We start from the raw sequence: 143,232 nt of genomic DNA on the forward strand, positions 1-143,232 counted from the left end.
TATATTTCAAAATAAAAATTTTAAAGTAATGCTGTGAGACTCACAAAAGAATACACAGGGAAAGGTTAGATTTTTTACAACGTACTTATGCTCCTTTCTCTAAAAAAATTAAATCCCCAAACCAGCACTGCTTCTATCAAAGACTCAACGACACAGTACAAAGGCAACTCGGGACATGATCTTGATCTTAACGCAATGTTGTTCCAATAAAATCAACAATTATCCACATTTTAACTAACACTTTTTGGGTAAGTTCAAACAGTGGCTGTGCTGTTCAAACCCATGTTGTTCAAGAGTCAACTGTATATGAATATTGATTTGTTCATTTATTAAGTAGGCTTCACGTCCAGCATGGAGGCCAACATGGAGCTTGAACTCATGACCCTGAGATCAAGACCTGAGCTGAGATCAAGAGTCAGATGCTTAGGGGTGCCGGGGTGGCTGAGTAGGTTAAGCATCCTACTTTGGCTCAAGTCATGATCTCACAGTTCATGGGTTCAAGCCCTACATCGGGCTGATAGCACAAAGCCTGAAGCCTGCTATAGATTCTGTGTCTCCCTCTCTCTCTGCCCCTCCCCTGCTTGTGCTCTGTCTCTCTCTGTGTCTCTCAAAATAAATAAACATTTAAAGACTCAGATGCTTAACCAACTCAGCCACCCAGATATCCCTGTATATGAATTTTTAAAACATTAAAAAACTCATATACTATATACTCATATGCATATATATTCAAAGATATATATTATATAACATATGCAATCATATTTGATATACATATGTTCATATATAATTCATGTAATTTATATTCAATATATTATAATATACATATTCAAAGTATTAAAAGTGGACTGATATAAAGGGGATGCCCAGGAAGAGAAGGAAATGGGACTTGGGGAAAAAATAAATATGAAACTATTTATTCATTTTAGGTAGTAGGTACCTAAGTGTACGTTATAGTATTCTTTGTTTTTTTCCTTTTAAAACATTAAAAAACATTTATTTTTTAGTAATCTCCACCCAAGGTGGGGCTCAAACTCATGACCCAGAGATCAACAGGCACATGCTCTTTGACTGAGCCAGCCAGGCTTCCCAACATCTTTAATACATAAGAAAAAAATGCGATTAAGAAGTTTTCATCTTGTTCGGGATTCTGAGAAAGCATCATAAAATTGTATTAAGCACTGGTTATTAAAACTCTTTGATTCCGGGATTTCTTTTTAGCGCCTCGGGGAGAATAACCTGCCAAAGGCAGCCTGTCAAACTTAATGAATTAGTATCTAAGACTGGCAAATCACTGTAGTGAATATTTCCACTAGCAAAAGAGATTTATCTTTCCTATCTTTGGACATGCTGCTCCTTCTTTTCATGAAGCCCTTCCTCCCAGTGCTTGCCTGCCAGACAATCTCCAATTTATCTTCCATGAGCTAGTTCTGAGTGACTTCTCTTCATCTGGATGCTCTGCACCCCACCACCAGACTTTATCAATGGCTACTTATTCCTTTAACTCTCACTGTGCCATGGACATACTTCTCCATTACAGCACCTATCACCTGATAGCACAGTACTTTTTTAAAAAACTTTTTTTTAATGTTTATTTATTTTTGAGACAGAGAGAGACAGAGCTTGAGGTGGGGAGGGGCAGAGAGAGGGGGAGACACAGAATCCGAAGCAGGCTCCAGGCTCTGAGCTGTCAGCACAGAGCCCAATGCAGGGCTGGAAGCCACGAACCGTGAGATCATGACCTAAGCCGAAGTCGGACACTTAAGTAAGACTGAGCCACCCAGGCGCCCCAACAGCACAGTACTTTTAAATGTCAATCTTCAATACTGAACCTCTGAACTTTTTGAGGGAAAGGCCCACCTCTTATTTGCTTTTATTTTCCTAGAACCTAGCAGAATGGCTACAGAGTGGGCCCTCAAATGTTTATAAAATGAACATCAAATTCTGATGACAAACTAAATGTATGTGGGTTTGAGGAGCTCAAATCTGATTCCCACTTATTGCACCACAAATCTGGACCACTTTAAGGTGGTTCCTATTTTGGGGCATTTTAGCTGTTCCTCACTCTCTTGTCCAGATCCTTATGATAACCTTTTTTGTATCATTAATCTTCAGTCTCTTTCTACTTTGATCCATCCTGGGCGCCACCCCAGACTAATTTTTATAAAACATCTTTTTTGTCTTGTCATTCCTTTGGGGAAATGGAGCAGGAATCTCTAATCCTTTCATATCAAATCCAAATCTCTAGTCTTCACTCATAAGGCCTCCAGGAACCCAGCCTCACTTTAGTATTCCAAACATTTCTCTCAATCATTTTATTATGTGAACTATCCTAGGGCTGGAATTACCTGTCTGACCTCTGATTTATTCCAAGCAACAAGAAAAATGGCTGGCCTGGGGGAGAGACTTAGTAATTGTGAGACTAATAAGTAAATCAACTAATCCTAATATGTAACCATTTCTTTCAGCCATGCTCGTTTCCTCTTGTTCTGTATATGCACCAAGTTCATATCAGCCCATCTTTGTGTCTGCTAATACCTAATAAACACCACTTAGTAAAATGTATTGCAAATTTTAATACATGTGTCCAAATATAAGGCAGTGCCTTATTTTCCCAAAGAGAAGAACTAAAAAATATAGGTTTTGGTCAACCTCATATATATGAAACAGTCAAATGCCTACTTTAAGTAGTTACTAATCTGGTGAAAATATACTATCTAATATTATTTAGCAACACGTTTAAAATCACATATGAAATAGAGATAATGCTTTTTCCCCTCGAGCTTTATAACACAATTTCATTCAAATTATCAGTGCTTTCATCATCATTCAAGTCACTTTTATTGTCAACTGGCCCAATTTATAGATCACACCATCCTCACATATATCCAAATTGTTTGAGGAGGCTTTTTTTAGTTCATGCTATGCTTTTTTTTTTTTCAAAAAAAAATTTTTTTTTATTTCTAGGAGAGAGAGAGAGAGAGACAGCCCTGAGCAGGGGAGGGTCAGAGAGAGAGGGAGTCACAGACTGAAACAGGCTCCAGGCTCTGAGCTGGCAGTCAGCACAGAGCCCGACGCGGGGCCCGAACCCACGAACCGCGAGATCATGACCTAAGCGAAAGTCAGACGCTTAACCGACTAAGCCACCCAGGCGCCCCTAGTTCATGCTATGCTTATGTATTCCTGATATTCACAATAAAACCTCTTTCTGCCGCTTTTTAAAAGGCTTACTCCAACAAGATCTAACACCCGAAACTTTGAGGTCCTAACCCTAGAGTAATTCCTTCAATCTGCATTAAAGTTTTCTTTTTTTTTTTTTTTTTTGCCTCCCTTTTGTTTTTAACTAATTCCATCCAGTGATCTCTGTAAGCTTGGAGAACTGGCATCAACTGAACTTATTTCAGGCTGCATCTTCCCCAAACAGTATTTTGATTCAAAAAGAAATATAGAAGACAGACATTGTGGGGGAGCCTGGGTGGCTCAGTCGGTTAAGTGTCCGACTTCGGCTCAGGTTATGATCTCGCAGTTTGTGCGTTTGAGCCCTGTGTTGGGCTCTGTGCTGACGGCTCAGAGCCTGGAGCCTGAGTCAGATTCTGTGTCTCCCTCTCTCTGCCCCTCCCCTACTTGTGCTCTGTCTCTCTATCTCTCAAAATAAATAAAAACATTAAAAAAATAAAACAGACATTGTGAGCTATAATAAGAGACTTTGGAAGAACACAAAATATAAGGCAATTTCTTTTCTGAAAAATTATTTTGAGAGGAAAAAATACTACCTTATATTCATTATTCATTCAACAAATATTTAATGAGCACGTCTTGTGTCCCAGACACTGTGATAGGGACTACAAATACAGTGGCCTTTGAATTCCACGGGGAAGACAGTCATGAAATATATGATGCCACAGCTAATTAATTATGATCATTTTAAGTACTATTAAGGATAAGTATACCTAGCTACAAGATCGATAAGTAACAGAGGAACCTAAGTCGTGGGATTAAAAAATAGTGTTCTCCAACAGTGCCATTTATGTATAGTGCAGCAGTAACTCACCTGCCCAGTCTGAGTTCAAATCCTGACTCAAATCTTGAGCAGGTTACTTAACCTCACTTTCCTCATTTATAAAGTGGAGCTGGGGCGCCTGGATGGCTCAGTCAGTTGAGTGTCCAACTTAGACTCAGGTCAAGATCTCACAATTTGTGGGTTCGAGCCCCGTGTTGGGCTCTGGGCTGATAGCAGCTCAGAGTAAATAAAGTGGAGCTAACAATAGTATCTACCTCATGAAGTTATACTGAGGATTAAATGACATAATACACAGAAAGCATCAAAAACAATGATGGCACATGGTAGCTGCTGAATAAATGCCAGCTATTATTATCATTTCAGCTGAAACCTGAAAGACAAGCTGGGAGGAAGGGAAGACACTCCAAGCAAAGAGCAACATGTGCAAAAGCCTAGAGGAGAAGGCTGCTTGGCCTAAAGTAGAACTGAAAGGCCAGTGCTTCTTAGCATAGAAAGCTAAGCGGGAAATGATACCAAGCAACATGAGAGGAGCCTGGGAAGATAGGCTGAGGGCAATAATGCAAAGCCTTGTAGGCCGGGTTAAGGAGTCTGAACTTTATCCTAAGAGTCAGAGGAAACTTGAAAGGTTTTATAAAGGGGAGTGATAAGCTTAGATTTGCAATTTTCAAAGCTTTGTCTGGCTATGGAAAGGAAAACTGTTTGGAAAGGGGCCAAACTATGATGGGGAAACCAGCAAGGAAGCTGATCCGTCTTCTAGATCAAAGGCGGGTGGTGGCACAGAAGAGAGAAAACTGGGTGACTGAAGAAATAGAAGGCAGAACCAGCAAAATTTATGTGTGTATGCTGTGGTGAGGGGCATAATTTATGTGTGTATGGAGGGTGCTAAATAATAAACACGTATTTGAGGAAGGAAGGAAGGAAGGGAGGGAGGTAGGGAGGGAGGGAGGAAGGAAGGAAGGGAGGGAGGAATGGAGGGAGGGAGGAATGGAGGGAGGGAGCGAAGGAGGGAAAGAGGGAAGAAGAATGAAGGAAAGAAGAAAAGAATTCCTGTTTTCCTGCCATATTGTTTTACTGCATGAAATATCTTCTCTCTACTCCAACTTTCCAGGCACAGTACCTCCCCATTTCCTCCACAAAAGTGTCTCTGATTGATCTTGCCCCCTTCTTTCCAGGAGTGTTCTAGAATTTTAGAGCTGAATCTCCTTCTCCTACTCCTACTCCTCCTTCTTCTTCTCCTTTTTTTTTTTTTTTTTAAAGTAGGCTCCACACCTAGCGTGGAGCCCAACGGGGGCTTGAACTCACAACCCTGAGATCAAGACCTGTAGAGCTAAACATTCTTGAGATACATAACAGTTGAGAGAACTTAGACACTGCCTGAAGACTGAAATCATGTTTTAGTCAACACTGTATCCTGCCCACCTCATCTACCCAACGACGGCAGAGGTCATCACTTACAGATGACTTCTCTCTGACTTCATGAGCAGTACAATCATAAACAGTCTATGTTCATAAAAAGCTCCTTGACTCATTAAGAATTATATGGAGTTTTCACAACCATTTTCTTCTTGGCTCTTCAGAGAACTCTTATAAAATGAATACTCTTAACAGAAGAAATAGAGCTAAAGTGACTGGCCCAAGGTCACACACATGAAAGGAAATGGCAGTGCTAAGATTTAAACCTAGATCTTGTTTCTTTCTTTTTTTTTTTTTTAAATTTTTGAAAGACAGAGAGAGAGCAGGTGCAAACAGGGGAGGGGCAGAGAGAGAGGGAGACACAGAATCCAAAGCAGGTTCCAGGTTCTGAGCTGTCAGCACAGAGCTCCACGTGGGGCTTGAACCCACGAACTGTGAGATCATGACCTGAGCTGAAGTCAGATGCTTATCCGACAGAGCGATCCAGGTGCCTTTAGATCCTGATTCTTAACAGGATGCTTTTTACTACTCTCCATTTAGGGTATTCAATGTACTCAAGACAGTAAACTAACTCTCCGCGGCAGCTAAGCACCACTTCTAAGAATCCTTTCCAGTTTCAGTAATTAATTTATTCAAAAATATTTGTTGAACACCTACTACACCCCAAGCATGGCACCTAGTATTAGGGGTAGGGTACAGGAGTGAACATGGCAGGAAGGTGCTTGTCCTCAGTCTAGTTCAGGGAGCTGGTCAAACAAGGAAACAAATGTATCAACAACGTAAGTGGTGAGTCGATGATGGGATGTGGGTGCGGGGGGGGGGGGGGGAAAGGTAAGGGGTACTAAAGAGGGCACTTGTGATGAAGCACTGAGTGTTGTATATAAGGGATGAATCAGTGAATTCTACTTTTTTTTTAATGTTTTATTTATATTTGAGAGAGACAGTGTGAGCAGGGGAGGGTCAGAGAGAGAGGGAGACACAGAATCCGAAACAGGGTCCAGGCTCTGAGCTGTCAGCACAGAACCCGAAGCGGCCCGAACCCACAAACCATGAGATCATGACCTGAGCCGAAGTCGGTTGCTTAACTCACTGAGCCACCCAAGCGCCCCAGTGAATTCTACTCTTGAAACCAATATTGCACTGTATGTTAACTACAATTTAAATTTTGGAAAAAATACATAGAAGTTGATGGAGGAAAATGGGTATTTTTTTCTTGGCATTACTTTGGATAAAGTGGTCAGAGAAAGCGTCTCAGAAAAGTAACACTTCAGATTCTACCTTGGTCTTCAGGAGGCTTTTAAGGAAACACAATTTCCCACAAACCTAGTTTGGAAAAAGCTGGCTAAAGTAAAAAGGTACTTAGCGTACACAGGGGCCGCTCCCTGATCGCTTCGACTGACACCGGACAGTTCCTAGCCGCCACCACTAGAGGGCGCCTGAGTCCCCAGCCCCCAGGAGGCGCCTTGGCCCCAGGCACTGCCACTGTGACACCTGGCACCACTCCCCCGCCCCCGCCGCGCGTCAAGGCCCCCAAACCCGGGGTAAAGACAGAGGACAAGGGCGGCGCTAGGAAGCTCTAGTGAATCGCGAGGTGTCAGCGGGTCCTCAGAGAAAGGACGTCCTCAAGATCACAAACCCAACCACTGCCGTACGTCCTCATTCCCTCCGGGACAGCCCGCTTCCGGCGCTTTGAAACGAGGAAATACTGGCTGCACCCAATCCTGCTCCTTCTTTCTCCACTTTGTTAGCATCGGTCCGTTGCCAGGGGAGCACCAGACCGGCCGTCTACGGATACCAATCAGCTCTCAGGAAAGGCGCATGCGTCCTGGGACGAACGTGACGTACAGTGAACTTTGACCCAAAGGCGACCTCCTTTCTTCTCCCCCCTCCCTCGCTGTGAAGATGGCGCTCTCCAGGGTGTGCTGGGCTCGGGCTGCTCTGTGGGGTTCGGCGGTCACTCCCGGACCTTATGTCACCCGGAAGCTGCAACTTGTTCGCTTTGGCCTGGCCTGGGGGGCCCCTCGGTGAGGGACCTGGGAGAAAGGAAAGCGTTTCTGATGTTCAGGCCCTTCCAGTCTCAACCTTGTTTGCATGCCGTCTCTTAGTTCTCAGAGGCACACGCCCTAGCCCCGGGGTTTCATTCTGCCCAGAATTCGCACCCCGATCCCCATCAGAGCCATGGCTTCCTGACCCTCTTCAACTGTCAGTGCTCCATACTGTCCGAATTCCCTACGTATTCTGAACTCCTCTTTCAGCCTCCCTTTTTCTACTCGGGCTTTCCGGCTGCTTATCTGGATCTCATCCTTCTGGCCTTAGCTTGCTGTTCAAATGTCTCTCAGGCCTTGCGCTCCCTGCAGACTCATACCCACACCCGACATTCCTTCCTGTCTGATCTCTCGTCTGCCCGATCTGTTTTTCTTTTCTCCGTCTGATTGCATATCTCTCCCTGAGCCCAAGATCTTCCTTGGATTACAGAAGTTTCAGGTCTCAGCATACATTCTCTGAGACCTGGTGTTTTACATCAGCGTGAACGGGCTCCAGGACCGATTTCCAGATCGTCTCTTTGATCTTCCTTGTAGGTCTTCAAAGCTTCACCTTTCTCCAAAGGCAGATGTGAAGAGCTTGATTTCTTATGTGGTGACCAAGACAAAAGTGATTAATGGGAAATACCATCGTTTCTTGGGTCGTCATTTCCCCCGCTTCTATGTCCTGTATACAATCTTCATGAAAGGTAAAACCAAAACAAATCCCTGGAGTCAGTTCGTGAGCAGTGTCAAAGAGTTAGAATGAGTAAGAGTGTTTGCGTGTTCCGCTGTGTGATGTGAGCTGGGGGAGTGTCTGTTTCATAAATACTTGAGCATTAAATGAATTCTCTTAAGTTAGCACTTCTGGAGAATGCTTCTAGAAAAATGTTTTGACAACAACTTCTGACAGCATCTGGCGGGGGGGGGGGGGCGCGGAAGGCGCATAAAGGTAGTTTTGCACTTTCTTAACCAAACGCAGCTGACTATTGTGGAAATTCTTTGACATGCACAAGGCCAGACGTCAGTGGCTGCACAGACTTGCTCTGTGATTTATCAGTGGACTTGGCCCATAAGCAGATGTGGTCTAATGGTTGGCACAGATCTGTGCTAGGTAGCATATTGTGGAAATAGCACTACCTGTACTTGTTTTCTGGATGTTTCATTGAAAACAGAGCTGTGCTAGTTCCCGGGAGATGGTACAATGACACGTGACCAGTCTGGTGCCAGACTGCCTGGGTTCAAATCCTAGCTTGCTGGCTGTGTGATTGGACTAGTTACTTAACCTCTCCGTTCCTTGGTTTTTTCATCTGTAGAATACAGAAAATAATAGAACCTACCTCTTGACTACATGGTTGTGAAGGTTAAATACATCAATATTTGTAAAGTGCTCATGACCTGATCATAGTACGTGCTTAATAAATGTATCTCTATTATTGTACTCTGTACTTTTATCATAACAGGTATTACAATAAAGTACCATATTGTCAGCTGTGAATATTATGATTATTACTAGCTTCATGGAAAATCTAAAGTAGAAGTAGAAAGGCAACTTCGTCTGCTCCTGGGTTTATGACTAGGATTAAATGAGTAAAGGGTCTGAAAAAATATTTTGATTAGTTTGTGTTTAAGCTCTTAATTATGTAAAGTTTTACATATACACAAAAGTAGAGAGAATAATGTAATGAATTTCCATATGCTCAGTCTCACTTCAACAGTTACCAACTCATGTCTGCCAGTCTTGCTTCACTTATACACTTGCCTTCTCCTGTATGATTTTGAAGCCAACCGAGACATTATATCATTTCATTCATAGATATGAAAGCATTTTTAAGAACTAAAGCCCTAGATAAAAATGTAAGAATAATCATCGAATGAGGAAAAGAATTTAACCATAGAAATGTTGAATTGTAGTATTTCTAGAAGTGTTCTAGAGAAGAGATAAGTTAATTTCTGGTTGGGGAATACATAAGGTTCATTGAGGAAGACTTCCTGAAGTTAGGGAGCTTTTGAATTTTTAAATTTCTAAATGTTTATTTTAAGAGAGGGCCCACGCGCACACAGCAGGTGACGGGCCAAGAATCCCAAGCAGGCTCCACACTGTCAGCGTAGAGCCCAGTGCGAGGCTGGATCCCATTAGCCATGAGATCATGGCCTGAGCCAAGATCAAGAGTCAGACGCTCAATTGACCAAGCCACCCAGCACTCCTTGAATTTTCATTTTAAAGAGGAAGGGAGCAATGAACCAGAAGAGGGAGACCATTCTATAGTAGATCACAGAAGGCTAACTTGGCTGGAAGATAGGTGGTGTGTTGGGGGGCTGGATGGGGCGAAGAATGAGAAAAGAGATACAGGTTGGCCTCACAAGAGTTTTAAGTGTCCTGTTGAGAGCTCTGATTTATAGAGTAGCTTTGGGGAGGGACAAGTATGTGCGTTGTGGGTAGACGTAGGGTAGGAACCTGCAGTAAGATTCATACTGGGGTAACATCACACTCTGTCCTCTACTTTAATGAGGCAGGATTGCAGATGTTTTGGGCTGATGCCAAAAAGGCTAGAAGAATAAAGACATATATGTGGAAGCACAATGTAAAGTTTCATCAACTTTCATACCGGGAGATGGAGCATTTGAGACAGGTATGGGCCAGGGGCAGATACCCAGAAGTTCATGGTGAGGTAATTAAAGTTAACCAACATATCAAGTTTTGTTTTGTTTTTTTCCCTTCTCTTTCCTATCTTGTTCACCACTGATAAATCTTTTCCCCTCTGCTGTGAGATCAAAGTATCGGACTAAGTGAGAGCATCGGGTTGTTTGTCAGAATTGGGTTTATTCAGAGTTGTAGCCCTCTGTAACAGAGCCCCAGAGAGATTCTGGCATACTTTCTGAATAAAAGTTGTAAACACTAAAATCCAGTCCATCTCTGAATATATATAAAAACCTGCAAGGATCCAAAAGACAGCAGGAAAGTAGTATTTGGTAGTGACTTGATGGGTGTTCACTTTGGTGGTGACTTTGAAACTGAGATTGAGAACCTAGGGCCGATTTGGCATATCAGGAAGAATTTGTTGAGGGATTTGGTATAATGTCAGGCCCTGTACTACACATTATTTGCGATACCAAAATGAACAAATCAAGGCTTCTGTCCTCAAGGAACTTCCCAACTAGAGGTAGATAGAAATAACCTTGATCCTTCCCTGGGCTGGAATAGACGTTTATTGCACAGCGTTGGGGGAGGGATTGTCCATTGTATTAAGAACTTACTTGGGTTAAAACTGCATCTGTGTTTATTTCTGCTTAGTTCCGTCGAGACGTCACCAAGTGTCTTTTCCTAGGTATTATTTCCATTCCACCCTTTGCCAACTACCTGGTCTTCTTGCTAATGTGAGTACAGACTTCTATCTTCCCAGCATATTGAAGATATATAGATTTCTTAAGTTAAAAATTATTTTAAGAAGAACTTTCCATTTCAGAAATAGGCAGAGATTACTACATTTCCTGCTCTAGTCTTCTAATTAGCCGCCTGGTAACACTTGGATTACTGGGTTAGCTGTAGGTAGCTTAGGCTTTTCCTGTCTCTTAGCTTCCCCTGTGTGGTGTGAAATAAGATTATGCCCTTTTCCATCATCCTTAGAGGCAGCAACCCAACCTACTCCCTGAGAGGCTTAGCAGTTTGGGACAGGTTTTTAGGAGAGAAATGCATTTCATATTCTGATAATATAAATCTTTACTTTGTATAAGCTTATTCTGAGAGAGAGGAGAGAGAGAATTCCAAGTAGGCTCTGCGCCATCAGCACAGAGTCCAGAGCAGGGCTCGAACTCACGACCCATGAGCCATGTGATCTGAGCCGAAGTCAGGAGTTGGATGTTTAACTGACTGAGCCACCCAGGCATCCCCCAAAGATGACACTTTTAAACTTTGATCTTGTGTGTTGTTTTAGTTGTCTGTTGCTATATAACAAACAACCTCAAAGCTAAATAGCTTTCGATGGTTTTGTGGGTCAGGAAATTGGGCAGGGTTCAGGTGGGTGACTGACTTTTCTCTTCCATGTGGTGCTGACAGAAGTCTGTCAGTGATTTTTAGCTGATGAATGGACTAGTCTGCATGGTCTAAGGTCACTCGTATGTCTGGTGCCTTAACAGACATGGCTGGAAGGCTGCAGCTGTCAGAGTGCCTATATGTGGCCTCTTTAGTATGGTGGCCTCCGAGTAATAGGACTTCTGACATGGCAGTGCAAGGCTCCACGGATGAGTGTTTCAGCAGACAGGAAGCCAGGTGGCCTTTTATAACCTACCCTTGGACGTCACAAAGACTCACTTCTGCTCTGTTTTATTGGTTGAATCAGTCACCCAGATTTAAAAGAAAGGGGGACACAGACCTTACTTCTCAATAAGGGGGCGGGGAGGCGGAGAATTTGTGGCCATGCTGTAAAACCACTACATGTGCAGAAAAGTGAATTAAAAAACAAATTTGACTTTCACATTTTATATACACACATGGACTGTGCTACAGTTTGAGGTTGTCACCATCAGATGTAGTGACCAGCTCTGCATCTATCTCCCAGTCTGTCCAGAATATGTTCTTTGAATGCTTTAGTTCAAAAGGAGTCATTTTATCTAGTTGCTGCATGCGAGGCTTTTCCACCCCTGCTTCTTTTCACATAACCTCAGTAATGTTGCTTGAAATTGTGCTTCAGTGTGTCTTTAAACCTTGGTCTGAGACTCATTTACAGAAAAGAACAGTGAGGTAGGGAAGTCATGTCTCCATTTCTTCTTCCTAGTATCGTATCTGCCAAATGCTTTCTTAGATCGCTTCGAAGATGCCGGTTTCAGCAAGTGACATTGTGATTCCTTTTCCTTTCAGGTACCTGTTTCCTAGGCAGCTACTGATCCAACATTTCTGGACCCCAAAGCAACAAATTGATTTCTTAGATATCTATCATGCTCTCCGGAAGCAGTCCCACCCAGAAATCCTTGGTTATTTAGAAAGGGTTATCCCTCTCGTTTCCGATGCAGGACTCCGGTGGCATATGACAGAGCTGTGCACCAAGGTATTCCTCCAGCTAACCTTTCCTGCAAACTAGGACTCTTGTTAGATCCAGTTTGCACTAAAACTAGGAAAGAGGGCCAGTCAGGAGCTTCCTAACCTCTACCAATCTCTTGGCTCTCCCAAGATACAGCATGGTACCCACCCAGCAGTACATGACATCCTGGCTTTGAGAGCGTGTTTCTCTAACCATCCTCTGGGCATGAACCAACTCCATGCTTTGCAAATGGTGAGCACTTGGAGGCTTTCTCTGTTCCGCAGCCTCTCCTTGCCTCAGGTTTTGTGTGTGGTGATACTACATTGACTTTCTCCTCCTATGTTGTTGTGTTACAGAGAGCCTTGAGTCGAGCCATGCTTCTCACACCTTATCTGCCTTCTTTCTTGTTGAGACACCGATTAAAGACTCACACCACTGTAATTCACCAGCTGGATAAAGCTTTGGTAAAGCTGGGGATTGGCCACCTGACCCCGCAGGAAGTGAAATCGGTAAGAACTTGACAGCAATATCAACTCTGAATCCTTTGGTGGGCTTTTGAGCTACAGAACTGGGAGCTTACAGAGACCTTCAGGTTTTGCTTGTTAGAACGAAGCCCAAACTCTTTATTCTTTCACTTCATTTCTGTGTCTTTTTTCCTCAGTGAACTTAACTCTTGAGAGGGAATTGCCCAGAGTTGTTTTGGCTTATGTTTCTTTTCTTCTGGCCCTTCAAAAATCCAGGGACACTGTTCTTTAGACCTACTGTTCTTGGTTATATGGGCCTCTTTGCTGGTCTTCTTGTCTATCGTAGTTCAGATTGTCATGGAGAAAGGTTTTTTATGGGGATGAGGTTGTAACTTACTTAGAGGAGATTTTGAATTATTAGTGGGTTTACAGTGCATGGCCATACTATGCGATTATTGAGGACTGTTTCTCTTCTGGGTGATATAGGCTTGTTATCTTCGTGGCCTGAATTCTACCCATGTTGCTGAAGAGAGGTGTCGAACTTGGCTGGGAGAATGGCTACAGATTTCCTGCAGCCTGAAAGGTAAGATCTGTCCCCGTGGTTATGCCACTAAAATCCAAATAATTTTTATATTTTATTCTGAGATTATTTTGGAGTTGGTTATTAAGTACTATGAGACCCTTACCTAATGTGTGTGTGTGTGTGTGTGTGTGTGTGTGTGTGTGTTTGTGTTTGTGTATAATTGAAAGGGCATAAACTCATTTGCCTATAGGGGCTAAGCAGGTAATGAAGTAGACTGTGCAAGACAAGAGGCAGCAGTGGGGACTGGGAGCCAAGACTGCATGCATGCTGGTCTGAAGCAGTTTCTTGGCCTTAGCACTATTGATGAGTCGTGGGGGGCTATCCTGTGCATTAGAGGGTAACTAGCAGTATCCCTGCTCTCTACACATTAGATGCCAGTAGCACCGTCCACCCCAGTTCTATCAAAAATGTCTCCCGACATTGCTGGATGTCCACTGGGGGAAAGGGGAATAGAATTATCCCAGGTGAGAAGCTCCAGTCTAAAGGCATTCAAATTCAGAACAAAAACACTCAGAGTGCCTGGCTGGCTTAGTCAGTAGAGCAAACAGCTCTTGATCTCAGGGTTGTGAGTTCGAGCTCCATGTTGGGTATAGAGAGGACTTAAAAATAAATCTTGGGGCACCTGGGTGGCTCAGTCAGTTAGGTGTCCAACTTTGGCTCTGGTCATGATCTCACGGTTCATGAGTTCAAGCCCCACGTCGGGCCCTGTGCTGACAGCTCAGAGCCTGGAGCCTGCTTCGGATTCTGTGTCTCCCTCTATCTCTGCTCCTCCCCTGCTCACATTCTGTCTCTCTCTCTCAGAAATAAATGAAACATTTAAAGAAATGCTTAAAAATTTAAAAAATCTTAAAAAAAAACAAACACAGAATCAAAACCAGTTGGCTAAATAAAAAGTATCTGAGGGCAGGAGTTAGGCCTGTGGCTGGAACCTTTGGCTGGGCTTTGATGTTTTCTAAGCCTGTGAATATCAGGGTAGGCCTACTAATCTCCTTGGAGCCACGAAATGTTTCCAGAGCACCAGCTGTAGCAGAAGAATCCCAAGAGTGACAGTAGTGTTCACTGCCATTACCACCTCTGAATTTTCTCCCACCACCACATGAGGGCCAGGAAATGAGGATGCAGAGAAAGGAAAGGAAAGCTTACCTGCAGGGACTGGGGTGAAGCGGGGGACCTTTGACAACAGTAGCCTCTCTTGATGTCACACGTCCCTGCTCTTGGCATCCAGACTCCAGGATCAAGCCCTGCCCCCCCGGGGCAGTTAGAAGGCTGACTGTTCCCTGGCCAGACCATTAACAGTGGTGCTGTTTTCAGAAGCGGAGCTGTCCCTCTTGCTACACAACGTGGTCCTGCTTTCCATCAACTACACCGGCTCACGGCGCTGAGTGAACGTGGAGCGGATGGCCTCGTCCCGCAGTCACACGGCAGCGTGGTACCAACAGCACTGGCCGGCAAAGCGTCTGCGTGCCCTGGCAGGGGTGTGGGAGGCAGAGGAGTGGGTGCCACGGGCTTCCCAGCGAGGGACCCGTGAGGGAGGGAGCTGGAACTGCGACAGACCCTCCTACCAGAAGCGTCATCCCGACTTCCTCACAATCAGCCAGAGCTGGCAGCAGCCTCTGTACTGGGCTTTAATTGTGATGTTTTAAGTTCAGATCCTAGGAATTGAGCTTTGGCCCCAGGTGGGGCGAGTCCTAGCAGCCTCGGACTTAACCACTGCCACATTCTTTACAGCTGTGTTCTCCTTACAGTTTCCGGCTGGGGAGAGGGGCAGCACTGTTGAAATTGGAGCATTTGCATCTGTGCGTGCAATGCAATGCTGCCCTCAGTCCTTCTTATGACCAAAAATAGGCTTATTTTTATTTTTATTTTTATTTTTGGTCCCCTCACTGGGTTAACCACTCCCTTTGCGTTTCAAATCCTTTAAACAGCTTTTTTTTTTTTTTTTTTAAAGCCAATAGTTATTCCTATATGGGAACATTCTAATGGAAAAGATAAAAGGAAATACAAGTGGTACTTAACCCTTTCCGCGTTTATAGCCTTCACCCCACCTTGTCTTAATTTCCGGGCTGTGGTGCAGCCTCTAAGGATCTTAAAGTCCGCTACCTCCGCTGTGTTGCGGCAGTCCAGCCAGCTGTAACCAGCAGGGGCCGCCTTTGGGCCCTGGATGAAACTTCTAAGGCACTAACGACGCCCCGCTCGGGGTACAGGAGCGGCCCGCGTCGAGAGTAAGTGGGGTTTAGCTTTTGCCCATGTACAGTCCTGACCTGTAGTAACTTATTGTTAAATGCATGAGGTGCTGTTTTAAAGCCAAGTAAAGACTGCCTGAAACCAGATGCTGGAAGTGACTTACACATACTCTTATTTTGCTACAACTCCTTTGACAAGACTGACATAACCTAACCAGAGGAGAGGTAGTCGGTTGGGATAGAAACTTTTGATGGGATGGAAGTTCTGAGGGAACGGAGTTGACATGGATCCTCTTCATTCAATTTTAAGACGATAACAAGGAATAGAGAACTTTATATATTACATACACATAATAAAAGTTGCATATATATGATTATAAAGAAAATGGGATTAGCAAATGAGCCCCCAGGGTATGGACCCCAGATGGAAAAGTTTCCACAGGGGAGGATCGAGTGTGCTCCAGCGTAAGGGATGCGTAAGGGCTACGATGCAAGTCAAGCTCTTGATGCTCCAAAGAGAATGTCCTGTTTTTCTATCATAAAACATTTCTGTTGTTAACATTAATCTCTAACTGACCTAACTGGTTTTATATGCAACGCTGGAGAAGCACCCTTTCTCTAACAAGTAACTAAATTGTGGCCTGCCAAGGTAAAGAATAACACACCATTCTTTTGAATATTTCTTTAATATTACATTTAAATATTCTCTTTAAATACAGCATTATCACAATGTAAAGGACCTAAAAGGCAAAAAAAAAAATTTTTTTTTGTTTTCAGAGAACCAGACAAGCTTTGGATTCACACTGAAAATACTACCTGTATACAGTATATGAGAAAGGAAACTGCAAAATCACAAGAGTTGCAGTAATAAGAGACTTCTTTTATCTCGGCCTAGACTGAGTTGGGACTAAAGCTGTCTGGTCCTGTGATCAGAGGCCTAGGCTTAGCTTTTCTAGCAACCATGAGCTAGGATCGTGTCCAGCTCAGGTAGCACCAGAACGAGATGGACTGGGTTGTAGAAAAGGCCTTTTGCTTAAGACAATTAATGCTCAGTGTTAATATTCAGCATGTAAAAACTTGGGATCACCGGGAGTCAGAAGTGTCTGTTACTGGAGGGATAGACTTGGATTAAGAAACTAGGTTTTCAGAAAAATCAAATCTCTTGGGGGTTGGCAATGAGTTTAATAGTGAGATTCCAATTCGTGGTTTGATCTGAAAGGCTAAAGTGTCTCTAACTGAGCAGGTGGAATCCACTTCTGAAGGTGGGGCTGGAGCCTCCCTGAGGAGGGAATGTATAGCACCCACCCTCCCCTTCCAGTACAAGCTTTCAGGAAGAAAGTCGAATTTGCGATTAAGCTTCAGCCTTATTCAAGGGGGTGACCGATCGTGGGGGGAGTGTGGCTTCGCTTGGGATAGTGTATACATATCAGGTGCTTAAGACTCTCAACTCTTGTTTTGTGAGGCCAGAGGATGGGGTGAGACAAGGTCTTGTACTGAAGAACTCCCCTCCAAATGTAAAACCAGGCAACACCAGGAATCTACTGGAGAGGCAGACTGGGTTAAAAGATAGATCTGTGTAAGTACAAGGCCACATAGGCTCAGTGTAGAGACTTCCTAGGTGAAATGCTGCTGTGACGTACATAAAGGGTGCTCTAACGTCCCGCAAGAAAAGGCTCTGTGAGCAAGGTAAGTAGGAAGAGTTCTCCCCCCACCAAAAGCAAACAGTTTTCCACTTGTTCTTTCTTGGTCAGTAAACCATACCAGAAGTGAAGCCTGATCTAAGGGACGCTAAAGGAGAGTGTTTTGCTCCCTACTGACTCCATTTTAAAATGGAGGCAAAGAGAACTAATAAAAAGAATTCAGTGGTGTTCAGCGGAGCACATCCTAGAATATAAGCTGGACATAAGAGGAACAGGAACCGGGTCCCCCCACGGAGGGAAGAACCAAATTTGAGTCCCATTCTGTGGATCTCAAAAGTTACAGTCAGAACTTGAACTCTTTGGAACCTGGGAACTGTGTGTAGCAGTTAAGAATTAGTTTGGCTTCCAATTTTTATGGATCAAGATGGAGGGACCCAATAAACATTTGCAGTTGTCGGGGCGGGGGGGTAGTCTCTAACCCTGCATATCCAAGGACCACAAGGGTAGTACAGAAAGAAAAGAACAAAAACTAGTTGGTGGCTTTAGATTGCCACATCCTGCGTTCCTTTAAAGCCCAAACCTCTCAGAGCGGGGGGAAACCTGGCTGAAAAAGCAGACATGGCACAGATGAAGGCCTCTTCCTTGTGGACAGCAGCCTCCTCCTGCCGCTACTTTCGGACATAGGTAATGCTCCATCTGTGCCTCCCGTGGGACATGTGAGCCCCGGCCTGAAGCTGCCTGACGGTGCTGGCATTACAGACACAAGCCTTGCGCTCCTTAGGCCACATTCCCCGCCAATCTAGCTTTTTCTTCAAGGGAAAAAGAAAGCAGGAGGGGTGGGGGGAAGACAAATAGACAAGTTTAACCCTAGTACCTAACAGCATGTGAAAGAATTCAAGTTACAGACCAGGAATCCCCAGTGTGGGGAACAGGTTAGAGAACACCAAAATGTCAAATATCAACTTATTTACCAAATAGGGGGCCAAGGAAGGTAGGTTACGTTTTTATAAATCCTGGAGGTTTTCTACACACGCAGAGACCCTCCTGCCCATTCCTCTAGATTTGACCAGCTGACACTCCAACTGCGTTATGATACACCAAAGTGGGATAGCAGGGTGACCGATGAGAAAAACGAGCGTGTTCCCCACCTGGGGCTCAGGAGAGGAGGAGGAGGGGCTTTGCCACGCTGTTCAAATTATTGTGTTCTGGTCCCTACGTAAAGAATAGCTGCTCGAATTACCCAGCTGCTCCTGCGAGATCCTCGTTCTTTGTTCCAATGGCCCAGAAAGCTCACTATTCAGCACTGGGCAGCCTCCTCTGCCCCAAGACTCTCCCCACATCTAGCCGGGACTGGTCTCCTTGGTTCTGTTTACCCTTTAAAAAATACTTGTACAAACAATTCTTTCCCACCCATCCCCCAAAGACCCCAATAAAATAACATGGGAGTAGCAGCTGCTTCTACAGTTTTGTTTTGAAATGGTGTTAGATAAAATAAGGGAATAAATAGAGAACGGGTCAGAGGCAGAATCTCCATCCCCGAGTCACACTGCCAGAGGGAGTTCTAGCGAGGAATCTTCAGGGGGCCTGTCCTCACTCTGCTGTGAGGTTTTCTCCACCGCACAGCTCTCTTCACTGTCCGTGCGGAAGGGGAGGCTCGAGGGGGACCAAGAGGGGCGGAAGTCTTCATTCTCAGGCTCGTCGGGGTTACAATCTTCGGGCACTAGCGCTTCTAGAGTGGACGTTTTCCCCACTTCTGATTTACACAGGGCAGCTGGGTCTGTGGGGCTACAAGCCACCAGTGAGGTAACCGGGAGAGAGAAGACGTTCAGATCCTTCTCCTTGGGGAAAGAAGGTGGGACTTCTTCTGCACTAGGCTCTCCTTTCACCCCCAGGACCGGCCTCTGCTCCACCTGATAGTAGACCAGGGGCCCACTGTTCAAGTAGGATGGGCTGTTCACTGCCGACGCGGCTGGGTGGTCTGAGTTCTCCGCGAAGCACAGGACTGAGGAGCCTGGGGGCAGCTGAGCCTGGATGAGAATGGGGGCAGTGAGGCCCGGGCACAGCTCTTCGGGAACGGCCAGAGGCTCCTCCAGGATGCACACGCCCAGGCTCTCTATGCTGGAGTCCAGGCTGGCGCTAGACCCGCGGGAGTCTTCCTCTGCCTTGAGCCGCTCCAGTTCCTCCGCACTCTGCAGGTGCATTACTGCTGTCTCGTTCTCAGCAATGAACTCCTGGAAGTCCTGTGTCTCAGAGCCCTGGGCTCCTGCCAGGCTGCAACTGGCCGTGGGTGAGGGCTCCTCGTCTGGGGCTGGGGGGCGGCTCACCTGCCGCTTGCTCTCCAGCTCCAGCTTCATGATGGTGTGGAGGTAATGAGTCCGGACCCGGATTGGATTAAATTCAATGCGCCCAGCCATGTTCCCACAGCCGTCCCGGGAACAACCACATGGAAAGGACATGCGATCCACCTGAGGAGGGGACAAGGAGGTTGAGGGAAGATGAGAACCCACAGATTTAATAACGGAGACAGGAGACCTCAGCTGGCAAACACAGGCAGCTGGGATTTGAGGTCTCCTTACAAGAGGAACAACCAATTCAAAGTGTAACGTGCAACGTGGTGACCTAAGAGCACGAGGGGGTAGTTATCAGACCACTCGCGTTCTCATTCCAGCACAGCCATGAATTAGCAGTTATGACCTCGAGAAGGTCCTCGGTCTCTCCAAGGCTTGGTTTCCTCTTCTGAGTAAAATGCGGCCAAAAATCTTGTCAAAGGGCCTTTCCAGTCGGAAAGTCCAGAGATGACCTCTCTGCATGCTGACAGTCCTCAAGGAAGGAATTCTTGTGCCTCAGACTTTTCCAGAACTTACCTGGTATACTGAGAAAACAAAGACTGGGGCCCAAGCCTAGTGCCTTCTGCAATGACAGGCTTGGGAATGTTCGTAGAAGGTCTAGCTGCTCCAAAGCAATACATTCTAGGGAAAGTGTCTCAGTTTGCTAAGGTGCTATAATGACAAAGTAATGGCCAGCTTTTCACTGACTGCTTCATTCTCCCCAGATGTTGACCAGTTTAGTTCTGAAACAGTTACGGACCAGGAATATCTGGAAAGGGGATCCACTCTACCTCCTTATTTCCCTTTTGGATCCCAATAAAGAAAAAAGCCCCCACACCAAACATAAAATAAAAAACATAAACAAATGTGTGTGTACAAATACACCAGGTCTTCCTAAGCTACCAACTTCTAGAACTCTCCATTCCAGTTCTTAGGAACAGTCCAATTCTTAGGACTATTCTCAGGACTCTAAAACAGAATGATATATCACGGGACTTCAGTCTGAAAAGCAGTATTTGGCCAGAGCAGCTACAGCTATTACCTACCTAAAAATACGAAAGAAAAGGTTGTTTAGGCGACATTCAACCACAAGGGTTCAGCACCCACAGCCTACACGTTCCAGATAGATTTCATCCTTCGGGATGGTATTGCTCTTTTCAGTTGAGTTATGCCTTCTAAACAGTCCCTTGTCGGAAGGCCAGCAAGGGGATGAGGTCTTCTATCTTTTAAGATCCTAGACAAGGGGTACCTGGGTGGCTCAGGTGGCTAAGCATCTGACTTCATGATCTCACAGTTCTTGAGTTCAAGCCCCATGTTGGGCTCTTAGCTGTCAGCACAGCCTGCTCTGGATCCTGTCCCCCTCTCTCTCTGCCCCTATCTCACTTGTTCTCTCTCATACTCTCTCAAAATAAATTAATTTAAAAAAAATTTTTAACTGAAAAAAAAAAAAAAATCCTGAACTTAAGATCCTTGACTTAAGCTCTGCCGGGCCAAGTTTGATCCTAAATTATAGGATCTGAGAATTACTTTGAGTTTCACAAAATTGGAGTAGAGGTCCTATGAGTGTTTGAAGATACAATCCAAAGGCCTAACTCCTCTCTCTGCTTCCTTTTATCTTACACAATCAATATTTAAGAAACAGGTACTAATGTTAAACCTACTAACCCCTGTTCCCCCATTTGCTGACAGCTGCTCCTTATCACCCCTGAGGCGAGAAACACAGAAAAGGCCATTGCTATCGCCACAGCCTAGGAATCCTGCCATGCCTGGTATTCTCCCTGGTGGAGGAGGGCTATGAACTATGCAGGCTCACACTCATGCGGAATCCACCCACGGATGACGGGCAGCCTCCCATGTTCACTGGTACCCACATCATGTCCCCCAGACTCCGGAGTACATACATTATCTCAGGCCAACTTGGACTCACCTGGCATTTAATCCCAGCCTGACTACAGGCACATGCTTCTGGGTCACAGTACAGGCGACAGTCACAACCACATTCTTCCCGTGACAGGCGGATGGCTCTCAGCTCTTGCTTCTCTTCAGCATCAATGCGGTGGACCCCCGAAGCCCTCAGCAGGGCCCGGCGCCGCTTGGTGGGCAGGGGCTGCAGGAAAAAGTAATCATCCACCTCCACGTTTTCCACATCAATATCTTCATCTGAAACGTCATCCAGGGTCAGGCCATCGGCCTCCACTGACTCCACCGTCCCATTCTTGGTCAGCTGCCAGGAGACAGGAAGGAAAGGTCAGCCTCGAGTATTATCCACAGCCACCTCCTCACAGTGGCTGTCTAGAGCAGTCCAACGGAGTCCAACTGAACCTTGTGCGATGATAGAAATATCCTTGCTGCCCGCAGCACAGGTGGCTACTGGGCACTGGAAATGTGGCTAGAGCAAATGAGAAGCGAACGTTTTCATTTTATTTAACTGTAATTAAGTATATAGCCACACGGGGCACATGGGTGGTGCAGTCCATTAAGCGGCGGACTCTTGGTTTCGGCTCAGGTCATGATCTCATAGTTTGTGAGTTCAAGCCCCACATTGGGCTCTGCGCCGGTGGTGGGGCACTTGCTTGGGATTTTGTCTCTCCTTGTCTCTGCCCCACCCCCACTTGTGCTCCTTATCTCTCTCTCAAAAATAAACAAACTTAAAAAATAAAAATAGCCACATGTGGTTAGTGGCTACCATATTGGATAGCTTAAGAGAAGACATCTAGAGCAGGAAAGCAGGAAGCCTTACGTAGCTCTGTAGTTCTAACGCCTTCCTGTTGACTCAGGGGATATCACCTTTGTAGATCAAAGTTTCTCAAAACCTGTGTCTCATCCTCCCTCCTACAAGATAATATACACCCTCCTCCATTCCCAGATGCGTGTCCCATTACTTCAGCTAACTTGCCTTCCAACACAGAGAGGAGAAGGTTTATCAAAGGCTGGATGTTCCTTGGATGGAGAGAGAATGTTGTAAACACCCTTCAGTCTGCACCCCCAAGGGACCCAAAACCACATTCTGGGAAGCAGAGTACACTAAAGTGTAGTACAAGACCACCAGGTCTTTGTCAATGAGCCTACATCTTCACAGTGTCAACAATAGTCTGCATACACAGAAGAGCTTCGTTTCATTGGGAGGAGGGAAAACATGAGCAAGTTGTTAACGGCTACCCAAGAAAGCTCTCACTTCCAACCCACGGCCTAGAACATATTCTTTCTCCTAATACTTTTTTATTTGACTTCAAAGAAAAGCTGTCTGTGAGGTAGGGTGCTTTCTATAGCACTAAGGTACTATCTGCAGGCAGAAATCTGGGTCCTCCGGGCTCCGGAGGATAGAGAGCCAGGAAAGGGAGTCTTAGTGGAAGGACAGTTTGAAGACAATCTGGCTGAATGAGGTTTGAAAACTCCCTAGAGAATTCAAGTGAAGAAAATGAGACCTCATAATTCCCAGAGCTCTGGAAGCTACGAGCAGGATGAGCCAGGCTGCTGGAGGGGCTGGCTTATTTCATCAGACGGCTACAGATTGGTGCTAGTAAAGGAACAACTCCTGGGAGACGTGATGCAACAGGCTGGCTAATAAGCTCCACACCTGTTGTGTGTGTTTGTGGGAAGGTGGGGGAGAGGAGACAGATACAGTGGTGCTTCTGGGGGTTTCCTGGTCTGCTGTTTGTGTACCAGGCAGACCAATGACGAGGGGCCTTTCTGCAGACCTCAGGATTGCTTCTGCCTATTTCCCTGGGGATGGCTTCCCCCTAATCACCCTCCCTCTTACTGTCCTCTCAAGGGAAAGAGGCTAGAGACGCAATAGAAGGAAACCCACACAAATATAAGAATATAACACGATAGAGTGGCATTTCAAATCCAGCGAGAAGAGTCCTCTGGCATTAAATGGTTTGGGACAACTGGATATTCTTGGGGAAAAAAACCCAAAAAACAGATTTCCAATTCATACTTCCCATAACATGGATTCCATATGAATAAAAGGCCAAAATTACAAAGAAAAATAACTGGGGCGCCTGGGTGGTTGGGCGCTCAGTTGGCTGAGTGTCCCACTTCGGCTCAGATCATGATCTGATGGTTTCGTGGGTTCCAGCTCCATGTCAGGGTCTGTGCACCGACTGCGCGGAGCCTGCCTGGGCCACTCCGCCCCTCCCCTGCTCGCGCATGCGCTCTCTTTCAAAACAAATAATGAAAAAAGCGGTTTTTAAATGAAAGTATTAGAAAAATTATAGGTAATTAAGGCTATAAAATGCCAGCCGTTTTTTTGGTTTGGTTTTGTCGGCAGCCTAAAAGGAAAATAAATATTAGATGGCACATGGACCATGCAAAAGATGTATTGAGGTCAGCAGTCTCCCCTGCAGAGTGCTAAAGACAGGAAAACTTTCTAAGAGAGTAAACTGGACCTGGGGAGGGCAGAGGAAGGGTTTTCTCTTGACGACGAAAGGCGTATTGGCTGCCACTAGTGCCGCTGTTCCTGAAGTCGGCTACTTAGCAGGAATCCCGTGCCAGCCTGGAGTCTGCTGAGCTTTGTCCCCAGACCTCCTACAAGGGAGGCCACAGAACAGGACGGAATCCCGCTGTGTCAGGTTATTCCTCTACCAGATGCAGGAGACAGGTTTCTTCTACGGAAAGGGAAGAAAGCCCTCACTGCAAACGATGAGAACAGTGTTTATTTCCCCAGCTGTCGCTATAGCAGCAGGAAGGTGATAGGGTCAGTGACGGAATTCCTCAGACTCAAGAATGGGATGCCTCCATGTCATTCCAGATAGAAAAACAGGTGTAAGGCTTTGGGAGTAGGCTGAGGGAAGGAGGCACAGCTCTCACAGGGAGCAAGGGACGTGCTATCGTTACCCACACCCCCTGCCATCAGTTCTCCAACCACACCACAGTCGGCTGTGGCTCCTTAGGGGGTCACCCACCACCCTGGAAATAATGCAGCCTCCTCTTTCAATATGGGTCAGCAGGCTTTGGGCCCACCAGAAACGTGGCCAGGCCCAAAGTGGTGTTCTCCAAATCTGGAACCAGGAACTCAGGGGGAAATTGTGGCCTGATGGAAACTGTGGCTCTGGAGTGCCAGGCAGTGCTGACAGCAAATGGGTGGCTGTGAAGAGCCATCCAGTGGGAGAGGGGCAACAGACGGCAGGCCCAGGACCTTACAAAGTGAAATAACTATTTGCTGACACTGTCAGTTACACATAAGAGTCTAACACGTAGAGGTGATGGGGGTTATGGAAATGGCAGGGTCCTATCAGAGAACGTAAAGGATCTAAAGCCTGTTCTGTGCATTGGGATGACAGACGATCAGTTGACAAGAAATTGAAACACTGTGCGCCCTCATATTCCAAGGGTGGCAGCCTTGAATGTTTGTAGATATTCACATTTTAAACTTTTTAAAAACTCTGCTGAGGGTAGGGAATTCTAGGGAAGCCATTTTGCTGTCCCGTGTAGACTCCCCGCCAGAGACAAAAACAATGGTGTCTCAGACGGAGATCTGATTCCAAATCTGAGACTTCTCCTTAGAAAGATCTGGAATCCCTACATGCCAAGGGCAACACATTCAAAATAAATAAATAAATAAATAAATAAATAATCCAGAGACCTAGACAGTTTTCCATTTTATCTTGGTACGTGGTTAAATACCAGACCCCAGACCCCTTAGGCACCTTCATCTTCTTGGCATGGAGCTTTTCCTCCTTCAGGTGTTCACGAAGAATCTCCCGATGGTTCACCTCCTGCTCCTGGGCAAACTCACAAAGCGTGTAGCTGCGCACGGAGTTATGGCGCTGGGCCATGCCCAGAGAGCTCCCGCCCTGGCTGGGCACACTGGTAAAACCTTGGCGCCGTGCAAAGTAGTAAACGGTCACCTGGTCAAAGCGCACATTCTTCCTCCGCAGCTGCTTCTGCCGCTTGAGGATGGATGTGGCTGAGAAGGGAGCACAAAGCAGTGTTACTAACCAGGAATGGCCTGCCTGGGGGTCTCGTTCTTTCTCACTCATCTGGGTGCTCAACTGTTGTCCAAAGTGCTCTCTGTACCTTAGGAAACTTCAAACTGTCACATCATAAATGCACAGCTGGGAAGGACCTTGAACATCAGCTGGTCCAAACCACTGCCTCCAGGCGGACTTCACCCAGACAGAGGAACACAACATCTGATTTTGGACATCAGCTGGGAAGAGGATCTCTAGACAATCTTTTCAGGATATAACTATCTATACAGCTTCACTGTCCAGTACAGCAACTACTAACCACATGTGGCGATTTCAATTTAAGTTGCGCAGAATAAAATTCAAAATTCACCTCTTCAGTTACACTAATCACATTTAAAAAAATTTTTTTTAAATGTTTTTATTTTATTTCTAGGAGAGAGAGAGACAGTGTGAGCAGGGGAGGGTCAGAGAGAGAGGGAGTCACAGACTCTTGAAACAGGCTCCAGGCTCTGAGCTGGCAGTCAGCACAGAGCTCGACGCGGGGCTCAAACCCATGAACCGCGAGATCATGACCTAAGCGAAAGTCGGATGCTTAACCGACTAAGCCACCCAGGCGCCCCTACACTAATCACATTTCAAGTGCTCAGAGCTACATATGGCTAATGGCTATTATACTGGACAGTGAGGATATAGAACCTTTTTTTTTTTTTTTTTTTTAAGAAAGAGAGAGTGTAAGTGGGTAAGAAGGGCAGAGGGGGAGAGAGAGAATCTCAAGCAGGCTCCATGTTCAACAAGGAGCCCAACATGGGGCTTGATCCTACAGTGCTGGGATCATGACCTGAGCTGAAATCTAGAGTCAGATACTCAACTGACTGAGACACCTAGGAGCCCCTAAACCATTTCCATCATGACAGAAAATTCTATTGGACAGTGTGTATAATCTATAGCAGGGGATGCCATACTTCTTTAAAGGGCCAGATAGTAAATAATTTAGGCTTTGCAACTCTGTTGCAACTACTAAACTTTGCCACTGTAGCATGAAATCAATCACAATGTGTGTGGCTGTGTTCCAATAAAACTTTATTTACAAAAACAGGCAGTGGGCCAGATTTGGTACATATGCAACCTCTGATCTATAGAATCAGTTCTGGGACACCTGAGTGGCCCAGTCAGTTAAGTGTTGGACTCTTGATTTCTGCTCCCATCATGACCAGACGGTTGTGAGATCGAGCCCAGCGTGGGGCTATGCACTAGGCTTGGGGCCTGCTTAGGATTCTCTCTCCCTCTTCCTCTGTCTCTTCCCCATTCTGTGTGCTTGGGCACCATCTCTAAAAAAAAAATAAAATAAAAAATCAGAAGTTCTTTCCAGGAAATTAATTGAGCTATAAGAATTAAGAAATGTGGGGACGCCTGGGTGGCTCAGTTGATTAAGCATCTGACTTCGGCTCAGATCATCTCACGGTTCATTGGGTTCAAGTCCCACATCAGGCTCTATGCTGTAGCTCAGAGCCTGGAGCCTTCTTCGGATTCTGTCTCCCTCTCTCTCTGCACCCCCCCAACTCACACTCTGTTTCTCTGTCTCTGTCTCTCTCACAAAAATAAACAAACATTAAAAAAAAACTTTTTTTTTAAAAAGATGAAGAAATCTGGCATTGCCTCAGTTGTGCAGGCAGTAAGCACTTATGTCCTACTAGCGCTACAACTATGTGGGACTCAGGTGGGTAAGGGGTAGAAACCTGGCCTTCTTCAATTTAATTCAGCCCATTCTGGGAACCTATAAAACATGGCATAAGAACAATCAGCAAGACTAAGTCAGACCTAAGTCTGTGATATCAGAGCAATGAAGTCCTCCAAAGAGCAAGGCTGGGCCAAGAGTAGGAAAGATTATGATTCAGGAAAATCCCCACGCGGGATGTAAGAAGCTGTCGCAAGGACTGCAGTGGGCTCTGATGCTGGGGGCATGTGGGTGCAGGTGGGGGGTGGAGGGGCTCACTCACGTGTGAAGCTGGCGGTTGTAGGAGCATTGAGACTGTCACAGCTGTCAGCACTGTCACTGCTGGAGATCTCATCATCTGAGTTGGAAACGGATGAGCCCACATCCACATCATCAAACTTCCTCTTGAGACTCGAGCCCATGAATGCATCCATTGGTTTCAAAGGGGTTTCCTCGGGGAGCCCACTGCGTTGGCCCCAAAGCCCCTGCTCACCACCAATTAGCCAGGCGCATTAGGATTCTGCCCAGGGGAAAAGAGCAATCAGCATTCCTACCCTGAGACAGACCCCTCCCAAGTCCATACATACAGCTCTCCAAGTGAAGACAGAAAAGTCCCTGAGCTCACACTGATGTCTGGTCTCTCGTGACTAGGTCATTTCTCTCCTTATTCTGGCCAACATTCTACTTCTGTTCCCCTTCAGTCCCAGTCACTCTTAGAATCTTGAGAGGAGTTAACAGCCGCACCCTTCCCAGCACAGTGAAGGTCTTCGGTTCCACCAGCCTGGGGATAATGGTAGCTGCCCTTGTGTTCACACAGGAGAGCTCCCCAAGGGGCCGGGAGGAGGGGCTGGGGATCAAAGGCAGAATTCGGCTGTGCCTAACTCTGACTAGATCCAATTATTTTTCCTGGTGAAAATTTAGCCTGGCTTTTCCCAAAGTGTATATATTAAATAAACTAGTTCCATGGATATTAACAGCTTCACATGGAAATAGGGCTGCTGTGTCCAAACAGTTTAGGAAAGTGCTATGAGAGGAGAGCTTGAAGGCCTTGAATATGCTAACAAGCACGGTGAAGGGTGAGGGCACACAGCGAGTGCAGTGTTCCCCACATCTGACTATGGAAGAATCTCGGGGTAGGGGGTGGGAGCAAATGAGCCTTGGAATGCATGCTGGGAGACATTGCTCTAGGCCCTAAATTTCAGAGAGTATCAGAGGCCAAAGAAACACTTTACCCAGATCTTCACAAGGGTGAAGATTCTCACCAGGCTGCTACAGAGATCAAATTTGGTTCTAAAGAATGGACTGAAGATTAATTAGAATCTGCACTGCCTTCGAAACCCAGAAGCTTTTCTGATCTCATACAGCTCCACAAAATAGGGCTCAGCGGGTCTATCATCATCCCCTGTGCGAGGAAAACTTAGCTTTACAACCTTAGGCCTCTGTAAAGAAACCAGCAAGGGGGAAACAAACAGCAAAGGAAGAGACAACGGACTCTGGTTACGTCAATATGGCAGGCAGTGTTTTCAACGTCACACTAGGGACAGTCCATTTCCCAGGTACAGATCTTTCTCCTTCGCCATCTTTGGACGTAAGTGCCCAAGAATATGAATCTGCTCGAAACAGAAACGCTGTCAGAGCTGGAGCCACATGTGATGATACGAAGCCTCCCTGCATTGCCTCAGTAATGCCAGAATCTCCCCAGACTATGATCTCACTAGTTGCTAATTATGCAGCAGCAATAACAACACTGCCCAGAAAGACAGGGCTGCATTACTGCAGAGCAGCTACCCAGAATATACTGACTGTGGTGTCAAGAGCTCCCGGCTACAGAGCTGTTTTTCTGGACTGAGTCAGAAGCAATTTGCCTGCTCCTGGATCAGCTCTACTTAGTCAACCAGACCTAATAGTACTTCAGTGAAGAGATGTCCTGATCTATCTATCCAGATCTCATCAAAATTCTGCATTCAAGTCACAAGAAGTACCTAGGAAACCTCAGCCATCATAGGTCTAGACAAGCATATTGCTGAAATAAAGTTGGCCAGGGAGGGGGGAAAAAAATAACCAAGTACTCGATGAGAATTGTAATGAAATTTAAAAAGGAACCCAAAGTATCAATTCTGTTCTTCGGGTAACTGATATTATCATCAGAGGTCACATTCCTCGGACATATTAAGAATGGTGAGAGCCAAGGACGTTTTAATGGGTTTATTGGAACGATTTTAGGTTTAAAGATACCTATTAACTAACAAATTTATTTCTTCCATCCTATTATGGAAGGAGGTAATCTTCCCAATTGAGAACTTATGTGGGTGCAATTAAAAAAAAAAAAGAGGGGAGCCTTGGTGGCTCAGTCGGTTAAGCATCCAACTTCAGCTCAGGTCATGATCTCACAGTTCGTGGGTTCGAGCCCCGTGTAGAGCTCTGTGCTGACAGCCAGCTCAGAGCCTGGAGCCTGTTTCAGCTGTGTCTCCCTCTCTCTCTGACCCTCCCTTGCTCACGCTGGCTGGCTGTCTCCCTCTCTCTCAGAAATAAATAAAAGATTTTAAAAAATGTTTAAAAAAAGAATATTGACCACTGAACTGAATTTTTCTTTCCCACTTAAAAATCTTATCAACCACAGAAAAACTTAGACTAAGATGAAAATCTGCTTTCTTAGAAAGGGCCTCCGTCCAGCTTCAGTTTTAACAGAGATCTTTAGTGTTGCTACCGGGAAGGTGGCTTTTTCCTTAGCTGGAAGCACGCGGGTCTCCGACCGGAAGCACGTGGGTCTCCCACCGGAAGCAAACCCTGCGCTCCTGATCTTTACTTGTGTCCCTTTGCTTCCAGTATTGCGGGCTCCCTTTGAGTACTTGTCTTTATGCCATGCATTAGGTTCGGTTTGGTCCCAAATCATCTTTATTATTAAAATTCTCACTGTCTTAACCCAGCTGCCCTCAGGGGTATCACTTCCTCTGGTGCAAGGACTGCTGGCTGCTCGCTCCTTTCTCCTTCGCCCCTTTTTCTAGGTCTTCCCCACTTCCACTTCTGGAATAGTGCCTTCTGGGCAGTGATAAGTGGCAGATAAGAAAAGGGGGGGGGGGAGAAAGAAAAGATGTGAAAACTAGGAGAGAGATATTTTCCTTATGCTGGAGAATAATCTGAGCCTGTGGCTCTATGTGTAAATACTGCGCATACTGGTTTAGCTCTCCTAACCCTGCCCGCGATCTGTTTGCATCACTTTTTCACTCCATTTTATACATATATGTATGTATATATATATGTGTATATATACATGTATATATACATACATATATGTGTGTATATATACATACATACACATACACACACACACACACACACACACACACAATCCATCGATTCTGTGCTGACAACCAATATAAGTTTAAATTTCAACCCAGCCTTCCTTATCCAACTCTGGGGTGAACTTGACTTGTCAGACAAAGATACTCACTGGGCATCAAGAACAAACCTCCCATCCATTTCCCACAGTGGCCTGAAGAGACCTTTCTTTGCAACAGAAACAACTAGAATAGGTTCCACACTTTCCAGTCCATCAAATCAACCTCTCTTCACACCACAATTAGCAATCAGTCATTCCCACCTCTCTCAACCATTCATTGGCAAAGGATCAATGCCTGTGTTCAAGAGAAACACTTGTAAGTTATACTCCAAGCACTTAAACCCAGACAGAAATAATGAAGGTGAGACTGGACGTGCAGGTCATAACTGACAGTTAACTGTCAAAATGACCAATTCAAACAACAAATGCTTTTGGAGAAAACAACGCAAACCTCTATAAAAGCTTTTTAATGACAGTTAAATGAAAGACCAGTTGATACTTTCTTGGCTACATGCCTTACGGTCTTTTCTCAAGTGTTTCTAGCTGAATATTTCCCAATGGTATATGGAATAACTCATATCCACAGTATATAGAAGATATTAGGCTAGCACCAAATAAAGATCTATAGCATGTGTGCATCTTAGTACTAGATCTAAGACTTTCCAGTACTGTAGGATTCCTGTAACAACTCCCCAAATAACAAAACAGTTTATGTGAGACTACCAAAAGAGGGACTGTCCAGAAATAATTTTGTGAGTTCAGAATGTATTTGCAAAGTTTAGGTAACAAAGGCCTCTCTCTTAAATGAGTATAAAACGACAAGACAAGGTGTATCTCATAGGAGAAAGCCTCTCCAGTCCACTGGAGCCCAACCTTCTGCTAAAGGTCAAGAGACCAAAATCTCTGGTAAGATCGTCAGGGTTATCTTCCGTAGCTGGGTTAGAGGAAGGAAGGCTTGCTGCTGCTAATTGTTAGGATAAATGTGAATAAGACGACCGGCCCTATTTCTCCTTTTACAAGATATTGTAGCTGATTCTCAAATACTATCAATTTCTTGGATCCATGTGTCCTTGTGATTACCACGATGACGAACATATAAGGTGCTTAAGTGCAAACGTACTGTTTAACCTAGGTATTTTAGGGAAGCCCCCCCCCCCCCAGCGCTCCCCTTTTCTTTCTTTTCTTTTTTAACCCATTCACTGACACAAGTTTAGAATTTGGCTTTCCATGTCTAAACTACCAGCCTATGAAGGACACCAGATCTTCGTGGGAGATGAGGAACATGATGCCGCAGGAACCATTAACTCTCAAGGATACCCAGTCATTTATAACTCTGGCACACACCAATGGCGTCCTGGCTTTGGAAATTAGCAAGATGTAAAGTCAGAAAAGAACATGAAAATGTGAATCAACTATGGATTTACCTTAAACTGAAAACTGCAGGACAAGAGGACACTGGGTCTCTTGGGGATAACTTCTAACATTTCATATTGAAGAACGGTTTGTGTGTCACACTGCCACTCTAACCCCTTTAAAAAAATAAATCAAGACCATGGCACTTAAAGGAATGGATGGCAGTCAGCTGCGTGTTTGGGCCTGTGAAAAGCGATCAAGCTAGCAACCAGGGCAAGCGATGCTTTCGTTTTTCCCCACAACGCCAGAAAAATGGGAGACATCAGGAACCTGGGCTGGAAGGACATGTCAAGGCATCAGTTCCCTTTAATGGACACCCCCTGCTGAACCCTTCAGCTCCCGACCCATTTCTCTGATTCCTAACCTTCCCGCTTACTCCAATCGTCTGCAGCCCCTGCCCAGCCTTCCTCATCCCTTCCTGCCTGCTACTCACAAATTCCCAACCACTCCTCCCACATTTTCCTCTATTCGCCCTCCCCTTCCTTTACTTCCCTCCATCCTACATCATCTCCACTCCATTCCGAACTCAACCCTCATCCGCAATCCTGCCAGCTTCCAAGCAGCCCATCGGTCTTCCCTGAGTTGCCCCCGCAGTCTGGGCCCGCGTCCTCCGTGCCCCTAGCTCCCACGCCTCTCCCGACTCTTTCCCTTCTCAGCGGCGCCCTGGCTCCCCGCCCCCCGACCGCTCCCGTCCGAGCCTCCCTCATTTCTGACCCCTCCATCCGCGTAGCTCTGGGTTGACCACTCCTCCACAGCCGCCCGAGGGCCGATCCCGAGAAAGGACGAGGCGGCACCCTCCGCCCCGCACCCCCAGGCCCATTACCGGCCCCGCCGCAGCTGCCTCCTCCCGTGATGGTCTCTGCCGCCCCCGCTGCCGCCGCCGCCGCCGCCCTAGCCCGGGTGGGAAGGAGAGAGGAGAGAGCGAGTCCCGGGCCCGCGGCGACGGTCGGGGAGTTCCCAGGGCGGCAGGGCTGGGAGGGAGGGCGGGTGGGCAGGTCGGCCGGCAGGCGGCGGAGGGCGGGCGGCTCCAGCAAACTCAGGCGCCCCCGGTAGCAGACGCCCAGAACCGCCCCGGCTCCGGCTAACAATAGGCTCCGGCCGCAGCGCTCTGGCTCTTATAGGCGCCGGCACGTCCTGACCGAACCCCGGAGCATGCTGGGAAATGGAGTCTACGTGTCGGCCCTACGCCCGCGGCATGCCGGGAGTTGAAGGCGGCGACAGGCACAGAGCCGAAAGTCGCCGGCAGACAGGCTTTGGAGGCGGTGTCTCTGCTGCAGTGGACCCTGGGAAAGCGAGTTGGGCGCCGCTGCAGCCTTTTGAAGAGGAAGAGGGAGAGCCTCAGCTACAGATCTTCAATGACTAAACGAATCTGCATCTAAAGCTCCCCTTTTTCTTTCGCCAGACCACACTCCTATGCATAAAGAACATAATCCCTCTTATGCTCGCTCATGGAAGCTTAGCCTTCAACAGCATGGCATGCTGCAGCCTGCCCAAGGTATAGGGAAGAAGATACAACGTATTGAGTTCCTGCAATACGTATTGACTGGTTGATGTGTTTTCTGTCAAAAATATTCCTACATGATCTCTGATCTTCACAACTTTGCAACTCATTTGGGGAAAACGAAAACCCAGAAGTCAAGTTATATATGTCATTTGCCAAGGACACCCCAGCATTGGTTTCTGATCTCACTCAGAATAGACGTGTATGTCTCTTTCCTTGACTTATAAGGCCGTACAAGATATTGATATATCCTCTCTCCCTACCATCCTGTCATCTTGTTTCCTTCTACTTTCCCCCTCCTGTACTCTGCTTCAACTACACTGGACCACTGGCCTCCTTGCAGTTCCTTCAACAATCATGCTCTCACCTCAGGGCTTTTTCCTTAAAACACATTCGTTCCCTAGCAAGCCACATATATATTCCTCCACTTAATATTTGCACAAATGTCCCCATATCAGACTTCCTTAACCATTAAAAAAAAAAAATGGTGCTTAGTCTCTATCCCCTTGGCTTATATTTCTTCGTAGCATTTACCACCTAATGTATATTTTTCAGTCTTCTCTCACTTGACTAAATTCCATGAGAGCAAGGAATTGCTTTGTTTACTGTATTGTGAGCACTGAGTACAAAGCCTGGTATTTGACACTTAGGAACTCACTAGATATTTACTGCATATTTATTGGATGGATGGCAGGACTTAAACTCAGGTTAGACTGGTTCCATAGGCTAGAGCGGCCTTCACTGCAACCAAGAACTATGGAGCCAGATGGTGGCCAAACCATCTCAGTTTTAGAACTGACAAGTTGGCTGGTTTGGACAAAAGGCCAAAAATTCCAGTCCTCTCACCCTAGTGACAGCAGAGGCTCCATTAGGTTAGGAAACAACAGAGCAAGTTGGAAAGGGAGATCACAAAAAAGCAGTCCTCAGTGTACCATGCACTGACCATCTTCGTATCTGCTGAAATTTAGGTATGATTTAACATGTGCTCTGGAGCCAGGCTGCCTAGGTACAAACCCAACTTCTCCACTCCGTGGTATGACCCTCGGCGAGGTACAGTAACTTCTCTTGCCTTCACTTCCTTATCTGCAAGAGCAGTATGTATCTTATAGGATTTTATGGAGATTAAATAGTTAATATAGTATAAATGTTTACAATGTAGTCAGTGACATGTAAATGTTCATGATCCTATCTTTCCTGGACACACAGGTAACAAAAAGAGAAAGCCCCAGACCACTCTGTAGTATTAGTGAATACAGAGTTACAAAACAACACCAAAAGGCCATGTTGGATAGGCTGTAAAAGTGTCTCAGATGCCTACACATCTACAGTTTGAGTTATGGAAATTCATCAGGGTCCCATCAGCCTCAATGCCCATGATTTGTAGATTTATGAAAGCAAATTAGAAGATAGCCAAACCAAAGTTAGCAGAGCCTTTGAAAAGGTAGCAGAATTCGATTTGGCAATAAGCTCCATATCAGTCAGAAGATCATCTGGACCTGTAACAAATATCACAACTCTATAGAGTCACTTATTTACCATATTTCATTGTCTTGATAAAATCACTAGAGAAATTATTACAACGGTGCCAGTTCACCCAGAATTGTAATTCTGGCAAATGAAGACCAGGATGCTCAAATGCAGAATAGAAACTACCAAGAAAAGTGAAAAGAAATGCTAATAGCATTCCATGTCTAATTCTAAATGTTACTGCTTTCTTTGAAACCACGCTGCAACATAGTATGAACCAGCTCAGAAGGCACAAATCAGGAATGGTGGTTTGTTTTGGGGGCAAAAATGTCAAAGCAACACAGGAAGACACACAACCAGGAACAGCAGCTGTAGATGAAAACCAAAGGTCAGATTTCATGTCCTGGGCAGTGTTTACATATCTGTCTTGAATTTATGTCTACATGTAGAGGTGATCTTGTAATCAGTAGTATCCTAAGTCTACTGAGCAATTGGATAAGTGTACTAAACACAAAATAAAACTGTTGTATACTCATTATTCCTTTTTAATCTTCCCAACAATCCTATGAATTAAGTATTATATCCTTTTTAAGATGAGAAAGCGGAGGTTTAAGAGAATATTTTGTTCAAGGTCACATCCAGGAAAAGCAAGATCTGAGATTTGAAAGTCAGGCTTATCTGACACCAAAGTATATATATTGTATCAACTATTCTTTACCACCAAAACAAAGTATATATATTGTATCAACCAATCTATATCACCAAAGTATATATATTGTATCAACTATTCTTTACCACCAATACACTCTCCAGGGGGGTTGAATGTTAATAGGTCAGAGGATACTAAGTGCTAATCTTCTTAGAGAAAAAGAGTTAACCTGCAGATTTAGCCCTGATGTTGCCATTATTTTACTAATTTACAGTTAATTGTAATCCAGATCTAAACAGGCAGGCACTTCTTTGTGACTCACTGCACAAAGAGATCAGTATAATAAGTAAATCAGTAAACATTAAACAATCAGCATAATAACAAAAAGAGATCGGAATGCACAAATCTGGGGGAAAGTGCCATAGCAATTTAAAACAACAAAACAACAAAAAAGCTGTATGATTCAGAAGATTTAAAAATGGACACACAGAAAATGATCTCTGTGTGTGCACAACACACACCCTCTTTTAAAAAGCAAACAATTAGTGGGTAGAGTGCAGAAGTGGGTTTAGGGAGGGCCTGCTTATCAAACCTAAAGGAAGTGAATTAAAGTCTGAAGCAAAATTATAAAGATGTGTAGTGAGAGGTAAATGAAAAATCAGGCATTAGAATTCACGAAGAAAACAGGCATCTAGCGATTAAGATGAGGAATGTATACCTCATATTATGCAAACATATGAAAATGCAGATTCCATGATAGATAACTGGTTATTACTCATGCCCTTAATGACCCTATACAGTACAAAATAGTGCAATTATATGAATACAATAGTATTTTTTAAATAACAAAAAATTTTTAATGTTTTTTTTTCTGTTTATTTCTGAGAGAGAGAGAGACAGCGTGAGCAAGGGAGGGTCAGAGAGAGAGGGAGATACAGAATCTGAAGCAGGCCCCAGGTTCTGAGCTAGCTGTCAGCACAGAGCCCGATGTGGGGCTCAAACCCATGAGTCATGAGATAATGACCTGGGCCAAAGTCAGACACTTAACCAACTGAGCCACCCAGGTGTCCCTAGCAAGTCTCCTTCCAAATCGCATTAATCCAACTGAAAAATGTAATTTCTATAGAACTTTAGAACCTCTGAATTTGATAATGTAAATGCTAGACTTAGGTGCAATTTGTTCAGTAGACCCCTGTTCATAAGGAACAACACAGAGGAGATCTAGAAGTAAAAAAGGAAAGATAAAGAAAAAGAGGAAGTGGAAATAGATGGACATTTAAAGTCAAAGTAAAATACAAGCTCATTAAATGAAGCAATAAGGAGAAATAAAATATTAACGGTACAGAAAAAAACAGATGCTGATGGCATTGTTCGTATGTCACATAGGGCATCTTTTCTCCAGTTCACTCCATTTTACAGTGATAGTAAATTCTTCCTCATTTAAGCCTTGAAGCTTGTATAATGAAACAGATTTAATCACAAACTAAAAATAAATATTCTAGCTTTAGTAAAAGTGCAACTGAGAAAAGAGATCATTTTTTAGAAGTAGAATGATGGAGGATACTGTGTGAATTAGTATCTAAATGATGCAGCTAGGTGGGGCATTTGTGCCATTCCTGTTGAGACTGGACTTCTCATAACAGACCAGTAGAGGCAACAACAGATCAGATTCCTATAGAGGAACCACCCATGACCAAGGAAGTCGAAGAACAATTCAGTTAAATGATTAAACTTCTCAACTTCAGCTCCCTGATCATGCTATCTGAAATTGTTAGGTATTGGCCAGAGGAAAAAAGCGACAGTGAACAAGAGATAAGCTTAGTCTTGAGTTCAAATTATTTGCACCCCAAATTTGTATTACTTTCAAAACTCAATGCTGAACCTTCATTCACTTTATAGTAGTTTGTGAGACAGCCCAAATCTCTTCAGCAACCCTACACAAAAGACTTGCTGAGAATAAATACTTGGGGATACAAAGGGTTTTCAGAACACTCCTCCATTAGGCATAAATTCGAAAGGACAGGTGGCTCAGCACAGTTAAGTGTCTGACTCTTGATTTCAACCCAGGTCAAGATCTCACAGTTCATGAGATCAAGCCCCACATTGGGCTCTGAGCTGACAGCACAGAGCCTGCTTGGGATTCTCCCTTCCTCCTTCTGCCCCTCCCCCACTCACATGCACACTCTCTCAAAAGAAACATTTAAAAAGTATATTAAGACAAGAAAATAAAAGAAATGACAAGTTCTATTTTGCCAGGCCTTCTTTACTCACCAAGCTTCCCCATGCTCAAGTGGTGAGATCACGTTCTATCCTTGACAACACCCCCAGGGCCTACCTGTGCCTGATGTCCAGGAATCAGAATGTCTGCCCCCTTGTATGGACCGCACTGTCTCACATCTCTCAGACTCTGGTTGTCTTGTATTGGGTGCAGTGTAATCTCTCTCCAGGTACTATGACCATCTCCATTTCCCCTCCCCATTTAGATAGTTTCCTGAACAAATAATTTATGTAAATAAACATTCTTATTAGACCAGAATATTGGGCACTCTTATTTAGTGGCTGTGTTTATATAATGACTAGTACTTAATCCTTGGAGAATGGCAATGGCTCCCCCCACCTTTTATTTCCCCATAACTCCATTTTAACTATCGAGCCTTTATACAGCTGCTCCTTGTGAACAGACCCTATTATGCTTCAAGGGAACAGTTCCCACAATGCTAAATCAAGTAAGATGCTACTCCACTTCTCGGGAGGGCCTAAAATCTGTTTTCTTCAAATACCCTCACTTTAATAAAAACATTAAACCATCTACTGCAGCTCATGTATTAACTGTCCCATTGTTCAAAAGATAAAATTAGGGGGGCGCCTGGGTGGCTTAGTCGGTTAAGCGTCCGACTTTCGCTTAGGTCATGATCTCGCGGTTTGTGGGTTCGAGCCCCGCGTCGGGCTCTGTGCTGACTGCCAGCTCAGAGCCTGGAGCCTGTTTCAGTCTGTGACTCCCTCTCTCTCTGACCCTCCCCTGCTCACGCTGTCTCTCTCTCTCCTAGAAATAAATAAAACATTAAAAAAAAAAAAAAGATAAAATTAGGTAATTTTTACTTCTGGGAATATATCATAGAGGTACATGCAGAAAACTTATGAAGATGCATGTTCAAATGGACTTATCCTAAACAACGTCCATAGGAAAGGCCATTTTTAAAAAAGAATGATGTAGAATTATACATTCTAATGAAAGATGTTCAAGATATGTTAAATACAAAAAGCAAATTGCATACCATTCGTGTAACTTGAGCCCGAGGAGGCTGTGTATTTGTGTGGAGAGTGGGGGAGGGAGAATGAGAGGGAGAAAGCGAGTAAGGGGTGGGGGTGAGGGGCACTTTTTATAAGGATTACCTCTTTAGAGTGGGACTTAGGAGGTAAGCAGAAAAAGTTATATCCTTCTTCACTGTTTGAATTTATCATTTTGTGTATTATTTTCATAATAAAAGCTAGTTTGAAATTTTCATTTAATTGAAAGGATCAGTAGTAAACAGATCTGAATTCTTATAAGCAAGTTGAATAATCACAACATTATCTCACTATACCATGTCTTACCAATTGTATAGCATTGTCACTATAAATGCTTTTTGGAGCTAAAGCAATTTTCTGGTTAACTTAAGGATCTCTGATTGTAAACCAGAATAATTTAAACCTGTATAAATTCATTTCTAAAAAAGAAAAATTCATTTCTATAATAAATATGAAGACTGCTCTAAAAAACCCTAACCCTAAGTAAATCAGTAACTATAATTTGTAGCAAATACATTAAAAGAATCCTATCTATCATTTACAGTAAAGACTCACAGATTCAGAAGAGACCTTAAAGGTCATCTAGTCCAACTCTCCCAGCCTAATATTCAGACAGAATAAAAACAAAAACAAAAACAAAAACACTGGGGCGCCTGGGTGACTCATACAGTTGAGCATCTGACTCTTGACTTCTTTTGGCTCAGGTCATGATCTCAGGGTTCACAGGTTCGAGCCCCGTGTCGGGCTCTGCGCTGACACTGTGGCTCCTGCTTGAGATTCTCTCTCTGCCCCTCCCCCACTTGTGTGCATGCGCGCGCGTGCACGCGCACACACACACACACTCTCTCTCTCTCTCTCTCAAAAACAACAACAGAAAACAACCAAAAAACAGAACAAAACAAAAATACTAGCACCTGCTGAGGAGAGTACGGATTTGTCTGAAACAGAACAGTCCCAGGAAGTAACACAACCAGAAATGTCCCCCTGAAACACGGACATCTGGTAACTCCACTAAAAAACTATTTTGGTCCAATGTCAAGTTGCACAGGCCAGTTTTAAAAAGTCACTTGACTTCATTTTCCAGTTTCAAAGCTTTCAATTTGTTACAAACCAAAAGAAATCAGACCATATTGTGGGTTGATTTTAATGAACAAAATTCTCTGTATAAAAACATTTAAACTTTATCAAATGCTTTAAAAACACACACGCACAGATCCAAATCCATTACAGAATCTTTGAACATTATCTTTTTTCACCTCAACATAACGTGTAATGGGATAAAACTCTACATGTGAAAAAATTAAGACCCACAGTCTTACACACGTATGTACATACACACACACACACACACACACACACACTTTAAGAAGAACAAAAATATATGGGATGGGATTCGGAATGAATTTCTTATAAAGCTTATATAAAAGAACACTACAGGAGTAAAAGAACTGCCTATACCAAGAGAAGATGCAGAGAGGGGAAAACAGAAAGCAGGGTTAGCCAAACTCATTAATAAATACTTTGAGAAGTTCATTCAAGAACAGTGAATTTGGGGAGTTACAGATGATCCCTACTTTTCACCACCTCAAAGTCTGTGAATCTGAGAAGTGATGGTGCTGAAAAAGCATCTACGGTCTCGTTTTTTGTAGGCCTTGATTTGTTCAGCATTATTCAGGTGTGGTTCGTCCCCTTCAGTGGCTGATTCCTCAGTTCTCAGTCGGTGTTATATCCTATCCAGCAGGAGAGCCACAGTCAGAAACGGTGGCAAACACAGGGTGGGGCAAGGGCGGCAGGAAGGGCTGGTGGTTAAAAGGAGCCGGGCTGCCTGGGCTTGGATTGCAGCCACACTACCTGCAAGCCGCCCGCCCCTCAGCAAGCTCTTTAACCACTCTCCTGTGTCCAGGTCCTCGCCTTCAATTAGGGATCCCTATTATTTACGTCAGGTAGGACTATTAAAGAGGATTTAAACAAGGTAATCCCCTTAAAGATTTTTATCACACTACCAGTCACAATGCTCAGTAAATGTTAGCTAAAATTACTATTAGTCTTGGCAGTATAGAGCAACCAGAAGGAAAATTCTATTCTATCTCCGTATTTCTCCTCTTTGGTGAGGTTTCCAGGGGCCAACTGTGCCAAAAGCCAGTATGTACGATGCAAAGAGACTGAGGATCTAGTCTTAGGAATACAGATGTTCGCTTTTATATTAGAAAAAAATTACATGGCTCCATATCACAAAATTTAACATCTTTCCATTAAACGTCACACAATTCTCATCATCATTATGCCCTACAGACACCCTAAATGGTGTGGGGTTTCTAATGATATTCAACAACAACAGGGTCCATAAATTTAAACTAAGAGACAGCTGCAGAAGTGGGTGTTGGGCAAGAATCTGTGTGTGCCACAAGAGCTTGGGCCGACAGATGGCTGGATTCTGCCTCCACGGCCTGGACTCCCCCCCACAGTCAGACGGGTCAGGCTTCTGCAGGCCTCCAGATCTCCATTAGCGAGTGCCGCCCTGCAAGCGGGAAGCTTCCAAGAGGTGAAGGAAGCCGCAGCCACTGAGGATGGAACGCCCCACACCTACTTCAGTATGATATGATAACTATCATTGGTTTCTGCTGTAAAAAAAAAAAAAAAAAAAAGAGAGAGAGAGAGAGACAAGGAGAGAAAATAATCTTTAGTCACCTTTAAAACACAGGAGAAAAAAAATAAATACTAAGGTTCTTTTGAGAAGAGGGAAAAAAAAAAAACCAGCAGGACAAAGGGCAGCATACTCATTATCACAATATATTTACAATAAATACGCATTATGAGAGCAGCATGCCTCAATCTCATTTGCCACAGAAGGTGGAAGAGAACGGCACAGTCATCAGCTAATTTTGTCTACTCTCATAATGGCAAGAGGCCAATGCAACAAAAGGAACCATCTCTAAGGACGTCACTTTCTCTACCTCAGATATGGTGGTTGATACTTTCCCTCTCTCCTCAGAGGAGTAAACCATGAAAAAAGCTCTTAGACACCTTAGAGAGAGGCATCTGCTTACTATTCTATTACCTTTCATGGTGTCCAGAATAAAACAGGCTTCTTCCTGAAAGTTCTGTATCATCTGAGGAAAGCAAGAAAACTTGTTAGTTCTTAAAAACTTGGGTTTGCTGCATTTATTTGGACTAGGCAGCTTTTTATGAGATTAGATTTAGGGGAAAATAACCCTTTGTTTTGCTTTCTCACATTCAGTTCTTACATTTTTAAATGCTAAGCAGTCTAAAACAGTGATCTTAAAATTACAGTATGCATTTTCCTGGGTTAACCCGACGTTCCATGGGGTGCACCAACACAGACAGGCCCATTTGGGGGACTGACTTTCTGGGCCTCGGCTTCCATATGTACTCTTTCCCAAAACCGCCTGAGCGCCTCTTCGGCTTTCTCTCCCTACTTCCCCTTGTCAAACTCCCTTCTCCCGTTTTTGAAAATAAAGGCATAACTTTCAACATCCTGGAATCCCACAAGATACATTATTGCCCCAGGGTACAAAAGCCTCCAGGTTGCCAAAGTGTGACTGTTAACGTGAACTTTAATGATGGGGTAACAGACTCCTATGTAAGTCACATGGTTTCTAATTCTTTCCTTTCACCAGAACTGAAGACTGACCTAATCACAAGCTGACAAATGATAGGTGATTCAAAATAATTCTCTGTAACATCACTATATAATTTTTGGCACCCAACTCAGAAGTTAAATAAAAAAAAATCCAGTGACGCTGTTATAAAAAAAAAATCCAGTGACGCTGTTATAAAAAAAAAAACCTCCATCCATTCCTGTCTGACAATTTGTGTGAATCAGATTCCACAGCACTTATATCTACAGAATGAAACAGAATGGAAGTGATGTTGACCTCCATTTCATTCCAGAAATCAGGAGAGAGTATTCATTGGTACATGAATTAATGTGGGCGGGGGTGGGAGTCAGACAATCCCATTTCTCACTGATAGATATACTTCTACTACATTTTTTTGTTGTTTCAAGTTTTTGTCTAATACATATTTCTTAGTGTTTAATAATTTCTTATCGAGGCATAATACATTTATGTTAATTGTATAATTATGATAATTAATTTCAGAAGAAATAATTTTTAAATTTTACTGCAACATTCTCTTGTTGAAACAGATTTGTTTCAAAGAAATATGGTAGGATAATTAGTAAAAAATATTTGAGCATAAAAATGGGTTATGATTAAGATAAGGTACTATGGGGGAAGTAAATGGAAATAGGAATTTAAGAAAATAAAAAAATGATGTGAAACTCTGTTAAAGAAAAGCATATTCATGTATTTTTTAAGACAATGGTGCTGGTATTAAATCACTCTTCTATTTAGGTCACATGGAATATAGTTAGAATAGTGATGCAACCACTTCATTTTTAAAGTTTATATAATATGCCCAGGAATGACATATTCTGCAACTACTTAAACTGAAAACAAAAAGTTTTAAGTCAACCTAAAAATGTGCAAGGGGATACATGGTATTTAAAATATTTTAGAGAGTAAGCAAGTAAAACGGTTTGCAAAGCCCTGGTCTGGAACACAGAGCGCTGCGCCTTAGCAGAATTACCCTTGCTCCTATCACATGCCCTGACAACTGTCATGTGGTGACTCGGCTCTACTGAAACTCCACCTCATCACTAATGAGCACATGGATTCCTGTTGGCCCCTGCTTGTATATCTGGCTGATCTGGCGAGGGGAGATGCTGAAAAGCTGAGCAATTTTTTCTGTCAGTTCAACAGCGGTCAGTTCTTCGAGATAGATGGCGTGGTACACTGCAAAAGGGAGAGAGCAATGGCAGTCAGTACAGGTCTCTCTGCTGTGAAAGGTAGTCTGATCACTAGGAATGCCCACTTTTCTGAAGGACTCAGAGTCAGACTGCCTGAGTTCAAATCTTAGCTCAGCCACTCGCTGGCTGTGCGACTGGAGCGAGTTACTTGACGTCCCTGAGCCTCATTTTCCTCATCCAAATGTTAGCAGTAACAGTAAATCTATTGCAAAGAGGAGATACTAGCTGTAAAAATTAAGGCATGTAAAAGGGCCGAGAAAAGTGCCTGGTGTGTATTAGGAACTCAACACACGTTTAGCAAGTACCATTACTTCTAGAAAATGCTGACTCTGCTGTTTGAGGAATTCCCATCACACACGCTCATAAGTCATCTCTCCCCCCTTTCTTCATATGTGTCCCGGCCTGTCCAGAACCACCTACCGAAGAAAGTCCCATTTGAGTCTCCATCCTCACGCTTCTGCTGCTGCTGCTGCTGCTGCTGCTGTTGCTCCCTCAACTGCAGGGATTCCTGACAAACATAAATGGTTAGCCTTGGGCGCACCATCCTAAGGAGGAAAACAAGGCTGTTAGTCTTACAGTTTTCATGGGAAGCACATTTTAAGGGAGAGCTTGTGTATCTATGTTAACACTACAGAGAGGGGTTGAGAACTGGCAGCCCATGGGCCAAGGGAGCTCATTTGCTGTTTTATTAGCTCCCCACCGGTCTGTGTGCATGTATGTGCACATGTGTGTGCATTTTAAATGAATTCGTTCCAGCATAATATAAACCTCTGACATTTTGACTTTTCTTGAAAAACCAGATCTAGCCAACTGAGACCCTGACACTTTAAACAGTCAGCTGTTCTTCTTGCGTGACGCATGCATTCTTCGGTACACCCCAGATCTGACTGTCACTCCGTTTACATCTGGCCTTTGTAGTCATTTGAGTTTATGACCTTTGAGGTGAAGTTTAGAAATATTCAAAATGTGTCTTGTGAGCTGTTGTTTCATGAGTCCCGTTCAACATATACCTTCTTCTTAGAGGCACCACACTCATGAACTGGAGAATCTTATTTTCCTCATTACCTTCTCCTAAGTAGCCTAGGCCTCCTTTTTGTTCTTACTTCTTAGACAACAGCATTCAATTACCCCTTGATCTGATCATCTCATTCCTTCCTATTTTTAAATGCTCTTTAAATAATATGTTAAAAAATAAAAGATCTATTCTTTCTTCTCCAAGTTATCAACCTCTGGATTTTTCCTCTTTCTTTAAAATTTTCCAAGATTAGAGCCCACCTGATTCAACAGTTCCTGTGATGTACCCCAACAAAATACCTTACAATCTGTTTCATTATGTAGTCACTGATTTGATTCTGTGGCATTAATCTGTATGCTTTTTCCACTCATACTACTACCTATTTGAAATTGTAAATCCCAAATAGGGACTACAGATTTACTCTGTATTACAATTTATAAGTAGACACTTAAGTAGCTCCTATCCAAGAATGACCTCTTTAGTTAAAACAGACTCAGAGGCTTCGCATCTATTGTTCCTCCTGCCCAGAGTGTTCTTCCCTCATATGACCCTGCAGCTTCCATCCTTCTCACAATTCAGTTTAAATGCCCCCACCTCAGAGAGGTCTTTCCTGACCAGATTCTGGGTACTCTATAGGTGATAACCTTGTTTTTGTTTATTTGTTTGATTTTCCCTTAAAGCACTAATCACTATCCAGAATATTGTTTATATTTTTACCTCTCTCCCCATTGGAAAGTAAACTCATGATAATGGGTACCTTTGTGTGTTTTGCTCACCAACATACCCTTGGAGCCTACAATAGTACGTGGCTCAGAACAGGGACAATGAATATTTATCGAATGAAAAAACTACCTGGAAATGAAAAATGGGATATCACGGGGAATTCTTTGAAACAACTGTAGGAAAGGATATTTTCATCTTTGTTTATCTGGTACAGAGCTGGCATTTGCAAAGAATGCTTTGACAAGATGCAGTTAACTGCATACAAACAGTACTGTGAAGAGTCCCTGAGTCCAAATCCATCTGAAATCCAATCTCACTGATAGTTTAATGCTAATTACATACCGGCCTTTTAATGCATTAAAAAGTCTGATTCCATCTGCAGGGCCACAGATTTGGATCACATCATCTCTAGTTAGTTTCAATAAATCTGCCCCTGGAATAAATATAAGAAAATGGGTGATAAAGACAAAGACTGTCTTTGTTAATGACCATTAAAATGGTCACCGTTATGTTATACTCCACAATCTTCTGCATGGTACGTAAGCCTCTCCATGACCTGGCCTGTTTCCTCTCCCACCTTAACTGTCACCCAATGAACTGGTCCATTTAACCCTATGTTTTCATCATACTGATGAAGTCTAACGAGCAAGTTGTTCCCCTTCCCTGAAATATCCTTCCACTGTCTGACCAACAGAGTCCTCAACATCCCCCAAGATATACCTCACACATTACACATGTTCCCTAACTCCAGAAATGACCCCCATCCCGTGCTTTGTACCACTCATCACTGCACCGCAACTAATTTTTTTTTTCAGGGTTTTATTTTGATTTGGGGGGGGGTTGATACTAGATGATGACAGATCAGAAAGTATGCCTTATCCATGTGTGTATCCCTACCATACCTGGTATACAGAAAGTGCTAAATAAGTGGAATAAGCAAATGAAATACAATATAGTGATATCAAGGGGGAAATTTCAGACTACCTACAAATGCCCTTGATAAAATAGTGTATGGAATATACCTTTTTAAAAGCACTGTATAGAATAAATATTTTTAAACTGAAGTGAATTTAAACTAAGAAGTCTTTCTTTTTTAAGTATTTCACAGCACAGATGCAGCTGGTGAGAAAGTCTGAGGGTTCTATGAAATTTACTTCATCAGAAAAAGTCACAAAGACCCCTCACTCTCACACACGCACATGCATGCGCACACACACCCTTACGTGGATGCCAGGAGGCCCTAGAATATAAAGGAATATTTTGTGCTGGGGAAAACAAAAGGACACATAAATTTAACCTGAGAAGTTTGTAAAAAGCCTTGTGAAAGTAGAAAAACGATTTCGATGCAACCACTGCTGAGCTTCCTGAGGTGTGGTTGTTGGCAAGAGGTTCTGAAAGAAAAACAAAGCAAGCATTTTTTTTTTGGGGGGGGGGTAACTATACAGATTTATCTCTTACATCATTAGGTAACACAGAGCCAAATACACCCACACTCAAATGGGCTGCCTAAGTTTGCTTGGAAGTTGTTTATACCTCATCAATGTTCTTTCTCTAACCACACAAGATGCCCATGGAATTCCATGCCTACCTTCCTTACTAGACTGTATGCTCTTTACATTTTTTTTTTTTTTAACATTTATTTATTTTTGAGAGACTAAGAAAGACAGAACGTGAGCAGGGAGGGGCAAACAGAGAGGGAGACACAGAATCCAAAGCAGTATCCAGGATCTGAGCTGTCAGCACAGAGCCTGATGCAGGGCTGGAACCCACGAACGGTGAGATCATGACCTGAGCCAAAGTAGGATGCTTAACCGACTGAGCCACCCAGGCGCTCCTAGACTGTAAGCTCTTTAAATGCAAGGGTCCTGCATTAACTTGTTCACATCTCAGTTCCCTAGCATAGCCAAAATTTATAGTCAAAATTCAATGAATGTCTATTTAATGAACGAATAAATAGTAGTCCTTAAAAGGTGGCCATTTCTACGGAACTGCACAGTCATCATAGTATTAGTAGACATAGCAAATAACTTACATTTAACTTTAGACTTACATCTGTGACTGGAGGGGGTGGCTCTGGCTGGTGGTTTGGTGAACCATTTCTGAAGAAACATGTAAAATGAAAAGGCTGAGTCTATGACACATACTAGGGTTCATCATCTCATTCCTCACCCTCAAAGTAAGTCTCAAACTAGACATTTTTTCTTTTAAAATTTTATTTTTAAGTAATCTCCACACCAACCTGCACCCGAACCCATAACCCCCAAGATTAAGAGATGAATGCTCCACCGACTGAGTCAGCCAGGGACCCCGCAAGCTAGATATTTAAAGGACTCTGTGCTCTTTCATAAAGCAGTTTTAGTCTATAGTCAATACTTCTATTATCTGTTAATGTAACATTAAGATTATAGGGAGAGGGCAAGAAACTGTCATTTGCAACATTTTTTATTATTGGGCAAATTGAAAAACAATCACAATTTCAGTAAATGAGGATTCATTAGATAAATTACGGCATAAAGAATATTTAACATAAGCAATTTACAAGAAGAGAAACTAAAAATAACAGAATAGCATTCAATAGATTATCTTAATAAATATATAAATATACACACAAACATATAGCTAGAAAAAAAATACCAGAAGAAACTTTATGCAATGCAATGTGATCCCATACTTTTTTTTTTTTTTGAGAGAGCAAGCGAGCGAGAATGAGCATGTGTGTAAGCAAGGCTGAGCAAGAAAGAGGCAGAGACAGAGGGAGAGATAATCCCAAGCAGGCTCTGTGCTGTCAGTGCAGAGTCTGACATGGGGCTCAAACTCACAAACTGTGAGACCATGACCTGAACCGAAATCAAGAGTCGGAGCCACCCAGGTAACCCCACATACTTTTATAATAATGAAAGATAAAACAATTATTTTTAAAAATGAGTGCTGCCTAATTTGCAATCCACAGGCTATCTCCATACTCTGTCTTTCCTTATACCTCCTGTTACTCTAAGGATTGTCCCTATTCCCTAATACTTCTTTTTTTTTTTTTTAATAGTTTTATTTATTTCTAGGAGAGAGAGAGAGACAGCGTGAGCAGGGGAGGGTCAGAGAGAGAGGGAGTCACAGACTGAAACAGGCTCCAGGCTCTGAGCTGGCAGTCAGCACAGAGCCCGACGCGGGGCTCGAACCCACGAACCGCGAGATCATGACCTAAGCGAAAGTCGGACGCTTAACCGACTAAGCCACCCAGGCGCCCCAATACTTCTTTTATCAGAGAAAAATTTGAGCCTAATAATAAAGTAATGACAAAGAGAAGAGAAAAAGTTTTAAAACATAACTCTTTAATCCTACATATTTATAAATGCCTACAGGTGCATGGCTGGCTCAGTTGGAAGAGTGTGTGGCTCGGGGTTGTAAGGTCCAGCCCCACATTGGGTGTGGAGATTACTAAAAAAAAAAAACTTTAAAAAACATAAAAAATAAAAATAAAATTGCCTATAAGTAGCCTGCATAATCCATACGGATGGTAAGAGATTTGTCTTTCAAAACAGGCTTTGTTCTTCTTTTTTTGCCTTAGCCGCAAAATTCAAATTCAGTATTCAAACTTAGTAATTAAATTATCACCAGGCCTTAATTATCTATTCCCTCTACAACTTCTACCTAGTTTTATTTCTTAATTGTTATGTTTTGAATACTGAAGCTACTTTAATTACCTGTAGATGCAGACAGAACATAAAGCCTACATAAATTCACAAAGCAACATTACAACCAAAAACATCACACATTTAGTAGCCTAACTATATCAAATTTCAATATGGCCTATGTGGAGTATGTGTTAAGTGCCAGGACTAATAAGACAACTTATTTTAACTGGCATAGGCATCTGTAGCAACTTTCAATGATCTCTGATGATAAAAAACAATAAAAAGACATTAAATGCATCCCACGGATCATTCTAAAACTTCATTTTGGCTTTCGTCTTCAACCTTCTTCCCCAATTATCAAAGGTCCATAATAATTAGGTATTAGGGTCTTTCTTTTCTTTTTTTTTAAATTTTAATGTTTTATTTATTTGTGAGAGAGGGAGAGACAGCGTGAGCAGGGGAGGGTCAGAGAGAGAGGGAGATACAGAATCTGAAGCAGGCTCCAGGCTCTGAGCTAGCTGTCAGCACAGAGCCCGACATGGGGCTCGAACCCACGAACCGTGAGATCATGACCTGAGCCGAAGTCGGACGCTTAACTGACTGAACCATCCAGGTGCCCCTATTAGGGTCATTCTTAATTAGTAACAAAACAGATTTCAGTGTTTGTACAACTGTGTTTCAATTCCTAACGACCACTCTGGTGAAAGTATGAGCAGGAAGTGAAAAAAAAAACGCAAGATAATCAGTGACAGAAGTGAAAAGCCCAGAAAATCAGTCTCGGAATCACTAAAAACTGACCATGATGCTGTTTTCTTTTTTTCTTAAATGCCGTTTTTTAATAGAAAGAAAAAAGAGGAGGAGAAAGGACTTTTGGTCACTTTTGAAGATAATCCAAACCTCAGTTAATCCATGAATCCATCAGGGACTGACCAAATAGAAGGACTTACTGATTTATAAAGAGCTTGCATAAGGGAAGATAATGAAAGAAGACATATTTAGGACAAACACAACCTAATTGCATTTCCCAGACTTACCCTTCCCCAAGAGAAAAACTGCTGTGGGAACTGTTGAAGCCAGGTGATGGGGAATTATTGACATATGTGATCTCAGGCCATGGAGAACACTAAAAACAAAAAGCAACTGAAATACTGAAAAAGTACATTTGACCCTAGTGTCCCACTAAAATACTATTACCTGAATAGCATATCTTGATTAAAAAAGTCTTAACTGTAATGAAGAGAAAATATACCCAGGACAATTAAATCTTGACCAGACAAGAAATTGTGGGGGGTTGTTTTATTTTTTAAAAACTCATATAACTGATATACAGTATTATATTAGTTCTAGGTGCACAACATAACGATTTGATACGTGTATATATTGAGAAATGGTGGGATCTTATTTTCAGAATAAAAAGTATTGATTGAAATGGTCACAAAAGAAATCCTTTTACCTCCGTGAGTATTGTTGTCTCATAAGAAGGCTGGTATTTTTCCTTTTCATGAGGTGTTCGTTTCTCCATTTTCTCCCTATCTGTTTTTTGCTTTCTGTCTGCACCTTTGGGCTGAAATGAGAAATGTTTTGTTTTGACTCACTGACTGAATTTTGAGCCAATAATATTATTTCTAAAAGCTGAAACAGTCACATGTGAAACAAGGATTATGCACAATAACGTAAACACAAGATGCAACCTTGCATCTAAGTCTGAAAATAGGAAACATAACTTTGATGCAGTTAAAAAAGAATAAGTGATGTATAGTTATGGACATGGAAAGATCTCTAAAGCACAGAGGTAACTGAAGAAAGCAAGCCTCAAAACAATTCATATAGTGCAATCCTATTTATGCTTCAAAGAAAAGATGCGTATACCTATGTACATGTGTATATAAAAGCACAGAAGGGACTAAAACGATGATGCTAAATTAGGACAGTGGCGACCTCTGAGAAAGGTTGGGGAGTCGAGGTAAAAGTGAGGCTTTTAAAAAAGAGGGACTTCAGTCTGAATACTTCTGTATTAATGAATCTTTTGCAATGAGAACAGATTTATCCGTGTGATAAAAATAAAGACCAAAAGAACAAAAGAAAGTCAAATACCAATGTAACCAAACCTATCAACTTTTCAGAATTTTGTGAGCTTTTATAAGAGCTTATAATCTCAACAGACTTTAAGAGCTTTCAGTGAAAATCCATGTGTTTGCCTCTATCTCCCTTTCCAAGTTCCCCTCCTCCCATGCCCATCCCCATATAAATCCATGACCAGACATCTCAGTAAGTACCTCAAGGACTCCAGCTTAGACTGAGTTTTAACAGTTGTTGAAAAACAGACAAGTGGACTTTCTGACTTGGTAACTAATGTTAAAATTGAAAGATGAGGGGCAAAGGATACAGGGACAGCAAGTTGCCCAGGAATACCTTGAAGACTTTAATCTGGCAGCTGGCTGAGTGTAAGTGCTCAGTATATTCCCCGTTTTCATTTTCCTTGAAGGTATCAATTTGTACTCGGAATGGCACTCCCTTTTCTCCACCGTGCTTCCTCATAGTGAACTCTGTGCTGATGCAGTGCACCTGCAAAGAATAGAGCGTCCAGGTTTCAGTACTGCTAGCCAGCCAAACCAGTCAGCAGTATTTTTTGAGCCACTACTAAGAGCAAAACCTTAAAAAACAAAAACAAAAAAAACACTATGAACACCTATAAAAAACTTTTACCCCAGGGACCCCTGGCTGGCGCCATCAGTAGAACATGCAACTCTTGATCTCAGGGTCCTGAGTTTGAGTCCCATATTGGGCATAGAGCTTACTTAAAGCCATATATATAAAATCTTCAAAACAAAACAAACAAAAAAACCTTCTACCCTCTTTTTGATCTTGAAGAATGTATATTCTAAAGGGAGAAATAAAAATAACTTATTTACAAATGAAACAAAGTAAATGTACAGATCCAGTGCTAACAAAAGCTACCTGGAGGAACTAAATTCATTAACTGTTTCAAAGAATACAGAGTTAATATAAAAGAGAAATGATTTCTATTAGTAAAAGTCTCCTAGACTTTAAGGTAGAGTTTAGAAAGCAGAGGCACCATCCATGCTAGGAAAATAGCATCCATGCTAGAAAGCTCACAGGCAGTAGTGGAGAAAAAAAGGTTTGCAAGGCTTGCTTGGCTATGGCATCAAGTGACAACCTTGGTGAATCTTAACCTTGAAACCTTGACTGACCACTTATTAGCTTAGATAAATTGTTAATTTCTCTAAGCCTCAAAGACTATTCCTAGTCCACAGGATTACTGCTGAAAGTTTTAAATAAGATCATATATACAAACTGTTTACTTAACATAGTGACTAATGGGAAGTACTCAATAAACCCTAGCTTTCTTTATCACAGATAAGAATTTTAAAGGATCTACTCCACACAAATAATTGAATATGTAAATCAAACTTTAAGCATAAAGATGTTCAAAATAACTTTATGGAACAACCTAAATGCTAAGTAACAAGGAAGTTATAGTACATCCAGAGACTGGAACATTATGTAGCCATCAGCAAGCATGTTTCTGTTTGCTTTTGTTTTGTCATACAAATAAATAAATTGGGGAAATTAGAATGGCAATTCAGACACTCCTCATTGCTCTCAGGCAAGTGTTGAGGAGTCTGGACTTGACAGGTTGGAGCCCTGTAAAAATCTCAAATGCAACATGTTTTATCCTTTAAGAAGCAAACTGGTAGTAAGGACGCTCTTCACGACTGAGCCCATGTGCAAGGCCCTACCTGAATGAACACAGATGTCCGCTTGGCCGGGTCCCACAGGAACTCCACTGTATTCAGCTGGGTGGGGTTAGCCCTAGGATCGATTATACCCACAGACATTGGGATATCTGAGAAACAAAACGGTAACCATTGAACAATTCTGAGGACTACTGGGTTTAAATAAGAAAGCACCGATTGTTTTATTATTGGTCCTCGTTACCAAGATTTTTATGTATCACAACCTAAACCTCTTTTTGCCAATGAAAAGGGTTTGATTAGAGCTAAAACTAACCTAAGTACTTTCCTTCTGAGTATCTTTTTTCCACTTTAAAAGGTTTTTTTAAATAAGACAATTTAAACGCAGTTTCCTTTCAATTTGCCAAAATTCTACTTAAAGACAGATTTAGTCAACACACTGGCTCTAAAAATGTAATATAATCTGCTTCACTTACAGTTTTAAGATTAGTGTTACTGAGAGAAGAACACTAACAAGATCGCTATAGAAAGAGAAAGCAGAATGTCTGAAAAAAGGCAGAAGCATTGTATTACAGAAAGAAGTGGGAAAAATTTAACACAGAGATCGATGCTGGCTTTGAAGTCATCGAATAATCCCGTAACAGAGCAACAAATCTGATACTCAAGAGGGAATGAGCCTTAGTAGAACTGTTCTATTCCACATAACATATACTCACTCAACTATCATTTCCTGACTTCTATTAATATTCAAACTGGGGAGACAAAGCCAGGCTGATATTATCAGCTACAGTACTAACTAACTATGCTACAATTTTTTTTTAATATTTTATTTCTTTCGGAGAGAGACACAGAATGAGCAGGGGAGGGTCAGAGAGAGAGGGAGACACAGACTCTGAAGCAGGCTCCAGGCTCTGAGCTGTCAGCACAGAGCCCTATGTGGGGCTCGAACTCATGAACCGTGAGATCATGACCTGAGGCAAAGTCGGAGGCTTAACTGACTGAGCCACCCAGGCACCCCACTATACTACAATTTTACTGTTGATTCAAACAACAAAACATTAAGTGGGTCCCACAATGTTAGTTGTGTTGTATTCATCCTAAAATCAATTTATCAAATTTATCTCAAACAGATATCAGGATATCCCACATGCGAATCGGTGTTTCTTAGATAAAGCTAGTAGGTACTTAGATTTGTTTAACAATTATGTTTACTAGTAGGAGATTATGACCAGCAGGAGATCAAAGACACAGATGCCAGGATTAAACATACATTCATGAAGAGAGACTGCCTGCATGTTTGTAAAACAACTTCCCTTAAGCCTTATGATTTTTTTTATGTTTTATTTTTTATTTATTTCTGAGAGAGAGAGAGAGAGAGAGAGAGAGAGCATGAGCAGGGGAGGGTCAGAGAGAGAGGGAGACACAGAATCTGAAACAGGCTCCAGGCTCTGAGCTGGCTGTCAGCACAGAGCCCGATGTGGGGCTCGAACCCACGAACCGTGAGAGCATGACCTGAGCCGAAGTCGGATGCTTAGGTGCCCCTTAAGCCTTATGATTTAAGAAAAATCAATGCTAGGGGCACCTGGGTGGCTCAGTTGGTTAAACGTCCAACTTCAGCTCGGTCAGGTCGTGATCTTGAGGCTCGAGAGTTCAAGCCCCACATCAGGCTCTGTGCTGACAGTTCAGAGCTTGCAGCCTGCTTCTGATTCTGTGTCCACCTCTCTCTCTGCCCTTCCCCTCCCTGCCTCCCTCTCTCTCAAAAATAAACAAACATTAAATTTTTTTTTTAAAAACCAAGAAAAAGAAATTCTACTCTGTATAGCAAAGTAGTAGGGTGAAAAATATAAACTGCAAATCAAGAGACATAGATTCTAATCTCAGGTCTCTTACTATAGGTAAAACAAACCCTATCTGGCTCTCAGGTATTAGTAAAATTAAAAAAAAAATTGCAGCATTTGGGGGAAAAAAAACCTGGCTCCTTTTATAAACACTCAAAACATCAGACCCTGAAGAGCCAAAACAATCTTGAAAAATAAAGTTGGAGGTCTCACATTTCCAGATTTCTTTTTTTTTTAATTTTTTTTAAATGTTTTTTATTTATTTTTTAGGAGAGAGAGAAAGACAGCGTGAGCAGGGGAGGGTCAGAGAGAGAGGAAGTCACAGGCTGAAACAGGCTCCAGGCTCTGAGCTGGCAGTCAGCACAGAGCCCGACGCGGGGCTCGAACCCACGAACCGCGAGATCATGACCTAAGCGAAAGTCGGACGCTTAACCGACTAAGCCACCCAGGCACATTTCCAGATTTCAAAACTTAGTACAAAGTTGCAGTTACCAAAGTCAGGCCAGTGTGGTCCTGGCATAAAGATGGAGACATAGACAAATGAATACAAGAGAGAGCCCAGAAATGAATCCTCACATATGTGGTCAAATGATATTTGACATAGGTGCCTAGACCAATCAGCAGGAAAAGAATAGTTGTTTCAACAGATAGTTTTGGGAAAACTGAATATCCACATACAAAGAACGAAGGCGAACTCTTGCTTTATACCATATACACAAATGAACTGAAAAATGTATCAAACACCGAGATGTAAGACCTAAAACTATAAAACATATCAGGAAAAGCTTCATTTGGGTTTTGCAACAATTTCTTAGATGTGACACCAAAAGCACAGGCAAGACAATAAAATTAAACACATGAACTGGACAACATCAACATTTAAGACTTTTATACATCAAAGGACATTATCAACACAGTGAAAAGACAACCCACACAGAATGGAAGAAAACATTGCAAAGCTTATATCTGATAGGTGGTTAATATCCAGAATATATAAAGAACTCCTATAACTCAATGACCAACAGCAAGAAAACAAACAACTGGGTTCAAAAGTGAGGAAAGGACCTGAATATACATTTCTTCATAGAAGATACACATATGGTCAATAAGCACACAAAAAGACATCAAACATCACTAATCATTGGAAAAACGTAAAATGGAAAACCATAATGAGATACCAATTCACATCCATTAGGATGGCTACTATTTAAAAAAAGGAAAATAGGGGCACCTGAGTGGCTCAGTCAGTTGAGCCTCTGACTTCGGCTCAGGTCATGATCTTGCAGTTTAGGAGTTTGAGCCCCACACCAGGCTCTATGCTGACATCTCAGAGCCTAGAGCCTCCTTTGGCTTCTGTCTCCTTCTCTGTCCCTCCTCTGCTTGCATTCTGTCTCTCTCAAAAATAAAAAACATTAGGGAACCTTAAGAGTCTGACTTTGGCTCAGGTCATGATGTCACACACGGTTCATGAGTTTGAGCCTCGCATCGGGCTCTGTGCTGACAGCTTGGAGTCTGGAGCCTGCTTCAAATTCTGTGTGTCTCTCTCTCTGCCTCTCCCCTGCTTGCTCTCTCTCTCTCTCTCTTAAAAATAAGTAAACATTAAAAAAATTATTAAAAATAAAACAAAATAAAAAAAGGAAAATAGTACATGCTGGCAAGGAGGTGGAGTAATTAGAACCCTTGTTCACTTCTGATGGAAATGTAAAATGTCCAGCTGCTATGGAAACAGTATGGTGGTTCCTCAAAAAAATCAAAAATAGAATTATCACATATGATATAGCAATTCTGCTTCTGGGTTTATACCCAAAAGAAGTGAAACTAGAGACTGAAATAAATATCTGTATTCCTTCCCATGGTCATAAGCTGCATTACTCACAATCACCAAAAGGTAGAATCAGCCCCAGTGTCTATTAAAGGATGAATGGATAAACAAAATTAGGTATTTATATACAATGGAATGATATTCAGCCTTAAAAAGGAGGAAAATTCTGATGCATACCACTAGATGAATGAAGCCTAAGGATTATGTTCAGTGAAACAAGTCAATCCCAAAGAGACAAACGCTGAATGATTTCATTTATCCGAGGTACCTAGGCCTAGAGTAGTCAAATTTACTCAGACAAAAAGTAGAAATGGTAGTTGCCAGGGGCTGGGATTGGGGCGTTACTGTTTAATGGTTACAGAGTTTCAGTTTTGTAGATGAAAATAGTTCTGGACATGGATGGTAGTGACAGTTGCACAATGTGAATGCGCACTGAATAATTTACTTTAAAATGTTTTAAAATACTTTTATGTTCTATATATCTTACCACAACTAAATTAAAAAAAACAAAAACAAAAATAAAATCACCCTAAAGTAATGACTGTTATGGAACTGAAGTGTTCCAACTTCAATTTTGGTGTTGTCATCGCAGTAATTTTTTATGCTTACAGTCAATAACCCCTTCGGGGTTTATGCTAATTGAGCCCCTGAAGCATCTTGAATCACGGTAAACATCAAGTAAAGAAAACCGATTCTCAGAGCATACTTGTAAGCATTTCCTGGGCAAGAGCTTCCCTGAACTCACCAATGTCAAGAATTCTATCTCCAGGTCGGTTCCACCTCCAGCCCTCCAGCTGCTGATGTTCAGTGTACTGTAGTCGTCTGTCATGGAACACCACACGGAATATACTCTAAAAGGAAGCAACACAATCAAATGATAGTAGGATCCTTTAAAAATCAGTCTGACCTGCCCAAAACAATGAGATCTTGCCATGTGCAACAACATGGATGGAGCCAGGGTGTATTACATTAATTGAAACAAGTCAGAGAAAGACAAATACCATATGATTATACTGATATTTGGAGTTTAAGAAACAAAGCAGATGAACATATGGGAAAGGGGGAAGAAAAAGAGAGAGAGGGAAGCAAACCATAAGAGATCCTTAAAGATAGAAAACAAACTGAGGGTTGATGGGGGGGGTGGGGGATGGGCTAAATGAGTGATAGGTTAAGGTGGGCACTTGTGATGAGCACTGGGTATAATATGTAGGTGATGAATCACTAAATTCTACTCCCGAAACCAATATTACACTGATGTGTTAACTAATTACAATTTAAATAAAAATTTGAAAAAATAAAATACATAAAAATAAAAATCAGTGCTAACCCAAGAAAACTAGCATAAGTTACCTCCAGTTGTTTTTCTAGATATCATCTAAAATTATTTTTCCTAACACCTGTTTCACCCTAGGGGCGCCTGGGTGGCTCAGTCAGTTAAGCAACTGACTCTTGGTTCGGGCTCACATCATGATCTCACAGCCTGTGGGTTCGAGCCCCACGCTGGGCTCTGCGCTGATGGTGCGGAGCCTGCTTGGGATTCTCTGTTTCCTTCTCTCTCTCTGCCCTTCCCAGGTGCTCTCACTCTCTCTCTCAAAAAATAAATAATAATAAATAAACTTTAAAAAAAAAAAGACCTGTTTCACCCTAAAACCCATCATACCATACCAAATTCTACTTCGGGGGAAAATCTGTAAGTGCTCAAATATAATCTTTATAGTTACTGGTACCATATTTAAAACTTGGCTGTTTTATCAGTCCTCATGGACTGGGCATAAGGGATTCCTATTAGAAGCATTTCTACAAGTCTCTACTCTTACCATGTAATATCCAGCTCAGCTCTTCAGATGTGTATGAAAAACTCACCAAGTTCCCTGCTTGCTAACCCATGGCACAACACTGAGGGGAAGCAGGGGGCTGTATCTATCAGCTTTCCTTGTGTTACTTGTGTTACTCTTGCTTTGTGGAGGTGCTCATTTATATACCCCCACCAACTTTTACAGCTGCTGAGCAAACCCCTCAGTCCCAAATGTGTACTCCTCTAAGTCTAGACTAAAATAACTGCTATTCATCAACAGTAATTTCTGTTTTTCTTGTTACTGGACCAAGTATCCAAAGACATGTTGGAGCTTTTCTAAAAATTTCAAGGCGGTTACTCTATTCCACCCAACACAACCTCACTGAGCCAGGAGACTACTTTAACATGGAGCGGTAAGCCTGTTTCTGCAGCTGTGAAAAATCTATGTGAATAAGGAGGGCTCACTCTCACTCCAAAGGAATTACAGCTTACCACTCCAGCAAACTGTAGTAGGTAAGAGATACCACCAAGCCCTTAATGGAAGCAAAACAACATTACCCAAATAGAGTCAGTAAAAGAATGTTGTGCAGAGAAATGATTTATTCATTTTCTTTTACCTTCACCAACTTGCCATTAATTTCTGGAAGTTCTCCAAGTTTCCTATTGTCTAGCATACGAATTTCATAAGACTGTCCTAGAAGAAAAAGTAACTACATATTATATTAATCATAAATTAACTTTGCAGGATGCACAAAGAATAAAATTCAGCTGAATATGCAAGAGTATAATATTATTAGTATTATTAACAAAACTATAATCCTTTACCATGTGTTAGGCACAGTGCTAAGTGTTTTCATACATTCTATAATTAACTGATACAATTCTCAAAATTCTTATCAACCCCATTTTTACAGATAAAGGAATTGAAACACAAAGGATTTAAGCAACTTGTCCAAGGCCACACAACTGATAAATAGAGCTGGGTAAGGTAATACTTCTCAGTCGGTAACCAATGAATAGGGATGTCCAGGGACCAGGGATTAGAAAGCAAGAGGGAGACAGTAACTAAAAATGGGCAAGTACACAAAAGAAGCCAGTAATATACAATAAATATGACATTGAAGTGAAAATCTCTGAAATAAGGCTTCAATCTGACAAGTCACACTAGAAAGATGTACTTTTCACATATACGTATACCTAATAAAATATCAGCAATCCAGCACATCTTCAATAATACTAACAAATAAGGAAGCATCTAACCTTGATTGAGATATGTCAGGGTTTCATCATGGAGCTTCACTGCTGGAGAGGTGGCAGCACAAAGCACATATTGAAAAGGTAGGATTTTATTCTCATTATCAGGGGGTAAACTTGACTCTTCTTGCTTAAAAATGGGCAATGCAAGGACATCACTGAAATAAAACAAATAACTTACATTAATATCTGACAGTGCTGCAAGAGTAGATTTACGGTGAAACAATTTAACTGCAATTTGCTTTGGAAAACTATAAACATTATTCACTCTGATGAAGTTTCTTCCCAACCATTCAGTTCAGATTACCTGCTGTGATATCCCCCACACCACAACAACGTGGGCAATGACAGATAGATACTCCCTGCTAAAACCATCTAGTCGGGGGTTCCTAAAAGGGCTCTGAAAATTATATGCAGAGTTCCGAAATGTCAATTCAGGACACTCAGTGATGTGTTTGTTCTTAGAAAGGTACCAATTGCAGTTACCTTTACAACCACCTCAGTTGATCCACTTTAAGGACTAAAACAAGACTCAGAATTCCTAGAAGCCACTTGAAAAGGACAAATCAATGACCAGTGTATATTTCAAGGTCAGCTTACATTCTGTGGAATACAACCAACTAAAAATGTTGTGTTTCCATTCCTAAAAGCTTACACAAATCTTGACAAGCTCTCTAGTCTTCGTTCCTTCATCTATAAAATGGGAACCACATCTGCTATCTAGAGTAAATATGTGAGAAAATATTTTGGAATTCATAAGGGACTAAAATTGATGTAAAGGATTAACAGTAATTTTCCCTCATAAACTCTAGCCATGGATTAGTGGGAGAGAACACCCTGGGCCCTATCCTGGAGACCGACTGTTATGATCAACATTCGCCCCAGACAAAACTTTAAGAAAATCTCAAGAGATGTACTGAATTAAAGGAGTGTTTCCAATGATCTCAAGACATGCCATAAAATTCTCAAAATAAAATGTATTTTATTTTAAAGAATTTATACATGTGTTCACTAGAACAGCTAAAATTAAAAAAAGATGACAACCCAAATGTTGGCAAGGATAGGGAGCAACCAGAACTCGTATTCTTTGCCAGCAGGAGTGCACACTAACACAACCACCTTAGCAATAGGTTTGGCTGGTTCTTATAAAAATAAACAGCTATCTGCCCTTTGATCCAGCAATTCTACTCAGAGGTATTTATCCAAGAGAAATGAAAATTTAAGTCCACTTAAGGCTTGAACATAAATGCTTATTAAAGCAAAAATTGGAAAGAATCCAAATGTTTATAATTAACAGAACTGGATGCACAAACTGTGGTGTATTCCATACAATGGAATACTACTCAGCAAAACAAAGGAATGTGACAACACGGATGAATCTCACAGACATAATACTGAACAAAAGAAGCTCAACAAGAAGAGTATATAATGTATGATTCCATTTATATGGTGTTCTAAAACAGGCCAAACCAAGGGGAACAGTAGTTGCCTGGCAGGCCAGAGACTGATTTGGAAGACATACAAGAGAACTTTCTGGGGAGATAAAAATATTCTATACAATGTTAAGTGTGTGGGTTTCATGGAAATTCTTTAAATGCACCCTCAGCAGTGTACAAACATCCTCCCCAAACATTACAGAATCATTACATCCAGGCAAAAACAACCATTGACAGAAAAATGGCTGAACTCATGTAAATCTTAGAGACAACATTAGAAATTCTTATTGGAAAGCAAAACAAGCAGAAAATGTTCTGATTATTGTCCTAATGATCCACATAGGAGTAATAAAAATTTAATGGTATATATGCTAAAACAAAACAAAACAAAGGGAAGGGAAGAGAAAAGAAAGAAATTTCTCTTTTCTGCTGCTGTCATTAATAGCAAGATTATGTGTTATTAGTTGCATCCAGGCACTCGAGATGCAAACCAGTTTTTATGGAACACAAGTTTCTTGGTGCTAAAAAGTATCTCAAGGGCTAGAAAAACAAAAGGTGCTTTTGTCTCCTGAGGTCTGGAGGTGTGTGTGGTGCTCAAATGCATGGGGTTGAGTGGCGATGGCGAGGAGTCCTTTCTGTCCGTAATAGTTTGTCAGGTGAAACATACTACTGGTTCCCTGAGACTATATAAAACTGTCGAAACATGGGTTTTCTAGAAAAGTACTCCATCCCAGTTCCTCCACTTCTAAAGTCAGGAAGCTAGCTACCCATGCTCCCACAACAAATAGTACAGAACATGAAGCAATACACTACAAAACGGCAGAAACACAATGTTAGGCTCTGGGAGATTTTATTGCCATAACCATTCTCAATACATATCGTCTCAAAAACATCACATCTGATGATTCCTTGAAAGATTAGTGAAGATTATCAGGAATCAAGGCAAATCGGATTTGCAGCATAGCAACAGCTCAACCTTTAGTAATGTAGATTATTTTTTTCCTTCTCAATGTTACTGCCTAGCAAGGTTAATCTATAGCAACAGTTCCTAGTCACCTCAATATAGTATGACTTTACACCTAATCCCTTATGACTAAGCAAAGGACTGTCATTTGATGCCTAAATTTTAAAACATTCTAAAAGTCACCCCTAAAATTAAATAACTCAAAACAGCCAAACCAAATACACATAGCTATATTTTCTCAGAGATTTTAAGATCCAAAAACCTCAAACATATTTGAACTATTCATGTTCTTCCATTTCTTTTATTCTGCTGTGGGATCAAGAATACCATTCCATTTCACATTCCTAGAGGTGGAGGCTAAGGGTCATTGGTGAACACAGTTCTAGGCCCGTTTATAGCAAAACAGTAACAGATTAAGTAAGAAATAGTAACAGATTTGGAAATCCACAAGTTTCCTCCTCCTTTTCAGGGGTAAATGGAGCATGGATTAGGGAAACCCACTCTGGTAGAGTTGAAGTAATTGGTACCAATGTATAATTTAGCATTTTATTACGTTCTCTCACTGCTTTGTGTACTTGTATTTATTATGATTAAAAAATTTTTTTAATATTTATTTCTGAGAGAAAGAGAGAGAGAGAGAGAGAGAGAGAGAGGCAGGCAGCAGGGGAGGGTCAGAGAGAGAGGGAGACACAGAATCCAAAGGAGGCTCCAGGCTCTGAGCTAGCTGTCAGCACAGAGCCTGATGCGGGGCTCAAACCACGAACCGTGAGGTCATGACCTGAGCCGAAGTCGTTCGCCCGACTGACTGAGCCATCCAGGCGCCCCCAGATTTTTTTTGTTGTTAAGTAATCTCTACGCTCAGTGTGGGGCTTGAACTTATGATCCAGATCAAGAGTCCCATGTTCCATCGACTGAGCCAGCCAGGTGCTGCTGCTTCATGTATTTATTAATTCCAATGAAACATAGCTACCTGAAGGAGTAACTTCTGTTTTCTGTGCTTAGTAAATATTTGACGTGATTTACATTTTTGTTCGCATTCTCAGGAATATTCAGCACTAGTACATTGTGATCATTTTGGGTTTTTAAATTTTTTTTAACATTTATTATTTTTGAGAGAGACAGAGACAGAGAGCAAGCAGGGGAGGGCCACAGAGAGAGGGAGACATGGAATCAGAAGCAGGCTCCAGGCTCTGAGCTGTTACCACAGAGCCTATGCAGGGCTTGAACTCTCAGACCTCTAGATCATGACCTGAGCTGAAATCAGCCACTTAACTGACTGAGCCCCCCAGGCACCCCTCATCGTGATAATTTTAGAGTTTGACTTCTTACTCTATATGTGATCAAATGTAAGGATATAGAACTTTCACCTCCTAGAAAGATGAGTATATGTTAAATATGTGCATCGCTAAGTGGAAATTCACACCAGAGAGTGAAAACATAGCATAAAGCATCTGAATGGAAGCAACATAGGAAGAGAAGCATGATTCACAGTGATCTTTGATGTATGTAGCCAGGATTCCATGAAGAGCTGCTTCATGGTCTTTTGAGGCCTAAACAAGTCTTTCGAGATAAGAAGTCTCTGAATGGACTGTATGAATTCACAGCTATGGTTTACTTAACCTTCTCCCTCAGGCCTACTAGCTGCTGAATGCCCTCTTCTAGAGAGAGCCTAGGGAAGAGAGAGAGAAAGGTTTGATGAGCTTTCCTTGAGTAAGAGAGGTAAGTAGACAGGTTGTCCATAGCATCAAGGAAAGTCATAAAAAAGGATGCAATCTTCCCATCTGTGACAACATGGATGGATCTGGAGGGTATTATGCTATGTGAAATAAATCAGACTGAGAAAGACTAATACCATATGATTTCACTTCTGTCTGGAATCTAAAAAACAAATGAATAAATGAGCAAAAAGCAGACCTAGAAAGAACAAATTGATGGTTGTAAGAGGGAAAGGGGTGAGGTGAAAGGCAAAATAGGTAGGTAAAGGGGAGCAGGAGATACAAACTTCCAGTTATGGAATGAACAAGTCAGAGGAATAAAAGGCACAGCACAGGGAATAGTGTTTATGATATTGTATTCATTGTCTGGTGACAGATGGTAGCTACACTTGTGGTGAGCACAACATAACATAGAGAAGTTGAATTATTGTGTTGTACACCTGAAACTAATGTAATACCGTATGTCAACTATACTCAAATTTTAAAAATCTAAATAATAAACAAAATAATGCTATAAAAACTACACTGCCAACAAAACACACTTGTCTTCACTCTTCTGATAAAGAAACAGTAGTAAAGAATGGTGGTTTGAGGCAAACCATGAGAGACTCCTGAATACTGAGAACAAACGGAGGGCTGAAGGGGTGGGGGAGAGGGGAAAGGGGGGTGATGGGCATGGAGGAGGGCACTTGTTGGGATGAGCACTGGGTATTATATGGAAACCAACTTGACAATAAACTATAAAAGAAAAAAAATACACCTACTCCCTCAAAACAGAATTTGAACAATATGGTCAGATCCAAAGAATAAGCAAGTGGGTCAAACAAACAAACAAACAAAAGAAAGTGTGAGAGATAGAGAAAAAAAAAAAAAAAGAGAGGAGTCTGGCCCCATTAAGAGAATGATAAATGGCACAAAAACAGACATTCAGATTAATGGAACAGCATAGAGAACCCAGAAATGGACCCACAAACATAGGGCCAACTAATCTTTGACAAAAAAGGAAAGAATAGCCAATGGAATAAAGACAGTCTCTTCAGCAAGTGGTGCTGAGAAAAGTGGACAGCAACACGCAGAAAAACGAACCTGGACCACTTTCTTATACCATACACAAAAATAACCTCAAAATGGATGAACGACCTAAGCGTAAGACAGGAAGCCATCAAAATCCTTGAAGGTAAAGCAGCAATTTCTTACTCAACATGTCTCTGGAGGCAAGGGAAACAAAAGCCAAAATGAACAATGGGACCTCATCAAAATAAAAAGCTTCTTTCTGCACAGCAAAGGAAACAATCAGCAGAACTAAAAGGCAACTGAGACAGAATGAGAGAAGGTATTTGCAAATGACATATCAGATAAAGGGTTAGTATCCAATATCTATAAAGAACTTATCAACTCAACACCCAAAAAACAAATAGTCCAGTGAAGAAAGGGGCAGAAGACATGAAATCTAAGACATCCAGATGGCCAACCGACACATGAAAAAATGCTCAACATCACTCATCCATCAGGGAAATACAAATCAAAACCACAATGAGATACCACCTCACACCTGTCAGAATGGCTAACATGAACAACTCAGGCAATAACAGATGTTGGCAAGGATGCAGAGAAAGAGGATCTCTTTTGCACTGCTGGTGGGAATGCAAACTGGTGCCACCACTCTGGAAAACAGTATGGAGGTTCCTCAAAAAATTAAAAGTACAACTACCCTATGACCCAGCAATTGCTCTACTAGGTATTTATCCAAGGGATACAGGTGTGCTGTTTCAAAGGGGCACATGCACCCCAATGTTTACAGCAGCACTATCAACAACAGCCAAAGTATAGAGAAAGCCCAAACGTCCATCGATGGATGAATGGATAAAGAAGATGTGGTATATATGTACAATGGAGTATTACTTGGCAATCAAAAAGAATGAAATCTTGCCATTTGGAGCAATGTGGATAGAACTGAAGGGTATTATGCTAAGTGAAATTAGAGAAAAACAAATATCATATGACTTCATTCATATGAGGACTTTAAGATACAAAACAGATGAGGGGTGCCTGGGTGGCTTAGTTGGTTAAGCGTCCGACTTTCGCTTAGGTCATGATCTCACGGTTCGTGGGTTCGAGCCCCGTGTCGGGCTCTGTGCTGACTGCCAGCTCAGAGCCTGGAGCCTGTTTCAGTCTGTGACCCCCTCTCTCTCTGACCCTCCCCTGCACACTGTTTCTCTCTCTCTCTCCTAAGAATAAAAAAAAAAAAAAAAAAAAAAAAATAAAAAATAAATAAAAAAAAAAGATACAAAACAGATGAACATAAGGGAAGGGAAGCAAAAATAACATAAAATGGAGGGAAACGAAACATAAGAGACTCTTAAATATGGAGAATAGCAGACGATTACTGGAGGCGTTGTGGGAGGAGGGAGGGGCTACATGGGGAAGGGGCATTAAGGAATCTACTCCTGAAATCATTGTTGCACTATATGCTAACTTGGGTGTAAATTTAAAAAATTAAAAATTAAAAAACAAAGAAAAAAATTAAAAAACAATGATCACAGTGATAATAATTAAAAAAAAAATAGAGGGAATGATAGGATGACCACTTCTTTTCCTCCATCTTTTAACATGCTCTTGTCCTATGACTTTCAAATTTTTCTGAATACCACTTACATTAAGTAAGTAATTCTTGGAAATTTTTAAAAAAGTTTATTTATTTTGAGAGAGAGAGCATAATCAGGGGAGAGGCAGAGAGAGGGAGACAGAATCCCAAGCAGGCTCCATACTGTCAGTGCAGAGCCTGATACAGGGCTCAATCTCACATGCATGAGATCATGAACTGACCCAAATCAAGAGTCAGATGCTCAACTGACTGAGTCACCCAGGAGCCCCTAAGTAAGTCATTTTTATATTAAGACACAGTGGATGTGTCTCCAGAACTGAAACAAGTTTCACAAAACAATACTTATTAATTTTGGTATTTTTTTTATTTGACTTCATTTTTGAAAACATTAACCACAACCTGCAGTTTGAAGAACACTGCTCCTCTTTCCCTTAGAACTTTGTACTAAATTAAATCAAGTTTATTTACAATCCCTTTATTAGAATTCAAAAAACAACACAATAAAAGACAAGTCTTCTAGATCAGACTGTCATTCAGTTACTTAAGAACAGGGAATATTTTCTACTTTAACAGACAATTAAAGAAATAGAGACTCACACAGAGATTAAACACACACAGTACTCACTAGAAAAGTGACTTCCTCAACTCATTCTTACTAGTTCCCTTTTGGCTCTCTTATACTTTTTTTTTTTTTTTAATTTCTGAGAGAGAGAGAGAGACAGCATGAGCAGGGGAGGGTCAGAGAGAGAAGGAGACACAGAATATGAAACAGGCTTCAGGCTCTGAGCTAGCCGTCAGCACAGAGCCCAACACGGGGCTCAAACCCACGAACCGTGAGATCATGACCTGAGCTGAAGTCGGACACTTAACCGACTGAGCCACCCAGGCGCCCCTTGGCTCTCTCATTCTTAAACTCATACAGCACATAACTCTCTGTTGCAAAGGAACAAAGAATGCTGCAAAATATAATGGCCAGCATATTCCCACTGAAGACTGTCTTAAAAACTGTGATCCAAATCCTGCTTTTTAAGTCAGAAAATATTTGGAAGTAAAATAGTTTTCAAGACATCTTCTGCTGTAACTTGTAGACTCTCCTTCCTCCCCACCCACCCCGGCCATTTATTCAGCAAATAGTCTTTGAGCACCTACTATTTTCTGGGCCCTACTTTAGGTGGCAAGGTTAGAACAATAACCTAGTTATAGGTAAGGTCCCCTTAAAAGTATAGCATCATTGTCTAAATTCCTATCTGTGAACAGCAACAAATCATACTACATTATTCTACAAATACTTATTTGTTTTCCTACTTCTGGCTCATTGTCCTTACAGTATTACAGATATTCAAGTAAGCATAAATGAATTATTTTAGAATACAGAGCAAAAATGATGCAACTCAAAAAGGCTCAGTATATCTCTGTTTTCTATAACTGACCTGAATATCTTAACTTCATTACTCCCAACTGCAAACCTGAAATGCAGACTGTTCAATGAGCAGGACATCAGAATGAAAAGTGAGCAGAAGATTAAAAACACCGTATCTGGATTTTATGCTGATGCTGCCCCTGATAGAGATATTGGTCATGTGACAAGTCTTTCTGGTCAGAAAGTATTTCTGGAACATTTTTTCCAGATCTTAATACCAGGTTTAATGCTCTTCAAGCATTTTAAGAAGCACTTCTAGGGGTGTCTGGATGGCTCAGTTGGTTAACCGTCCGACTTTGGCTCAGGTCATCATCTCGCGGTTTGTGGGTTAGAGCCCCACATCAGGTTCTGTGCTGACAGCTCAGAGTCTGGAGCCTGTTTTAGATTCTGTGTCTTCCTCTCTCATTGCCCCTCCCCCACTCATGCTCCATCTCAAAAATAAATAAACATTGGGGCTCCTGGGTGGCTCAGTGGGTTAAGTGTCTGACCAGCTCAGGTCACGATCCCACGATCAGTTCGTGGGTTCGAGCCCTGCATCAGGCTCTGTGCTGACAGCTCGGAGCCTGAGGCCTGTTTCGGATTCTGTGTCTCCCTCTCTCTCTGACCCTCCCCTGCTCACGCTGTGTCTCTCTTTCTCAGAAATAAATAAAACATTAAAAAATTTTTAAAAAAATATTAAAAAATAAACACTAAAAATTTTTTTAAGGTACTTCTAGATGTAAGCCATTCTATTTAAGTACAGTTATGAGAGACCAGCAGTTTGAATAGTTGTCATTCATTATGTACATCTCAAAGGTTATCCAAAAATGAAGCTAATTCCTCTCCCCCTACTCCAGTTTCTGAGTCTTCCTCATTTCTATTCTGTTGAATTATCTGTCAATGACCACTTATTTACTGCTATAAGCAACGTACTTTTTATTTTCCTTTAGCTTAGAAAGTCACTAAAAACTTCTCCCTTCAAACCTGTCTGCATGCCTTATTGATTTTGGAAGCTGAAAAGTATCTGACCAATTTCAGATACAAATTTACTTCCAGAAAACTTGTGTAAGATATTAAAAGTTTAATCAAAGAAATCTGAATCAGCAAAGCCCTGCCTCAGGAGATTTGCCAGGTATAGGCCTGCTTTCTCAGTTTTTTTCCTACATTACAGGATTAACTCGGGCCAGCCAAAAAATCTCATTAAAACACTGCTAATTGAAAATATCACCTGTGGCATCATTAGTACCAGACTCTTCTATTAAATTTGAAATTACTCTCTCTTCCCATTTAGGTGATAAATGGCAAACTGCAACAATATTTGTGTGTTATATATTCCAGGAATCTAACAATTTTGATAAAGGAAGTGGAACTCCCATTTCAGTATTCAAAATCTGATTATCTACCATCATAGTGGGACCTAAATGGGAAAACAAGATTTTTGTTTTTATTTTCCTGTGACTAAGGGAAACCACACTGAGGTCCTTATATGGTGCTGAGCCTCAAATCTTTTCAGGTCCAAAATGTCTACCATTTCTCTTCTTTTCTTTTTTTATGCAGTTTAACTTCCTTCCTCCTTCATGGACAAGCATCAATCACCACATATCCGTCGGGGTTCTTCTGCTTTGCTCATCCCATCCCCACTACCAAGGCTATCCTCAAAGCCCCAAAATCTCCCTGGTCCCCCAATCCTCCCCAAGTGAAAGACAAGTATAGATTTTTTTTTTTTTAACGCTTTGATTGCTAATGACTTTTGGGGAAATCCTGAAAGTACCAGAACATTAGTCCTATGAAATGGTAAAAAGGCCTTAGCTACCTCTCTACCCTTTGTGCTCACAGTGGTAAGTAAGCCTTATGAAAACTGCTCCTTTAGACCATACCTTTGATGAAACCCTAGTCTTCTAAAATGGCCAACACACTCCCTGGAGAGATCTCAAATTAGGCCTGATGGTGTAATCAGAGCAAAAGTGTTATTTGCTCCCTTTCTTTTACAGTAGGTAGACAGATGGAAGCCATTTCTAAGGATATGCAGAGGAGAAGATACCTAGTTCACTAAACTTCAACTCTTCTCAGGAATGATAACCATCTTTTTATCATTATCCACCAATCTGCAGCCAGAGTAACCTTTAAAAATGTAAACGTGGTGGCCCTGGGTGGCTCAGTCAGTTAAGGTTCAAGTCAAGATCTCACGGTTCATGGGTTCGAGCCTCGAGCTGGGCTCTGTGCCCAGCTCTGTGCCGACAGCCCAGAGCTTAGAACTGCTTCAGATTCTTTCTCTCCTTCTATCTTTTTTAAATAAAAAAATATTTTTAATGTAAATTTAAGGGGCACCTGGGTGGCTCAGTTGATTAAGCATCTGAATCTTGATTTCAGCTTAGGTCATGATCTCAGGGTTTCCTGGGTTTGAGCCCTGCATCAGGCTCTGTGCACCGTGAGGAGCCTGCTTGGGCTTCTCCCTCTCTCTCTGTCCCTCCCTACTCACACTCTGTCTCCCTAAAAATAAATAAACTTAAAAAAATAAAAGAAAAAAATCCTGTAAATTAATATGAAAAAGGCCAACCCTTTACCCCCAAAGAAAAACTTGAATGCTTACCTCTCAGGAGAAAACAAGAATGGCTAGTAAACATACTGAACAGGTGCTCAGACTGGTAAAAAATCAGGAAAATGCAAATAAAACCACAATGAAATCCACACCCACTAAATGACAAAAATTAAGACACTGACTAAATAAAGTATTGGTTAGGATGTAGAAGAACCAAAACATTTAAGATCCTAAATATACTGGGAAAAACAAGTTAGCATTATTTTGAACAAAGATACACAAATTTTGAGCTGCCTTGGCGGCTCAGTCGGTTAAGCGTTGGACTTCAGCTCAGTCCATGAGCTCAGGTCATGATCTTGTGGTTCGTGGGTTCGAGCTCCACATCAGGCTCTGTGTTGACAACTTGGAGCCTGGAGCCTGCTTCAGATTCTGCGTCTCCCTGAGTCTCTGCCTCTCCCTGCTCTGTGTGTGTGTCTCTCTCTCTCAAAAATAAATGTTAACAAGTTAAAAAAAAAAAGATACACAAATTTCACAATCCAGCAATTACATTAATCCTACAATCCCTCTGGCTGGAGTATCTTCTTTCTCCATCTTTGCGTGCCCAAATCTTACTCTTCTTTCAGATACTCCTTCAAGAGGGAGAATTTAGTATTTCTATGCTCTAACCTCCTATAGCACTTTATCTCTAAGTGCTTTGACATATCAGTTTTTAGCCTGTATCATACCTATTTAAATACATGTCTTATCTTCTCTAGCAAATTGTAAGCAAGTAGAGAACAAAACGTTATTTGATTTGTCTTTTAATCACTATGGCACTAGACACAGCACTGCATATAGAAGCGTATGGCAAAGACTCAAAGCAACACAATCAAACTGGAACACAAAACCTAGCATTTAGGAGGCCCTCAAATTTTGTAGAATGAATAAAAATCTGCTGAGTGACTGAATCGACCAGGACTTGATGTGCACACAAAGTGTGAACTAGCAGGGAAAGAAAATCATAGCATCAACCTGTATATCCAAAGTCTCGAATCTATTTTTCTCCCAGATTCTGGTTTGATGTTGCATCATGAGAGCCAGCTATCAGCTACAAATGCAAATTAATACCAACAAAACAGACAAAGAATGAGGGCAGAGCAGGAAGAGGTGGAAAAAAGAAAGAGAAGGTAACAAAGTAGGAGAAGGAAGGAATGGCAACGCCGGAGGTCATCTTCCACAAGTATTCTGAGAGAGCAAGAAATCAGAAGGAAGCAAAGAAGTTACAGTTCTTCGGCAAAAAAAGACAAGGAATGATAGGACAACTTAAAAAGACGAGGAAAGCTAGCCAGAAATTGATGAAGTGCTAGACACTTTTTTACTTATACAGTATTTCAGACTTTATAAAAAGGTAAAAACAAAACAAACAAAACAAACAAAAAAACCGTAGCAGATACCTGTGCACGCTCCACTCAGCTAAAGAAATAGAGCACTAACAGGGGTACCTGGGTGGCTCAGTCAGTTAAGCATCTGACTTCGGTTCAGGTCATCATCTCACAGTTTGTGAGATCAAGCCCTGAGTGGGGCTCTGTGCTGACAGCTCAGAGCCTGGAGCCTGCTTCAGATTCTATCTCTGTCTCACTCTGGCCCTTCTCCACTCACTCAAATATATTTCCTTCAAATATAAATAAACATTAAAAAAAAAAAAAAAGACATAGAGCACTAACAGTTGAAGCCCTCAGTATCGTTTCTCTATATCCCCCTTTAACTTCCAGAGGCAACAGTAACATGAATTTGGAGTTAGACGTTCTTATTCATTTCTTTGTATTTTTACAGTGATGCCATCTTTTTAAAAAGTAGTGGTAAGGGGCGCCTGGGTGGCTTAGTCTAGTCGGTTAAGCGTCCGACTTTCGCTTAGGTCATGATCTCACGGTTCGTGGGTTCGAGCCCCGCGTCGGGCTCTGTGCTGACTGACAGCTCAGAGCCTGGAGCCTGTTTCAGAGTCTGTGGCTGCCTCTCTCTGACCCTCCCCTGATCACGCTGTCTCTCTCTCTCCTAGAAATAAATAAAAATTATAAAAATAAATAAATAAATAAAAAGTAGTGGTAAATTTTGTGGCAAAGGGAGGAATCTCACCTAAATAAGAGACTCAGAATAAAAGAGAAAGTAAAGGAACAGTCAGTAACAACTGACCAACTCTTAAGACCAAAAAAAAAAAAAAGGAAGATTTGGAAGATGGATAGGTAATAGTTGAAGGGGGAGAAGTGAAGGCAAACAGTACTGAAAAAGAAGCACAGCAAAATAGAAGAAAATTCAGGTTTTTAAAATAATTTGTTAATATTTATTTATTTTTCAGAGAGAGAGACAGCATGAGCAGGAGAGGGGAAGACTGAGAGGGAGACTCCGAATCTGAAGCAGGCTCTAGGCTCTGAGCTGTCAGCACAGAGCCCAATGCAGGGCTCGAACTCATGAACCGTAAGATCATGACCTGAGCCAAAGTCGGATGCTTAACCAACTGAGCCACCCGAAATTTCCAGCACTCCGAAACTTCAGTTTTGAAGATAAAGAGTTGCCTCGGAAACTGCTACAGTAGTTGCCTTTGAAACAAAATAGAGAGTAAATTCAGTTCACACACCAAACAAATCAGCACAAACTATCTGTTAGACACCCTTCTAAGGCACTGCCTTCCTGGAACAATTATTCTAATTGGGGATAGAGGCAAACAAATGAATAGGACATCAGATGTTCGGAAAAAGATAAAGCAGAGTAGAGTTGGCAGAGTACTGGTGAGGAGAAGGAGGTGCTTGCTATCTTATGTGAAAGTGGTTACAGAACCTCTCTCTGATAAAGTGACGTTTGGGCAGAAACCTAAAGGAAGTGGGGTATGCAGAAGACTGTTTCAGGAAAAGGGGACCCTGGGTGGCTTAGTCCGTGAAGCGACTGACTTTTTTTTTTTTTTAATCTTTGTTTATTTCTGAGAAAGAGACATACAGAGTGCAAGCGGGGGAGGGGCAGAGAGAGAGGGAGACACAGAAATGAAGCAGGCTCAAGGCTGTGAGGGGTCAGCACACAGCCCGACATAGGGCTCGAACTCATGAACAAGATCATGACTGAGCCAAAGTCAAATGCTCAACCCACTGAGCTACCCAGGCGCTGCAAGCACCCCCTCTTTATTTCGGCTCGGGTCCTGATCTCACAAACTGTGCACTAACAGCATGGAGCCTGCTTAGGATTCTCTCTGCCTGTTTCTGCCCACCCCACTGGAGTGCATGCATGTGCATATGTGCTCTCTCAAAATAAATAAAAAATTTAAAAAACAAATACACTGTTTCAGTAAGGGTAAGAGCAAATGCAAAAGCCCTGAGGCAGAAAGGTGCAGAGGATTTGAGGAACTGTAAGACCACCAGATGTGGCTGGGGCAGAGCATGCCATGAGATGAGTCTAGACAGGATGATCAGAAGGGCACCCCATGTACATCAATGCCAGAACTGAGGCTTTAATTCAAAGCCTCAAAATGCAAAATGATTGGAGAGTTTTCAGGAGAAAACTAAAATGATCTGCTCTACATTTTAAATAACGTGATCATATAATTTATCATTTAAACAAGGACACTTTGTGAGTGAACAAGAGTGCTATTAGTAGTCACTTCAGGACAACAGACATTAATAAGGCCTTAATTTTAAAAGGCTTCTGTGCAGGGGCGCTTGGGTGGCTCAGTCAGTTAAGCGTCTGACTTCAGCTCAGGTCGTGATCTCATAGTGAGTTCAAGCCCCATGCTGAACTCTGAGCTGACAGCTCGGAGACTGGAACCTTCTTCTGATTCTGCGTCCCTCTCTTTCTCTCTGTCCCTCCCATGCTTGTGCATGTGCGTTCTCTCTCTCTCTTCCCTCTCTCACTCAAAAATAAACATTTAACAATAAATAAATAAAAGGCTTCTGTGCAGAGCCAGTTTGAAGAGGTTCTTCTAGCCAAATCTGGTACAATTTAATCAAAATATATAATTGTAGTAAAAGATTATAACATTGAATACAGTAAAAATCTCTGAGGCTACATTGTTAAAAATAAATCAATAAGAAAGGAAAGTTCCTTCTTACAGTAAACAGCCAACTAAAAAATGTAGAAGGAAAGACATAATTAGAAAGTCATCATTTGGGCCGCCTAGGTGGCTTAGTCGGTTAAGCGTCTTGACTTCAGCTCAGGTTGTGATCTCAAGGTTCATGGGTTCGAGCCCCACATCCGGCTCTGTGCTGACAGAGAGGAGCCTGCTTGGAATTCTCTCCCTCTTTCTTTCTCTCTGCCCCTCCCCTGTCACATGGTCTCTGTCTTAAGTTAAAAATTAAAACCATCATTTAGCAATCATCATAAAGAAAACTGATAAGGGCAAAAATCATCAATAAATACTAAAATTGGCTGGTGAAAGTTTGAAAGTAATAGGATATTTACATAGTGTCAAAATATCTCCCCTACAAGATACTAATTACAAAAGGCAAAGTGATAAATTTATAATGTTGAAAACTGACATACACCACCTTAACAAAGTGGTCAAAATTAACACTGCCTGTAATAGGACCAAATCAATGGCATGTGCATCCTAATGTGATACACAGAGAACTCAGCATCCCGCTTAGGCAGTACCACCCAAAGCACATAACCTGCATCTACCTTGAGCAAGTATGAATCAGACAAACCCAAAATGAGGGACAGTCTACAAAATAACTGACCAGTACCTATCAAACTGTTAAGGTCATAAAAATACAAAGACTCAGGAACTGTTCTAGATTAAAGGAGATAAAAGATATGACAACTGAATCTATACATGATCTTGGATATTTTTCTGCTATAAAGGACACTATTAGGACAACCGGCAAAATCTGAATAAAGACCACAGATTAGATCATACATGGTGTTGTGTGCTGAGTTCCTAATTTTGATCACTACACCATAGTATATAAGAGAATTTCATGTTTTTCTTTCCTACACCTCCCCCAGAAGTCCATGTTTTAAAAAAAAAAAAATACACACTGAAGTATTTAGGTGTTAAGGGACACTGCAGCTGCAACTTAAGTAGTTCAAATAAAAAAAGTAATTCTAGGTGTTGGAGAGGAGAGGGAGGGAGGAAGAGAAAACAAATACAGCAAAATGTTAGCATTTGCGTAATCTTGGTGAAGGCTATTTACAAATTCTTTGCACTGTTTTGGCAAATCTTCTGCCAAGTCTGAAATTATTATTATTTTTTATGAACAGACTACACAAAGACTTCTAAGTTTCTGTGTGGAGAACAGGCTATGGGGGTGATGAGTGCAGAGTTGGAAGCAGGGCTGGACCAATTAAAAGGCTACTATAGATTAAGGGCAGAGGTCATGAAAGACAGCACAGTAGGAAGATCCAGGAATTGGGCCCTCCACCGAAATAACTATTGAGTCGGCACAAAATGCTTGAAGCAACTATTTTGGAACTCTGGAATCTAGTCAAACACTTGCAGCAAACAAGGGAATGCTTGATGAAGAAAGAGGCTGGTACATTTTAGTGAATTTCAGCATTTGGCACACCCTCTATCTTCCCCTAGCTCCCAGTCCCATGGCAGGCAGCTGTGGGGACAGTAGCCTGGGATCCTGTCGCAGGCTGCTGGTGTCAGGGTAGGCAATAGGGATCTTGTCCTCCAAAAATCAGTATTACATGTTCTGATTACTGCTTTTGATTGCTGAAGAGCTGGCACACAGGCTGGCCGTTGTTTCAACCACCATGGCTGAGGTGGCGTCCTTAGCTGTGTCAGACAAGGGGATTTAAAGAAACAGAATATTCTTTTTTCCTCCTTTATTCTTATTAGATCCAAACATTTAAGAAAATTTGTGTCAAGTTACTGGCTGACCATGGAGATCATAGAAGAGACTTCACTGCCCATACAAAATAAGGAATGTACTCTTTACAAAAACACTTTGGGAAAGTCACTGAACAAACAGACAACTTCAGCTTTAATCAAGTAACAACAGCAATCTCTAGGGAGGGAGCAGAATCTGATTTCCAGAGCTACCATATTACAATACTCAAAATGTCCAGTTCTAAACAAAAAATTACAGCCACCCAGGGGTGACTCAGTTAAGCATCCAACTTCGGCTCAGGTCATGATCTCACACACAGTTCGTGGGTTTGAGCCCCGCGTCAGGCTCTGTGCTGACAGCTAGCTCAGAGCCTGGAGCCTATTTCAGATTCTGTATCTCCCTCTCTCTCTGACCCTCCCCTGCTCATGCTGTCTCTCTCTTTCTCTCTCTCAGAAATAAATAAAAATTTAAAAAATTTTTTAAACTTTCCAAATCGATGATACACATGAATCTAGACATTCAAGGAGCTCAACAAACTTCAAAAGGATAAATTCAAAGACAGCCACAGCGAGGTACATGATATTCAGACTGTTAAAAAACAGAATCTTCAAAGCACCAGAAAGCAACTCATCACATTATGAGGAAAACGCAATGAAATTAATAGCCAATATCTCATCAGAAACCATGGAGGCCAGAGGCAGTGGGATGATATATGTAAAGTGCTAAAAGTAAAAACTATCAACCGAGAATTCTAAGATGAAGGAAAAATTAAAAATGTTTCTCAAAAGAAGCTAAGGAAGTTCCTTGCTAATAAACCCACCCTACAAGAAATGCTAAAGGGAATCCGTCAGCCTGGAATGAAAGAACACTAGATGGCAACTCACAGTCATATGAAGAAATAAAGATCCTTACACAGATCACACAGGTAAATATAAAAGCTAGTATACTATATTTTTGGTATGTAACCTCTTCTTTTTGTTTCCTAGGTGATTTAAAAGATGAAAGCATAGGGGCGCCTGGATGGCTCAGTAGGTAGAGCATGCAACTCTTGATCTTGGGGTTGTAAGTTTGAGACCCACATTGAGTGGAGAGCTTACCTTAAAATATTTTTAAGAAAGACAAATGCATAAAATAATTATAAAGCTATGGTAACAAGAACACAATGCCTAAGTATGTAATTTGTGACAATAACAACATAAAGAATGGAAAGAGAACTGGACAGGAACAGAGTTCATGTGTGCTCTTTTAAAATCGTGATATAACTGACGTATAACATTACACTGGTTTCAGGTGTACAACATAATGATTTGATATAGATACTGCAAAACAATCATAAGGAGTCTAGTGAAATGTATGCTCTTGAGGCTAAGTTGGTATCAATTCAAATTAGATTGTTATATACTTAGGATATTAACTGTAATCCCCGTGGTAACCAGTAAGAAAATAACTTGTAAAATATACCCAAAATAAAGGAAATAAAGAAGGAATTAAAATGGTACATTAGAAAAAATAAAACACAAACAAGAAGACATATTGGAGTAACTGGGGAACAAAAGAATATGACATATAGAAAACAAATAGCACAATGGCAGAAATTAGTTCTTCACTATCAGTAAACACTTCAAGTACAAATGTATTAACTCACCAATTAAAGACACAGATGGGCAGAAAAGATTTTTTTTTCTTGTGGTCAACATGTGACCAACCACATGTTGCTTATAGAAGACTCATTTCAGATACAACACACAAATAGGTTAAAAGTGAAAGAATGAAAGAGGATATTCCATGCAACTAGTAACCAAAAGAGGGCTGAAGTGACTAGTCAAATATCAAACCAGGGGCACATGGGTGGCTCAGTTGGTTCAGTGTCCAACTCTTGATTTCTGCTTGGTCATGGTCTCACAGTTCATAAGATCGAGCCCCACATTGGGCCCTGTGCTGACAGCAGGGAGCCTGCTTGGGATTCTCTCTCTCCTCTCTGGCCCTCCCCATCTCTCCCTCTCGAAATAAATGGATAAACATTTTTTAAAAAATATATCAAACAGGGGCACCTGGGTGGCTCAGCTGGTTAAACATCTGACTTTGGCTCGGGTCACGTTCTCATAGCTCATGAGTTTGAGCCCTGCGATGAGCCCTGTGCTGACAGCTCAGAGCCTGGAGCCTGCTTGAGATGCTGTGTCTTCCTCTCTCTCTGCCTTTCCTGGGCTCATATTCTGTCTCTCTCTCTCTCAAAAATAAACATGAATAATTTTTTTAAATTATATTTTTATAATATATATCTAATTTTATAATATATCTAATAATATATATATAATATATATAACAAGATAGATCCTAAGTCAAAAGTTGTTACAAGAGGGGTGTCTGGGTGGCTCATTCAGTTAACCAACCCACTCATGCTTTCGGCTCAGGTCATTATCTCAGGGTCATGAGATGGAGCCCCACATCAGGCTCCACACTGGGCATGGAGTCTGCTTAAGATTCTCTCTCTCCCTCTCCATCCGCCTCTCCCTAACTTGTGCGTGCTCCTTCACTTGTGTGCTCTCTCTCTCTCAAAATAAGTAATAAATATATAAACTGTCCATTAAAAAAAAGTTGTGGAGCGCCTGATGGCTCAGTCAGTTAAGCATCCAACTTCAGCTCAGGTCATGATCTTGTGGTTCTTGAGTTCAAGCTCCCCTTTAGGTTCTGTGCTGACAGCTAGAAGCCTAGAGCCTAGAGCCTGATTCAGATTCTGTGTCTCCCTCTCTCTCTGACTCTCCCTGCCCTCAAAAATAAACATTAAAATAAAGTTTAAGTTCTTACAAGAGACAAAGGACTTTAATATTGATTAAAAAGAAAACTTATCAAGAAAGCAGAATTATAAACATGTACTCACCACCAAATAACAAAGCCCTCAAATAACAAGAAGCAAACATGTACTCACCACCATGTACTCACCACCAAATAACAAAGCCCTCAAATACAAGAAGCAAACGCTGACAGAACTGGGTAGAACTTGACACTTCCACCACAATGGTTAGAGACTACAATATCCCCACTCTAAGTAATGAGTAGGACATCTGACAGAAGATCAATAAGGAAACAGAGAACTTGAACATTATAAACTAGACCTAACAGACATACACAGAACACTTCACCCAACAACAGGAGAATATATATTCTTCTCAAGTACACATAAAACATTCTCCAGGATAGACCACATGTTTGGCCATAAACCAATTCTCAATAACCTTTTAAAAAATCAAAATCATACCAGCTATTTTCTCTGACCACAGTGGAATGAATCTAGGGATCAATAAAAGGAAAATTGTAAAATGCGCAAATATGTGCAAATTAAGCAACACACTCTCAAACAATCAATGAGTGAAAGAAAAAAAAATCACTAGGGAAATCAGAAAATACTGATGAACTACAAATTAAAACACTATATATCCGAACTTACAGGACACAGTGAAAGTAGTACTCGGGGAAATTCATGGCTGTAAATGCCTATATAAAAAGGAAGAAAGACTTCAATCAGATAATCTAACTTACATCTTAAGGAACTCAAAAAATTAAAAAATAAAGAAGCAAACTAAATCCAAAACCAGCAGAAATAAGGAAATAATAAAGATGATTATGGGAAAATGAAGTAGAGGATGAAAAAATAGTAGCAAAGCCACAAAACCAAAAGTCAGTTCTTTTAAAAAGATCAACAAAACTGATAAACTTTTAGCTAGACTGTCCAGGAAAAAAGAGAAGACACAAATAAATACATCAGAAATAAAAAATGGGCTATTACAACCAACTTTATAGAAATAAAAGAATTATAAGAGAACACTATGAACAATTTTACACCAAAAATTAAGATAATTTAGATACCAAAAAAAAAAAAAAAAGTTCTAGAAACAAAGCATCAAAATTGACTCAAGAACAAATAACAAATTTCAAAAGACCTATAACAAGAGACTGGATCAGTAATCAGAATTCTTTCAACAAAGAAAACCCTAGAACCAGATGCCTTCATTGGCGAGTTCTAGTAAACATTTAAAAAATTAACACCAATCTTGCTCAAACTCTTCCAAAAACAGAGGAGAGAACCCTTTCTAATACTCTACAAGGCCAGCATTAACCTGACACCATGGCCGGACAAAAGTCCTACATAGAGCTCCTGGGTGGCTCAGTTGGTTAAGCACCTGACTTCTGCTCAGGTCATGATCTTGCAGTCTGTGAGTCTGAGCCCCACATGGGGCTCTGTGCTGACAGCTCAGAGTCTGGAGACTGCTTCAGATTCTGTGTCTCCCTCTCTCTCTGCCCCTATCCCGCTCACACTCTGTCTCTCTCAAAAATAATAAATAAGCATTTTAAAAATGTTAAAAACAAATACCCCAGGAAAAGAACACTACCCCTTATGAATAAAGACACAAAAATCTTCAACAAAATACTGTACTAGCAAACTGAACCCAACAGCACATTAAAATGATTATACACTATAAGCAAGTAGGATTCTTCCCAGAAATACAAGAGTATTTTACCTTTGTAATCAATATAACATACCACATGATCATCTCAACAGACACAGAAAAGGCAATGGACAAAATTTAGCACCCTGTCAAAATAAAAACACTCAGCAAAACCTTGAAGACATTATGCTAAGTGAAAGAAGGCAGTCACATAAGGACAAATTTTTATGATTCGACTTACGTGAAATTCCTAGAGTAGTCAAATTCATAGAGACAGAAAGTAAAATGGTGGTTGCCAGGAACTAGACGGGTTAGTGACTAATGGGTAGAGTTTCTGTTTGGGAAAATAAAAATATTCTGGAGAGGGATGGTGGTATATATTTGCACAACAATGTGAATGTACCTAATGCCACTAAACTGTACACTTAAAAATAGCTAAAATGTTGGGGCACCTGGGTGGCTCAGTCAATTAAACGTCTAACTTCAGCTCAGGTCATGATCTCACAGTTCGTGGATTCGAGCCCCGACTGGGTTCTGTGCTGACAGCTAAGGGCCTGGAGCCTGCTTTGGATTGTGTGTCTCCCTTTCTCTCTGTCCCTCCCCCACTTATGCTCTGTCTCTCAAAAATAAATGTTAAAAATTTTTTTAGAAATAGCTAAAATGATACATTTTATGTGTATTTTATGACAATAATACACACAGATACACACATGGACATATTCAGACAGCAAACTAGGGATAGAAATAAACTTCCTCAACATTAAAAAGGCATTTATGAAAAATTCAAAGCTCAATGATGAAAAACTGAAAACTTTCCCTCTAAAATCAGGAATAAGATAAGGATGCCCACTTTCACTGCTATTCAACATTATACTGGAAGTCCTCGCAAGAACAATGAAGCAAAAAAAAGAAATAAAAGGCATATGAATAGGAAAATAAAAAGTGAAGCTATATCTATTTGCAGATGACATGATTCTACATATAGAAAATTCCATAGGATCCAGGAAATACTACCAAAGCTAAAAAATGAGTTCAACAAAGTTCAGGATAGGAGATCAATATAAAAAAATCAGTTGTTTCTACATACCAGCAATAAACTATCCAAAGAGGAAATTAAGAAAACAATTTCACGTATAATAGTATCCAAAAGAATAAAATACATAGGAATAAATTTAACCAATGATATGAAAGAATTGTACAGATCTTCCTAGACTTACAATGGGGTAACATCCCAATAAACCCACCCTAAGTTGAAAACAATGTCAGTCAAAAATGTATTTACTACATCTAACCCAACAAACATCAAAGCTTAGCCCGGCCTACTAACTTAAATGTACTCAGAACACTTACATTAACCTACAGATGGGTAAAATCATCTAACACAAAGCATATTTTATACTATAGTGCTGAATGTCATGTAGTTTACTGAATGCTGTACTGAAAGTAAAAAATGGAATGGCTGTATGGATATTGTACAGTTATGAGCATACCTTCTGCAACCCTCATGATCACCTGGCTGACTGGGAGCTGTGGCTCACAGCCACTGCCCAGCACCATGAAAAAGTATTGGACTTCATATAACCAGCTTCATATAACCATATAATGAAGTATTGGACTTCATATAACCATATAATAAGTTCAAAATTATAAGTACAGTCTCTACTGAATGTGTGTCACTTTTGCACCATAGTAAAGTTAAAAAATCTTAAGTTGAACCATCATAAATTGGGGACCGTATGTCTGCTGATGGGGTGTCTGGCTGGCTCAATTGGTGAAGCATATAACTCTTGATCTTGGGGTTGTAAGTTTGAGCCCCACACTGGGTGTAAAGATTATTTAAAAATAAAATCTTTAAAAAAGAAAAAAAAAAGGACTTGAATAGACACTTCACCAAAGAAGATGGACAAATGGCCAGCAAGTACATGAAAAGACGTTCAACTTCCTGGTCATTAAGGAATAGCAAAACACGATCACAATGACATATTACTTTACACTCATCAGGATGGGTTTAATTAAAATAACAACAAAAAAACAGGGCACCTGGGTGGCTCAGTCAGCTGACCATCCGACTTCGGCTCATGATCTCACAGCTCGTGAGTTCAAGCCCCATGAAGCCCCACATCAGGCTCTCTGCTGACAACTCAGAGCCTGGAGTTTGCTTTGAATTCTGTAGCTCCTTTCTCTCTCTGCCCCTCCCCCATCTCTCTTTCTTAAAAATAAATAAAAACACTTAAAAAGTAACAACGAAAAGAAAACAAAAAGTAAGAAGTACTAATAAGAGTGTAAAGAAATAGGAACCCTCATACATTGCTGCTAGAACATAAAGCGGGTCAGCTGTTGTATAAAACAGTTTGACAGTTGTTGAAAAAGTTTCGTACATACTATACACTTACCAGAATGGCCAAAATCTGAAACACGGACAACACCAAAAACTGACGAGGATGTGGAGCAAAAGGAAATCTCACTAATTTCTAGTGAGAATGCAAAATGGTACAGCCACTTTGGAAGACAGTTTGGCAGTTTCTTAACAAAACTAAATATATTCATACCATATAATCCCAAATTGCATTCCCTGTATTTACCCAAAGGTGTTGAAAACTAGCTCTACACCAAAACCTACACATGGATGCTTACAATAGCTTTATTCATAATTGTCAAAACTTGGAAGGACTCAAGATGTCCTCCAGCAGGTGAATGAATAAACCGTGGTATATCCAGACAATACAATATTATTGAGCATTAAAAAGAAATGAGCTATCAAGCTATGAAAAGATATAGAGGAATATGAAATGCATATTTCTAAGTGAAAGAAGCCTACTCTGAAAAAACAACATATTGTACGATTCCAATTTTATGACATTCTAGAAAGGCAAGACTGGAAACAGTAAAAAAAAAATCAGTGGTTGTCAGGGTTGGGGTGGAGGAAGGAATAGGCAGAACACGGAGAACTTTCAAACCAGTGAAAATCATCTGTATGATACTCTATGATGGATATGTGTTGTTCTATATTGGTTCAAAATCACAGAATGTGTACCAGCAAGAGTGACTTCTAAGGTAAACTATGGACTTTGGGTGATTATGATGTGTCAATGTGGGTTCATCAATGTAGGTACAGAGTGTGTACCACTCTGATAAATGATGTAGATAAAAGGGGAGGCTTGCATGTATGGAGGCAAGGGGATATATGGGAAATTTCTGTACCTTCCTCTCAGTATTTTTTTTAATGTTTTTTATTTATTTTTGAGAGTCAGAGAGAGACAGTGCGAGCAGGGGAGGGTCAGAGAGAGAGGGAGACACAGAATCCAAAACAGGCTCCAGGCTCCGAGCTAGCTGTCAGCCCAGAGCCTGACACAGGGCTCAAACCCACGGATCGTGAGATCATGACCTGAGCCAAAATTGAACGCTTAACCGACTGAACCACCCAGGCGCCCCTCCTCTCAGTATTCTGTGAGCCTAAATTGCTCTAAAAAATCTTTAGATAGATAGATAGATAGATAGATAGAAAGAAAGAAAGAAAGAAAGAAAGAAAGAAAGAAAGAAAGAAAGAAAGAAAGAAAGAAAGAAAGAAAGGAAAGCTAAGCATAGAATTACCATATGAGCCAGCAATTCCAGGCCTAGATATATATACCCAAGAGAAATAGAAACATATGTCTAGTACAGCATGGGCACTATAGTTAATAATACTGTAATGCTGATTTGAAAACTGCTAAGAGAGTAGCTCTTAAAAGCTCTCATAAGAAAAAGAAAATGTTTGGGGCGCCTGGGTGGCTCAGTCAGTTAAGTGTCTGGCTTCGGCTCGGGTCATGATCTCACAGTTGGTGAGTTCAAGCCCCACGCTGGGCTCTGTGCTGACAGCTCAGAGCCTGGAGTCAGCTTGAAATTCTGTGTCTTCCTCTCTCTGCTCCTCCCACTACTAGTGCTCTGTCTCTGTCTCTCAAAAATAAACTGTTCAAAAAAGAAAAAAAAGAATAAGTTTTGTAACTGCACGGTGAATGATGTTAACTAGACATCATAGTGATCATTTTGCAATATATACAAATATCTGACCATTAAGTTGTACACCTTAAACTAACAAAATGTTACATAGCAATTATACCTCAATTAAAAGAAATCTACACAGAAAAAATAGAAATCTACACAGAAACTTGTATACAAATGTTTATAAACATTTCAGGTCGGGGCGCCCAGATGGCTCAGTCAGTTAAGTGTCTAACTTCGGCTCACGTCATGATCTCACAGCTTGGGTCATGAGTTCAAGCCATGTCAGGCTCGTGCTGACAGCTCAGAGCCTAGAGCATGCTTCAGATTCTTTGTCTCCCTCTCTCTGCCCCTACCCTGCTCACTCGCTGTCTCGGTCTCTCAAAAATAAATAAACATTAAAAAAAAAAAAACATTTTGGAGCACCTGGGTGGCTCAGTCAGTTAAGCATCTGACTTTGGCTCAGGTCATGATCTCAGGTTCGTTGGGTTCAAGCCCTGCATCTGGCTCTGTGCTGACAGCTCAGAGCCTGGAGCCTGCTTCAGATCTGTGTCTCCCTCTCTCTCTGCTCCTTCCCTACTTGCTCTCTCAAAAATGAATTTTAAAAAATTAAATACATAAAGAAAAAATTTTTTAAAAACATTTCATGGTCATCTCCTTCATAAACATAATGATGCATGAGCATTATTCATAATAGTCCAAGGTGGAAACAACCCTTATGGTCTACCAATTGATGAATGGATAAACAAGCTGTGTTATACACATAGAAAGGGTTATTCAGCCACAAAAAGGAATGAAATACTGAAGTACTGATACATGCTACAATGTGAATGGACCCTGAAAACATGATGCTAAGTGAAAGAAGCCAGACACAAAAGGACACGTTATACATTTCCATTTATATGAAATATCCAGAATAGGTAAATCCATAGACTGCAGACAGGGAGAGGAAAATGGGGAGCAATTCTTTTGGACTGATGAAGTGGTGATCGCACAACACTGTGAATATACTAAATAACACTGAATTGTTCACTTTAAAATGGTTAATTTTATAGGATGTGAATTCTACCTCAACTTAAAAAAAATGAAAGACATAACATTCTTTTCAATCTACAAAATTTAATCCTCTTTCCTTTTTTTTTTTATAACAGCACTATTGTGACACAATTCCTATACCATACAGTTCACCCATCTAGAGTATACAGTTCAGTTGTCTTTAGTCACAGAATTGGGCAACTACCACAATTTATTTGTATGTATGTATGTATGTATGTATGATTTATGTACTTAAAGTAATCTCCACACCCAACACGGGGCTCAAACCCCAAGAATGAATTACATGCTTTACCGACTGAACCAGGCAGACGGCCCTGACCGCAATTTTAGAACACTTTTATCAATTCCCACCCCCCCCTCCAAAAAAAACCCAGTACCATTAGCAGTCACTCTCCCTGACTCCTTTCCCCAAGCTCTAGCCAACCACTACTCTACCTTCTGTCTCTATAGATTTGCCAATTCTGGACATTTCATAGATGTGGAATCATATATTGTGTGCTTTTGTGACTAGCTCCTTTCACTTATCATTTTTTCAGGGAATTTCCTTTATTTTAACAATAAAGTCTGTGCCAAGTATTAAAATGTAAGGGAAAAAATAAGAATACTATTTAGAAAGAGAACATTACTGAAAACAATGGCAGATCAAGTCCAAAACAGAAATCCAGTTAAGATGAATCTTTATAAAATATAAATCAATAGACTTGAAGTGAAACCATTATAAAAATGCAGCAGAAAATAAGCAAATTAGGGTAAAATGAATACACTAGAAAATATATTTTACAAAACAAATAGCTTGTCAAAGAGAACATTTTCCCTAATAAAGGTGTTGGAAAACTGATTAGGAGGATTAATTATAGGGAAAAACACAAAGAGCAAAGAACATGATCTTTGTATATAAAGACTCCTCCAGTCAGTGTTTCTCAAAAATGTGGTGACTACCTGCATCAAAATCATCTAAGAACTTGTTTAAAGAATCAGAGTTCGGGCCTGTGCCCCAGAAAAAAATCACTGAAGGTGAGGCCCTGAGAACTATTTTTAAATAAGTACTCCAGAGGACTCTCATAAACACCAAAGTCTGAGAACTGATATCTAATTAACACAAACTAATGCAAATGATTAAATGTGTATCAGAGTCCAGAGAAAAGTGACAAGAGCAAAATGCAGGAAAAAGAGGAAGGTGGGGGAAAAAAATACTTGAAATTTTGGCACACTGTGCTCTATGGAAAACAGAAAGTGATGTTTGAAAATTCTTGTAGAATTGATGTTAGAAAAAAATTCTAAATGTGTGAATTTGCAAACCATTCTACAACTACCACTGTAGACCACTCAGGGTACAACACAGGAAAGTGGTTCTAGTAGTTCTAAATGCAAGGTTATGTGCTACAGAAAACACGTAACAGATGCACAGAATGTTTGCTGATGATGTTAACTATTCTTACAACAAGAACAGTCATACTTAATCATCTCTATCTTCTGACCATCTAGACAAAACCAAACATTTTGCTGTGGTAGTCTTTACGTGAATAACAGCATGAATTGTCAAATAGGATGTCAGATGCTGTCATGTAAGCTCAGGGTTGGGGAATTTACTTTCAGACCAAGTTAATCTCTATTTTTAAGGCCAGACTTATGTAAACAAGGACAGACAAAACTAGAGTTAAATTTCGTCACACCTAAGACCATTGCATGATAACACTTAAATTTCCCTGAAAATCACTAAAGTGTGTATACAGGATAGCCTTTATTATTCTAACTGTAAGCTACGATTCCCGAAGATGAAGTACTAAGTTCTAACTCATTATTTTACTTCATTGAGAAAAATCCATTTTGGGTTAGCAGAGATAAAGACAAGAAGTTTATATTATGTAACTCTTAAAGGATCTCACGATCAGAACACAAAATATGTCCACTTTCCCCATAAAAAACAATTCTCCTATAAGCTCAAACTGTGAAGTTCTGAGGTCTCTTCTGACTCACTTGTTTAGACTGAGCCTTAGAATGCATTTGGAAACACAATTACATTCTATCTAACCCTAAAGTGCACATGTTTCAGTATTTCCAGACCTGATTCTTGTACATCTCATAAATGAAAGAAACAAACTATACTGGGGGAATGAAGTAACTAATGCATGCAAATAAATTACATGGGAGGTTTTGCTACTTTCATAGCAGATTTTTACTTATGATCAATATTTGACTTGATACACTAAGATCTAGAAGTATCTAAAAGTTCTCTGATATTTTTTCTTTTCATGGCTTATATTTCAAAAGGCAGACATTCTAGAATTAATCCTTAAAGCAAGCTAAGGTACAGATGTGTGGGCTCCTTCACCAAGGTCTCACTTTTCCTTCCAAGAAGCAGTCAACCAATATTCATCGATAAGCCCCAGCTCCCAATTCCCCAGATGTGACCCCTTCACAAACCTCCAGCCCAACCTAACCACATACACGCTATAGGTCCCCAATCTCTCCCACTGGCACGACGGCCTCTCAACATTCATTTGGTTCCTGGCCAAGGGCCATTCTTGCTTCTTCCACTGATCCTGCACAGATCTGACACTGCCTACGATCTCTTCTTCTATTCCTTCCCCAGTAGTCACGACTCAAAGCGACAAAGAAAAAAGTCAATTTTCCCTAACAGCAGACAGCTTTTTTTAACTCTAAATACCTGCCCCCTCCCCCCTCCAACCTTATTCCCTCCCCTGCTTTTGTTATTCAAAAGGTGCAGGGTCTGGGAAAAATCTCACTCACCTCATGCTATAGGCACCAGCACCCAGTTCCTGGCCGATCCCGGACAGACTAGCATCAAAGTCCTGCACCAGCCCAGATTCAATCACTTCATCGGCCAGAGGCAGCTTCAGAGCCCAGGCCATGCTGGCTCCTTCCTTGCCCCGGGAGACACCGTTTCTTGTACAAAGGCAAGTAGTGGGATTCTACCCAATGGGGGCAAGACTGTGGAAAACTCCAAACCAGGACCTCCCACGCTGTCCCCACCGGCCACCCGCAAGCCCGAACCGCACTGCCCGCACAACTAATCTGCCGTTCCCTCGGCTCCTAGCTCCTGCCTCGACTTTCAAAATCCCTCCCACCCAGCTCTTCGGAGCCGTGCGAGGCCCCCTGTGCTTTAGCTATTACAGATTCTCCCGAGGCAGCTCTAGACTCCCGCACTCCCACTGCTTGGGCTCTCCCCTTGAGCTCGTGGTGGTCACTCGCTGACCCTCAAACAGGCCAGCAGCAGCGACCCACTGCCTGCCCGACGCTCCCACGGCGCTCTCGCACCTTTCTCCCCCGTCCCCTCCTCCTGGAAGCCCCCCTCCCTCCCGGGACCCGCTCTCCCTTTCCCCTCCAGGCCTCGCTTCCGGTCAGTCCCAAGATCACTTCCGGTCACCCCTTCTCAACCCCGCAGCTCTTGGAACCAAATCCAGGCCTCCGCCGAGCCGACCTCCCGCCCTCTGCAGTCCCACACAGCCCCGGAACATGGACAGGAAAGTCCAGCACCGGCTGGAAACCTAGACTCGCCAGGGTCCTCCACCGCCCGCCGCCCCAGCGCCAGCCAATCATGGCGCCCTCTTCCTTTGTGGGTCCGCCGAACGTGACGTCACCCTGCCGGCCGCCAATGAGAAAGAGAGTTCGCGGGCTTCGGCAGTGATGATAGGCTGGCTGCGAGGCGGCCCCCCGCCCCCAGAAATGGGCTGGGCGGTCTGGGAGAGGACCCCGCGTGCGTCAGGTGTCTACTGTTTAAATGGCTCTTTCTGAGGCTACCTGAATCCTTCCTAGCGCGGTGTACCCAGTCGACACTCTAAGGCGTGGGTGAAGTCTTCCCTCTAGACTTAGTGAACTCACTCCTACCCCTGGGGGACACTGGACCGTTTTCCCAGAGCTCCCTGTAGGGGCTTCTTTGCTCCTGGAATGCTCTCTCTCCTTAAACTCACCTCTCCGAAGGTCAAGAAGCGGCTTATGCTCATCTTCCGCATTCTCCCTGATGCGCTTGAACAGGAAAGCGTGAGATAGGTGAAAGTTGTAGTTTTTAAAAGGTCGTGATCTGAAGATCACGATTTGGGTTGGCGTTTTCACTTAATAGTTTGGTGACTTTCCCAATAATCACTTACCTCGCTGAGATTTAGTTTACTCGTTTGAAAAGCAAGGATATCCATCCCTGCTCCATCTTCCTCCTATGAGGATCAAATAATAATGCCCATTGTTTATCAAGCATCACCTATATACCAGGAACTTTATTACATTATTAGTAATCCTCAAAACAATCTTACAATTAGAAGTATAATTCTAAAGCTAAGTATTTATGACCCTCATTTCACTAGTAAGGGAAGAAGGCTATGGGGCTAAATTGTCCACAGCTGAATTACCATGACAACTTCAGAGCTGATTCCAAAGTCCGATGATAATTTTCACTATAAAACATTGCCTATATGTGAAAGTATTGGTTCTGTTGTTGGATTCCATTATTCAACTTTTTACAGTTTGTCCTCAGTTGCCTATATTTGCCTTTTTCACTAGACTGTGATTTCCTAAATAATAGAAATCTTTCTCAGGCTCGTGTTCTACATATCTCCTAGTATAGTTTCTGCATTCAATAGGACTTTTTAAAAATGCTTATTGAGGGGTGGCTAGCTGGCTCAGTCATGATCTCATGCTTCGTGAGTTTGAGCCCCACATGTGGCTAGCACCAACCGTGCAGAGCCTGCTTGAGATTCTCTCTTTCTCCCTCTCTTTGACCCTCCTACTCCCTCACTCTCTCTCAAAATAAAAAAAACTTTAAAAATAAATAAATAGGGGCACCTGGGTGGCTCAGTTGGTTAAGCGTCCAACTTTGGCTCAGGTCATGATCTCACGGTTCGTGGGTTTGAGCCTTGCATCTGAGCTGTGCTGACAGCTCAGAGCCTGGAGCCTGCTTTGGATTCTGTGTCTCCCTCTCTCTCTGCCCCTTCCCTGCTCATTCTCTCTCTCTCTCTGTCTCTCAAATAAACATTAATTTTAAAAAATAAATTTAAATAAATTAACATTAATTTTAAAATTAAAATTAAAAATGCTTATTGAATTAAGAAAGGAATAAAATAAAGGAAAGAGGTTGACATGAAGTTGAAAAGATGCCCCCAGTTTCAATCACAAGATCCTCTCTTTGAGGGCTCTAGGCTTACCCATCTTCCTACCTTGGTTCATCCCTGGGATATTCAATATCTCTTCAAGGCATCTCTTCTTCCCTTGATCTAGTTGTATCTCAAAACATGTGCCTGTGAGTAAAGCAACTGGTCCTGGGCTCAGAAACCAAAGAGATGCCATAATCAAAATCCTTTGTAAACAAACATTAGATTCATCGTATTTTTACATGCCTTTTAGGTGGAATCATGCCTCCTTGAATAACAGCTCCATCACTACATGCATAATCTGGGCAAGTAACTTCAAATCTCTGATGTAATAATGAGAGGCTCATATTTAGTGAGCCTTTCCTAAATGCCAACGCCGACTAGGTGCTTTATGTATATAATCTCATTTAATTCTCACATCACTCCTGTAAGAAAGGTACCATTATTAGATTCATTTCATAGCTAAAGAAGCTGAGGCTCAGAAAAATTGACTTGTCCGGGGTCACTCAGCTTGTGAGTGGTAAAGCCAGACTGATCTGACAGCCTGAACATGTAATCATCACGCCAATCTGCCCCTGTGGGTGGTTTTAACCTAAAAAAAAAGATCTACTTCCTACCTAGTCTTCTTTTCAGAGATAAATTGTGAAGCTTGTGGAGGTGAGAATATAAATTTTCAAAAATTGCACACATGAAGATATCTTGGATGAAGCATTTTTAAAATTCAATTTATTTATCTTGAGAGAGAGAGGAGGAAGAGGGGCAGAGAGAGAGAGAGAGAATTCCAAGTAGACTCTGCACTGCCAGCACAGAGCCTGGTGTGGGACTCAAACTCACAAACTATGAGATCATGACCTGAGCTGAAATCAAGAGTCAGACACTTAACTGACTAAGCCAACAAGGTACCCTGAGGCACTTTTTAATAGGCAGAAAAAAAGGAGCACCTGGCTGGGCTCAGTTGGTAGAGCATGTGACTCTTGATCTCGGGGTTGTGGGTTCAAGCCCTACATTGGGTGTGGAGAGTACTTAAAAATAAAATCTTAGAGGTGCCTGGGTGGCTCAGTCAGTTGAATGGCAACTCTTGATTTCTACCCGGGTCACCATCTCACAGTTCGTGAGTTCAAGCCCCATGTCTGGCTCTGTGCTGACCACTCGAAGCCTGCTTGGGATTCTCTGTCTCCCTTTCTCTCTGCCCCTCTCTTGCTCATGCTCTGTCTCTCTCTTCCAAAACTAAAAAATAAACATTTTTAAAAATAAAATCTTAAAAACATGCATAAAAATTGCGCAAAGTGAAAAAATTTAAAATAAAACAAGGAACATTCATATTAAATATTTGGAAGAGATCATTGCCATATCCAGGAATCTCATAAAGCCATGTCCTCTGGAAAATATTTAGAAAAAGACAGACATGTCCTCAGAAATGTTTAAGCTTAAGTTTAAATTCCGAACCAAAATAAAGATTTCATAAAGTTCCTCCTTGCCATTAATTAATTCTAAAATAAACTGGGTAAGATGAAAAGTAATTCCTAAGCCTTGGCCCCTCCCAGTTGGAACGCAAATCAGCCTTGAGATTTATGTCTGTGAGTCCAGATCCCTCTGTTGGGGAAAAGATTTTACTGACGGTTTACCCCTGGAATTCTGTGCCTGGGGGAAATGGACTTTTTCATTCCTCTCCCTTTCCCAATGTAATGAGGAGTGAAACTGGAGTGCCAGGACTAGAAACAGGGATTCCGGGAACAGCTCTGGAAACTCTGCTTCCAAGAACAGATCACCAGGGGTTCCCCCTAGAAATCCAGCCTTGCCTATCAGTAAACCAGAGTTTGTATGCATAAATTCATCCCACAACACAAATCACGGCTCTTATTAGAAATAATAAATATGACTAACTAGAAATACCTGGGGCACAGAGTTCCAAATTCAGTATGCTGGACCATTTGGGTGGAGTTAAGGCTTATCTGCAAAGGGTTCATTTTTCTAGATTAGCTCCTGAAACAGACACTGTTTAGATGGAACTGAAGAGGTTCAGAACGAGCCTCCCTAAAATGTGCTGCTTTGGCATCTGGATTGCTTTAAGCTGAAGTCAATTGAGGCCCGAAAGACTCAGGAAGAGCTTTTATTTTGCTTTGAACTGCCTAGAGTAATTTAGACAGAGTGCCTAGTCCAGGAAGAGAACTATCATCAGAGATAACTGCAGAGACTATGAGCTAGGTATGGTAGCCATGGGAAGCTCAACAGGGCCTGTTCGTTCAGATTCCTTTTTGGCTCCACCGTCCCTGCATGTGATGGCAAACACTTAACCAATCACTTGCTTTTCCCAGCTTCCTGTAAATCATCTTCCTCTGCTTTGAAGTCTCAGACCTCTACCCCCATCCTCATAGCTCTGGAGACCATATAAGCCTCAATTGCCTGACCACCTGTGGGTCTCATATTCTTATGGGCCTTCTGTACGTATGTAATTAGATTTCTTTTTCTCCTATTAGTGTATTTTATGTCAACTTAATTAATAGACCCAGCAAAAGAACCTAAAAGGGTAAAGGAAAAGTTCTTTCTCCTCTATAGAACACAGCAGAGCTTACCCTGGATGGTAAAAATATGCAGAAATCCTACTAAAATGATCAGGACAGAAAAGCAATTCCCAAGTCCCATCCTGTATAGCATAAGGTTAAGCACACAGGCATTAGAGACAGCCTATCTGGGTTCAAGACTTGGTTCTGCAGTTCACAAACAAAGCCACCCCAAGTAGATTCCTCATCTTTGCACTTCAATTCCTTACCTATAAAATGGGTAGAGGGGCACCTGGGTGGCTCAGTTGGTTAAGCCTCCAACTTTGGTTCAGGTCGTGACCTCACAGTTTGTAAGTTTGAGTCCTGCATTAGGCTCTGCGCTGATAGCTCAGAGTCTGGAGCCTGCTTTGGCTTCTGTGTCTCCCTCTCCCTCTCTGCCCCTCCCCTGCTTGTGCGTGCGTGTGTGCGTGTATGTATGTGTGTGTGCAAGCACGCGTACTCTCCTTTTCAAAAATAAATAAATATCTTAAAAATTAAGTAAAATTGGTATAATAGTAGTTACTACTTTACAGAATTATGGTGAGAATTAACTGACATAATGCATGTTAAGTACTTAGAAGAGTACCTAGCACATAGTGATCAGTAAGGGTTAAATATTATCATCACTGATAGAAAGGGGCCTGTAGCACCTGTCCTGTGTCTCAAGACAGTCAATTCTCTCAGAGGCTTGAGGGCTCAAGCTTCTGGATCAGCACTTATCCATCCCCTAGTCTGCCTTTCTCATTCATTTACTGAAGTCAGAGTAACTATTGCTGGGTTCCCCAGTCAATTGTTGGGCATCTTCCTTTAGATAAGAAACCATTATTCAGGCAGGCTTTTTGGGGGGACTGGCCACCTAGGTTTAACTCTTCACATCTTCTGACATCCACCCAGACAAGCCTGTGAGCTCCAGTCTGGCTTCTTTGAAGGACTCAGTAGTTGAGAGAAAAAGAAATCAAAAGCTTTCACAACTATGCAGTTCCAAACAACTTCAGGTTGCCTTTACCTCTAATCTGTAATCCAGAAACAGGCTCATGTCTCTCCAGTCCATAAAAGACCAGTTCTCCCTTCCCAGCAGTCCTCAGCACAGTGGACATCTGCAATATGATGATTTGTAAGAAATGTATATGTACACATATATATAAATGACCAAAATATATTTCTCATATATATTTAGTTTTCACCCACAGTTCCTGGCTCACAGCTTCTAAAACCCTTGGAATTTCCTGAGCAATAGGGCTATGGAAGCATCTTTTGTGATGTTTGGTCTGTCTTCAGTTCCTGAAAATGCTTCAGAGCCATGAAGGTAAAATGGGTGTCATGTTGTTCATAACAACCTCCTTTCCACCACAACTGGGTTTGTTAACAAAGGTGGCTTGGGGCGCCGGGGTGGCTCAGTCGGTTAGGTGTCTGACTTCAGCTCAGGTCATGATCTTGCAGTTCATAAGTTCGAGCCCTGTGTCCGCATCTGTGTTGACAGCTCAGAGCCTGGAGCTCGCTTCGGATTCTGTGTATCCCTCCTTCTCTCGGCCCCTCTCCTGCTCACACACTGTCTCTTTCTCTTTTGAAAATAAATAAACATTAAAAAAGTAAAAAATAACAAAGCTGGCTTTGGGCAAGCACTTAAGGATGGGGGCTGGTTTCCAGGGTAACTAACCATGAATAGTGGGTTGGAACTTTCAGTCCCACTTCCTGATTTCAGGGAAAGGGAGAGGGGCTACAGTTTGAATCAATCACCAATGGCCAATGAGTTCATCAACCATGTCTATGTAATGAAGCCTCCATAAAAACCCCAAAGGAGGGAGTTCAGAGCTTCCAGGTTGGGGAACAGAACTGTCCCATGTGCCACCGTGCCAGGGTCCCAAGCTCCATGAACACAGAAGCTCCTTTGTTCAGGGCATCATCATGTGTATCTCTTCACAGGGCTGTTGATCTGTATCCTTTAATAACCTTTGTAATAAATCCTATTCTAGTGATAAATGGGTTTCCCTGAGTTCTGTGAGCCATTCTAGTAAATTAATTGAACTCAAAGAGAGGGTCAAGGGAACCTCTAATTTATAGCCAGTTGGTCAGAAGTGTAGGTAACAACCTATACTCAGCAGTTGGCATCCTGAGTTGGAAGGGGGTTGTTGGAGCCTCCAGATTATAGCTGGTCAATCAGAAGCACAGGTAACAGCCTGGGCTTCTGATGGTGTCTGAAGTGGACGGTGGTCTTGTGGGACAGAGCCTTTTACCTGTGGAATCTGATGCTATCTTCAGGTTGATGAATTCTTGAGTTGAATTCTTGGCTACCTTGTTGGTGTCCGAGATTGCTTGTTGGTGTGGGGAAGCCTCTACACACACATCAGAACTGAGTCCAGGAATCTCAAAGAACATCCCGGGAATAGAAACTGCGGTCCCTCTGCAAACCCACCCCTCTTCCTTTCAGGCTGTCCTGGGCCAGCTGTCAGGAACCACATTCAACTGGTCTAAGCCAGAGATATCAGCTTCCACTGACTGTTCTGGAGGTAGCTGGTAGGAGCTGCCTTTCCCCAGTCAAGGCCAGTTGCTGGCTAGATTCCATTCACTCCCCCATATCACAGTCTAAACCCTGCATGGCTAAGCAGAATCCTCTGTACCTGCTTGCTCCCAGTTGCGTGAAGTCAGGGACTTATTATTTTCTTGAAGGAGAGGACAGGAAATGCATTCAGTCGTCTATCTGACATTTATCAAGCACCTCTTGTGTGCCCCTGACCCGGATACTGAGGAATCCCAGCCTAATGTGGACAGCTAATATTAGGGTTAGGAGATCTATGCAGAGGTAGGTGCTGGCTTCTATGTGACTTTCCTGCCGCATCATTTCAGAAGTGTTGTAAAGCTTCTCCAATCCCTAAGCCTCACATCAGATTATTGGACACCTATTGTCCCTTGGGTGGAGGTGGGTGGTAGAGCAGGATCTAGTATCCTGCACAGTGCCTGGCTCTGGGGTGTTAACTGGGTGGAATGAAAGGTGATGCCTTGCTGTCACCAGTTTAGATTATGGCGCCCAGACCCTATTAATACCAGGTAGGTGGGAGGGCTGCAGGGGTGCATGGCATGAAGCCAGCTCCTAGGAGGTAGACAGGTAGAGAGAGAGGCCCTTATTGCAGCCATCCTCTCCCTGCTCTAAGCTCAAGTGGCAGGCCTGCCCCTAACATTTGCAGGCCCAGAGAACAGCACAAATGAAGATCCACTTACCATGTAGCTAAATTTGTATAAAGTACAAGCTAATTGTGGATGATCTAGCCTTCTATCACGATAAGCCTGGAAGGCCAGGTTTGAATTTAGACTTGTAGCACTCCTTGAAGTTCTGTACCAGAATGTTCCCCAGTCTTGGTCCCCAGCCTACTGCCTGCCTTCTCTCCCCCCAGGGCAGATCCACCTCACACTGCAAAAGGGCTTTGTAGGTACTTATAAACACTCCCGCTTGCATATCCAGGCTCCAGCCCCCCAGCTCTCCAACAAACAGCTGTCCGTTGGTCGTCTCTCAGGCCTAGGAATGTGCAGTCTGTTGGGACCCAGAAAAGAAGGGAGGGAAAGTGGGCTTTGCAGGGAATTCTGGGGTCCTACAAGGAGAAAGGGCATACATCCCCTTGACCTTGCATTCCGTGGGGAGGGTCATGGCAGGGCCTTCTGAAGGGAGAGTCCAGAGAACTGACCCTCGCCCTCTTGCAGTGGGATTTTCCAGGCTATAAGCTCTGATAGCGAAGGCAGCCCCCCGATGCTTCTCTGGTTTGTCTCCCTGTCAGCCCCACCCTGAGAGGCAAAGGATAAACAAGCAGACAAGTACAAAAGAAAAATACTGTTTATTCCACACAACTACATCCCAGTTTCCCCCTCCCCACCCCGCGCTCCAGCTCTCAGCAGGCTTTGCCCCATGTCAGGGAAGAGTCAGGACCTCAGTGTCAGAGCCTGGCTTATGAGACAGGAAGGGAGTCTAGGCAGAGGAAGGTGACTGGAGGGTGACTGGGTCTCCAAGGACACAAAAACGTCAGGGACTCTCATTCCAAATTCAAGTGCGGTCCTCAATCCATTTGGCCAAATTCTTTCCCGGTTGCCCCCGTAGATAAAATGCTATGGATGGTGCAGGGCCAAAGACCCCAGCTGATTCACCAGCCTGTAGGAAGTTTTCATGTTTCTTTCATTTAAAACAAAAACCAACAAACAAGACCACACACAAACAGTTAAACCATTTCTGCCCTCTCTCCTGCCTTTTCATGGCAAAGGAGCCACTAAGCTCTGGCTTCCGTCCAGAAAGGTGCTTTCAAAACAAAATTCATGGGGGTATGGCTCAGTGGTAGAGCATTTGACTGCAAAACAAAATTCATATCGACACCCCTCAGAACCAGATGCTACCAGAAACAAAACAGAAAACCCACCTCTGGTACGGATAGCTGTTCCCCGAGGGCTCTACACTGGGGGGAGCTTCTGGGACACTCTGCACCCCCTACCTGGGGAATTCAGCCTGCAAAAATTCTGCCCGTTTCATTCCTCTGAATGACCTACTCATCCTTCCTTCAGAGGAGAAAATGGTGTCGTTCTAACCCAGCCTTGGGAAGACAGATTTAGACAAGGGAGGAGCTGAGAGAGCGTGGCCAGGCCTAATTTAGACCAGGACTTCATTATCTTCTTTTCACAGACCAGGACAGATGGTATCGTCCTGCATATACACTCGGACACACCCTGGATTATATGCTCCTCGCAGGGCTCCAGCTGTGACCCACTTGCCTCTCCCCAAAAAAGAAAGCATATCTGAACACAAGTGTTTGTGGGTGAAAGCCTGTGTCTCCCAAATTTATGGAAGTGTAAGTCCCTGAATCCTTCAAACCCCAGTACTCCAACTCTTCTTGCTGAAAACTTGTTTACAATGCCCTTCCCAAGTGAGCCCCTCATCTCACTGACACAGGTGGATAAGCCTGAACTTGAGCATGAAGCCTCCCCCTTGGAGATGTATTCTCTCCCGGGAGCCTTGGGGCAGGCAGGGTGCCCGCCTGCTTCCTCATTCCCACCACACTCTGGAAAGTTTGGCCGGTCCAAATGCAGTGGGGCAGGAGTGTGTGTGTGCATAGGAGAGTTGGGGGAAATTTGACACACAATTGTCCTCTCGCTGGCAGGGCTACCAAGAGAGTGGCCTCTCTGGTGTTGTAGGGCCAGACAGGAACCAGCTGTAGGCAAGAAACAAGCCAGAGGAAGCCAGATGAGGAGGCGACTCTGTGCCAGTGACCAGTGGAGGCAGGATGTGCCCTGGCCTGGCAGCCACTTTGTCAGGGCATATCGTGTGAGGTGCCATGGAGGGCAGTTGCTGGAGACCTGGCTCTGTGATTTGTGGTCCTTGGGGACGGTCTACACAGTGAGCCTAGCTTCATCTAAGCAAGCCTCTTAGTGCTCTCCCCACCTCCCGGGGTAATATACTGAGTGCCAGAGGTTGTCCAGCCACAGCGAGGCTGGGAAACTCACTTAGCAGCTTGGATGGGCTGCCCCCTCCAGTGGGCCACCACTGTCCTCTCTACAGGTAAAACCCACCCTGCTTCGGGGTGTATTCTTGACTCAGAGGAGCTCTGGCGGGCGGGGACAGTTGGCGGGGGGGTTGTTTGCACAAACACATGGTCTAAGACTCCAGACAAAACAAGATTTCTCCTCCAGTATCCAAGGCTCGAAGTCACCAAGAAAATTAGAGTTAAGTCACCTTCCACAAGAGACTTTCCTGGGCTGCCATCCATTCTTTCTGGATGTTGGCCTTTTCCCCAGGGCCTTGCTGTCTGGTTTAGGGTTTCACATGGCCCTCTGAGAAGGCCCAGCACTGGGTTGGGGGTGAATGGGAGGACAAGAGAGAGTCAGCATTCCTTTCCTCATTTCTCTCCGGGGTGCTGTGAGCTTGGGCAGTGGGATTTTCCAGGCTGCCGGTTCTTTCCCCCTCACTGTCTAGTGGGGGAGACAGCCACAGGCAGGGTTTAGATTAAAATCGGAAAGGATGGGTTTATCTATTAAGTTCCCAACCTGCCGTAGACCCAGGTCCACTCCAGGACGGCCAGAGTTCAAAGCTGCTTCCTTCCACCTGGATTACAAATGAATGGGTTCTGCTTTAGTGCAATTTCCCCCCAAAGGAAGCAGGGAGAAGTGGGAAAGGAGATCACACGTTCTGGCCCCGGGGGCTGCGGGAACCTTCTGACCTTGAGGGCAAGGCAGAAATTGAGCCTCACCTTCTGAGCAGCTCATCACACTTTTTGGAACTGTGCCTCTTGGGTCCTTTCAAGGACAGGGTACCTGCAGGCAAAGGGTGGGAGTCGAGGCTGTGGTTCCGCTGGACAAGCTGCTGGTACCTGTGACACTTCCACAGAGGAGCAGAGGGGAAGAGAGGGTGGAGAAAGAATGCCATCAAAGACAAGAGCTAAGGGCCAGTGGTACACAGGGGCTGTCGCAGCCCTGCCCCAGACATGGGGAGTTTCTGGTTCCCAACCAGAATTCACCCTTCAAAAACCACATAAGCAAAGTGCTTCTTTAAGTGACACCACTTAAGGGAGGGATCCCTTGACGTGACCAGCCCCGAGCCTGGAGCTCGCAGGTGGGCCCCTCTGCCCTCCCCGTGATGTGAGCTGCATGGAGGAGAGAAGGGAGGCAGTGAACGCACATGCACACAGTGGAGTCTCACGACCCAGGACCAGCGCAGCTGCACGTGGCGGAATGACAGGTGCCGTCACAGCAGTGGCCGCAGCCAGGGGCCAAGGGAAATGTACAAAGTGCTGGAACACAGGGCTGGGGGCCGAGCCCTAGGGGATCTGAAAGACATTCAGCTTGCTGGTGTTCTTGAGCGTCTGGCGCCGATTGCAGAACCAGACCCGCACGACCTCGCGGTCATAGTTGAGCTCCTTAGCAATCTCGGTGATCTCCTGGCCCGTGGGCAGCGGGTTCTTCTCGAAGTAGGCGTTCAGAGCCTCTATGGCCTGGGGGGTGAAGGAGGTGCGGCGTTTGCGTTTCTTGGAGGGCTCACCTCCCACGAACTCCATCAGGTTCTGCTGCCCTTCCTGGTTCCGGAGTTCGGCTTCGTTCAGCCACTTTTCCAGCACTGGCTTTAGCTTCTGGGCACTCTTGGGCGTGATATCCAGCTTCTCAAACCTGTGGGTGACCCAAGCCCCGGGAAAGGACAGTGAGAATGCCTCACCCCCCCACACTGGGGTGTGAGTACTCTCCACAAGAGGTCGCTCCTCTGAGGACTGGTCGGGCCCCGTTCTAAAGGTTCCCCTCAACACCCCCATCAAGCCCACCCCGGCTCAGCCAAGCCCAGACTCTGCAGACTATCCCATAACGTAGCTCATAAAAGGGGAACCATTCCCATGGCCTCAGTTCAGCGGTGCGACGATAACAGTCCAACTGCTGTCTGAACAACCCTTCCAGAACGTTCACACCCAAATGAGGGAGGTCCTTTGAGGAGTTATCTCGAGAGGACTTCAGAGGTGGCACATGGATATCGTGAGTGCTGTCCTCCCCGATTCAGACTCACAGCAGCGACACTGAGTCAGACTGCTCTTCCTGGCCGAGCCAGGATGTGACTACAGAACTGACAATGTGACACCTGGTCTCGCAGTCACTCTTGTCTAATCTGGGAGCTGGCGGGCACCTTTCAGCCATCCCTCAGCCATGCACTCATTCCTGTGTGCAACCCTCTGCCCTCCTTCGATGCTGGCATCAGAACTAGTCTGAATGCTGCACACAGAAAAATCAGCTTCATTCCTTTACAGTCATGCCTTGCGAGTCGGGGAGGGGAGCATAGCAGTGGGGAGGGAGCGTCGTGGTGAACAGCTAAGTCAGAACTGAAGTTCCCACGTATGTGACCAACCGCCTAGGCTAGACTCTTTCCCTGTAGGGTTCCTGAGTGGACTAGGGTCTTGGGTTCCCCCCAACGGAAGACCACATACATGCTCAGCCCTCAGACAGACTGGACCAGCCTTTGGCTACTGTAGGTGCTCCCATCTCCCCTTAGAACAGCCTTCCTGGTCTAGGAGGAGGTGGGAACAAGGGAGAATATGGGAAGGAGCCATGCCCCTGGGTCCCAGTAAGTACTTAGTGGCATCAGTGCATGAGCAGGCCTTGCTCATGCCTTGTCCAGAGCACCCTTACTCACCGGCAGATAGCTGACTGGCTGTAGGCTGGGCCTTCCGTTGCAGTCAGAGCCTGACCCACCTGAGTCTGCGTGAGGCCCAGGGACAGCCGCCGGATCTTAAAGTTCTTGGCAAACTCCCGGATCTCTTCCAAGTTGATTCCGTCCTCATCCAGACTCGGGGTATGTGGCTCTAGGTCAGAGGAAGGCACCAGGGGTGAGTGTGTAAGACGGGTGATGGCCCTGCCTATCAGGCCTATTGGCCTGGCCTGGCGAAGTAATGAGGGAGGAGGACATTTGACAAAAGGCCCGTGCCACCCTTAACACCCTCATCACCCCTGTTCCCAAAGCAAACAACACTTGAAGGACTGGGGCCTGGACTAGCCTGTCTGGAAGCAGGGGTCTCTTTTCCAGTTCTTCCAGCTCTAGGGGCTGACCCTCCCCCACTCACCCTCCTCCCGGCCCCAAGCACACCTTAGCCATCCTCCCTCCTCACATATTGGGTGAGAGACCAAATGAGAGGACAGCCAATGGATCAGCTTCTTGAAGAAGCGGCCCCCACTCTCATCGTGCCTCGCATGCAGCTCAGCAGCAATGGGAATAAGGAGGCCCATCCCTGCTGTCAGGCCTCTGCCCTTCCCCTTTGGACGCTAGAATGTTTATCAAGGAGGGCAGCATCTAAAGGGGCTGCGGCATCCAAATAAATGCCTCTCCTCTTCTCTACAACCTCTTTCAGGAGTCACTTACTGGATACCAACTGGCTGACCGTGGGGGTCTCGGAGCAGGTGATGGGAACGGGAGCAGAGGCAGACGGCTTGGCGGCCGGGGCCGGGCTGGCGATGACCACGGCGGGCGGCGGCACGGCCGGCGTGGGCTGGATGGGCTGCGCCTGGGAGAAGAGCGCCAATGAGGCCTGCCGGCCCGGCTCAGGGGGGCGCGGTCCCCACACGGGCCACAGGCAGGGCAACACGGGCATGAACTCCTCACTGACCCAGCACACTCCGACCTGTGCCCCATCACAAAGCAAGACTAGAAGCTACTTAGCACCCGCCCAATGACAGTGACCTCTGAAGTGAGGATAGCCACATGCCCCCCCAAGTCGGAGCCTCGCAGCCACCTGTGACAAAGGCAGGTCAGAGGCTCAGAAGGGTTCGGGACACTTGTTCAAAGCCCCCAGTGTCCACCCCTGAGATAGATGCTCTCGAATCTCTTCCCTCAGAATGGAAACCTACACCTGATCCTAGAGCCTCCCAGGCCCCAAATGTCCCTTAACTGGCCAATGCCTTGGGGGACCTCTTTACAATGAGATTCTGTGCAGCTATTAAAAAGAATACAGTGGGGCGCCTGGGTGGCTCCGTCGATTGAGCGTCTGACTTCATCTCAGGTCATGATCTCCTGGTTTGTGGGTTCAAGCCGGTGTTGGGCTCTGTGCTGACAGCTCAGAGCCTGGAGCCTGCTTCAGATTCTGTCTCCCTCTCTCTCTGCCCATCCCCCACTCCCTCTCTGACTCGCCCTCAAAAATAAATAAACATTAAAAAAATACAGTAAATCTCTTAATTAACCAACATGGAAAGAGCTCTGGGTCACAGTGCTAAGCAAAAGAAAAGATAAGGTGAAAACAGTTTTTATAGAATAATTCCTATAAAAAATACATATGAATTTCCAGGAAAAAAAAATCTTGAGGGATATAAAGCAAATTGTCAACAACATTTATCTCTGGAGGTGGACTTGTAAGGGATTTTTGCTTTTTTCCATTACACATAATATTGGAATTTTTATAAAAAGTGTATATCACGGGCGCCTGCGTGGTTCAGTCAGTTAAGTGTCCAACTTTGGCTCAGGTTGTGATCTCACAGCCCACGAGTTCAAGCCCTGCGTCAGGCTCTGTGCTGACAGCTCAGAGCCTGGAGCCTGCTTCAGATTCTGTGTCTCTCTCTCTCTGCCCCTAGGGCTCCTGCTCATGATCTGTCTTTCAGTCTTTCAAAAATAAATAAATGTTAAAAAAATTTTTAAAAAGTGTGTGTATAATATTTATCATCAGGAGAAACTATAAATATATGAAATCAGTATTTTTAGTATGATTTTTTAAAAGTAAACACTACCCTCAATGTGGGGCTAGAACTCAAAACCCCAAGACCAAGAGTCTCATGCTCTACTTACTGACAGAGCCAGCCAGGTGTCCCAGGATGATTTTTTAAAAAAAGCTTCCTGAGGGGCGCCTGGGTGACTCAGTCAGTGGAGTGTCCGACTTTGGCTCAGGTCGTGATCTCACAGCTCATGAGTTCAAGCCCCGCGTCAGGCTCTGTGCTGACAGCTCAGAGCCTGGAGCCTGCTTCAGATTCTGTGTCTCCCTCTCTCTGCCCCTAGGGCTCCTGCTCATGGTCTGTCTTTCAGTCTCTCAAAAATAAATAAATGTTAAAAAAATTTTTAAAAAGTGTGTGTATAATATTTACCATCAGGAGAAACTATAAATATATGAAATCAGTATTTTTAGTATGATTTTTTAAAAGTAAACAGTTTTGGCTCAGGTCATGGTCTTGCAGTTTCGTGAGTTTGAGCCCCACATCCAGCTCCATGCTGGCAGTGCGGATTCTGTGTCTCCCTCTCTCTGACCCTCCCCCACTCACACCGTCTCCATCTCTCTCAAAATAAATAAATAAACATTAAATAATAAAAATAAATAAAACAGCTTTCTGGAAACTGCACATTTCTCTAGGGTGGGTCCTATTCCTTGGATTCTACCCTTTGGTAGCTCTCAAGTCTAGTCCCTCTTCCTCCCCAAGGACTTAGCCTTAGTTCACGGCTCCTGGTTTCTTGCTAGAACTGTTTCAGCTGCCTCCTAATGGGTGACAAGGACTCAAGTCTGGCCACAGTTCAGTTCTTAGCTCCACCTGGAGAAAAGGTAATTTTTTTTAATAAACATCTAAATAGCCACTTCCCTGCGAAAAACCCTTCCATGACTCCCCGCTACGTAATAACAGTGATAAATAGAAGCACCATTTTTCCCAGTGCTTCCTGTGTACCAGAGTGTTAACTGTTTTATATGTAATATATACGTTAACATTCATAACCTTCTAAACTTGGTACTCGGATAATCTCCATTTTATGAATGAAGCTAGGAGGTTATTCCCAAAGCTTGGAAGCAGCATGCCACATTTGAAAGCCAAGGCCTCAACATCACCTGAGAATTTGCTAGAAATGCAAAATCTTGAGCCCCACTCCAGAACTACTGAATAAGAAACTCCAAGGGTGGGGGGATGTGTGTGTGCTGGGATACATTCCAACAAGTCTTCCAGGTGCTTCTGACACACACGTGTGGCAACCCCTGCTCTGGCACATTCTAATTCCTGCAATTCCAGTAAAGGAAGACCCACTTTCCCATCCACCTCATCCCTTTAGATTAGGTCAATGTCCCTTCTCTATGAAGCCTGGCTGAACTCCCCAGTTTGTCAAGAACTCCCTTCTCTGGGTCCCTACAGGGGCTTATCATGTCCCCATCATAGTCTTTGTCATACTGGCTTGCAATTGTCTCTAGAGGTGGGCTAGGAAAGGCATCTTACTCATCTCTAGATCTTCAGCCCCTGGAATATAGGAGGCACTCAAAAACTGCTCCTGGAATGAACAAATAAAGGAATCATCAAATTTGCAATGCGGAGTAAAGGGGTGAAGCGGAGGGGGTGCCGCATCACTTCCCGGGGCTTTCCCGGCAATCTGTTCACCCTGAAACTAATCAAGGCCCAGTTTGCTTTGACTACCTCCCTGGCCTTTTCAGAGTGGCACTGACCTCTGAGAGCACATACAGTTGTTTGTGGTGTGTGTGGGTAGGTGCAGGGGAGTGCTCTTTCCCTGAACAGAGTATGTGGGGACTCATTCGGGTCTTCTACTCTGGGATTTCCCCTCACTTTGGGGAGGCACCCTGTTTCCCAGGGGCTTCAGAAAATAATCTCGTCCTGCCCTGCAGTCTTGAGGGATGTAGTCCACACCAGCCGGCACTGCCTGTACCCTTCCTCCCCACCCCCCCACCCCCCGGCCCTGCCCTCGTCCCAACCCAGCCCTTGTACCTCACTCTTAGCAGGGGACTCAGGCGTGCTTGCCTTCCTGACAGCCACGGGCGGAGGCAGGGGGCTGCTGGCCAGGGTCGCAATCACCTGGCCCTGGGCATTCAACAGCAGTTGGGGTGTCACAGCCTGGACCTGCAGGCTTTGGGCTGGTGCCGGGGCTGCCACGCTAGCCGAGTTCACTACCCACGGAAGTGCTCCAATAACCTGAGAGGAAACAAGGCAGGGACCCCAGGGGTGAGGCCAGTGTCCGGGTCTATCCCCAACCCCAATCCCCACACGGGCAGGGGAAGGGACTTCAATAAATCATTTAAGCCTTCTGGACCTCAATTCCCTCATCAATAAAGCTGTTTCCTTTTTTCTATCTCTGGAGCAAGAATAGGTCTGCATGTGATTCACACAGCCCTGGATGTGAATCCCTGACCTGCCACATTTCATTGGGTGGCTTAATTTCTCAGAACCTCAGCCTTCTCCCCTGTAAAATGGGAATGCAAATCTCAACCTAATAGCCCCGTACTTACAATGAGGTGAGATAACGTATCAGAAAGCACCTGACACAGAGCCTGGCCTCAAAGTGGGTGCTCCACAAAGGAAAACCCCCAACTAGAGTGAGCACCACTATAGAGCAGGATGGAGGCGAGGCCCCTGTCTGGGCTCAGCATCAGCAGAGAGCTGCCACAGGACAGATGAACAGCACAGTGACACTTTGTCCGAGGGTCTATGACCCTCAGCCCAAGTCCTAGGCCCCCACCCCGGCAGCTTCTCCACAGCCCCCAACCCTCAGCCCTGGCTTTGACCACTTGCCTGTCCCTGAGCGTTGGTGAGGATCTGACTGCTGATCCCTGGCATGCTGGGAATGGCGTTGGCAATGACCGGAGTGGTAGTGAGGGAGCCTAGGATCTGGGTCTGTCCCCCAAGGGAAGCGGCACTGATCTGTGGTTGGAGAAAGAGCCTTGCTCAGAGCCCACAAGGTGAGAAAGAGCCCAAGGCAGGGAGGAGAAGGCTGAGGGCACTAGGGGGTGGGGGGAGATACAGATGCTGGGCAGATGTGAACGTGGGCTGCAGGCCCAGGTCCACCAGCTGAATAGCATCTAGGGCCAGGGGCTGCAGGGGGGTGGCAGGGAAGGTGGGGGGCACCGCCATGGAAGAGTAACTCTGGCTAATCTTTCAGGCCAGGCCAGGGGGAGGACAGGAAGGCCAGACTGGAGTGGCCGATGTGCATCTAGTCACATCTAGCAGTCCACTGCCAGGCCGGAGCCACAGGGGACAGACACGGGCATGGGGCTGTGAGCCTCTAGCTCCGCCTTAGTTCCAGCTCACAAGTTTGCAACCCCCAGACATCCTCCCACCCTCCAAGGCCGGTCCAGTGCTTCCGGTTCTGGAGAATTTGCCCAGGACTCTTGGCGGAGGTTGTCTGCTCTCGTCTGGGGCGGCCGAGTTGGCAGATGCAAGGAGAAGGCCTCACAGAGAGCCATCCCCGCTGATGTGTTGGAAAGGAGCCGTTTTCAGGGGGCTGGTCCTCCACCTCCTTCCTCCCCTGTGGGAAGGGCCAGTGCCACCCTTGGCCCAAGATTCGGTCCATCCCTGGTCAGCCCTGGGTGAGGGCAGCAGCTTACAATTCCTGGGCTCAGCGCAAAGCCTGCAGGCTGGACGGTGATCTGTGGGGGGGTGTCCACTGGCTTGGGGGCGGGGGCGGTAGCGGTGGCAGCTGTCGGCTGCGGTAGGATGGCCGGCGTGGTCTGCAGCAGCGGCTGGGTCTGGAACAGCGTCTGGGGCTGGGCCGCTGGCCGAGGCTGGGTGGGCGAGGAGGCCTGGACCGGCGGGACAGCTTGTACGGGTGTCGGGAGGGCGGCGTTCAGCACGGCGGCTGCTACGGAGCAAGGTAGAGACAGAGGCGCTCAAATGCCTAGCCGCAGCCCAGCGCGGCTCCAATCCCAAGGGATCTGGCACCAGAATGAGAGGGGGGTTGGGACGGCGGGGCAGAGGGGACAGGCAGCCGTGATTCCCTTGATCCTTGCAGGGGCAGCTCATGGAGGCATCTCTCTCATCCCCCCCTCCCTCGGGCCTCCTGGAGATGCGCAGGTTCAAAAAGCAGGTGGATCTTCTTGCGGTCCTTCTTAGGTGGCTGGTCGCTAGGTGAACTCTGGCCCGGTGGGGGGAGGGGGGCAGTCTCAGTTGGCTGGAGTGAGAGAGGTCTGCCTGGCGGGCCTGGTGTCACGGCCTAGAGTCCCGAGGTGGTGCAGCAGCTCTGTGGCTGGGTGCCTAGGACACCGGATCCGGACTCCAGAGCTGTCACCCTGGTGGGCCGCGCGTTCTGAGTCCCACATGGCAAGCACGCGTGCAGGGACAGTATGTAGGGCGGTGGGGGCCTGGTGCAGTCCTGGGGAGAGCTGCCGTTACCTTGCAGACCGGCTAAAGGTGGCTTGAAAATTCCCCCCGTGGGAGAAGCAGCTGTCAGTCCCGGGAGGGCAGCCACGGTTGCTGTAGGAATTGTCCACACGGCCAGCCCCTGCTGACCAGCCACTTGACCTGCAATACTGATGGGGATAAGAAGAGGTTGAGTAACCGCCCCTGCTGGAACCATAACTCCTGTCAGAACTGTGGCTAAGTTTTCCTGAGTCAAGACCTGCAAAAGCAAACAAGATTTCAAAAAGAAAAGAAAAAATAAAAAATCAACATTGACGGCGCAAACACCAGGTCTCTCAGACCCAGTTGAGCACAAACAAAGCATTCTGAGGGTGGTGGGGGAAAGGCCAGTGGCGGTGGGGAAGGGACCAGCTCTAGCCGGAGGCCCGACCCTGAGGGGGTGCGTGGACTGGACTATTGTGCCTTCAAAGAAGCTGCCCGAATGGGAGACGGGGCCTGGCCCTGTTTGCAGGACAGCAGAGGGTGTGCAGGCCTCTTCCGCCACATTCTGCTGCCTTCCAGGCCTTCCCTGGGCCCCAGCCCACAGGACCCATGCTTTGTGGCCAGGAAGCAGGCGGCAGGGGCTGGTGGAACCAGGTTGTCAAGGGCCTACAGAGACCTCTGGGAAGCTCTGACGTTGGATACCCCCCGCTGAATGTCTTGCAGATCTGTGCTAGTAGCGAAAGGTAGCAGGGAGCTCAGCACAGCCAGGGGGGACCCAGGAAGCAGCATCTCACGGAGCTGGGGCAGCCCCCTGGCTCTAAATGAGGACTCTGAACAATCCATTAACTCTTCTAGGCATCCACCTGAGGGGCTAACAAGGCCATTTACTCATTTAGTTGTTAGATAAACAGAGATGCCCGAGGCATGAGTTAATGTTATCTCTACAATCCTTGCTGGACCCAAGGATTTTAGTTGGCAAACACACATATAATCTTCCCAGTGGGCCTGATCTGGGGTAGGGGAGAGGTCAGGGGTGTCCAGGAAGGGATTTCCTCCTTCAAGCCACAGCCCCTTCCCTGTTGTGCGCCAAGGAACCCCCAGCTCCCATGGCCACCCCACATTGGCTGTCCCATGCTTTGCTCCTGCCCAGGGCAGCTCCCGGGGTGGCCCTTACCTGGGGGGCAGCTTGTACAGCCAGTGGCGTCAGGGTCTGCGATGCCTGAGGCTGGCTTGGGGCCTGGCTGAAGGTGGCACCAGCAGGGGCAGGGCTCGGAGGGATCCCCGGGAGAGACTTCACTTCACGTGGCATTGAGAGAAAGGACAAGGAGTGAGCCCGGTGTGAGTGGAGGGGTCACCGGAGTAGAACATCTTGTTGTAACTTGAAGTGCTAAACTCTCAGCCCTACCTTGTATTTTTGCATAACCCAAGGCCAATCACCGGCCTTCCCTGACCCAGAGGCAGCTTCCCAAATGCTACCGGTAGTGAGAACGGAAGGCTGGAGGGCCCCCATGCCTCACCTGAAGGTTGGTTACCCTCTCTTCACACATCTAGTTGAGGAAAATGCAGGGCTATGCACAGTTGCCTATCAAGTCGCCCATTTCCTGGCTCCATGGGACATGGTGACCTACTGCATAATCAGTAAAGGGGCCCGAAGTGAACGTGTGTCAGGTGGGAAGAAGCTAGAATTGATGGGAGCAACTTCCCTTGGCCCATCCAGCAATCGAATCATTGTTCACGCCGCCTGCAGGCAACTTTTTGGATGTAGGTGCTGGCTCGGGGAAGGGGCGAGGATCCCTGTAGGGTGAGGTCCTTGAAGCGACAGACCCTGAAAATGAGACAGGCCTTTGCCACTGCCCAGAACACAGGAGCATTCCAGGCCAGGTAGCTCTTCTCTGCCAGCTCCTGAGGTCTGAAGTCCGGCTGAGAAGCTTCACTGAGCTTCTAAAGGAACTTCCTTCCCGTTGAAGGGAGTTTTTCACCCAGCTGATGGCTTCCTCTTGCTACCTTTAGTCCAGTATTGGAGAACGCCACCAAGAAACATCTTCAAAGCCACACAACAATGAGGAGAGGAGTTATTTTTTACTACACAGTACAACTTGAAAAGAAATCTACATATTGGGTAGTGGATGTTAGACCAGATTGGTGGCCTCTTAATAATGGCTGGGCGTAGATTTCCAGGCCCTAATCTGAGCCTACCGAATCAGATGTCCAGGAGTGGAGGTCAGTAACCTCTCCTCTCCCTCTTTTTCCTTTTAAGCCCACTTGTGACACATCATGCAACCAGAGGAGGAATCACTGAATTAGACAGCCTTCCAACCCTGCGTTCCTGGCCCACATTTTCATCTGGAAAGGCAGTAACCTAACTCAGGACTATAATGTTCACAGTCTATAATGAAAAAAAAATCCAGTTGTTTAAGGAATCAAAGAGAAAACAGGCAACAACAAAAGTCTTGTAAAATACAAAAAGAAAACAAAATGGTGGGTTTGTCTCCACCATGAAAGGGAAATAGAGTTCTAGCTACTGAAAAAAATCTCAGTATCAGGATACTCTGAACTCATAAAAATTTTAAAAATCTTTTGCTTGACAAAATGTTATGAAATATAAAAAAAAGGAAAGTGGGAAAAACATGAATGAGAAAAGCTTACCATCTAAAGAAACAGAATGCTCATTTTATTAGGATTTATTTCCAAAGTAGGACCAAGGGTCCAAGGGTTTGCCTATATTTAGGGCTTTTATCACTTCTTACTAGACTGCTTTTCAGAGAACCCATTCAGAGAACCTTCAATAAAGTGCCTGTTTCTCCACAGTGCCACCCAATGTAGGTTTTATCACTGTTTATTTATTTTTCTGGCTTAACAGGCAAGTGGTACCTTGTAGCCAATTACTAATCCTCTCATTGATAAATTTTGTATTTTTCCATGTGATGGCTTCCTCTTATGGACACAATTGATTTCTTTTTGAAAGGAATTTGAGGGGCACCTGGGTGGCTCAGTCAGTTAAGCATCCGACTCTTGACTTCGGTTCAGGTCATGATCTCACGTTATGTGGGTTTGAGCCCCACAGCCGGCTCTGCACTGATAGCATGGAGCCTACCTGGCCTTCTCTCTCTCTCTCTCTCCCTCTCTCTCTCTGCCCCTTCCCCGCTCTCTCAAAAAAAATAATTTTTTAAAAAAGAGTTTGAGTGGATTATACCTCAAAGAGAAAACATTTCAAAGGACCAGTACAAAGACACTCAAAACATCACTGGTTATGGCAGTAAAAAACCAGACAGTTTGACAGTAGTCAAAAGCAGAATCAGGTGTGTGAAATCGATGTCAATAAAGGAAATGGGCATATGAATAATATGGTGATAATTGACCTACTACAGTCTACCCTTGGTGGCCACAACTATAAAAATACACACAGGGACAAGGACTGGGTAATAGTTTAGAGTGATATAAATCACTAGATTTTTTCATCCTGAAAAAGTTTCCCATTACGTAGTTTTAAGAGGAACCTTCTTTTCTTTTTCAATTTTTTAATGTTTATTCATTTTTGAAAGAGAGAGAGAGAGAGAGGGAGATGCAGAATCCAAAGCAGCCTCCAGGCTCTGAGCTGTCAGCACAGAGCCTGATGTGGGGCTCGAACTCACATCCAGTGAGATGATGACCTGAGCCAAAGACAGACACTTAACTGACTGAGCCATCCAGGTCCCCAAGAGGAAACTCTTCTCAGGACTGCATATCTAGAAAGGTTCCATCAAGGCCACACTCTAAGATGGCGGTTTCTTGGGAGGTACCATCAAAATACCTCCCTTACTTTCCTGACAATCACTAAAATTCCTTTACAGAGAACAGGACTTTAGTGAAGAGGCTTAAATGTACAAACCTCTGGAAGAAGATGCACACTACCGTAACCGTTCATGCTAAGGTGTGGATAGTTGATTTAGGATCCATTTCCGAGAGCAGGTTTGAACAAGAAACAGAATTAAGGCACCCGATGAAATGAGATATGGAAGATGGTTGAAAAAGTAAAAAGGGAAGCTGGGGACCCTGTGGGCAAACCTGGGAAAACTGAAATTTCTGAAAAGGGGCCCCATCCCACCATGGAAAGGAGTGAGAAGAGCTGCCAGGTGTAGAATCCTTGTCTTTGCTGGCGGCTCTCTAGGGCACTGCCCTGCTGAAGCATATGATGCCCCACCCTGGCCTTGACGTGGAGCAGAGCATTTCCAGGCTAGGGGAAAACGGTCAGGCCTCTTGCCATTCCTTTATTCAAAAGGGGAAACATAACCTAGGTTACCAGGGTGCCAAATGAATCTGTGTAGTGATTTGCAGGCAGAGTGAGGGATGTGAGTTCTTACAGTTTTCTTACTCAGGAGTTGCTCTTTCCCTAAAGCCTGTCCGTTCTCATTTGCTCTCTTCTCGGCAACTCTTCTTGGCCCACCTCCCCCCCCCCCCCCAGCCCAGATCTCCAATCTGGGGAAGGGAAGAGGAAGGCTAGGGGAGATGAACTGTGGAGTTCTGGGGGCAGGGACTAACTAGGGGGCCCCAGGTTTCCAGCAAAAGATGTCTACTCTGAAAGGTGTCAATGAGGAAAGTCAATGAAAGGGGGCCCCGTGGCCAGAGAGCCGTGCCTGGTACCGGTCCCAGCCTCTAGAACAGCCCTGGCTATCATGCACCTATACTGCAGGGTAGTTAGGAGAGACGGTGTGGGTGGATTATCCCTATCCATTCCCCCTACAGGAGAATCAAGTTCTTGCCTAAAAGTCATCTTTGGTAGACAGCACGATTATAAAACACCAGGCTTGACTCACGCCAGTCCAGCTGGGAGGAAGGAGCTGGGATTCTGCAAGGTCCTACCTAACCTAAACCCTTAGTGCGGGGCAGGTAACATACCCTCCTATCCCCAGCAGCTGGAACCTCCCAGATCCACCCACAGAAGGTACTGGGTTGGAAAGGTTGTCAGGGTCCTGAAGGTCTAGTCCTTTCTGCACTGCGCCTTTCTGGCTTGGGTGCGGAGCCCTCTCTAAGGTTAATTCAGTCCCCTCAACTGGGCTCTCCTCCCACCTCACCCTGACCCAGCCCAGCTGAGATACGGAAGTGAATGACCAGAACTAAAGTTCCAGGGACACAGAAGGCAGGGCAGTCCTAGAAGCTGGGCAGAAGGACAGCTGTGGCCATAAGTTGTCCAGTGGACAAGAAGACAAGACCCTGAGGCCACCCTGGCCCTAGGGACTCACGCTGGCTCTCTGAGGAGGCAGAGAAAAGGACTCAGGTGGACCAACGCCAGATGGGAGCAATGGCCTCGTACCAGTTGCCTCTGCAGAGGAGTCTGGGTTGTCTGGCCCGGCGTCACCGGCCGGCTCACTGGCTTCAGCAGGGCCTCTGCTCTGGGAGCTCTCGGCAGCGACGCCCTCCAGTCCTTTGCCCTCCTCCTCAGCAGAGATCTGGGCATCCACCCCAACTTCCAGCACGCGGATGGTCTCATGGCCTGACATCACAATGACCTGAAACCAGAAGACAGAGGACATTCCGGCTGGGGGAGAGAGGAGAGGGCACCTGGAGATGAAGACCTGAGGGCTGAGTGCTGTGACAATTCCACAGGCTGCGACTCCCTGATCCTAGGAAAGGAGCTTCTGTAAGAAACTGGGGCCTCATGACACGAGGAGGGCTTGACACAGCTAAAAAAAGCCCCACAGAGCCAAACCACTTGGGGATATTGCTATTTGCTCCCTGTTCCGGACTCGGTTCAGGGAGTGGTAAGTGGCCATTCCCGCAGCCTTGCAAGGATATCCTCTTAGCTGCTGGGATATTGGACTGCGGTTATGAAGGCTCCTAACTGGCACAGTACCCAGAACTTGGGCTGGGCCAAGAAGCAGATCCCTCTTCACTTCTCTTGAAACCTTACAGAAGTTCCCTCCAAGATAAAGGGGTGGAAGTGAATGCTCCACAATGTTGAGTAACTTTTTAGGCTCATGATTCCAAAACTCTGGGGTAAAGGCCAAGGTTTCCCAGGCCAGTGAACTTCCTGAAACCAGGGTCAGGAATACTGTAGATGCAGCCGCTGGCCCCACCTCCCCGGCCTGGAGCCACACCTCCCCGGCCTGGAGCCACACCTCCCAGGCCTGGAATCCCACCTCCCAGGCTTGGAGCCTTGCACCCAATGGACCTTCCATGTTGCAGCGGTGGGGGCAGCCTGTGGGCCTTCTCAGAACGCTTGGTCTTCTTCCCCTGCTCAAAGAGCCAACACTCAGCTCTTTACCTCCAGCACTGGCATGCTTTGAATTGGACCATTCAAGAATCAGGGACATTCTGTATGTTCAAAATCTCCGTGTCAGGCCTCCCCAGCACCTGGCCTGCACCTGAAGGGACTCCCACAACACCGCCCTCAAAATTGAATCCAGCCAGAGATTGCTGGAAAAAGTGACAATGTGACCTGTCAGGGCAGTAGGAGTGAAAAAACCACCAAAAGCAGTTCTTTTTCTGGTTTAAACTTGATATGAGGGACTTCAGTCCAGTTACATTTTAAGAGATGTTAATTTTCTATTTCCTTTAAAAAAATTATGTAATATCAGCATTTATCAAAAAATTATGTAATGAATATACACTACAAAAAATTATGAAATATGTATAGGAAAAAATAGAGTAAATTACCTGATGTTCAAATCTTTTCCTTATGTAAACTTAAACATATTTGTACATATATTTAAATTTTTAACTTATTTTTTTAAGTAAACTCTATCCCCAGGGTGGGGCTTGAACTCATGACCCTGTAATCAAGTGCCACATGCTCTCCTAAGTCAGACAGTAATCCCATACAAGTTTTTATATTTTAATTTCACTTTTTTTAAGTTTGTTTATTTTGAGAGAGAAAGAGAGCATGAACAGGGTAGTGGTAGGGAGAGAGAGAATCCTAAGCAGGCTCTACACTCTCAGCACACAGCCCAATAAGGGGCTCGAACTCATGAACTGTGAGATCATGACCTAAGCCAAAACCACTCAAGTGCCCCTAGGCTGTGACTTTAAAAAGTTAAATTAAGGGATTCCTGGGTGGCTCAGTCGGTTAAGTGTCTGCCTCTTGATTTCGGCTCAGGTCACGATCTCGTGGTTTGTGAGTCTGAGCCCCGAGTTGGGCTCTGCAATGACAGCATGGAGCCTGCTTAGGATTCTCTCTCTGCCCCTCCCCTGCTCCTGCATGCATATACATGCACCTCTGCTCTCTCTCTCTCTCAAAATGGATAAAATAAACAAACAAACAAATAAATACTAAGGTCACAGCTTAAATCCCCAAGCTCAGGGGCGCCTGGGTGGCTCACTTGGTTAAGCATCCAACTTTGGCTCAGGTCATGATCTCATGGTTCGTGGGTTCAAGCCCCACATTGGGTTCTGTGCTGACAGCTAACTCAGAGCCTGGAGCCTGCTTCAGATTTTGTGTCTCCCTCTCTCTGTGGCCCTCCCCTGCTCATGCTGTCTCTCCCTCAGAAATAAACAAAACATTAAAAAAAAATTTTTTTTTAAATCCCCAAGCTCAGTCCTTGAGAAATACTACTGGTGACTACACTGGATGGGTGAAGTCAGCCCAGGTTTTGGTAAGAAACAGATACTGACAGGCTCTATGGAGTGTTCCTCCTGGCCACACCCCAGAGTCTATCACCCTCACTCCCCCGCCTCTTCCTGCCCCAGAACATACCTGCTCATTGACAGTCAGGGATGACTCTGGTCCAGCTCCAGGATCCATGATCACTTAGGGTGGTGTGGGGGGCGGCCCACACCTAGCACAGCTCCTGTGGGATGACATAGGATGAGAAAAGCAAAGGCTGATGTACATAGTAACACAATTTCTATACCATCTCGCAAAGTCAGGAGTAGAATGGAAGGAAGGGAGAAAAATCTAAACTCTCCAAAGCATCTGTAGAAGTAAAGAAAAACAGGATTCTAAGGACCTTAAAACTCAAGTGTCTTGCTTCCTACAGCAACCCAAGAGATCCTCCGCTCAGGAGGACCCAGGGTGACAAGAGGAAAGTGGGGGCCAGGCATCTGTCCCTGGGAGTTCCCCAGTCTACAGGGAGAGAGCAGACCCAGCAGAACCCAAGCTGACTTTGACCCAGACGTTCAGAACCTCAGACACAGGAAAGGAGCACTCTGGCTATCATAGGGCTTCTCCGGGGAGGAGTCTGAGCAGACTTCCTGGAAGAGACAGTAAAGACCTGAATCAATTGAAACAGTAGTCCCAAACCTGAATGTGCATGATCACCACCTGGAGCACTTATTAAAGATGCAGACCCCAGCTTCCCCTGGGAGTCTGATTCAGCAGGTAGGTCCCACAGAATCAGCTCTTTAGTGATTTGGTGGCAGTGGCCTAAGGACCATACTGGCCTTTAACACCGGCACCAGGACAATGGCCCAGATGGTGAGCGAAGCAGCCTGCCAGATGCAGCGAGAGGGAGTGGGGGGACCTCTTGTGAAGAACAGATTCACAGACCATACAGTCATAAGAAATAAAGGTATAAAGCAGACAAATAGGTTTAGATACTTGTACAGAAAAGAAGGCAAGTAGCATTTACGCTGAGTACGTATAATGCTAGGTGTTTATATAACACTTACTCATGCTCATTACTTGTGCCAGCTGGGGGATGGGAGCGTCATTACCACCATGGTACAGATGAGGGCCCTAAGCTCAGAGAGATGTGCTCGCTTCCACCTCTTTCCCTTCCTCGTCCTCTATTCAACCCTGGGTTGGCTGACAGGTTTTCCTTGTTTGGTTATTTTCTCGATTGAGGTAAAATCCACATCACATAAAATTCACCATTTTAAAGCATAAAACTCCGTGGTATTTAACACATCTATAATGTCGTGCAACCATCACCACTATTTAGTTCCAGAACATTTTTGTCATCCCCAAAGGGCACCCCATACCCATTAGCAATGACTCCCTTTCTCTGCCCCCACCAGCCCCTGGCAGCCGCTAGTCTGCTGCTTCTCTGCGGATTTGTCTCTTCTCCATATTTCATATGAATGGGTTCATACAATAAGTGGCCTTCGTGTCTGGCTTCTTTTACTTAGCAAAATGTTTTCGAGGTTTATCCACATTGTAGCACGTATCAGGACTTTAATCCTTTTTATAGCTATGGAATAATGGATTATATGGGGTGGGCTTTCTCTCTGATGATGGCTGAGAGAGAAGCAAACCGAGATTTCATTTCCAAGATGGAAAGCACATCACACTCAGCTGTGACTTGACCAGCACACCACATGTGTGTGCCAACCCACCACCTCCCCATATAAGCGGTTCAAGAAAAAAACCCCTGGAGCGCCTGGGTGGCTCAGTCAGTTAAGCATCTGACTTCGGCTCAGGTCATGATCTCACGGTCCATGGGTTCGAGCCCCACGTCAGGCTCTGTGCTGACAGCTAGCTCAGAGCCTGGAGCCTGCTTCAGATTCTGTGTTTCCCCCCTCTCTCTCTGTTCCTCTCCCACTCATGCTCTGTCTCTTTCTCTCTCAAAAATAAATAAAAGCATTAAAAAAAAAAGAAAAAAAAACCCTGTAAGTATAACAATTAGATAATGATTAAAGAACAGAAGATCTTCATTGAATCCCTGTTACAGCATGGTAAAATATCTTAAAATAGAGAATGAAGAAAACTATCAGAACTTTTCAATGAAACCAGTATCTTCTCCAGGAGGAATCTCAGGAACATTTTTTGTTAAGTTTATTTTTTTTTTTAGTAATCTCTATACTCAACACAGGGCATAACCTCATGACCCCATGATTAAGAGTCACACACTCTACTGACTGAGCCAGCCAGGTGCCCCTGGAATTTCAAGAACATTTTGAACACATAGATAGGAAATCTGAAGGAAATACATATTTGGAAAATACCTTCAAGAATATCATTGTGTGTGAATCTAACCACTTGATACTGGGTCATGCAATGGTCTCCAAAACAATTTTGTGAATGAGAATTCCCAAACGAAGATTTGGGAGATTAAACTAGCTTAATGGATAGATCAAAGACTGATTTGTGTTAGTTACAGTTGTTTGAAAAGGAGGTGGAGAAGCTGTAGTCAGCTGTTGCTTTACAAGGTGCTGTCAGCTACATCTGAACAAGACTTGACCTTGCTCAGTTGATAGACCACCATGGGTTAGATGACCAATTGTTACACTATAACAGAAATGAAGAAGAACTGGGGCACCTGGCTGGCTCAGTCGGTTAAGCTTCTGACTCTTGATTTTGGCTCAGGTCATGATCTCACGGTTTGTGAATTTGAGCCCCCCATCAGCGGGCAGTGGGCAGTGTGGCGCCTGCTTGGGATTCTTTCTCTCTCTCACTCTGCCCCTCCCCTGCTTGTGCTCTCTCTCTCTGTCTTTCTCTCAAAATAAATAAACTTAAAAAAAATGAAGAACTTACAGGTGTTTAATTCAAATTTTTTCTCTAGAATATCTTTGAAAATGATAATATAATTAAAAGATACACACTTTTTTGGATACTTACACAAATTAAAGGAAGATCTAAATCATTAGGGCTTAGAGAATAGTGCCCTGATGACCATCAATTTAGGGCACCCCGTTATATAAATATAAACTAAATTATAAAATGAAAACTTAGTATTTTGGATAAATTTGGCAAAGAAGATTTGACATTTAAAGAAATGTGAAAAAAATATGATTAAAAACTAATTTGGACAATTCTGGAAGTCAGTTTTGATATATTGTTTTTTTACTGTGGTAAAAATTTTTATTTTAAGGGGCACCCTGCTGGCATAGTTGGGAAAGCATGCAACTTTTGATCTCAGGGTTGTGAGTCCAAGTCCCACATTGGGTGTAGAGATTACTTAAAAATAAAATCTTTTAAAAAATTTATTTTAAATGTTTTTTTAAAAAGTCCAATCTGGTGAACATCTAAGCCTAAACAGCTCTAAAAATGCCTGCCTGTCACCTAATTTTATGACCCTTGTTTCCATTCATTTACCACATATATTTTTTTTAACTAAAAAACATTTTTTTTTTGAGACAGAGACAGAGCATGAGTGGGGGAGGGGCAGAGAGAGAGGGAGACCCAGAATCTGAAGCAGGCTCCAGGCTCCGAGCTGTCAGCACAGAACCCGATGCAGGACTCGAACCCACAAACCGTGTGATCATGAAGCCAAAGTCAGACGATTAACCAACTGAACCACCCAGATGCCCCTATTTACCACATATTTCTATCTGGATGGTCTAGTAGGTAATTAAACTCGTATGTCCTGAAAAAAAAAATCCATTGCATGGATATACCATGTTTTGCTTATCCATTCCTCGGCTGATGGATGTTTGGGTTGTTTCTACCTTTTGACCAGGTGAATAGTGCTTCAATGAATTTTTGTGTACAAGTTTCTGTTTGAATACTTGTTTTCAGTTCTTGGTGTATATGCCTAAGAGTGTCACTCCTAGCTCACCTAAGAGATTTTAGGGTCTTCACCCTTTACTAGAATGTTCCCTGTCCAAAAAGGCAAGGAGAACCATGAGATTCCTTGTCTCCCTTTCCTTCCCTAACTATCTAGAGCAGGGATGAAAGTAAGGGTAAGAAATTTAAGACACTTAGCAATTTGAGAAAAGAAGAAACAAGGCCTCCCTCTTTAGGTATAACAGGGGGTATAGGAGGAGCAAAGGAATTTGCTGGAAGAGCTAGTAGGCATCTTCCAACATCACTGGGACTCTAGCCTCATTCCTGGGTCATGTCCTCCTCCAGATTTTGTACATGGGAGTCTTCTATGAGTTTTGCCAATAACTTGACAATTTATTACCTCTTCTGAATGGGAACTGGCGTGAGCCATGAGCTTTGTTACATAAAGAAGTCAGGGGCACTTAGGTGGCTCAGTTGGTTAAGTGTCCAACTCTTTTTTTTTTTAATGTTTTATTTATTTCTGAGGGAGAGAGACAGCATGAGCAGGGGAGGGTCAGAGAGAGAGGGAGACACAGAATCAGAAGCAGGCTCCAGGCTCTGAGCTACCTGTCAGCACAGAGCCCCACACGGGGCTCGAACCCACGAACTGTGAGATCATGACCTGAGCCGAAGTCGGACGCTTAACCGACTGAGCCACCCAGGCACACCAAGTGTCCAACTCTTGACTTCAGCTTAGGTCAAGGTCTCAGGGTTCATGGGTTCGAGCCCTGAGTTGGGTTCTACATTGATAATGCTGAGCCTGCTTGGGATTTGCGCTCTCTCCCAAAATAAATAAATAAACTAAAAAGCAAACAAAGAAATTCAATTAGTAAGTCATTTGCAAATTCAAATAAAAGGCAGACACCAAACTGAGAGGAAAGATATGCAAGATAAATTTGGGTCCATTATGGCTTGATATGTACATTTCACGGAGAAAGAATTTTCCAATCCCAAAGGCCTTTAGGCAGGACGCACTGGTAACCAGTCATCGTGCGGTAAGGAGCATCTGTTCAAGAGGGGCTTAAAGCCTGCTCATAGTCTTGTTGTGGCCCCTGGCTCCTTACTGCCAACCACAGCCACTCATGGGAAGTTGTTAAGTAACTGTCCACTTTGTGGCTGTGTTATTAGGGAGATCAAGTAGTAGAGAAGGCTCAGGTAATTCTAAATTCCCTTCTGCCCTTGAGATTCTATGAGCTTATGTGGACCTGGCTTCTCAATGTCTAGCCCTTGCTGTCAAGGGCAAAGTCAGTCCTGGCTCAGAGCCTCTGGCCACACACAGCCCACTCTAACCCACCAACCAGGCTTTAGCACACCAGAAAAGCAGGCAGAACAGAGACAAAGGCCTCCCTCATTTCAGACCCTAGAGCTTAATTACCTCCCTTAGTCTTGGCTTTAGATGGCTCCTATCAAAGATATGCATGAGACACAGACACCTCTCTGATAAGTAGACACTCAGCATTGTGACTCTGAGCTGTGTCCGGGATGTTCCCCCAGTTCAGTATCTGTGCAGACTTACTCCTGGACCTAGCCCCACACTCTTGCCAGGAACTTTCCACATTTTTCAAGCCTTAGGCTGTGGCTTGGTCTCACCAACGAGGCAGCCATCTTTAGTTTGCTTTTTGACCAGTTCCCTAATGACTGGGGCAAATACCACATTTGAATGGCCTCCTTTGAGCTCATGATGCCACGCAGTGCCCACAGCCTGACAGCCAGTGAGGAGAATGATCTGCAGTCTCATTTTTTTTCATGTTTTATTTATTTTTGAGACAGAGAGAGAGAGAGAGAGACAGACAGCATGAGCAGGGGAGGGTCAGAGAGAGAGAGAGGGAGATACAGAATCCAAAGAAAGCTCTAGCTGTCAGCACAGAGCCCAACGCAGGGCTCAAACCCACGAACCGTGAGATCATGACCTGAGCCGAAGTCGGACACTTAACTGACTGAGCCACCCAGGCGCCCCAATCTGCAGTCTGTTTTAAGAGCAGGGACTCCTGTGATCTCCCTGGCAGTAGAGCACTCTACTACATACACAGATCACAGCGGAGCTGCTCTGGGTAAAGCTGGCATGAGAGCCAGAGCCCACCCAGAGCCTCCTCCTTTGTCTTCTTTCTCCAGTGAGTGGAGTGAAAAACACCTGAATCAAACCTGGCAAAGCACCACGGCTGGTTACCAGATGGTTCATTTATCCCTCGCTTTCCTGTGCTAACATCTAAAAACACAGGCAGCCTTGGCGAGAGGACGAACTGTGTGTGCTGAAGCATTTGCTCACAATCCAGAGCTCCAGGACCATCAAGGAGTTCCTGTGGAGGGAATGAGATAGGGGCCCTGGTTCTGTGTATCATTCTCCTCTAGCAACTGCTTTGGGCTTGCTTAGGGCAACATCCTAAGACACCAGGGACGAGCATCAGGAAATCTCAAACAAATCCGAACCCCCTAGAGTAGCCGGAGATCCTCCTAGGAAAAATTCTGTAATGTTTCATCCCTTATTTATTCAACAAATATTCCAGTGGCTACTGTGTGCTGGGCGCTGGGGATACAACGAGGAGGGGAAACATTTGCCAGCTTTGTCAAGAAGCCTTCAGTCTGACGTGGGAGTCAAGGAAATAAACTACATAACTACAATGCAGTATGTTTCAATGTCATGTTAGATAAAGAGGAGGCGGTAGAGGAGCCACAGAAGGGACAGCTAATACAATCTGGTGTGGTCCTTTTCCCCTTGTTCCACAACAATGTGTGTTTCAGACATGAAATTTTATGTATGAAGATGGGGTGCCTGGGTGGCTCAGTGTGCTGAGTGGCTGACCCTTGATATTGGCTGAGGTCATGATCTTGTGGTTGTGGAATCGAGCCCCATATCAGGGACCCCTCCACCTCTCCTGCACCCCCTCCTCCACTGAGCATGGAGCCTGCTTAAGATTCTCTCTCTCTCCCTCTGCCCCTTCTCCCACTAGTGTGCGCGCTCTCTCTCTCTCTCAAAAATAAATAAACTTGAAAAAAAATCTTACACCATATAGAGGAAAATGGAAGTTCTTGTATGGGATTCAGACTTTTAACTCAGACTCATTTCTGTGTTTTTTGTCATTGCTGTTGTCGTCGTCACTGTTGTTTTAGAGACAGGGTGTGCGTGCACATGAATCTTAAGCAGGCTCCCCGCTTGGTGGGAGGCTGACATGGGGCTTGATCCCATGACCCTCAGATCATTATCTGAGCTGAAATCAAGAGTCAGATATCTAACTGACTGAGCCACCCAGGTGCCCCTTCATTTCTGTGGTGTTAATCCCTCCCTTAACGCTTAATGTGGTTGAGGTTTTCAAGGTGTGAAATGCCTTCTCATTATGCAGTCATGTGGCGAGGTGGAGGGTACTCTGCGTGAAGTTAGTGGACTCTAAGGAATGGTTGATTAAGCTGAAATCAGTTTTACCTGTATTCACTTGAAAGAAAGTCACGTTTGTTGTGACATAGGGTGCCTAGGTGGCTCAATTGGTTAAGCATCCAGCTCTTGATTTCGGCTCAAGTCATGATCTCATGGTTCATGGGATTGAGCCTTGAGTCCAGCCCTGTGCTGACAGCACAGAGCCTGCTTGGGATTCTGTCTCTCCTCCTCTCTCTGCCTCTCTCCCGCTCACTCTCACTCTCTCTCTCTCAAAATAAATAAACTTAAATTTTTTTGACATAATTCTCTCAAGTTAGGTTGTCTGTTGGCATTAGAATCTCCAGCTCTACACTATTTTTACTTTTATGTTTAAGTTGTGTCCCCACTTACCTCTTGCAGAGCTGCCGTTCAAAAAGGCCACAAAGACAGGAAGCAAGAGACTGGCAGATTCACACAGATTGGTAACTGGGGCTGAGCTTAACGGTGCCATCACCTCCTCACTTCCTCCCTAGGTGGCTCACTCCGTTGCACAAGGACAAATCTAAATCTCTGGCCGGGCCCTCCTCCGGGAACTTCGGCCTCCAGGAACTTCGGCCTCATGTATCCAAATGCCTACTAACTGTTCATATCATCTCATACTCCACCTGTTCAAAAGCAAACTCTAGATTCCTAGCTCAAACCTGTTCCACCTGCACGTAGCCTTTGCCATCTCAGCCAACGGGCAACTGCATCCTCCCATAGATGCTCAGGCCAAAATCCTTGCCATCGCCCTTGCCTGCTCCCTTCCTGCTCACATTTACTCCTTCACCAAATCCCATCGGCTCTCCCTTCCAATATGTCCAGAATCCCCCCGCTTATCACTGCCATATTGGTCCACACAGCTTTAGTATGTGGTGTGAAGTAGGTACCCTCCTGCACACAAGGATCATCTGTCCCTTTCTTAAATCGCCAGACTCCAGACAGGCCACCACCTCTTTTGAGTTATTATCACCTGATGGATATTCTGCATGTCCTCCTACCCTTCGCCATTTCTGGTCCCAGAACCCAGATATCCCTGCTCACACCTGCTGAAGAATAATAATCATTTATAGTTTATTGAGACACATGCCCTTTGCACATAGTATTACAGGGAGCACCCTCTGGAGATAGACTGTTGGGTTCATAATCTCAGCTTTGATAAAAATTACTAGCTGTAGGCCTCAGGACAAATGATTTAACTTTTGTGCCTCAGTTTCTTCATCTGAAAAAAAAATGAGAGAAACAGCACCTACTTCATAGGGTTATAGTGAGGACTGAATAAATTAATGCATGTAAAAAGTTTAGACCGATGCCTGGCACATAGGAAGGGCTCAGAAAATGGTAGTTATTATAAAAATTTACATAGATGATCTCATTTCAATTTAGTGTAGCAGTTAAGAACCGATTCACCTCTCAGTTTTAAGATTTCTTCACTGTGACGGGGCACCTGGGTGGCTCAATCGGTTCAGTGTCCGACTCTTAGTTTCAGCTCAGGTCATGATCTCATGGTTTCATGGGTTCAAGCCCCACATTGGGCTCTGCACTGACAGTGTGGAGCCTGCTTGGGATTCTCTCTCTTCCTCTCTCTGCCCCTCCCCCACTGTGCTGTTTCTGTCTCTCTCAAAATAAATTAGAAAAAAAATTATAAAGGATTTCTTCATCATGAGACCTTGGATAAGGACCTAACCTCTCTATGCCTCAGTTACCATGTTTGAAATGGGGCTAGTGTTGTAGTAAATTGCATAAGGGTTCAATATATATTAACTATTATTATTCAATTCTGACACCAGCCCCCCAAGCCATTGAGCAAATACACACAGAAGCTTGACCAATTGTGTGACTTTCCACAGAGGGGCACGTTACTTCTCTGTTTTCTCAGGGATAAATAATACAAGAGCTTACCTTGGAATTATTGTATAAAACACTAAGAACAATTATTATTACTCCCACTTTTATAGATAGAAAGTTGGGGGTTAACGAGAGGTAAGGGTATAGGCTTACCTATAGACTACCTAGACTGAAATCCCAGCTTGGCCATGAAATAGCTGTGTGACCTTGGACAACTGACTTACTCTCTCGGCAGCTCAATTATCTTTAACATGGTGATTAAATGGAAAGACCTTATGGGGTTGTTATAATGGTGACATGAGATCATATCAGTAAAATGCTTAGCATGGTGGTCTTATTATGATTCCCAGTTTTATCGACAGGGAAATGGAGGTAGAGAAAGGTCAGGTGATTTGCCCAAGGGCACAGGAAAGTCCGTGGCAGTTTCAAAATTTAAGTCAGGGTCCACCTGCCCCAGATCCCTATCCTACTAACACAAAACCAACCCTCCTCTCCGGAAATGGAAGGGGCCTATTCTGGCCCCAAAGGATCAGGACACATTGGAAAATGGAAGCTCTCAGTTCTCCTCCAGCGCTGCCCCCCTACCCCATCCGTGAGCAGAGATAAAAGGCTTGGTAAGCCCTTGGTAGGTCCAAGAACAGCTAGGTATATACATGGGCCAGAAGAAAGCAAAAGGGGGAAAAGATAGGAAAGTAGTGAATGACTTTAATTCCCATTTTCTAAACTACCATTTATAATCTTAGACACATATAGGAGCACCTGGGTAGCTCAGTCAGTTGGGCACCCGACTTTGGCTTAGGTCATGTCCTCACGGTTCGTGGGTTCGAGCCCCACATTGGGCTCTGTGCTGACAGCTCAGAGCCTGGAGCCTGTTTTGGATTCTATGTCTCCCTCTCTCTCTGACCCTCCCCTGCTCACACTGTCTGTCTCTCTCTCTCTCTCAGAAATAAATAAAACATTAAAAAATTTTTTAAAATTTAAAAGAAATATAACCTTGGACACATATAGGTGAACAGTAAAGCTAGCTTAATAAGGACACATTTAGATTTCATCTCTCCTCCTGTACCTTTTCCTTTGTGCCCAAACATGATCCATCAGAGGCAGGGTGTAAGGAGGGGGCAAATGAAATGTGAAAAATAAAAAGTAGTTCAATTCCCAGAGCAGATTGTAAGCTCCAAGATACATCCACTTATTAACATACCCCAGTGCCTAGTACAATACTTTGTACATAATAGGGGTTGATGACTATGAGCCAAAAACATAAACTAAGGAATCAGGTGATATCACTTGGCTTCCTCATATTTCCTTCTCCCTCAAAACACAGATCCTATTTCAATTTTTTTTTGCCCCCATTTTCAGTGCTAGGACTACTTAAAAATTATTTCAAAGAAGTAGCAATAGGGGCACCTGGGTGGCTCAGTCAGTTAAACAGCAGCCTTCGGCTCAGGTCATGAATCCCTGGTTCATGGGTTCGAGCCCCACATCAGGCTCTTTGCTGTCTGTGAGGAGCCCGCTTCAGATCCTCTGTGCCCCATTCTCTCTGCTCCTTCCCCAATTGCTCTCTCTCTCTCTTTCAAAAATAAATAAATAAAAATTAAAAAAAAAGAAGTAACAATAAGTTCTGGAGAACCCTGACCACACTTACCCCTTTCTACTATGGCGACCCAGCTTCCCTCCCATTCCCTCTGTGGGCTCACTGACCCACATTTTGACACAGAAAGAGCTTGGGGCTTAAAGGCAGAAGACCCAGGTTGAGTACTGCTTCTCCTCAAGTAAGCTCTCTAAGCCTCAGTTTTCTTCTCTGTAAAACAGGGCTAAATTACGGTATCCACCTCATGGGTCATTGTAAGGATTAAACTGGTAAGATTGATGTTAGGCATTTAGAACAGGGCCTGGCACACAGCACACACTATGTAACTGTTGCTATCATTGTTTTTTATTTTCAATTGAAGTAAGGCATGATATAAAAACGTTTTCAATTGCAAAGTGTTAAAAAATATGAAAGAATAGTATTATGATTTTATAGCCAGTAAATCTTGCGGAGAGTGAAGTGATCTCATCTCCCTCTGCCTCTCTCTCACACACACACACACACACACACACACACACACACACACCATCATCATCATCATCATCACCACTCTATGATACTACCTTGTATGCTTTCATGTTTATATATATATATGTATATATATATATATATTTTTTTTTGCTTTCATGTTTATAATCTACGTTCCTGCTGTGCCCGCAGGACTAACCACCACCCAACTACCACCCCCATCTAAACAGAAATGAAAACTCCGTGACAGGGTAAGTTCTGTCTGTATTATTCAGAACATGGCATATACTGCGTATTTTTGTTGGACCAATACACAAAATGAATGAAGTTCTACCGCACAGATGCAAAACAACAAAAAACCAGGTCGCAGAAATATCCCCCTGAGAGCACCAGGACTTCCATCAAAAGGAAATATATGGAATTATTCCTCATTAGACCCTGCTTGTCAAAGTTGGCTGCCTTAAAATACCAAGATATATGTCTAAGAACAATTGAAGACCAACCTCTACTTTTGGAACGAGGAATCGGGAAGAGCAGATGAGGCTAAAAATCTTTGCAAAGAACTTCTTTTCGTTTGCCCAGAAAGGCTTCCTGACAGTGTTTTATTTCTCCCTGCCCTGCAGCCAAGGCTATTCTGTGGTTTCAGGCTTCCAATCACAGCTGAGCGGGGGATCCCAACGCTAAAGTGGGGATTAGAAGACACTCTGGGGCTCCCTTGGCCTTGCCCGGTGAGAACGGCCAGGAAGCACCTAACGGGCCCATTATTATGACTATTAATAATAATATCGTTATTAAATATTTATGAAGCGCTCATGCTCTGCTCCATGGTGACCCTCCCACCATTCCCCCACCCATCCAGCAACGCCTGGGTTCCTAACCCTGAGTCCCACCAGTACTGTGGCTGGGGAGAATTATGACCGGTCGCCCAGGCCGCCTCAGTTGACCTTAACCGCCAGGAACCCAGGCGTCCAGGTTCTCCTGCGGGGCAAAAATCAAGCTTCTGGTCGCCACCGAGTCTGTGTACGTAACGTCCGCTCTGGTCTGTACCCCACCAGGGCTCCAGGGGCAGAAACGGGGAGGGGCCAGGTCCAAGCACCCCAAGGGGTCCACCTGGCGGCAGCCCCCTCCCCTCCGCGGGTCCCCGCCGGCCTGCGGGCGGACGAGGGCGCGGCCCCTGGGGTCTCTGGTCCCAGGCGGGCGGCCGCGCTCTGTCCCACTCCCGGAGCTCCCCGCCGCCCCGGCCCGGCATCCCGGCATCCCGGCACCCCGGCCCCGCGGCATTTTTTCTCTTTATCATAAATATATAAATTATGCTAATTACGGGCATTGCATATTAACCAAACCCGAAACCTCCCCTGCCCGGCCCCCTCCCCGTCCGTGCAAACCCCTCCCCGCCCCGGACCCCGCTACTTACCGGAGCCCGAGCCCGAGCCGCCTCCGCCCCGGGTGCCCGGCGGCCACCGATTACAGATTCATCTCACAGCCCGGGCCAGGGGGCCGGGGCCGGGGCCAGGCGGCCGCCGCCCGCAGACAAAGAAGCCAGTGCGGCTTGGCTGGGCTCGGCTCGGCCCGGGAGCCGGTCGGGACCCGCTGCCGCCCCCGGGCCCCCAGGCCGGGCTGGGCAGAGCCGAAGGGGACTCCGCGGGCTGCGCCGGGCAGAGGGGGGCGGGGGGCGGCCGGGAAGCGGTGTGGGGGAGCTGGGGGGGCGGGCAGGTATATATATTTTTCTTCTTTTCCCCCTTCCACGGCCCCCCCTTTCCCTCCCCCCCCCTTATTTTCCCTCCTGCTACTTGGATTTTTTTAGCTGCTGCGTCATGAGCATAATTTATGCAAAGAGCTTTGCCGCATGCTGCACCGCGCGCGCCAGCCGCCGGGGGCGGCGGGCTGGGCGGGTGGTGAAGGGAGGGGATCTGGGGAGCGGGGAACGAGGGGTGGGGGTGGGGAGGGCACCCTTGGCCCTTGGCCACGCCAGGAGGCCCCCTAGGGCTCTCTTGCCGGACTGGAATGGAGGGTCCGTGGGGCGGGTCACGCAGCCGCCTCGGAGGTGCTGCTCGAGGTGCTTTCATTTTGGAAGGTGCGAGAGAGGGAGCACGGGAGTCTGAAGCGGAGACCCCGTGCCACGTTCCCTTCAGCCTAGGGCTGGGGCGGTGAGGACGGTGACCCCCAGTCGCCGCCGCCTTTCCACTGTAGGTTACTCAGCTGTGCTCCTCCTCGTCCTAAAGTCAAGTTCAGATCTATTCTCGAGCCCCAGACCGCGAGAGAGAAGGGGGAACTCAGATGGGCGCTCAGCCAGCGTCGAAGAGCGGTTGATCTCCGGCTCCGTTTCAGGGAGGGAACCCTGAATGCACCCTCCACCCTCACCCAGTGGCGGTTGGTTGTGGCCGGCTTGTCTAAAGACAACTTCCCTGCCTTCTTGTCCAAGTAGAGGAGAAATGTAAAAAAAAAAAAAAAAAAAAGGAAGAAAGACTAAGTTCAGTAAAATGGAGAAAAACGATGTTCTGCTTTGCTGGCGGTGATGGTGTGGTTTACTAGAGGCTTTCGAAGGTAGGAGAAGGGATTCAAAAAGGCAGTTGGGGCTGAGGGAAAGCAGATTGGAGTAGTTGCAGGTGGAAGAGGAAGGAATTGGAAGACCAAAAGGGGAAGAGAAGGAATGAGGGGAGAAGAATTTAGTCAGGCTCTGTAAATTCAGCAAATGTGGATCCCTCAATGTAGGCGGCGAGCTGTTGGCCTGGATTGCACACCTACTGTCCGCTCCACCCCCACCCCCATTTTGGTGGTTTCTGGAGAGCGGGAGATAGAGGAGTTACAGGTAGTGCGAGGAGACTTGTAGTGAGGCCTCAGCCCTCCCAGACTATTCTTTAGACCCCTTGGTGGAAGATACTGCAGGGGAAGAGCAGACGGGAAGCAGCACCAGGGTCTCCAGATCATCACTACACACTTTTCCAGAATGTTACCTGGAGCTTGCTCACACCCAGAGGTCCTGCTCACAGAAGCTTCCCTCTTGAGGCCTGGCGTCATCATCTGCTGGGCCAGCAGGGCTCAGGTGCTATCCATTTCCTGTTTCCATTTGGGGGGAGGGGGGATGAGTTACTGCTGGTGGCCGATTCATGAGAAACCAATGGATAAGGAGTGATGGCTTAGGTTTTAGTACCCGCTCTTCCACCTGCCGTCCATGCAAGTTATTGAACTTCTTCATGACTTACAAAATGAGGATAATACCTATAGTCACTACTTCCTAGGGTTAAGAAGTTTAATAGTGGGGCTGTGTGTAAAAATCTTTGAAAACTGTAAGCTCTATACAGATGTAAGAGGATTAATGTACAGTAATGTATCATTATTTGTACAATAGTTTTATATCCACTTTAATGGCCTTGTGAAACTCTGATACATGTCATGGTATTCTATCTCTTGGGAGTTTAAAAAAATTTTTTTTAACTTTATTTATTTATTTTGAAAGAGACAGAGAGAGAACAGAGGAGGGGGAGAGAGAGAGGGAGAGAATCCCAAGCAGGCTCCGCACTGTCAGCATGGAGCCCAATGTGGGGCTCGAATGCACAAACTGTGAGATCATGACCTGAGCTGAAACCAAGAGTGTGCTGCGTAACCGACTGAGCCACCCAAGTGCCCCTCTTGGGAGTTTTGTTTGGTCTGTAGCCTCTGTGGTCTTTCCCCTCCAACTGTAAATTCCTCGAGAGCACAAGCCGTCACTTACTCATTTTTGTATTTCCCATCGCTCTATGCAAAGAAGGGGCACATTCTTACACTTGAACATTATCACTTGGAGGCAAAAACTCAGTCTATGTGAGTTGGTTTAGGACTACACACGGATCAAATGCTTTGAATGACATGAATATGAAGGATAGTTTGAAGAAAGAAATGGATGTGATGGAAGGGCTTGGGTGGGAGGAGACAAACATCAAAATGTTAATTGTGGTTTTCTCTGGAAAAAGGAAACCTTTAATTTATACTGTGTATACTTCTGCCTTGCCTAAGTTTTTGATGATGAGCATATATTACTTCTTTGTATGTTAATTTTTTTAATTCAGGTTTGACCTGTGCACACAGTAAAGTACCTAAGTCTTAAATGTACAATTTGAATCTTTACATAATTATCATCACCACCCACAATGAGATACAGAGCATTTCCGGGACACCTGGCAGGCTCAGTCAGTACAGCATGCAACTCTTGATTTCAAGGTCTTGGGTTCAAGCCTCACATTGGGCATGGAGCCTACTTAAAAAAAAAAAAAAAAGGTAGAATTCTCCCAACACCAAAGAAGACTCAACTGTTACCACTATTCTGAATTCTATCACCATAGATTAGTTTTGCTGGTTCTTGAACTTCATATAAATGGAATCAAGACAGTATGTGCTCTTGCGTCTGCCTTCTGTCACTGAACATATGTTTCTGAGATTCATCCATGTTGTTGTGTCTGGCAGTATTGTTTGTTCTTTTTTTGTTGCTGTATATATTCCGTGGCATAATTATGCCACGATTTACCCATTCTACTGTGGATGGGCATTTGGGTTATTCTTGTTTTTGTCCCTTACAGATAAAGCTGCTATGAACAGGGGCACCTGGGTGGTTCAGTTGGTCAGGTGTCTGACTCTTGATTTTGGCTCAGGTCATGATCTTGCAGTTTGGGAGTTCAAGCCCCACATCAGGCTCTGGGCTGACAGTGCAGACAAAGCCTTCTTGGGATTCTCTCTCTCTCTCTCTCTGCCCCTCCCCTGCTCATGCTCTTTCTCTCAAAATAAATAAACTTTAAAAAAAAGAAAGAAGGAAAACAAGAAGGTGATATGAAAGAGAATAACACTGGGGGGCAGGGGAGACTTCTCTGAAGAAGTGAAATGGAAGACAAACGTTAAAACACAGGATTGGCAGGAGGCAGAAGGAACAGCAGAGGCAGAGGTAGGGCAGAGGCCATCTGGCAGGAGGGAACTTGGCATTCAAGAAACCGAAAGACGATCAATATGGCTGGAGCACAGCAAGTGAAAATTGCACAAAATGGGGCTGGGAAGATTGGCAGAGCCCACATCAGGCAGGCCTGACCATATATACCTCTAATCTTTCAGTGTAATTGGGTCTTCCTTCCTTTGCAAACTCCACTCAAGGTTTATCTCCTGCAAAAAGCCTTCTTGAATATACCATGTCGTTCTAATATTATTTTAATTACATCATTTGTTCCAATAACTTCAGTATATAATTTGTCATTTATAGGCCATTCATTCTTTTTCTGGAGAACATATTAGTTTCCCCAGCAGATGTGGGGCAGGACCTCTGTTTCCTTTTTTGTCTGATCTCCACCAAACACTCAGCATATCGGGACAGCAAGAGTGTTGAGCCGGAGAGTCTCCCTTGGCACTGGACTCCATTCCTAGAAAGCTCTGGGAATCTAGGCACATAGTCTCTGATGTCCTATCTTCCCTGGCTTGAGAACTCACCCAGTTCCAGGTTTTCAAAATTGTCATAGAACCACCAAATTTTCCCAGGATCCAGGCATATTTTCCCAAACACCTTCCTGGTGGCCGTAGTTAATCTTGCCCCTCCTCCTCCCGAATCACCAGATTAAAGGCATCACTGCTGTTGCTAAGGGAATGAGGCTTGGGCAGGTGGGAGTGAGTTGGAGGACGATGCAGCAGGGAGTCAGGTTGGTCAGCAGGAAAAACCTCTCAACTGGGAGGAGACAAAAGGCAGCAATGCATTTCCAAGTGCTTCTCCGCCAGCTTTCCCCCTCTGTGTGCTACCTGTTTGTTCTCTCGGAAAGCTTTTAGAATTATTTAAAGAAATGTCTCCGGAATCGCACGCTTTGGCATGTTACGGTGCGTCATGGCTGGCCGCTTTTCACGAGATGAGGAAGCTGCTGTCCATCTTGACTGGTCATACGGAAGCCCTTGTGAGCAGAGTAGGTGGGAAAGGAGAAGGTCCCTGAGTACTGTTAACAATGCAGCGATATTTTAAGATGAGAAGCCAGAGGTGTTTTGCTGTTGCTGTTTGCTTGTTTTTTGAGAAGCCAGAGTTTTTGAAAATTTGTGACACAAAATGTGGCTTGCATACTCTGGCTTTTAAGGACCTCCCACCCTGAAATGCATATATTTTATTCTATTTACTGTAATCTTAGCAATGACATAGGACTGTATTACTAGGCTGCTGTCACTTTGACAGACCACCCTACCAGCTCCAAGGGTAAATATGTTTTTTTTCCATAATTTTTGTACAGTAACAAGGTGAGGAACATTTTAGCTCATAAATTATTTACCAAACCTCACAGGCATAATAGGCTGTGTGCATATTCATCAGGCCATCATCCATTATTCATAAGAAGTTCACTTCAACTGTTAGAAGAAAATGAGGTTGTTGATTGAAATGCAGAAGAAATGTGGTCTTTTGTTCTCCTCCCCCCCTTCTCCCATCTGAGTAAGTCTGGAAGTTTCCATCAAAAAATGATATTGGAGGAAAAAGAAATTTATTTCTGACAAGCAGATGTGTAGATAAGAGGGGAAGAAAGCCTGGAGTAGGAAATAAATTGTCAGAATCAACCACCATTCATTTGACTTGGCTAAAGGCCCCTGATTCCTGCTTGCACAGAGACTGTACCCAGGAAATGGCCAGAGGAGGGTATCCTTCCTTGCCATAAAAGAGCAGCTTCAGCAAATCTGATAGAGTTGATACTTAGATTAAGATACAGGCTGATTGCTATAGTTCCAGAAATATTTATCATTTATCTTATTTGACCTTCACACCAAATCTGTGAGGTAGGAGTAATAGTCAAGATGAGAAAATTGAGGGAGGCTTAGAGAGGTGAAGTGACTTGTCTAAGGCCAAATAGCTGGTGAGGAGCAGGCCAGGTGTAGAACCTGAATTTTCTTTGCGTTCCATGTTCTTTATATTCTGTCTTCCTAAGTCCTCTGGGTGATGAAAACCACTGGTCCCAAGAAAGGGGCATTTTACAATGTTTTCTGGAAACCATTAATTTTATTATTTTCCCTTTTTTTTTTTTTTTTTAAAAATGACTTTTTAGCTTTTTAATGAAATTGAGAGATACAGAGATTTCTCATATGTCCCTTCCCCCCCACCCCACATTCATAGTGTTCACTATTACTACTAACATCACTCACCAGAATGGCACTTTGTTTTTTTTTTTTTTCCAAAAATGCACCTACATTTGTACATCATCATCACTCAAAGTCCTTAGTTTACATTAAGATTCACAAAAATATGGAACGCTTCACGAATTTGCGTCTCATCCTTGCGCAGGGGCCATGCTAATCTTCTCTGTATCGTTCCAATTTTAGTATATGTGCTGCCGAAGCGAGCACTTATTTTCCCTTTTTTTATGTTTTGATTATTTCTGTGAACTACAGAAGCAATATAGGTTTGAAAGCATCAAATAATACAAAGTTCTATAGAACGGAGAATAACAAATGTCCCTGGGGCATGGACAGGGAGCCAACCTCCATTGCGACAGGAACAAGTAGGAGACGTTATAATCCAATCAGGTCCACAGATTTGTGCTCAGATGTGACCATGGTAACTTAACTAGCTGTGTAGCCTTGGACAGGTTAGCTTTCTTTAAGTCATAGCTTCCCATTTTACAAATGCGAAGAACATTCACTCCTAGGGTTTTTTAAGTGTTAGAGGATATTATGCATATAAACCCAAGTGTCAGCATCTTCCTCCTTTTTTTTCTTTTTTCATATCCTTCCATGTTAAGGGTCACCTGTCTCTCTCTCTAGTGTATTTGGGGAAGTGGAACGAAAGGCAAGGTTTGTCTCATGTCTGTCTCCCAAGACTTCTGCTTGACCTTCTATTCCATTCGGTCCTTCTATTCCATTCACTTGGCTGCTGGTCACAGCCTAAAACTCATGATGTGGTTCCACTGGATGAAATGCAACTATAGTCACAGGGGAGCAGAGCTATGGATTCTCCTCAACATGACTACACAAAATGTTCTTTACCGAAGGGTTGGGGGAAGACTAAAGAGAATTGCAATGAATAAGGGAACGTACTAAAAATTTGCCTTTGGGGAGCGCCTGGGTGGCTCAGTTGGTTGAGTGTATGACTCTTGATTTTGGCTCAGGTAGTGATCTCATGGTTTATGGGATTGAGCCCTGTGTTGGGCTCTGTGCTGATGGTGCAGAGCCTCCTTGGAATCCTCTCTCTTCTGTGCCTCTCCCCCAACTCATGCTCTCTTTGTCTCTCTCAAAATAAAAATAAACTTAAAAAAAATTTGCCTTTGGGGTGCCTGGGTGCCTCAGTTGGTTGAATGTCCAACTCTTGATTCAGCTCAGGTCATGATCCCAGGATCTTTGGATTGAGCTCCACATCAGGCTCTGGGCTGAATGCGTTGTCTTAAGGTTTTCTCTCTTTCCCTCTGCTCCTCTCCCCCATGCACACACTCTAAAATAAAATAAATAAGTTTGCTTTAACTTTCCCTATAATCCAAGTGAAAAACAGTTAAGAAATTAAATCTTTATTAAAGGGTCTGTACCTTTCATGGATGTACCCCAGGCACTAATCTGGCTCCCTGTCCTCAGGTCTGCTTCCCTCCCTAGAAACGCCTTCAGACCTCCACTTCTGGGGCACCTGGTTGGCTCAGTCGGTTAAGCATCCGGCTCTTGGTTACAGCTCAGGTCATGATCTCAAGATTTCATGAGTTAGAGCCCTGTGTCAGGGCTCTGCGCTGACAGCACAGAGCTTGTTTGGGATTCTTGGTCTCCTTCTCTCTCTGCCCCTCCCCCATTCATGCTCTGTCTCTCTCAAAATAAACTTTAAAAATTTTTTTAAAAAAAACCCCACTTCTTTCTGGGAAGCCCCAGGGCCTTCCTCCCTCTTGTTCCTCAGCTACTCCTAATAAATTTCCCTAAATCTGACAAATTCAGTCTGGAAGAGCTAAGTGTGTGTGTGTGTGTGTGTGTGTGTGTGTGTATGTGTGTGTGTATGTTATGAGGTGGAACAGGGGAAAGGCGCCACAGAGTATGTGTCCCAGTGAGCTCTGGCAGACAGTCCAGCCAGCAGAACTGTCTAGGGGATGCTGGCACCCGAGTCCCGAACCCCTCCAGTCTCTTGGCCAGACTGAGATGCAGATGAGGCTTTATTCTTTCTGACTGTCCTTTCGAAAGTAAGCAGCCTTTGTAACACATACACACCCCTCAAAGAATGAAATGAAATCTCAACCCCCAAATAGGCAAATGTTGATGTGTGTCAGTATCACTGCATTACTTTGCACTTTTAATAAGCACGAAATGATTCCGATGCAGGTGGCTTGGGATTTCACATTGAGAGAAATTGATCAAAACCCCCAAAGAAGAGACGCTGCCCCTGCCACGGTGGAATTAGCCCTTTGCATTATTATGCAGAGCAGTGTTAGTGCCTCTCCTACAAAGGCTTGCCTGGAGTAAGAAAGGAGGGTCCATTTCTGAGTCATATATCTTGTAATCCTTGTTCCCTTAGTTACACAAAAACCAGCCAAAACTTTGAAAAGGCTGCTTCAAAGAGCCTGACTGGATTCTTCCACAAACCACTACCCTCCTTCTTGAGCTGGGAAATAGGAGGTGGGTTTGTTCTTCCCATTACATAAGTCAAGAGCACAACACATAGTAGGTGTTCAGTTAATTTACATAAAAAGGGGTGCCTGGGTGGCTCAGTCAGTTAAGTGTCCGACTCTTGACTTAGGCTCAGGTCATGATCTCACAGTTCTTGGGTTCGAGTCCCACATTGGGCTCTGCACTGTCAGTGGGATTCCCTCTCTCTGCCCCTCCCCGACTCATGCTTATTCACTCGCTCTCTCTCAAAATAAATGAAAAAACTTTTTTAAAAAGGTACATAAAAAAGCTCTACTCAGCCTGATTAATTGGGAGTAGGGACCCAGCAGGAAGAGGCAAAGCCATTCTCTGAACCCTCAGACCACAGCTTACCCATCTCTACTCTAGCATTTGCCAAGTTCTGCCCTAATTTTGCTCCACACCTAGCTCAGAGCCCTGGTGTGGGGCTTGATCTCACGACTCTGAGATCATGACCTCAGCCAAAATCAAGAGTCCAATGCTTAAACTGAGCCACCCATGCTCCTCCATAGTTCATTCCTTTTTATTGTATGGCAACACCACAATTTGTTTATCCACTGACCTGTTGACAGTCATTTGCGTTGTTTCCAATTTGGGACTGTTACAAATGAAGCTGTTATAAATACCCTTGTAAGTCTGTGTGTGGCCATATACTTTAATTTCTCTTGGGTTAACAGGAATGGAATAGCTGGATCATATGGTATGTGTATGTTTAACTTAAAAAAATTGTTTTATTATTTATTTCAATTTTTTTTGTTTAAATGCCAGTTAGTCAACATATAGTGCAATATTAGTTTCAGGACTAGAATCTAGTGACTCATCACCTACACACACTCCTAGTATGTATCCCAACAAGCACTCTCCTTAGTACCCATGACGCATGTAACCCATCCCCCCTCCCAGCACCCCTCAGGTTGTTCTCTATAATTAAGAGTCTGTTTGGGGCACCTGAGTGGCTCTGTCCGTTGAGCAGCCAACTTTGGTTCTGGTCATGATTTCTTTTTTTTTTTTTAATGTTTTATTATTTCTGAGAGAGAGCAGCATGAGCAGGGAAGGGTCAGAGAGAGAGAGGGAGACACAGAATCCGAAGCTGGCTCCGGGCTCTGAGCCAGCTCTCAGCACAGAGCCCAATGTGGGGCTCAAACCCACGAACTGTGAGGTCATGACCTGAGCTGAAGTCGGACACTCAACCGACAGAGACACCCAGGCGTCCCAGTTCTGGTCATGATTTCATGGTGTGTGGTTTTGAGCCCCGCATCGGGCTCTGTGCTGACAGCTAGCTCTGAGTGTGGAGCCTGTTTCAGATTCTGTGTCTCCCTCTCTCTCTGACCCTCCCCTGCTCACGCTGCCTCTCTCTCTCAGAAATAAAGCATAAAGAAGTATTAATTTGAAAAAAATGAACATTAAAAATAATTTTTTAAAGAGTGTATTTTATGGGTTTGCCTCTCTTTCCCATGTTCATCTGTTTTGTTTCTTAAATTCCACATAGAGTGAAATGATGTGGTATTTGTCTTTCTCTGACTGACTTATTTCACTTAGCACAATACCCTCTAGCTCCATCCACACCGTTGCAAATGGCAAGATTTCATTCTTTTTTTTATGGCTGAATAATATTCCTGTGTGTGTGTGTGTGTGTGTGTGTGTGTGTGTGTATCACAACTTCTTTATCCATTCATCAGTCGATGGACATTTGGGCTCTTTTCATAATTTGGCTATTGTTGATAGCGCTGCTATAAATAATCAGTTTTTTTGTATCCTTTGGGTAAATACTTAGTAGTGCAATTGCTGGATCACAGTAGGGTAGTTCTATGTGTATGTTTAACTTTTAAAGATCCTGCCATACTGTTTTCAAAGTGGTTGTACCATTTTATACTCTTACTAGCAGTATATGACCGATCTTTTTTTTAAAATGTTATTTATTTCTGAGAGAGAGACACACACACACAGCATGAGCAGGGAAGGGTCAGAGAGAGTGGGAGATACAGAGTCTGAAACAGGCTCCAGGCTCTGAGCTAGCGGTCAGCACAGAGCCCGATGCGGGGCTCGAGCCCATGAACCATGAGATCATGACCTGAGCTGAAGTCAGAAGCTTAACCAACTGAGCCACCCAGGCACCCCAGTATATGACAGTTCTAATAGCTGTACATTCTAACACTTGAAATTGTCAGGCTTCTTATATTACCCATTTTATTTTTAAAATATTTTTAGTTTATTTATTTATTATGAGAGAGAGAGAATGAGAAGGGGAGTGGCTATGAGAGAAGGAGAGAGAGAGAGAAAGAATCGCAAGCAGGCTCTGCACTGCCAGCATGGAGTGTGTGACATGGGACCCCAAACCACAAACTGTGAGATCATGACCTGAGCTGAAACCAAGAGTTGGACACTTAACTGACTGAGCCACCCAGGTGTCCCCAGATTAGCCATTTTCATAGGTGTGCCAACATTGCTTTAATTTTTTGACTTGATAAACATTCATATGGTTCAAAATTTTTATTTATGTTTCTTTTAAGTTTACTTATTTTGAGAAAGAGGGAGAAAGACAAAGCGAGGGCAGGGGAGGGGCAAAAAGAGGGACAGAGAGAATCCCAAGCAGGCTCTGCACTGTCAGTATGGAGCCCAATACGGGGCTCGAACCCACGAACTGGGAGATCATGACCTGAGCTGAAATCAAGAATCAGACACTTAACTGACTGAGCTACCCAGGTGCCCCAATTTTAAAAAAATTTAAAGGTATACAGTGAAAAGTCTCACTTTTACTTCTGTCTCCCCACACAAACCAGTAGCCACTTTTTATAGGTAGCTTGTATATTCTTTCAGAATTTCTTTACTCAAATGCCAATGAATATTCTTGGTTTTCCTGTTCTTTTACAAAACACATGATGCTAACCACACTATTCTGAAGATTTCATTTTTATTTTTTTTATTTAAAACATATTTTGGAGGAGCACCTGGGTGGCTCAGTCAGTTAAACGTACATGATCTCACAGTTTGTGAGTTCGAGCCCCATGTTGGGCTCCGTGCTGACAGCTCAGAGCCTGGAGCCTGCTTTGGATTCTGTCTCCCTCTCTCTCTGCCCCTCTCCTGCTCACACTCTGTTTCTCTCTCTCTCAAAAATAAATAGATATCAAAAAAATTTTAAATATATTTTGGAGAGCTTTCTCATTCTTTGTTACAGCCATAGAGTACTTAGTTGTGTGACTGTACTAAGATTTATTTTACCACTTCCCTATTGATGGACATATGGGTTATTCCTAACCTTTTGCTATTACAATGCTATGGTGATAACTTTATACACAGAGTTTCTCATGAGTGCAAATATATCTGTAGGAATCATTCCTAGAAATGGGGATGGTAATGTGTATCGATAGATATTGTGTATCGATAGATATTGCCAAACTAACCTAATAGGAGTTATACCAATTTATATTCCCACAGCAATAAATTAGAGTGGGGTCACAGAAAGACAAATATCGTATGATTTCTGGCACAAAAACAAACACTCAGATCAATGGAACAGAATAGAGAACCCAGAAATGGACCTACAAACATATGGCCAACTAATTTTTGACAAAGAAGGAAAAAATATCCAATGGAATAAAGACAATCTCTTCAACAAATGGTGCTGGGAAAACTGGACAGAGACATGCAGAAAAATGAATCTGGACCACTTTCTTACACCATACACAAAAATAAACTCAAAATGGATGAAAGACCTACGCGTTAAGACAGGAAGCCATCAAAATCCTTGAGGAGAAAGCAGGCAGAAACCCCTTTGACCTTGGCTGGAGTAACTTCTTACCCAACACATCTCCAGAGGCATGGGAAAGAGTAAAAATGAACTATGGGACCTCATCAAGATAAAAAGCTTCTGCACAGCAGAGGAAACTTTCAGCAAAACTAAAAGGCAACCGACCGAATGGAAGAAGATATCTGCAAACAACATATCAGATAAAGGGTTAGTATCCAATATCTATAAAGAACTTACCAAACTCAACACCCAGAAAACAAATAATCCAGTGAAGAAAGAGGCAGAAGACATGAATAGACACTTCTCCAAAGAAGACATCCAGATGGCCAATTGAGGCATGAAAAAATGCTCAACATCACTCATCATCAGGGAAATACAAATGAAAACCACAATGAGATACCACCTCACACCAGTCAGAATGGCTAACATTAACAACTCAGACAACAACAGATGTTGGCAAGGATGCGGAGAAAGAGGATCTCTTTTGCACTGCTGGTGGGAATGCAAACTGGTGCAGCCACTATGGAAAACACTATGGCGGTTCCTCAGAAAGTTAAAAAAAGAACTACCTTATGACCCAGCAATTGCACTACTAGGTATTTATCCAAAGGATACAGGTGTGCTGTTTCAAAGGGGCACATGCACCCCAATGTTTATAGCAGCGCTATCAACAACAGCCAAAGTATGGAAAGAGCCCAAATGTCCATCGATGGATGAGTGGATAAAGAAGATGTGGTATATATATATATACATACACGTGTATATATATATATATGTGTGTGTGTGTGTGTGTGTGTGTATATATATATAGTGGAGTATTACTCAGCAATCAAAAAGAATGAACGCTTGCCATTTGCAATTATGTGGATGGAACTAGAGGGTATTATGCTAAGTGAAATTAGTCCATCAGAGAAAGACAAATATCAAATGACTTCACTCATATGAGAAGTTTAAGATACAAAACAGATGAACATAAGGGAAGGGAAGCAAAAATAAGATAAAAACAGGGAGGGGGACAAAACAGAAGAGACTCTTAAATATGGAGAACAAACAGAGGGTTACTGGAGGGGTTGTGGGAGGGGGGATGGGCTAAATGGGGAAGGGACATTAAGGAATCTACTCCTGAAATCACTGTTGCACTATATGTTAACTAACTTGGATATAAATTTAAAAAGAAATAAATTATTTTTTTAAAAAACATATTTCACTCATGTAGAATTTAAGACACAAAACAAACAAGCAAAGGAAAAAAATAAGAGAGCAAGACAAATCAAGAAGCAGACTTAATGAGGGGGCACCTGGGTGGCTCAGTTGGTTGGGCGTACGACTTAGGCTCAGGTTGTGATCTCACGGTTCGTGGGTTCGAGCCCCACATTGGGCTGTGCTGACAGCTAGCTCACACCCTGGAGCCTGTCTTCAGATTCTGTGTCTCCCTCTCTGTCTTTGACCTTCCCCTGCTCACGCTATCTGTCTCTCTCTCAAAAATAAATAAAACATTAAAAAAAAAAAGCAGACTTAATGATAGAGAACCGATGTTTACCACGGAGTGGGGGATGGGTGAAACAGGTGATGGGGTTAAGGAGTGCACTTGTGGTGGTGATGTCGCATGGATGTCTTGAATCAGTATATTGTACACCTGAAACTAATATTACATTGTATATTAATTAGCTGAAATGAGAATAAAAACTTTAAAAAATAAAAACAAAAAATAAGAGTGTCTGCTTATTCACAGCCCTGCAAATAGAGTGAAGTTAGTAAATGTGTGGATTTTACCAATCTGATAATGGTGTCTGCGTGGTTTTCATTTGCCTTTTTCTTATTACATAGAGTGAAGCTGAGGGGCACCTGGGTGGCTCAGTCGGTTAGGAATCTAACTCTTGCTTTTAGCTCGGGTCATGGTCTCACGGTTTATGGTTCGAGCCCACATCAGGCTCTGTGCGGACAGCGTGGAGCCTGCTTGGGATCCTCCTTCTCTCCTCCTCTCCCTCTTCCCCACGCTGTCTCAATATAAATAAATTAAAAAAAAAAAAAAGAGTGAAGCTGAACATCATCTTGTATGTTTAAAAGTCATTTATATTTACTTTTCTCTCAACCGTCTGTAATTGTCATTTGCTACTTTTTCCAGTGGCTGGTCATATACTGACTGATCTCCGTGAGTTCTAGGACAGGGCGCTTAGCCCCTTGTACAAACTGCAGATATCTCTTCTCTAATCTGTCATTTGTCTTTTATTTTTTTAAATTTTTAATGTTTTATTTATTTCTGAGAGAAAGAGAAGAGACAGTGTGAGCTGGGGAGGGTCAGAGAGAGAGGGAGACACAGAATCTCAAACAGGCTCCAGGCTCTGAGCTGGCAGTCAGCACAGAGCCCGACGCGGGGCTCAAACCCACGAACCGGAAGATCATGACCTGAGCGAAAGTCGGACGCTTAACCGACTGAGCCACCCAGGCATTTGTCTTTTCACTTTATGTAGTTATCATCCCTCCCATTAATTCTCTTAATGAATCCTGGACATTAATCCTGAGTATTAATTAGTCTGGTTGTTTCTGCCTCCTAAATAGTTCTGGAATGCCCTTCCCTGACCCCGACATTTTTCTACCCTACCACCATTTCCCTGGGCCAGTCTGCTATCACCACTCACTTAAATTACTACATTGGTATTCTGAATGCTCTCCCAGACACACTTCCACTTTTGTCCCTGTCTACTCTAGTCTACATTTTGTAGCCAGAAAGCAATTTCTAAAATAAAAACAGGATCACGTCACTTGTCTCTTAAAGCTCTTCAGTGGCTAACTGGCGCCCCCAGGTAGAATCCAGTGTCTTAAGTTAGGGTCCTCCGGGAGCTCCAGGATCCCTCGTGTGGTCTGGCTCGTGCTGACTTCTTCAGCCAGTTCTCACCTCCCATTCCGTGCTCCCGCCATACTGAACTGTTTCCATGTCCTCCCTCTCTGTACGCTCTCTCGCTTCCCAGGCCTTTGCATAAGCTTTCCTTCTTTGAGGAATTCCCTTCACTTGCTTAACTTCCACTCACCCTTCAGATTTCTTCTCAAACATCACTCTGCCAGCGGGAAGCCCCACTTGACCCAAGTAGAGGAGATTAGGTACCTCATCTATGCGTTCTCCTAACACCCCCCACCCCATTCTGTCCTTAAGTCAGTGCCAGTCACGCTACATCGTGATTATCTGTTGACTTCTGTCACTCCCATTAGGCAGACTAAGTTCTGGGAAGGTGGGGACTGAGCCTGCTTCTTCACTACTGTTTCCCTAGTGCCTATCACAGGGCCTGGCACATAGTAGGTGCTCAATAAATAGTTGTTAAATTAATTCAAGAAAGGATGTTTGATAAATGACAGGATTAACATTTCATCTTAGTTGGGGGGACCCTGGAGAATTAAGAAAACAGAAAGGCTCTGGACTCCTCTCCAAGAAAGTAGCCAGTTGTTCCTTAAGCCCACCTGCCAGAGAGCTGTGGCTTGTACCCTTCCATTTCTCTTGGTACTCTCTTAAGCGACTCAGCCACCCAGGCACCCCCTCTCTGGGTAATCTCATTTGGCT

The 143,232-nt window shown here is 43.8% G+C and overlaps 4 protein-coding genes and 1 non-coding gene across 14 annotated transcripts; 1 reads left to right on the top strand and 4 right to left on the bottom strand.

Annotated features, from left to right (window-relative positions):
* The first annotated feature begins 7,298 nt into the window (after positions 1-7,298).
* On the top strand, positions 7,299-15,850 carry LETMD1 (LETM1 domain containing 1). Of its 4 annotated transcripts, none has more exons than XM_039241323.1 (9): positions 7,300-7,458; positions 8,014-8,165; positions 9,973-10,088; positions 10,751-10,833; positions 12,314-12,500; positions 12,624-12,725; positions 12,830-12,982; positions 13,424-13,520; positions 14,832-15,850. In XM_039241323.1, exons 1-9 carry the CDS (start codon positions 7,337-7,339, stop codon positions 14,900-14,902), a joined length of 1,083 nt encoding a protein of 360 aa, XP_039097254.1. In that variant the 5' UTR covers positions 7,300-7,336; the 3' UTR covers positions 14,903-15,850. The 4 variants fall into 4 exon arrangements, with proteins under 4 accessions (XP_039097256.1, XP_039097258.1, XP_039097254.1 ...); XM_039241326.1 differs by having other exon boundaries at positions 7,335-7,351; XM_039241325.1 differs by lacking the exon at positions 12,624-12,725 and having other exon boundaries at positions 7,299-7,458.
* Positions 15,851-16,370: 520 nt separating this feature from the next.
* On the bottom strand, positions 16,371-33,132 carry CSRNP2 (cysteine and serine rich nuclear protein 2). 4 transcript variants are annotated; one of them, XM_039241321.1, is made up of 6 exons: positions 32,876-33,132; positions 32,064-32,168; positions 27,583-27,819; positions 25,322-25,581; positions 21,598-21,894; positions 16,371-19,808 (listed from the first exon to the last, which is right to left on the bottom strand). In XM_039241321.1, the coding sequence occupies exons 3-6, from the start codon at positions 27,731-27,733 to the stop codon at positions 18,885-18,887; spliced, it is 1,632 nt and encodes a 543-aa protein (XP_039097252.1). In that variant the 5' UTR covers positions 27,734-27,819; positions 32,064-32,168; positions 32,876-33,132; the 3' UTR covers positions 16,371-18,884. The 4 variants fall into 4 exon arrangements, with proteins under 4 accessions (XP_039097252.1, XP_039097253.1, XP_039097251.1 ...); XM_039241322.1 differs by lacking the exon at positions 32,876-33,132 and adding an exon at positions 32,767-32,865; XM_039241320.1 differs by lacking the exon at positions 32,064-32,168.
* A 6,951-nt stretch (positions 33,133-40,083) lies between these two features.
* Positions 40,084-88,790, bottom strand: TFCP2 (transcription factor CP2). Of its 4 annotated transcripts, none has more exons than XM_039241379.1 (15): positions 88,264-88,790; positions 59,587-59,738; positions 58,944-59,020; positions 57,277-57,382; positions 52,917-53,023; positions 51,568-51,720; positions 50,609-50,719; positions 50,190-50,278; positions 47,577-47,625; positions 46,824-46,917; positions 45,869-45,959; positions 44,209-44,333; positions 43,632-43,774; positions 42,016-42,067; positions 40,084-41,575 (listed from the first exon to the last, which is right to left on the bottom strand). In XM_039241379.1, the coding sequence occupies exons 1-15, from the start codon at positions 88,383-88,385 to the stop codon at positions 41,541-41,543; spliced, it is 1,506 nt and encodes a 501-aa protein (XP_039097310.1). In that variant the 5' UTR covers positions 88,386-88,790; the 3' UTR covers positions 40,084-41,540. The 4 variants fall into 4 exon arrangements, with proteins under 4 accessions (XP_039097310.1, XP_039097309.1, XP_039097308.1 ...); XM_039241378.1 differs by having other exon boundaries at positions 40,084-41,578; XM_039241377.1 differs by having other exon boundaries at positions 47,559-47,625.
* Positions 88,791-96,959: 8,169 nt separating this feature from the next.
* POU6F1 (POU class 6 homeobox 1) lies at positions 96,960-127,842 on the bottom strand. Its single transcript, XM_039241441.1, has 11 exons — positions 127,782-127,842; positions 115,344-115,437; positions 112,965-113,160; positions 108,849-108,970; positions 107,726-107,951; positions 106,942-107,195; positions 106,130-106,258; positions 105,329-105,532; positions 102,015-102,156; positions 101,292-101,460; positions 96,960-100,285 (listed from the first exon to the last, which is right to left on the bottom strand). The coding sequence occupies exons 2-11, from the start codon at positions 115,389-115,391 to the stop codon at positions 99,940-99,942; spliced, it is 1,836 nt and encodes a 611-aa protein (XP_039097372.1). The 5' UTR covers positions 115,392-115,437; positions 127,782-127,842; the 3' UTR covers positions 96,960-99,939.
* A 5,738-nt stretch (positions 127,843-133,580) lies between these two features.
* Positions 133,581-133,687, bottom strand: LOC120237940. Its single transcript, XR_005530083.1, has one exon. It is a non-coding gene; the product is annotated as a U6 spliceosomal RNA (small nuclear RNA).
* Positions 133,688-143,232: the final 9,545 nt, after the last annotated feature.

Source organism: Hyaena hyaena, unplaced genomic scaffold (genome assembly GCF_003009895.1).
Source record: "Hyaena hyaena isolate Hyena2069 unplaced genomic scaffold, ASM300989v1 scaffold_192, whole genome shotgun sequence".
Classification (NCBI taxonomy): domain Eukaryota; kingdom Metazoa; phylum Chordata; class Mammalia; order Carnivora; family Hyaenidae; genus Hyaena; species Hyaena hyaena.

Bases quoted from the DNA above. Each gene is read 5' to 3' on its own strand.
- POU6F1 (XM_039241441.1), bottom strand. From the start codon at position 115,391: ATGGATCCTGGAGCTGGACCAGAGTCATCCCTGACTGTCAATGAGCAG. The intron at 107,196-107,725 runs GTAACGGCAGCT...CTTGCTCCGTAG, and splicing joins ACCTTTAGCCGGTCTGCAAG to CAGCCGCCGTGCTGAACGCC. The intron at 101,461-102,014 runs GTAAGTGACTCC...CCTCTGACCTAG, and splicing joins GGTCAGCCAGTTGGTATCCA to AGCCACATACCCCGAGTCTG.
- TFCP2 (XM_039241376.1), bottom strand. From the start codon at position 88,385: ATGGCCTGGGCTCTGAAGCTGCCTCTGGCCGATGAAGTGATTGAATCT. The intron at 45,960-46,823 runs GTTAAATTTATG...TATTTATTCCAG, and splicing joins GCTTTTTACAAACTTCTCAG to GGGCAGATTTATTGAAACTA. The intron at 42,068-43,631 runs GTGGAGTTTCAG...TGCTTTCCTCAG, and splicing joins ATGTGCTCATTAGTGATGAG to ATGATACAGAACTTTCAGGA.
- LETMD1 (XM_039241323.1), top strand. From the start codon at position 7,337: ATGGCGCTCTCCAGGGTGTGCTGGGCTCGGGCTGCTCTGTGGGGTTCG. The intron at 7,459-8,013 runs GTGAGGGACCTG...TCTTCCTTGTAG, and splicing joins CTGGCCTGGGGGGCCCCTCG to GTCTTCAAAGCTTCACCTTT. The intron at 12,983-13,423 runs GTAAGAACTTGA...TGGGTGATATAG, and splicing joins CCCCGCAGGAAGTGAAATCG to GCTTGTTATCTTCGTGGCCT.
- CSRNP2 (XM_039241320.1), bottom strand. From the start codon at position 27,733: ATGGATGCATTCATGGGCTCGAGTCTCAAGAGGAAGTTTGATGATGTG. The intron at 25,582-27,582 runs GTGAGTGAGCCC...CTCCCTTCTCAG, and splicing joins TACAACCGCCAGCTTCACAC to CCACATCCATCCTCAAGCGG. The intron at 21,895-25,321 runs GTGCCTAAGGGG...GTCTCCTGGCAG, and splicing joins TCCATGCCAAGAAGATGAAG to CTGACCAAGAATGGGACGGT.